The 144,179-nt window shown below is 43.1% G+C and overlaps 1 protein-coding gene and 4 long non-coding RNA genes across 5 annotated transcripts; 3 read left to right on the top strand and 2 right to left on the bottom strand.

Moving 5' to 3' along the window:
- Positions 1-13,448: 13,448 nt before the first annotated feature.
- Positions 13,449-14,304, top strand: LOC143703932 (uncharacterized). The gene is made up of 3 exons (XR_013191487.1): positions 13,449-13,583; positions 14,006-14,056; positions 14,128-14,304. It is a non-coding gene; the product is annotated as an uncharacterized LOC143703932 (long non-coding RNA).
- Positions 14,305-71,812: 57,508 nt separating this feature from the next.
- igsf10 (immunoglobulin superfamily, member 10) lies at positions 71,813-117,406 on the top strand. The gene is made up of 7 exons (XM_077197333.1): positions 71,813-72,020; positions 73,568-73,836; positions 73,924-74,053; positions 102,679-103,069; positions 106,305-110,054; positions 110,239-111,142; positions 115,392-117,406. Exons 2-7 carry the CDS (start codon positions 73,634-73,636, stop codon positions 117,304-117,306), a joined length of 7,293 nt encoding a protein of 2,430 aa, XP_077053448.1. The 5' UTR covers positions 71,813-72,020; positions 73,568-73,633; the 3' UTR covers positions 117,307-117,406.
- LOC143703931 (uncharacterized) lies at positions 78,764-83,846 on the bottom strand. Its single transcript, XR_013191486.1, has 5 exons — positions 83,293-83,846; positions 83,160-83,201; positions 82,777-82,827; positions 82,503-82,556; positions 78,764-82,283 (listed from the first exon to the last, which is right to left on the bottom strand). It is a non-coding gene; the product is annotated as an uncharacterized LOC143703931 (long non-coding RNA).
- Positions 117,407-136,393: 18,987 nt separating the features above from the next.
- LOC143703930 (uncharacterized) lies at positions 136,394-136,653 on the top strand. The gene is made up of 2 exons (XR_013191485.1): positions 136,394-136,488; positions 136,533-136,653. It is a non-coding gene; the product is annotated as an uncharacterized LOC143703930 (long non-coding RNA).
- Positions 136,654-140,209: 3,556 nt separating this feature from the next.
- LOC143703872 (uncharacterized) lies at positions 140,210-140,477 on the bottom strand. The gene is made up of 2 exons (XR_013191447.1): positions 140,401-140,477; positions 140,210-140,358 (listed from the first exon to the last, which is right to left on the bottom strand). It is a non-coding gene; the product is annotated as an uncharacterized LOC143703872 (long non-coding RNA).
- Positions 140,478-144,179: the final 3,702 nt, after the last annotated feature.

Here is a 144,179-nt window from a genome sequence, read left to right as displayed (position 1 = left end):
ATAGCGATGAGGCTGGATCCAAATGCAGTGTGGCTTTATTAACAAACTATAAACTTAGACAGGAACAGGATTCAAAGACTCAGAAACAGGACTCAAGGATACAGAAATCACCAACGTTAACATCTATCATACATTCAACAACTCACCAAGACAGGGCAGGAACATAGGGCTTAAATAATTAGGGACAAACGAGCTAACAGGATAACAAGGGGGTGTGGGAAAATCAGAAACACCTGGGAAAACTAATGAACAAGACAGGGAACTAGAGAACATGACAGGACACAAACCCACATCGTGACACCGGGAGGAAGAAATGAGGGCGGAAATATAGAACTTGTCTGAGTGCTAGATTGAGTATAAAAATACCATCCTATGATGGTTGTCCATACGAGAACTGATTTAATGTTGGTATAATGTTGTTTGAAGGTGAGGGGATAGAAATTTCCCCTTTGATAGTCGAATGACCGAGTAGTGCACGTATTCTCAAGAAACAGTGCTAATCACACGTGAGAGACTAGTGAGGTCGCGTTTGTGGAAAACTACCGTGTGTCGCTTCTCTTACCGAACCTACAGAAGACATCCCAGATAGCGCCCTGAGATACCAGGAATTCTCAGTGGTTCCTCTGGCAACGCTGGACGAGTTCGCCGATCTGCCGTCAGTTCCTCATGGACCGTAATCCCTTTGCTGAAGTGCTTCGTATGAAAAACGGCTCGAACTAACATTGGTAAGACAGACGTTTATTTTGTTGCTCATTGAGAGAAGCGGCAGTCTGTTTTGGGCCTCAACGAACCCCAGCATCGTATCATGCCTGCAACAGGGTATTTATTTCATTTGTTGAAATTGTGAACACTGACACCCGGGTGTGGTTGATAACTGTGGTGAGAGGTTTATGTGAACAGTACTCTTGTGTTGAGACAACAAAGACTTGTTGGACTTGAGTAACTGTTATTGAAAGGGTATTTTATGTATTTACTGTCCATCTTATGTTATATTGATAAAGCACAAGAGTGATAAATTATTCTCTGGGAATATTAACAGTGTTGTATCAGTGAATTGTTGATTTGAGTTTGAAAGGAGAAAATATTCTCTTACTGTGAAATTGTAAAGGGTTAACTTTTATTTTATTTTCTATTGCTATTTGAATTTTATTATTTTATTTGAGTAAACTTCTAAAAGTTTATATTTCACTTACAAGACTTTGTGGTTATTGTATTCTGTTAATAGGCACACCAATATTGAGATAAGGGTTTATTGAAATCAAGTTAATAATATTCAGAGGCTATTTAGAGAGATCTAACAATAAACTAACCCAGGGCCCCTCCCGCTTAAATCTCAGGGAGAGTGCGCTACATCTACTTTCCGTGATCGGTCACATATGGATAGATGACAAACTTTTATTTAATGTACATATTGCTAATCTAGTTAGGAAGCTCAAAGTGAAGATTGGCTTTTATTTTAGAAATAAATCTAGCTTTACTTCCAATGCCAAAAATAAGAAAGAAACTTGTGGAAGCTACTTTTCTATCTGTGATTTATTATGGTGACATATTTTATATGCACGCAGTCTCGTCCATCTTACGGAGCCTTGATTCACTGTATCATGCATCTCTATGATTTATTACAAATGCAAAGTCCCTCACTCACCATTGCATTCTTTATGATCTGGTGGGTTGGACATCACTGTCCACCCACAGAAAACAGCACTGGTATATTTTTATATATTAAGCCATGCTAGGTAAACTTCCAGCTTACCTCTGTACCCTTCTCTGTCTCAATTCTGCTAGTTACCATCTGCGCTCCTCCAAGTGGTTGCTTTTTAATGCACCCAGGGTTTTGACAGATCTGGGGAAAACTGCATTTTCATACTATGCACCCTGGGCATGGAATAATTTGCAAAAAGATCTTAAACTAGAAACGTGTGATAAATGTAAGAGCATCATAAAGAATGTGGTAAAGAAAACAGTTTTTTTGTTGTGTTGTTGTTGTTTTGTGTATTTTGTCATGATTGTATGTAGCATTTTTAATATGTTGTGTTTATGTATGGCTGCTACCTTGGCCAGTTCTCTCTTGTAAAAGAGATTTTTGATCTCAATGAGACTTCCGGGTAAAATAAAGGTAAAACAAATAAAATAAAATAAAATAAAATAAAAATCCGTTTACAGTGGAGACAGAAATGTCTGTGTGAGTGGAGAGTAGTGATTACCTACCTTTGTGCAAACAGTGCTTTACCTTGTCAGTACTGACACCTTGTGGTCACTTTTAATGATACCTCAGCCATTTTGGATTTTAGACCTCATTGTGCAGATGTGTATCCACATCCATCCTTCTCGTTTTGCTTTTAAAAAAGCACAATCTGTAAATGTAAAAGTGTAATTTATGCAGTTATATATTATTGTGTGAATTTTGCTTAAGTCATTTAAGGCTTAAGGTATGTTTTGAGAACTGTTTTCATGTGTCACGCTAAATGTAACTCGGGGCATATAATCATGATGAGAGATTTAGTGGCAGGAGAAATACAACTTTTCAAAGCTTTGAATTAATTTAACCAACAGCTTCACAGAATTATTCACTGTCTGAAGCGCTCGAAACGCTGGTGACGCCTGCTGGTCAAAATAGTGTAAATGCAACAAACACTCAGGCCGGACATGCATAACTTTTACAAACCCATTGCAAATGTTTTATGGAAAGTAATCTATCAAATGCAATTAACTAATCATATAATACAGACACTTATTTAATGGTATTAGATGTGTTATTTTATCAAGTTTCAGTTTTGTGTGCTCTATGGATGGCTGAGCCAAACAGGCAAATAAGAGTATTAAATCATTCATTTAATTTCTATACACAATCAAAAAGTATTACTTTCAAACTATTTCATTTGATCCAAAAGCTCTCCTAACCCTACAATTACAAGAAAACAGAACAATCAAGAAAACAGGAAATTCAGGAAAGATATGTTACATTATTATCATATATTGCATTGACCTAAATACTAAATTGATCAAGCCAAAACAGGCAGAAGAATGGTTCAGCCAGGGCAGCCAGCATATACACTGCTGTATACAACCCTGAAGAATTGAGTTGATAGCATCCTTCCTCTTCAGTTTATATAGTTGTTTAATGTGTGCGTATCTAGCACATACGATTTGCTTGTTGGAAGATGGCTTTCTCTTAGGCTCTCCCTTGTTGACACTAGGTTTCCATTTCAGGGGGATATATTACTGGATGTGGCTTTGCAATAATTTAGCTCCCTGTTGTCTGGAAATCGAGCCTTCCATCGTCTCTTGAGCTATACCTTTAAGCTCCTCAACTCAAATCCTTGGATCTTCGATAGCATCATCTTTAGTGATGGGAAGTCCGGTTCTTTTCCGCGAACCGGTTCTTTTGGACAGTGTTTCAATTAACTAGTTAAAAAAAAAAACGGTTCACCAGTTATTTTACGTCCTCTCGTAATGACGTCAATTCTATCATCCCGGCAGATAAAATATATTCGAATAAAGGCATGTGTAATCATAACTTCAGTAAAATAATAATAATCATCGTCATAATCATCTTGGATACGTTTCTTACATTAACGTTTTGCAAATGAACCCTGTATAGGCGATGTGCAAACGCGGATATTTTACATGTCTAAACGCTAGCTTATAACGTGAATAAACTGTTCTTCATCAACTTGATTGTATTTGTTATTATACTGAACAAAATTATTTTTTAATTATTATATTTACATTTTTCATGAGCTGAACTCAAAGATCTGAGACTTTTTCTATGTACACAAAAGGCCTATTTCTCTCAAATATTGTTCACAAATCTGTCTAAATCTGTGTTAGTGAGCACTTCTCCTTTGCCGAGATAATCCATCCACCTCACAGGTGTGGCATATCAAGATGCTGATTGTGGCGATCAGGACGAGGTCGAGGGACGTGAGAGAACGGCGCGAGGCCGTGGCGTGATTAATGATGACCATGGTAACTTACTCTGTGAACATAACCTGGTAAGGAGCAGGTTTTCTTATATAAACCCAGAGTTTTTCTTTTAGTAAATGCATTTGATTTAATAATCTTTAGATATTTTGACTGGAAACAACAAGACAAAAATGCTAAGTAAGAAAAGCATTTTTTGCATTTTTCTATATATCATCGGAGAGAGCACATTAGTAAAGCTGCTGTATCAGAGCGGGAAGGAAAGTGTGCCTCGCTTTCACACTCTTTCTGAGAGTTTGTGTGTTGTTTCCTGGACACAAACGCATGAGATCCATCAAAGAGGAGATTCACAGGATTCTAATTATGTGAAAAGAGCATTATACTCTGTGGAAACAGCTGCTGCACATTGAAATAGACACTGAATTATATTTACTAAATATGTCAAATGTTTGTAAAGTTATGTAGCCTATGTCATGAACCTTTTATGCTTAAAGATTTAACTGATTGAAATATGAATTTATTGTTCATTTTTAGTTGCCGAAAAATTTTTTTTTTTTTTTTTTTTGCCTGTGGGATACCATGAAAATGAGTATTAGTTCAATAACTTACCTTTCTGTCAGTTTTCACCTGATATTATAACAGTAAATAAGAATTATACTTGAGTATTGACTCGGAACAAGTGGACGTCTTTTTGGCGGGTGCTGTTGCCATGGTGAATCGTGATTTCGGAGCTCCATTGATCATGGCTTTTCATAGTCGTGGCGCACACGCTTAACTCAGAGTCAACCTACTCAGAGTTTCCTATCTCAGGGTATGTCAACTCAGAGTTCAAGTTTTAACTCAGAGTTGGTTGAATCACCTTATTGAAACAGGCCCCAGGCCTGAACTTGTGTTTTGTTTCTGTTTTGTGTGACCAGCAGTCGTCCGTGAGGGGCTGCTGGCTTATACTTTTGTTTTTGTATTTGTTTTTGTTTATTTATTTTATTAAAAGTGTTGAATGTTCGGCGGTTCCCGCCTCCATCTTCCCATAACATCTGAACCTCGTTAAACAAAAATACAAGGATCAATTGTTTACAACACTTCTTCTTAGCCTAATAGTAATATTGTCAATTCCATCACATCATCATTGGACTTTTATAAGAGTCAGGTGTGTATTCTGTATATAAACCAATTTGCATTACACATTTCGATCTACAATTACGAGGAAAACTATAGTAGCTATATCCTGTGCCCTATCATTACACCATATTCTTCACCAAATTGGACAACATGAACAGCGTCGCTCATGTATATGGAAAGCATGATTGCGTCATTGTGTACTGCTCCTGGCTGAGGTATTGTTAAAAATACAATGGGCATATATGTTGTGGGGTTAAATTTTGAATTCAGATTCACAGCCGCCTTTGTTGTGTATCATTTCTTAATTTAAACTGAACAGTGCTATGTGCTTATACATATAATAAACACGATATTTACATGATATTTTTAATTACAGGTTAATGCCGACTGAGCCGGGACTCTATGGAAGCTATGATAAGGATGCTCCAACCAGATGAAGCACATGTTTGGGGGACACCACATAACCATACTGATAACTGTACTGGCTAGCACATGGTCTGTCATACAGTGTGGCCTTGCAGGTGCCAGTATCCTCTGTTTCCAGGCTGGTTCACACAGGAACCATAAAGATTGCAGCCCTGTGCCAGCAGCTCATACAGTTGCCAGATGCACAAGACCTTGATGAGGTTGTCCTTGGTTTTGAAAATTTGGCCAGCAGCCCCATCTTCTCCAAGTGTGTGGGTGCTATAGATGGATGTCATGTCCACATCAAGACCCCCGCTGGACCCACTGGCCAGCACTACATCATAGAAAACTCTTCCCATTCATTCAGATGCAGGCAGTATGTGATGGAAAGAGCCGGTTCCTTAATGTTTTTGTGGGATATCCTAGGGGCTGTTCCATAAAAGCCGCTTAGAAAAGCGGGGATTAAAGTCCAAAACCTTACTTAAATGAGCCGAGCTAAACATCCGCGCTTAAATTGGTTCCATAACAGTAAGTTGAGGATCATGTGATCTTACTAATTTGAGTCAGGTTTAAATAGTCAAGATAATTGCGCGTGCACGCCATTGTTTAAAAGTCCTGAAAAGTCGAGCATGGGTCAATCGATTTACTGTGGGCTACCATGGCAACAAAAGGAAAAGATAGAGCAGCGATGTTCACGGCAACGGAACAGCGTTTGCTATTGGAAACATATGAAGAATTTAAAGATGTCATCACCAAAAAAGGCAATACAGCGGCAATAAATAAAGCAAGAGAGAAAGGTTGGCAGGAAATTGCTGATCGTCTCAATGCGTAAGTAGCGCATTTAAAATACTTTATCAACATTGAATGTGTGTCACAATACAATGCAAAGTTTGTGTGTGAATAACAGTAGCGTTAATTGCTTTCACGCAGCAGCAACTTAAAGGTATTGTAGGTAGAAATCCACAAAAATACTTTTTTTCCAAATTTGTTTAAACGGCCTTTATATATCAATGCAAAATTAAAATGTAGGTACTCTGGAAAAGAAATTATAAAAATCGAGTGTCTGTAGTCCTCTCAGGACTGTAATAAACACAGCTCATTATTCCATTAACTCCCACCCCCTCCCTTCTCGGCTCCTTCCAAAGCCACGCCCCCAAAACACATGAACGCGCGATCCCGGCCGTTCGCTCAGCTGGAAGAGTCGGACGCGTTTACCAGCTTTACCAGATGTAGTGACATCATGTCAGAATCACAAGTAATAAAATAACTAACTTTATCAGTATGAATATAAACAATTAACATGGCTGTTAGTACTCACTATCAAGCTCGCATATCAATACTTGTAAAGTTTAAAATATTTTACTAGCTCGTAACGGAATCAAACTCAATATAAGGCAAAGCTATAAATAGCTTCACTGATACACGTTTACCGTTCCTATCAGTTACACTGTGATGAAGGTGAATTTGTAAGATTCATAACATAACATTGTTTACAGATAAACTGAGTAACATACACTCAAACACCTTCTCACAACTGCATTGCAGACACAAGATAATATAACACACACACACAACATTTATTGTATAGCACATACAGATACAACATAAAGACATAGGTAAACATATGTAGAGCATATAACAAGAAACCAAACATGAAAAAACGGAGCAGGTAGAGTTCACGGTGAACATAGAAGTTGAACAAAGTTTGGCAGAGGGTAAAGCTAGGTATAAAAATAGATCCCCTAAACTTTTTAACCTAAAGTTAGATTTGGCGAAATTAAACAAAACAGCTTTCAACTGCAGATAGGCCTATTGCTTATTTATCGTCTCAACCCTGGCTCACTAACAGTAACGTTATACCAGTCGACACCAAAGTTACACTGTCATAGCTAAGCCAGTACCGTTAGTTAGTTGTGCTACGTAACGTTAGGTAGCTACGTGTGCTAATGATACATGCTTCATGAAAAAATAAATGCCATCAAAATGAAAACAGCAAGATTACCTGTCCAGCCGAAATAAAGCCATCATGGAGTCACTTTTCAACCCCTTGAGAATGAGATCCCTCAGTTGTCGCCACCGCTGGAAAGCCACGCCGATATTGACTCTCGTATGATTTCTTTATTTATCCAAAGACTTTTTGTTCATAGCCTTTTCAAATACTGTCTTCCTTTTTTTAACTTGTTTGACTTTGCTGCCTCTATATGCAGGTACTGAGAATATTGACTGTTCTTTCTCTGCCATAATTGTTATTACTAGCTTCCTTGCCTCCTCAAACGGGTGCGCGTGTGGGCTGCTCCTGTATCAGCAGAGGTGGTATCCATGGTAGCGAGGGAGAGAGACAATCGCCCCAGCCAATCATTTCTTTCGTCCCGAATGGAATAATGAGCTGTGTTTATTGCAGTCCTGAGAGGACTACAGAAACTCGATTTTTATAATTTCTTTTCCAGAGTACTTACATTTTAATTATGCATTGATATATAAAGACAGTTTGAAAAAAATTGGAAAAAAGTATTTCTGGGGATTTCTACCTTTAAGTGAAGGAAAAAGAACGTCTCAGGTTACGACTGTAACCATAGTTCCCTGAGAAAGGGAACGAGACGATGCGTCAACGACGCTTTGGGAACGCTCCCAGCGTGAATGCGTCTGAAGCATCTATGTCAACTAGTCCAATGGAAGGAATGAATGTCACGGGCGGGTGACGTCATGACCAGGAAGTGATAAAAGAGCATCCGGTGCAAACCGGCATTAGCTTCAAAAATTGCCGAAGCAAGCCGATCACAGGGATGCAGGAAGTATGGCAGGGTGACGCATCGTCTCGTTCCCTTTCTCAGGGAACTATGGTTACAGTCGTAACCTGAGACGTTCCCTTTCGAGGGAACTCGCGATGCGTCAACGACGCTTTGGGAACGAGAATACCCAAAACGCCAGACTTTCAAATGCCTGAGTGTCAGCCTGTTGTCACACTGCACCAAGCACCTGGGATCCTGGGGCAGCATCCAGGTCCAAGCTGTAAAACCTCATGAATGTGAGCAGTGAGGACCAGCCCGCCGCATCACAAACGTCTTGGAGAGAACTCCAGATAATACGCTTAGAAGCCATACTCCTAGTGGAATGAGCCCTGACCACCAAATGGTTGGCCAGAAGACTCACAAGCAAGAAGAATAGTCTCGACTATCTATATGCTCAATAGGTTGGATTTTCTCGACAGAGAAGTCCGATGAACATAAGTGTCCAGTGCTCGCACTGGCACAAGAGGTTCAGCTTTTCCTGGTCCGAAAAATGGGGGAGGACAGAAACCTGCAGCACAATAGGCCTCGGAATAATGGTAGGCACCTTTGGGACATATCCATGTTTCGGGTAAGATTGCCTTGGCCATCCCGGTGCACTCAAGGCAGGTGGGGACCGAAAGGGCCTGAAGGTCTGACTCTTATAGGGACGAAATAGCTAGCAGAAAATAGTCTTAAAAGAAAGGAACTTCTGTGAGACCAAATCTAAGGGCTCGAAGGGAGCCCCAGATAGGCCTTCTAGAACTATTGCAAGGTCCCAAGCCAGCACCTTAGTGCAAGTTGCATGCCTCAGCCTCAAAGTGCCACGAAGGAAACGAGTGATCAGGGGGTCTCGACCCAAAAATGTACTACCCACCAGGGCGTGGAAAGCCGCAATGGCCGCCACACATATTATACCTTAAGCGTGGAAGGACATAGACCTGATACAAAGCGTTCTTGCAGAAACTCGAATACTGTGTTTACTGAACAGTTAACCGGATCCCACTGACGCTGGTAACAGCAAGAAGTGAAAAACTCTCGAAATAGTGAATATAGTTTCCTCGTAGCGGGAGCTCTGGAGCTTAGAATGGTCTAAACAACCTCGGTTGAGAGACCACTCTCTATGAGTTGGGCCCCCTCAGAGGCCAAACCCACAGTTCCCAAATCCCCTGCCGGGGGTGCAATATTGCATCCCCTGCCTGAGACAGAAGGTCTCTCCTGATCGGGACCTCCAAGGGAGGTCCGTCGAGGAGAAAAATTAGGTCCGCAAACCAAATTCAGCTCGGCCAGGGTGGTGCTACTAAATAGGCTTATTCCATCATGGCGGATTCACTCCAGAACTCCTGGGAGCAGAGCAACGGAGGGAAATGCGTACAGACGTAGCCTCGGCCACGTCTGCACCATAGCATCCAGCCCTGAGGGGACTGGTTGAGTGAGGGATAACCAGAGTGGACAGTGCGTCGTATGCTGAGACGAGAACAAATCCACTTCTGCCTGGCCGTAAAACTCCCATATTTGCTCCACCGCCTCGGGGTGGAGTCCCCTGGCCTCAGCCCCTGCCTCGACAGGGTGTCTGCTCCAATATTCTGGCCCCCCCTGGAATATACACTGCCCTCAGACAGCGTAATTTCTTGAGGGACCAAAATAAGAGGCCACCAACGTGTTGTCTGTGGGTCAAGAACCAGAGTTTCCTCCATATAACCAAGGCGCGGGGATACTGCCGCGTGATCTTGATCGTAAGGAGTGGGTTTCCCCTCAGGGAGAACCCTCTGGTCCTGAGCCACCTCTGTAAAGGTCTCACGTACAGCAGGTCAAAGGGTATCACATTGGACGCTGCTGCCCTGAGGCCTAACAGTCACTGTTCCAGAACAACACATGATGGCCCCTCAGGTCTGGGAGGAGATGTCTCAACGCATTGAAGACGACCATCATCTCTAGGCAATTCATTTGCCAAGAGAGATGATGACTCCTCCACAAGCCCTGAGCTGAGCGGCCTTCCAATACCGCTCCCCAGCCGGTGAGGGAAGCATTTGTCGAGATCACAACTCGATGGCAAAGAGCTCCCAACACCGGACCCTGGGTTAAGAACCAGTGTTTCCTCCATATAACCAAGGTGCGGAGACACCGCCGCGTGATCTTGATCATACGAAATGGGTTTCCCCTCGGGGAGAACCCTCTGGTCCTGAGCCACCACTGTAAAGGTCTCATGTACAGCAGGCCAAAAGTTATCCCGTTGGACGCTGCTGTCACAAGACCCAACAGTCTCTCTAACTGTTTTACAGTGCGTGACTGGCCTAGCCTCAGCTCTTTTGTGGCTGTTAGGATAGCAGCTACACGAACGGGCGACAGAGTGGCCCGCATCGTCACTGAATCCCATACCACACCAAGGAAAGTGGTTCTCTGTACTGGAGAAAGCACACTCTTCTTGGCATTGAGCCTCAACCCCAACATCTCCATAGGAGCGAGAACGACACCTCGGTGCCGAACCGCTAACTGTTCTGATTCCGCTAGAATCAGCCAGTCATCTATGCAATTCAGAATGCATATGCACTGCAGCCTGGCGGGGCCAGAGCTGCGTCTACACGCTTCGTGAATGTGCGGGGTGATAGAGCTAGACCGAAAGGAAGTGCCTGATACTGGTGTTCTTTGCCCCAAAGAAACCCTCAGGAACCTCCTGTGCTGAGGGAGGATGGAGATATGGAAGTATGCGTCTTTTAGATCTATCGTGACAAACCAGTCCTCGGATCTGATTTGAGTCACGATCTGTTTGAGTGTCAGCATTTTGGACTTGAGTTCCAGCACCAAACACTCCAACAGACGAAGATCTAGTATGTGACGCAGCTCTCCATCCTTTTTTGGAACAATGAGATAACGACTGTAAAGACCCGACGCAATGTCGGGTGAGTACACCTGCTCTATAGCTTTCTTTGCTAACAGGGCCTTTACCTCTTGCTCCATTACCAGAGCCTGCTCGGAATGCACTAACGTGAGCAACACCCCGTTGTAGCCTGGAGGACGAGAACCAAATCTGCCTCTTACTACTAACTGCAGGACCCATAGAGATATATTTGGCAGTAGCTTCCGCGCTGCCAGAAAATCTACCAAGGGAACCAGCCCCTCGAGGCTGGCCTCTGGTGTAATAAAGACAGCCAGTTCGGGGACCTGAAGCATACTGGCAGGAACCACCCGAACTGACTGTTTTCGAACCCCCCTCAGAGGGCGCATTCCGACGCAATGTCGAGTTGACGCTGCGCCAGAAGCTCGCTGGAGACCGCTGCGCCCCGAAGCACCAAGGGTGACGGGGTTGGCAGAACGGTCCCCTGAGGGCACCGAGATGGAAAGGGCACCGTATAATGAGGTGTACACCATTCCACCCCGGTTGGGGCTGCCCTCACCGGTCTGACGCCGGTGGCGCCAGACCTTTTCTTTTGAGCCGCAGCCTTCTCAGCGTGAAGAACGGTCCTCGGATCCGGCTTCTGCTTTGAAGGCTTTGGCTGCTGTGTTGTGTATGAGAAACTAGACGGCTGGAGCTGCTCACGCCCAGCAGCCCCAGGGGGTTGGACATAGCGAGGGAGAGATTATCTTGTATCTTTCTCTATGATTCCCATCAAATTGAGCCAGAGGTGTCTCTCAGTGACCACAAGGGCTGCCATCCCTGAGAGATAAATCTGTGGCCCGACGGAGTTCTCAAAAACCATCGGGCCAAACTCCCTCACTTCTGTCCAAATACCGCAGCAGGTCAGCCTGATATGCTTGTAGCACTGCTATGGTGTGCAAGCAGGCCCATGCTAGACCCACTGCCATATATGCTTTTCCCACTAGATTAAAAAATAGTTTTCTTTAATGGTTTAGTGAGAGAAGCCGACGCCTTCAGGTACGATACTGAACCGGGAGACAGATAGCTCGCAAGCGTCTGTTCTACCCGGGGTATTGCCCCATAGCCATACCCTCTTAACCCCCAAATATCTGAATATACATGAATGTGGGGGCTAAAAGACAAGAGGAGTAAGGCTTTTTCCATGATCTAGACAGCTCGCTGTGCAGATCGGGAAAAATGGAAGGCCCCGTGATGGAGGTGGAAAAATAGAGGGAAGGAACTCGTTTAATTTATTTTATTTTTAGGACGAGTGCCCCCTTATTTCTGCTGGCCATAAATATTTAATTTATCTACAGCCTTAGTAAACACTTCCACCAGCTTATTATTTTTTATATATATTTTTTATATATATTCACTTTATTTTATATATAATATATAAACTATCATATATATATATATATAGGCTATATATATTTCTCATACGCTGGGGAAAGAGATGGCAAATTCACTTCCCCCATGATTGTGTCACTTTCAATGCCCAGCACATCTACCTCCTCGGAGGTAGAGCACTGAAGCATTGATTTCTCTCTCTCCCCGGGCGGAAGAGACCGCAGCGCGGGCTTCCGAGACCGGCGAGAGAGCACTGGATCCCTCGTGGAAAGGGAGGAGATAAGATCCGCGGACCCGTCTCCAACCCCGTAAAGAGATCCTATTCGCGATCCACAGGAATGCATTCTCCGCGCTGCCTCGGCAGACGCGGGACCTGTCACCCTGAGAATTGCGAGCCCGGCCACTTTCCTCGAAAAGTGACAGGCGGGAGCGGAGCATGCGAAGCGAAAGCTTCTCACAATGTTGGCAATCAGCCCCCTCGGAGGCTGATACCGCATGCTCTACTCCCAAACACATCACACAAAGCTCGTGTGTGTCCCTACTCGTTAAATAGCGCGAGCAGGGAGAACACAGAGTTTGTGCAATTGTTTAGTTTCCATAAATATATATATCAGACAGACAACAGTAAATATAACAGACAGTTTGACACAGATCGCTTGCTGAGGCAACAGAAGCTAATGCCGGTTTGCACCGGATGCTCTTTTATCACTTCCTGGTCATGACGTCACCCGCCCGTGACATTCATTCCTTCCATTGGACTAGTTGACATAGATGCTTCAGACGCATTCACGCTGGGAGCGTTCCCAAAGCGTCGTTGACGCATCGCGAGTTCCCTCGAAAAGGAACTTGGCAGCAGGTGAAAATAAAATATAAAAATATAGTTCAGAATGGTAAGTAAATCTAATGGTATGTACATATGTAATCAATGCCAGGTTGAAGTTACAACTATTCACGTTTTTTTTTTTATTACTTTTTTAATTGCAGCGACCAAAAAGAAGCTGGCAAAGTTGCTGGCACTGGGGGAGGGCCACCGCCAGCCAGCTTCACTCCTGCAGAGGAACTGGCTTTGGAAATTAATAAAGGGAGGCCCGTCCTTGAGGGAATAGAGGGGGGGACATCATCTAAAATCATATCACGTAGTATAAGGAGTGAGTATATAAAAGGTGTGTGTGTGTTTTATTATCAATACTCATTCATGACTAACTGATTACCTCCTTCCTTAGGCATGGTAAGCCTAAGTACATCATAGCAGTAATGTCACGTAGAGGTACTTGTGCTACTGTAATGGTGCATTTTGGTATAAAAAAAATATATATTTTTTTTTATCAACATTCTGTATGCTTTATGGATCCACCAGACATCATGTTGCCTGTGAGTATGAGACCTTTTAAATCAGTCATGTAAGCTAATGAGTTTAACTGAGTTTAATCAGTGGTCACAGGGAGAAGGTCCATCAGTTGAGGAGGATAAGGAGACTGTGTCTGTATGTTCAACGAGGCCTGAGGTACTCACAGGTTCCATGCTATACTGTATTGAATATTAAAAAGTGTACTTGTGTGATAAAATGATCAAAATGTGTTTTCAGGATGCTGACACTGTTCTAGAGCCCTCTCAGTCTGGGACCACATGTGACAAAGTGAGTATTAAGAAATGAAAACAATGTGACAAGAGTATTCAATGAAATAACTTAAATCTATGTTTCTACAGAACCCAGAAAACATAAAAGGAGTGTATAAACGCTACCTCCTTAAACAAATGGAAGCGATTGATATCGACATCCAGTATAAAAAACTGAAGATGAGGAAGTTGGAGCTGGAAATTCAACAGCTACAGAAAAATGCAAGTAGAACTACCATTTTTAAAAAAGGAAAATACAAATAAAAACATTACCTTTTTGATCACTTTCCACAACATTTATTTGTGTGTTTTCACCCCTTACAGGCAGATTCACTCTGAATAAAGACAGATCACATTAAATACTTTGACTTCTGTGTGTTTGTTCAACTAAGGAGAAAGTTGAGGGGCCAGTGGAAAATTTTAAAGGCTACACATGGTTTAGACCATATTAAGCAAAATAATTATTTGCATGTGTCTCGTATAAGTCTGGCTGTTTCGTTTTCTTCCAAAACTGCTTCATTGCCCCAGTCTTCCTCTTGAACCATCATTGGTTGCCTCTCTCTCCTCAGACAAGCAACGTTATGGAGCACTACACAAGCAACTACAATGTCACATGCCCTAGGTGGAGTCACTCTGAGGTGCTTCAGGCACTGAAACCTTGACTTTATCAGCCCAAATGCCATCTCTACACGAGCTCTTGTGTGTGCATGGGCAATGTTGTAGCGGTGCTGTGCCTCTGTCTGGGGCTCCTGATAGGGAGTCAAGAGGTAAGGCAGGCATGGGTATCCCTTGTCTCCCAGCAAAACTCCTGAGAATTCTCCTGCATAGACAGAATGAATATATATAGATATATAATGTAGTTTCTTCTTCTTCTTCTTCTTCTTTTTTTAAGACTTTTTGCGATTTAAGTGATTACTAGCATGCCTCTTGCTAGTTGCTGGTAGAGAGATGAGGCTCTAAGGATTCTGGAGTCATGAACAGAGCATGGCCATTTGGCCTCTACATTTGTGATGATGCAATCTGCATCACTAATCATCTAAAATAAATTAAACCTGTAGGTCACTACATTTTAATTGCAATGAACTAAACACTGGTGCCCAGCTTAGTACAGAACACTCAGTGCTAGAGCATAGCCTTCGATATCATCTCAGTGGGACCGTACCTGTACAGTGATGCTGTGTACTGATTTCCTATTCACAAAGTCCGCTTCATGTGGACCAGACGGACACTTAATAAGCACATGGGTGCAGTCCAATGCAACGATAACATTTGGGAAACCTAGGAAAACATGTTTAATGGTACGAATAGCTTTGTGGCCAGGGAATGTGATGAACACATTGAGTGGTCTTTTTAAAGAAAGGTACACAGTTCGTACAGAGCGGCAAACTGATGCTTTGCTGATATTCTCTGCATCTCCAACTGTGTACAAAAATGTTCCACTGGCAAAAAAGCGAAGTGCAATGCACAGTCTGTGGGACTGTGAGCGCTCTGTTGCGGCGTGTATTATTTGCAATGTATGGGCTTAGTAATCTACAAATATATGCAATCCCATCTCTTGAGAACCTGTATCGCTCATACAGGTAGCTGTCATTAAAAGCCAATGGGTCTGACCTGTCTCTGAAAGTTCTCTCTCTTTGAAATGCCCTCCGCAAGACTATAGCTCCCTCATCCACCACCTCATCTATGAAAGGACACGCCATGGTTAAGTTTGGAAACGAGTTCAGCTCCCTATTTATATACTTTTAATTAATTAATTACCAAACTCATTAACCAAACTCACCTATTAAACACACAAGTTTTTAACATTTCTTAGTGTATTTATACCTTATAATTTCTTACATTTATTAGTAAAGTACATTTCCTTCTTTATTTATTTATTTAAAAAAAAATTGTATTAATAGTGGTTAAGTAAAATAAAATGACATCGAAATACCAGCAGGTGAGTATAAATGGTATGCTCGTTAAGCCCGAACTCAGACTTAGCCTGACAGTAAGCCTGCCCCGGACCAGGTTAATTTGCCACCATAAGTTGCCGGGGTAACTGAGTTTGAACTTTTTTAAGTTTGATTTATGAAACCGAATCTACCAAAAATAAGCCTGACTAACCGAAATAAGCCTGACTTATACTCTAATCTTGGTTTATGGAACAGCCCCCTGGTTCTGTCCACGACACTAGAGTTCTGAGAAACTGCAAGATCTATAAACAGGCATTGTATCCTCCACAAGGATACTTCCTTTTGGGGGATGGAGGCTACCCCTGCATCATCCATCCTGTGGCCATCATTACTCCATACCGGGAGCCAGTGCAAGGGAGAGCGCAGGCCCGCTTCAATCACAACCACGCCAAAGCTCGCTTCATAATTGAGCGGGTCATTGGTATGATGAAAACACACTGTAGGTCCCTGCTTTTCAAGTCTCTTGAGGTGGACCACACCTTTGCCCCGACAGTTATCGTGGCGTGTGCAGTTCTGCATAACATTTGCCTGACAAAAGGAGACATCATTTTCCCTTAAAAAGCCCCTGAAGTTGTGGATGATGTCGGTTTACTTCCACCCTGTCCAGTGAGAGGAATGGCTGGCGTGATAACTGGCAGCAAAACTCTCAGCTCCTCAGGTGTATCCGGTGGAGTTAAATGAGCATGATTATTTGTAGATACATAAAGACGAATGTTGCTCCACACAATGTTGAGGTTCAGATTGTGTATGGATAAAAAAAATCCCCATGTCTTTAGCCTCATGCATTCAATTATTTGCAATACCCACATTATCAATAAATAAAATAGTTTAATGTAAATAAACATGTTTGCCAATTACGCAGATATTTTATTATTTTTTTTACTTTTTTTGTACTCATCAGGCAGCTGTGTTTACCATAAAACATCGATTAAGGCAAATAATGGCACACCAAAAAAAATCTCAAAGCAAAAACAGAGATTGTGTTAAACTTTAATCAACTGTTCAAAGAGGTCAAGAAACCTATTAAAAAAAGTAGATTGCATTAACTCGTGCGTTCCTTCTCTTTTTCAGGCTCCTTCTCTAGAAAATTTAGCTCTCTGTTCGATCTTTTCTTTTTAGGTGGCGGGGGCCCAGAAGAAGTACAGGGTCTTTCCTCCTGCAAGCTGCCTGTGCCAGGACGTTGAGTCCTCCTCCTCCCTTTCCTCCACAGATATGGATGGTGGCAAGCCAGGGTCTTTGGACACAGCAGAACAGCTAGTGATTTCTGCATCACATGACTAGTGACTTCTGCATCGCATGAGTCTATCAGGATGAGAGGCTCAATAGACGGCCTCCCTCCAATAGCCTCATGCATGACAGAAAACCAGTTCTAGTAGGAGGACAGTGGAGCTCCTAAAATAAAATAAATCTATTCTCTATTAAACTAGCAAGAAGAAAATTCACACTAAATGAAATAAATACATGCATTAATTTTGTACATACCTTATATTTTCTTTTTAGATTGTCCCGTTTTTTGGAAATTTGACTTGGTGTTTGACTTTATTTTTCCATGCATACTGGAACATAACCCACATCCAGGCTTTTTTGGCACTGCTCCTCTTCCCAGTGAAGTCGTAATCAAGCTTCATACGCAATTTAATTAAGTTTTTGTTACCAGTGCCAGACCTAGGGGTAATCTGGACCGGCAGCAAAGGTTACACAGGCTCGGACCCACTGTGTAGCCACTGTGGATTAATAGAGAGAGAACCAAAGTTAGCGTCTTGCTCAAGCCAGAGCTCGTTTATTTCTGACACATACAGTTCCAGCCACATATCTTCAAATCTCAACTTAAAGTGCATGTTAAACTAATACTAAACATTTCACAAATAAACAACAAATGGCATAACCAACTGACAATATACAATATATAAGCATTCTCCCTTACAGAAAATAAGTACACATGACATCAAAATAATTGAACAGATCTTCCACATAATCAAAATTGATTTAGTTCAAAATACTAATATGTAACAAAATAACATAACCCAACACACCTATTAACACATTACATTATATTTCTGCTAACATGAACCGTAACACTAGCATGCAATACACATACATCTTTCTACACATTTTTTGAACGTAACACTCTCTCCTCCACTTACACTTAACCGCAGCGCATAACAATATGGCGGTACCACGACACACTAGTGTGACCAGCGATGTGAACTAGTTTGAATATGGTATCTTTCCCCTGACCATACACTCACTACTGGCTGGCTAAAACTCTTAACAACGTTTAGAACACATTTCCTACTGTTACAGAATGTTACTATTAGTTACCCACACTTACAAAACTACCGTCTGAGACTGAATTTCATGAAAAAAACTACTTAACGTGACGACGTTTGCAGGAGCAGTTAGCTACAAAACTAAGCTTACTACACACTGTACACACATCTCGAAATCATCTTACAATACTACAGAACATTTTATAAGGCATTCACATTACATACTGGGGGGTCTGTTTACATAAAACTAAGCATGTAGCATTTCCAACCTAATACATTTTCAGTCTCCTCATCAGTCACTTTAAGAAAGAATTTTACACCACAGTGAAGCAGTTCGAAATGTTAATGTGTTGCAACCTGCATATTAACCCCTGCAGGCATAAACTACAAATATACTGTGGAATCAACACATCAAAACGAATCAACTACAGGCCTAAATTAGAATCATTCTCTATTCTCCATTTATATATAATGTATATATATATATATATATATATATATATATATATATATATATATATATATATATATATATATATATTATACATTTATAACATAATTAAAACTGCTGAAAAGTACACGTTATAAATCGAAATTAAAAGCACTGTCAAAAAATAACCCACATTTACAATAACTTCATGCTTAATACTCACATTAATGTGTGTTTGAATGTTCTGACATGGTAAGCACTTGGAGCAGATGTGAAGGGGGAGAAGAATTTATACGTGCGTCTCGTATGTCGATAGAACACTTCCGCATAGGATACACCTGTGCTACACGAGACATGAGACTAGATAATGATCTGAGATGTCATCGCTCTGCTGTAGAATTTCAACGGCATCAACATTGATTCCATGTGATAATATTAGATCTAGAGTATGATTATGACAATGAGTAGGTCCTGACACGTGTTGTCTAACTCCAATAGAGTTAAGAATGTCTTTAAATGCCAATACCAATGCATCTTTTTCATTATCTACATGTATATTAAAATCACCAACAATTAGGACTTTATCTGCAGGCAGTACTAACTCTGATAGAAAGTCAGCAAATTCTTTGATAAAGTCTGTATGGTGCCCTGGTGGCCTGTAGACAGTAGCCAGCACAAATCTAAAACGTGATTTATCATTTACACTAGATAGTGTTACATTAAGCACCAACACTTGAAAAAATATATATTTAAAACAAGACTTCTCAGTAATTCTGAAGATATTACTATAATGACAGCAACACCTCCCCCTTTGCCTTTCGGACGAGGTTCATGTTTATAACAGTAATCATGGGGGGTGGACTCATTTAAAGTAATGTAATCGTCTGGTTTTAGCCAGGTTTCTGTCAAACACAGCACATCTAGGTTAAAATCTGAAATCATATCATTGACAATAAGTGCTTTTGAAGTAAGGGATCGAATATTTAGCAACCCAAGCTTTATCATTTGTTCATCTGTATTATATCTGTTTTTTTTATTTGTTGAACATTAATTAAATTTTTACCCTTAGATGGGGTTGGGAGTTTTTTGTATTTCTTGATTCGGGGAACAGACACAGTCTCTATATGATGATATCTAGGTGAAATAGTCTCTATGTGATGGGATGTATCTGACCTCAGTGACATGGTTACCGACATTCTTCCTGTGTGTACAGGGTTGGATCAACTTGAGAGTGAGTAAATGATGACAGAATTTTCAATTTTGGATGAAAAAACCCTGATTTATATACATACACTTTGAAAAAAAAAAGTTGAATTATAAAATACAAGAGAAATGTTACCTCTTCTAAAAGGGATTCAAAACTTTCCATGTAAAGTGATTAGGGTCCAATGCTTCCATGCAGTCCTCCAGACTTCATAATTTGCAAGACTGCATGGGTAAAAATGTGTAAATGTTTTGCCCCTTCTTAAGTGTTTTTTAAAATATTGTTTTTGTATTTTATCAATTTTTTTCGCAGAATAACAATTTCTATAGAAAATACAAGCCTATACATTACTCTTATATCACAAACGGCTCTGATAAATATTATTATTGTAAGAGAATACACCATTTTTCCTATATTATGTACTCCGAATATGTATTGTATTTACAGGTAATTAAAAGCACGTGAAACATGACAAAAAAAGTTTTATGCTAAGCATTATTTTTTCTCCGAAATAAATATTCCTTGGAGACAGAGGGATAGGTGGAAGCTCCACCCACTGGCCCAAAAACGGAATCCAATGTCGTGGTCGAGGTTACTCTGCTTCATTCATTAAGGAACCCGGTATCGCTTTGAGACTGCACGTTGCGAATGTGAGCTCACGAACACAAACTAGCCAGTTCTGAAATAGTCAGAGGATGCAGTGCGAACTACTTTACCCTTAAGTGGCCGCTCTCTGCTGACTCATAACAAAAGTTTTTTTTTTTTTTATAGCCGTGGAGCTGCAACTTGCTAAGTCAGTGATAGACAGAAATCAGACGGTCTCCTTAATGATGTGATCCATGTTCCTTTCATTAGTGCCTTCAGTTTGATCTATCCTGGACAGAGATTTGAGGAAACACCAGACTCTACTAGAAATAATGACTTCAGAATAATACTGAATAATTCAAGATTAAGATTTATTTTTGCCAGGCAGGATTAAACATCAAATTAAAAGAATACATAGTACACAACTGATCAGCATATAGTAGAAACACAATTCAAAATGTAATATAAAAATAGTTTCAAAGAATCAGCATAGCGCGCAATAGAGACACAGCAACAGTGTGGGAAGTTATGTGGCAGCCGTTGTGTGCAGTAAACTTTCTTTTAAGAAGCCTGTTGTACTGATGTGGTGACCAGTTATAGTTTAAGTGCTAGTAAGCATATTTAGAGGTGCGGATTAATTCAGGTAGGACTGTGTAGACATATTTTATTATGTGTATTTTGAGGTGGTCTGTGAAAATTCCACACACACAAAAAGTTTGAAAACCCCTGAGGTATGGGAACCCATTTTAAAACGCTGTGACTTCGCTCCGACTATTGCCTGGAGCTGAGAAGCCCGAGTCTTATAGTAGAACTAAAGTCAGAATCCAACGGGAACCGGATGAGACGGGGACCTCGAAGGGATATGTAGAGGCTTGGGCCCAACAGGGGCCAAGACCTCTTATATAGAAAGGATTTGTGCCTGCAGGGCAGACACTTTCAAGTTGTAAAATCTTACAAATGTGGACGGCGAAGACCAGCCGGCTGCCGCACCGGACTATGGTTCACCACTGGACTATGAAGAGGCCATGGACCGTGCCCATGAAGAGCCCATGAACAAACCAAAGGCGAAGGCAATTCCAAAAAAAGTATTTTATACAGAGAGAAGCTTTAATGTGTGTGGAAAGAGGTACAAAAAGGAAAAAAAAATTCTCAAAAGTTGACTAAAAAAAAACGTCTACGGTTACGTATGTAACCCTCGTTCCCTGAGTAGGGAACGGAGACGTTACGTCGGATGACGACGAATGGGGTTTCGCTTAGAAAGCCTATCAACTTCGAGTATTACAAAACGAGCCAATGGCAAAGAAATGCCATGGGTCTGCGGAATTTGCATGGCGTAACTCCGCCCCACCTCGTGGGTATAAAAGGAGGAAGCCGGCAGCAAGCAGATATGTTTCTTCGCTGAGGAGCCAAGACTGAGCTCAGGCGATCCCCGCGGTACAGCGGAAAGTGGCAGGCAGACGTAACGTCTCCGTTCCCTACTCAGGGAACGAGGGTTACATACGTAACCGTAGACGTTCCCTTTCGTTGTCACTCCGAGTTACGTCGGATGACGACGAATGGGGTTACCAGTCTAATCACGCCACCTTCTCAGCTGTCTTCCAGTGCCCTGCGTAATCGAGATCCCTGTCAGCCTGGACAAAGGACTCCATATAACACAGGAATACCAAGGTACACTGGGAAGCATATCCCAAGCTAGGGGAAGTATGCAATTAATGCCAGCCCGGAGGGGGGGGACTTAGAGAATACACATATGACCCGAAGGAAGCATATGGGAAACACTGGGGTGTCCAGCCGCAGGTGGAATATTTCAACCCCAGGGGTGGCAAGGTGGCTTGCCAAGGGAAAGACACACGCTCAGAGAGGCTTACAGTGGAAATACACATGTGGGGGTCGCTCAGAGGAGGGACCATGCACACGGGAGGCACCTAGCCGACGCACAGGCAATAGACACTGGCGCCGACGTCAGGAGTGCTGGAGGAGCTCAGGGCTTTCGGAGAAGCTCACCTGAGAAAATATCGCACGTATCCAGTCCGTGGAGTGGAATGGCGAGCAAGCGAAGACACCTGAGCGGGTCCGGTACTAGCTGGTTGAAGCGAGTACACGAGAGGACACAGGCTCCACTCGGAGATTATAGAATCTGGCGAATGTGTTAGGTGTCGCCCAGCCTGCAGCTCTGCAAATGTCTGTTAGCGAGGCGCCATGCGCTAGAGCCCAAGAGGACGCCACACTCCGGGTGGAGTGGGCAGTCACACCAAGGGGGCACGGTCGACCTTGCCGCTGGTAAGCCAAGGCAATGGTGTCCACTATCCAGTGAGACAACCTTTGCTTGGAGAGAGCCTTTCCCTTCAGCTTCCCACCATAACAGACAAAGAGCTGGTCTGAGGTCCTGAAACACTGCGTTCTGTCTACATAGGCGCGGAGAGCGCGTACTGGACAGAGCAGTGCCAAGGCTGGGTCTGCCTCCTCCGAGGGCAGCGCTTGCAGGTTCACCACCTGGTCCCGGAAGGGAGTGGTAGGAACCTTGGGCACATATCCAGGCCGGGGTCTCAGGATCACGTGAGAGTAAGCCGGCCCAAATTCCAGGCACGCTTCGTCAACGGAGAATGCGTGCAGGTCCCCAACCCTCTTGATGGAGGCCAGTGCAACCAGGAGCGCTGTCTTCATAGACAGGAACTTAAGCTCAACTGATTGCAGGGGCTCAAAGGGAGCACTCTTCAGGGCAGTTAGAACCACTGAGAGGTCCCAAGAGGGAACGAGAGGAGGACGAGGAGGATTCAGTCTCCTCGCTCCTCTCAGGAACCTGATGATCAGGTCGTGCTTCCCCACCGACTTACCTTCGATGAGGTCATGATGTGCGGCAATGGCGGCAACATAGACCTTCAGGGTGGAGGGAGACAGCCTTCGCTCCAGCCCCTGTTGAAGGAAGGAAAGCAAAACACTGATCGAGCATCTCCGGGGGTCTTCTCGGAGAGAAGAGCACCAGTTGACGAAGAGGTTCCACTTCAACGCATAGACGTGTCTCGTGGACGACGCTCTAGCGGAAGTGATGGTAGCCACCACCGCTGGTGGTAGGGTACTCAAACCTGCCTCGTCCCATCCAGGAGCCACACGTGGAGGTTCCAAAGATCGGGACGAGGGTGCCATAGGGTGCCCCGTCCCTGAGAAAGAAGGTTCTTCCTCAGAGGGATCGGCCAGGGAGGTGCTGTCGCGAGGAGTACTAGTTCGGGGAACCAGGTCCGGTTGGGCCAGTAAGGGGCAACCAGAATGACCTGCTCCTCGTCCTCCCTGACCTTGCGCAAAGTGTGCGCAAGAAGGCTCACTGGGGGAAACGCATACTTGCGGCCCTGCGGCCAGCTGTGCGCCAGAGCATCTGTGCCGAGCGTGCCCTCGGTCAGGGAATAGAACTGGGCGCAGTGGGTCGAGTCGTGAGAGGCAAACAGATCTATCTGCGCGTCCCCGAACTGGTCCCAAATCAGCTGAACCGACTGGGGATGGAGTCGCCATTCTCCAGGGAGGGGCTGAAGCCGTGAGAGCTCGTCGGCTGCACAGTTCAGCGCTCCGGGAATGAAGATGGCTCGAAGCGACCTCAGATGCTTCTGACTCCATAGGAGGAGGTGGCGAGCGAGTTGTGACATACGGCGGGAGCGTAGACCACCTTGATGGTTGATGTACGCTACAGTGGCGGTATTGTCTGAGCGGACTAGTACGTGTTGACCCCTGAGCAACGCCCGGAAGCGGTGCAGGGCAAGGCGTACTGCCAACAACTCGAGGCAATTGACATGCCACAGCCGCTGGGGTCCTGTCCAGGAGCCCGCAGCAGCATGTCCATTGCACATGGCGCCCCAGCCCGTGGTGGAGGCATCTGTTGAGACAACAACATGCCGGGAAGCTCGAGCCAGGGGGACACCGGCCCTGAGAAAATCGAGGTTCGACCACGGGGTGAAGAACTGACGGCAGGTCGGAGTAACTGGTACTCGGAACGTGCCGTGTTGCCATGCCCACCTCGGGACTCGGTCGCGAAGCCAAAGCTGAAGCGGTCTCATATGAAGCAATCCGAGCGGCGTGACCGCGGCTGCAGATGCCATATGCCCCAGGAGCCTCTGAAAAAGTTTCAGTGGAACCGCACTCTTGCCCTCGAATTGTCTTAGGCAAGTCAGCAGTGACTGCGCGCGCTCGCTCGTAAGCTGCGCGGACATGGCGACCGAGTCGATGTCCATACCGAGAAAAGAGATCCTCTGCACGGGGCAAAGTTTGCTCTTCTCCCAGTTGACCCGAAGGCCCAGACGGGCTAGGTGCCGGAGCACTAGGTCCCTGTGTTCGCAAACCTGATCTCGAGAGTGAGCTAGGATCAGCCAGTCGTCGATATAACTCAGGATGCGAACCCCTTGCTCTCGAAGGGGAACAAGGGCCGCCTCGACGACCTTCGTGAAGATGCGAGGAGACAGGGCTAGCCCGAAAGGGAGAACCGCGTACTGGTATGCCTGCCCCTCGAAAGCAAACCGGAGGAACGGTCTGTGTCGAGGAAGAATGGAGACATGAAAGTAGGCGTCCTTCAGGTCGATCGCTGCAAACCAATCCTGGGCCGTATGCATTCGAAAACGCGTTTGGCGGTGAGCATCTTGAACGGCATCCGATGAAGGGAGCGGTTCAGCACGCGCAAGTCCAGGATTGGCCGTAACCCACCGGTTTTCTTGGGGACAATGAAGTAGGGGCTGTAGAAGCCGGACCTCATCTCGGCTGGAGGGACAGTCTCGATTGCACCCTTCGCCAGCAGGGTGGCAATCTCTGCTCTCATGATAGGGGCATTGCCACCGACCAAAGTGGAGCGGACTCCCCTGAAGCGGGGAGGAGACCGTGCGAACTGAATCGCATAGCCGAGCCTGACGGTACGCGCGATCCAGTGGGACAGACGGGGAAGCTCTAGCCAGGCTCCCAGGAACTGAACCAACGGGATCATGCGGGCCACAGGCGTCCCCCCGGAGGGGCAGCGAGGCGGAGTAACTGGCCCAGATGTGGACGGCATAGCGGCCCGGAGAGGGGGCACAGTTAGCAACCGCACCCTGGCAGAGGGGGCCAGGGGAGGACCAGGCTGGTCGTCCCGCGGGGGCCTGCTCTGCCAGGGGTCTGGCGACAGAGGGGGACAAGGGCGAAGCGGTCCGTGGACGGCACGCCGTGTCAACCGCCTCTGGGACAGAGGGGGGCGAGGAGAGCACGGCTTGTGGGCGGCGCTCTGTGTCGCCCGAGAACTCTGTGAGCTCAGGGAAGAGGGGATTGTTTCTGTCTTTAACCACATTAGGGTGCTGCCCACCCGTGGGTGAGCAGCGGGGAGTGGAGAACAAAAGATTCTCCCCCGGCCCTCCACCGGGGGAAGGAGTGGTCCTGCTACCACCTCCTGAGAAACAATCATCATCCCTGAGCAGCCCGTCTCAGGAGCGCCGCTTGGCCCGGCGTTTAGCGGGGGGCGGGGCAGGAGAGGGCTGTGGCGCCTTCTTACGGCTTCCTCCGCGACCGGCCCTGGGTGGAGGCTGCTGCGTGGTCCGGGCGGGAGGGGCGGGAGCCGCAGGAGGGCGCCCTCGGCGGGAAACAGGTCGAGGCGTCTGCCCGGCCGGCAAGGTGGAGGCAGCAGCGGGCCGGCGGGGCAGAATGTGTTTGATGGCCTCGGTCTGTTTCTGGGCAGTTGAAAACTGTTGGGCAAAGTCTTCAACTGCACCGCCGAAGAGGCCGGCCTGGGACAAGGGGGCGTTAAGCAGACGGGTCCGCTCAGCGTCCCGCATGTCAGCCAGGTTCAGCCACAGATGTCGCTCCTGGACCACAGCTGTGGACATCACCAAACCCAGGGAGCGCGCGGTAACCTTCGTCGCCCGGAGAGCAAGGTCGGTCGCGGCGCGCAGCTCATCAAAGAGCCCTGGGTTTGTCCTACCCTCGTGCATGTCTCTGAGCATCTGGGCCTGGTAGACCTGCAGAGTGGCCATAGCATGCAGTGAAGCAGCCGCCTGTCCCGCCGCTCTGTAAGACTTCGCCACCAGGGTCGACGAAAATCTACAGGCTTTGGATGGGTGCTTAGGCTCGCCCCGAGAAGAAGCACTCTGCGGACATAGTTGCATGGCAACAGAGCGTTCAACCGGGGGAAGCCCAGAGCACCCACGGGCAGCTGCCTCATCGAGGGGAGGAAAGGCGGATGAGACCAGCGAGCGGTCCCGAGAAGACAGGGGGGTCTTCCAGGACTTCGAGATCTCATCATGCACATCCGGGAAGAAAGGTATTGGGGTTTGCCGAGGACGAGGGTCGGCGGCCTTACCCAAAAACCAATCGTCCAGCCGCGAGCGCTCAGGACAGGGTGGAGGCCTCCACTCAAGTCCGATGCTCGCGGCTGCCCGGGAAAGCATGGCCGTCATCTCCGGATCAGACTCGAGCACAGCCGTATGCACACCGGAAGGTGGCAGCTGTGACGAGCCCTCACTTCCAGAAGAGTCAAACCCGCCTAGTGATGCTGCAACAGACATGGCATCTTCCTCTGTAGCTTCAACTGAAGCCCGCGGGCCACCAGAGGGTAGACCCGCGGGAATCAGCAGTTCACTAGCGGGCACCGTCATTGAAGAGGGGGGCTGGGGTCGCGGACACATAGTCGGCGCCTTGTTCCAGACCGTAACCCTCAGATCACCCTGGCCACCAGCCGCAGGACGGGGGGTGGATGAGGGGACTCTCACTCTTGCGAGTTCACGGAGTCTCGACCGTAATGACGCGATGGTCATGTTCCCACAGAGAGAACATGAGTCATCCACGAGCGCTGCTCTAGCATGATCAATGCCCAAACATACTATGCAACGCTCGTGCCCATCAGAGTCCGATACCAATCTGCCGCAACCAGAAGTACACGGGCGAGACATCTTTAAAAAGACGTGCCACGTGTAAGCTCTTTTAGTGAGAGAAAACTCAAGTGTTGAAGCACCCGGGGAGAAACGCACCGACTGGCAGACCACTGCAACAGATCAGCAGGAAGCACGCTCTCGCCGTAGATCGCCGTCACACCAACACTCGAGGTACTCGTTTGTAAAGCTGACAATTCAGAGATGGCTTGTGGAGAGAAGAATACACTTGGCTCCGAAGCGAAAACATATCTGCTTGCTGCCGGCTTCCTCCTTTTATACCCACGAGGTGGGGCGGAGTTACGCCATGCAAATTCCGCAGACCCATGGCATTTCTTTGCCATTGGCTCGTTTTGTAATACTCGAAGTTGATAGGCTTTCTAAGCGAAACCCCATTCGTCGTCATCCGACGTAACTCGGAGTGACAACGAAAGGGAACATTAGTTTACTGTACATCATGGTAAATCTAAAGTTAAGCCTTTTATGTTGCTCTTACGAAAGGTTCTACTTTACTCCAGTGACTACTTTTGCAGAATGAGAGGACAGGATAGTGGAAAGCATTACTCAGATTGTGCAGATGAGCCCCCAGGCATAAGCTGTGAAATGTTTTACTTAGTACTGCTGTCTTGCTGCCTTATAGAAAGTAAGGCACAGGTGTACACCTGGAGAGGTCTTAGTGTCATAAATTAGTATGAAACATCATCCTAGTGTTATCCTAGACAATCTTTCTCTGTTTTTTACTGGTCAATAGTCAACAGGAGATGATTTGGGAACAAAAGGAGAGGCCACCAGAGAGCTGTTTTCTTCCCCCAGTTCTGGGCCATTACAGTCATATTCAACAACCAAAACACATGGTTCATTGTTTTAAAAAATGCTCTCTTGCCCAACACCGGATAAATCTTCATATTTGAGAAGAGTCAGTTGGCCAGACATGGCACTATGACGCACTTTGATTAGAATAAAACATATTCAAAAAGACTGCATCAACCCTTTCCCTGATCCAGTCTGGCAGAGCACCCAGCTAACATTACACAGAATTATCTGGTTGAGGAGAATGCTTTGTCACCTAGTTTGTTCTCTTTGGCATAACTTAACAGATTGTTTCAAAGCAGCTTCACAGTAACAAACAAGAAAATAACATGCTGCAAAATTTTCCAACTTTAATTTCAGCCGTAAAGCAGTTCTAAAGAAGACAATAGTGCCATTGATCAGCTCAATTATGACTCAATCGTGATTCAGTTCAGTTTAATGAGGGTCCATTTTGCTCATTAGTTCATTAATTATGGAACAAACTTTTGTGATCCCATCCAACAATCTGACTGAATTATATTTTCCGAATATTAATTGTCTTTTAAGCCCCAACTGAGCAAGATACAGTGTCAGGAACCCAAACTCCATCAGTTGTCCTTAGTGGAGAATAAAACCTTGGGAAAGACCAGGCTCAGTTGGAGAGCCAGTTCTTCTCTGGCATAAATGAACAAACACTCCGGGATTTATGATTCCAGTCTGCTTCACAAATCAGTCGTTTTTTGACTTATATTATGCAGGTTTTTGAGTAAAGCTTGCTGCTTGGAGACCAGATTTAGGTGAGATGTTCTCCATATGTGGTGCAAAGAAAAAATAAAGGTTTATAAAGATAGCAAAAGAGAGTTACCATTGATGTAATTTTTTAATTCCGTCATTTAATTTTTAATAATAATAATTTTCATTGTTATATGGTAGAGGGTGCTATTAAACATCTTCTGAAAGATTACTGGATCTCCTCATCAAAACACATGTGAAGAAGCAAAAACAAGTGATATCATATGTAAGCAGATGCATATATAAAACAACATGATCATAAAAATTTAAACAGCTTATAAATTCAAACTAACGTTACTGAATGAAATGTCGACCCTGGACGAGCTACAGGACTGATAAGCTTTGGGGGTGTTTATGGACTCGATCTACTCAATCAGTTTTTTCATCATCGCTCTGAATCTGATCTGGATGTAGTCTTTTACAAAAATGTTGTTAACTGTTTTTTTTTTTTTTTATGAAACGTACCCACATTAGAATGCATGAAGCTAGAATAAAATGGGTTATTAGTTTTAAATCAGAGGGTCTTTTCTTTCTTTTGATATATTGCATGTTCAGATTGTACAACAAAATATTCTGGGGACCATGAACGTTTTGTGAAAATGATCAAAAATGCTGCCGGTGGTTGGCTACTTTTTCCAAAAACGCTGAGTTAAATTTGGTTAAAGAAAAAACACGAAGAAAGAAAGAAAGCTGCAAAAGCTTTGGGAAATCTAAAAAAGGGAAACAGCTGTTACTCTCAGCACATGCACATCAGTACATGCACATTTTGCAGCAACACACACATCCAGCATAAGAAAAACTTTTATCATAACAGCAAAAATGATGTAGAATCTATGTCAGATTAGGAGACTGGGCATGAAAAAGGGGGTTGTGTTGTGATGACACAGACAAATGATATCCTAAAATCCTTATCGCTTGGTTGTATGGATGGGTCTGTGTTCCCTTGTTCTCAGTGCTCCTTGGTTCTGTTATTAGCTGTCTCTCATTTTGAGCCCATCTCATTTCAGGCTACGTTTACACATAGCCGGGTATTTAGAGAAACGAATGTGATCAAATTTGGGTTTTCGTGTAAATGAGAGGCCAAACCGCAGGGAAATATCTGCGGTTTCCCTTCGTGTAAACGGGGCATCAGAAAGCAAGTGGGAGAGTCCGAATGCAGTCTTCAAATGCGTCCTTCTTTCACAGGGATTTTGGAAGATGCATAAAGTGTATTTTCTGTTGCTACAGATAATTGTCATGAACAAACGTTATTTACATTTATTTGAAAAAAAAAATGGCAGCAGCTGCATATTCAATTGAAGATTTGATGTTTTATTAACAAGGTTCGGGAGGAACAAGTTCTAATGATCAAACAATCAAGTCATTCCAGCCAGCTGTCAGCAATCAGTAATCAACAGGTCCACTCAATCAGCACGAGAAAAAGCCTATAAATATTTTCAGTCGACTCACCCATATTCCTCGACAGTTTTCAGCATTTGGTTTGCTACGATGTCCCAAATGCAGCTTTCACCATCCGATGACGAGCTTAACCATGCTCCGGTTCCTCCGGCGCCATCAGCTGGCCCCAGGACAACCTCTCCACCTGATACCGCCTCCGAGCCCCACGTTTCATCTCGCGGGCGCCGGTCTGCGCAAGAAACCCCTCGCACGCCAAGACGCCGAGGTTTACCCTCACCTCCACCGGCGAGGACTCCAGCTTCCTCCCCGGCGTCCTCCTATCGTTCGGCCGTACCAACGATGCCGCCTATTGGGAAGTGGACAGTCTTGAGTCTGAGACAAGCGCTGATAAACTCTGATATTCAGCCCTCGCGCAGGATGACTAAAGCGCAACTATACAACTTATACGTTACCTTACAATCATCAAATCTCTCTCCCAAATCCACCCCAGGTTCCAAGGCGGCCAGCAGGCCGGGAAATTCTCGTGAGGCCCCGAATTCGCCTCGCCCGACTCCGCAACCTTCCCGTGCAAGATTCGGTTTGCCGCGCGCTTCAGCCCGCGGCGCCAGGATTTCTGCGAGCCTGGGTCGCGCTCCAGATTCCACCGCCACGAGACCTCACTCGCCTCCCGCTTCAGCTGAGCTTTTCAGCACGGCGCTTCCCGCCGCAGCGCCATACACAGCTGGTCCCGCCGGCACACCCTCTGCCTCCCAGTTTTTTCCTCCTGCTGTTTCTAACTCTTTTCCTCTGCAGTGGCCTCCGGCTCCCGTAGCAGACGCTTGCGGGGTCAATGCAAGCTGATAACCACATTTAGCAATGAGTCACGTTCAATTTAGTTTTGAATACGGTGCAGGGAAAATAAGGAGAGGTTCATTAGACTGAGACAGGAACATTCAGATCTCTTCACGGAGGCTAAACATGCAGGTATAATAGCAGAATTTATCACCACTGTCAACGTTTTTTGTGCCTCTGATTCATGTCTTCATGTCACTCCGCAAGTAGTCCATTCGATGGAACTTCATTCAAAGCAGAACTCCACCAAAGAGCCTGCAATCGTTGCGAAAGGTTATCTAAAGTGTGCCAAGAATTTTTTCTTTTCTTAGCTGAAGCCGACAACGGGACAAAATAAATGTAAAGAGAGACATAGTGGAGTTCCTATTTTCGTTTTGACAAGTATAATAAATTCTGTAGTCTACCCCTTGCATGACCTGGCAAGTGACATTATTCTAAAACGCATAAGATATTTTCATGCAGTAATGTGATGTAGGCAAGACAGAAAAAGGAAGTAAACCGTGCCAAACAATCTACTGACGTGAACAGCATCAGTTGACTCACAAAGACGATGAACACGGATGATTCAGGTAGGCAAAGCAAATATTGTCTTTCATTTTTATATGTATTTTTATTATGCGGTCACAGGTGTATGTTTGTTGAGTAATTTACAACGGCTTTGATTTAAGCGGCTCATACCGATCAGAATCAAGGACTGGAACTAACCGTTTTATAATAGAAAGTTAATTATGTTGAGCCGTTTGAAGTTATGTTAGCTTAGGCCATTACCTAGCCACCTAAACAACATGGAACTCTCCAGTTTCCCACCCATCTTTAGCTAGTGGGTTCTTACCAACGAATCTAGAATTGTCAGGGTTCTGTCACTTCTGTCTAGTTCAATTCTTGGTTTTGTGAAAGAACTCTGACACTCCTGGTTTTATTTTTTTATTTTTTTCAAGGATAGCCACTTGAGATGAACCATCTCATTTTCGAGGGGGTCCCTTCTTTACAACAAACAAGATCATAGTCGAAAATCATAAATAAAGTAAATACAACACAGGACTATTACAAACATTTAGATACATTGACATTCTCATTCATAAACACACACACTCAAACAATGCTCCCATAAACTTACTCCCATCCCATTTGCCCCATACCATCATCAAAAACAGGTCAATAAACCATCTGCGAAAAATGAAAATACACAAACAAGATATGGATATGCTTACAAACATCCATAAACCCATACAGATATCTGAATACAAGAGAAAAAAAAAGGAATCAAAAACAAGAACATATTGTTTGAAGATAAGTAAAAAGAGATGATTTGAAAACATAAAAAGAGGTTATAGATCCGAGCGAACAAGGAAGATTGTTCCAATCTGATGGAGCTTTAAATTTAAATGCACAACGTCCTAATTCTTTATTAATTCTTGGTGTATGAAAAAATAACTGATCCGGTTGCCTTAAATTGTACTGAGTGTTAAAAGGAATTTGGTAATATTTCAGATATGAAGGGAAATTAAAATGAATGCATTTAAAAATAAGTAAGATTTTGTCTCGTCTTTGTCTTAGTGCGCCGTGCGTGCACTCACTTGTCTACGTGCCTTGTAACATCTGTGGGGCATGGTGTTTGGATTCCGGCACGTCGGTCTAGTTTGGTTTCGGTTCTGTGTCAGGATTCAGACATCCATGCTCCGCTTGTTTGTTTTCTGTTGTGAGCGCACAGGATGAGCTTACGCTCGTTCTCGTGCGCTGTCTTGTCGCGTGAGCGTACGGTTTCGAGTTCGCTCGGGCCCTTGAAGCAGTCTATTCTGTTCTCTTCCGGAATTCCTGTTCCCTTTACGCAATCATACTACAAGTCTGCATAGTTGCCAAGTTACCATAAGTACCATCAGAACTGAATACGAGCAAGAAGCACAACTGGATGTACGGGAAGCCAAAAGGTTAAAAAATATTGTATTTTTACCGAATCTTGAAAGTGAGTTTTTCCCATCTGTCAATTTAATCCAGCTTAAAACACTTCACAGGTGCTTTTAATATCACATTTTATAAAATAATGCTTGTTTTGAAAGACTGATTTTCGAGTAGGTTTAACCAAAGTAAAAATTAAGGGAAAATAAACAAACTCCAAAAAAAAAATAGCTTCATCATTTAGTTATTTATTGCAAGAAACACATTTATAATCATCTTCCGTAGATGGATTGCCCACACACTTTACGTGGAACAATCGCCCACAGTCATCACATCAATTAAAAATATATAAGAGTAACAATAATAAAAAAAGGGTTTTAAAGCAATGGTCCATTCATTATTACTTTGTGTATGCTACACCAACCAAAAATGCTCAGCCATAGTTACCCAAAGAACATCAGCAGAGTCATGAAATGTTTCTGCCTCTCCTTCAGAGTCATCAAAAGTGTCTGCCTCTCCACAAAAGAGGCACAGGTCACTTTTGTCATCTATGAGGTACAGTACAACACTAATGAAAGTGATGCACATCAAAAAGCACGTCAATAACATTCATGAGTTTATAAAACCATACCAGATTGGCGGAGCAGAGTTAAAGCAATCTCCATTCTGGATCGTGTTACGTCTTGTAGCTCATTGGAGAAGTCAAGAGAAATGAACTAAAGTATCATCCCATTTAATATTTGCTATAATGCTATAATCACACACCTTCAAAGCGAACACACCACATGATATAGCAGGCAAGCTTTCACACCTAGCTTGACTGAAACACCCTTTGCTATCATCAGGGCTCTACAAACAAGATAGTATAGGTTCTCCTTCAAGCATACAGTACATATTACACAATAACACTACATATGATTGTGGTGCATGAAAAATACCTTGTTGTCTCCAAACACCTTTCCTTCTTGATGTCTGACTCTCCAATTGAATCAAGCAGAATGTTTTTGTAGGGATGGGTATACAGCCTAAGTAACATGCAAAAATATCCAGACAATATGATTGTCACGGTGTTGTGCGGGTTGAAGGACTCAAAATCAAAAGCTCCAATACAAACCGTTTACTCAAATAACCCTCACAGGTACAGACAGGCAGGATGACGGGCAGGAACACTCACACTACACACATCTAAGTATGAGTATGACTAACAACTGACCAAGACTGGCTGAACTGAACAAAATAAATACAGACACTGATGAACATAACCAGGTTATACAGATGAAGTTGATTAACAGGACACAGGTGATGAAGATGAACTAAAGACGGTAGGCATGGTAACAAATCAGTGGCGGGAAAACAAAAGACATGTGACTAAGAATGAAAACAGAAGATCAAAACAGACACGAACGTGAAATTACACCCCCCTCTCCGGAAGTCGCGACCTCGTGCCGATGAGCAGGCGGCCAGGGCGGAGCAGGATGAGCAGGCGGCCAGGGCGGAGCAGGATAAGTGGATGGCCATGGCGGAGACGACGGAGGGAGGAGCCATGGAGTAGGCGGGGCTGATGACTCCAGGGAGCCGACTGACGGGGCAGAGCAGGTGGTAGAGGAGACCAGGGAGGAGCCGCAGAGCCGACGAACCAAGGCGACGCAGAGGATCCGGCGGGACATGGCAACGCCGCCGGCTTTGGTGACAGAAGTGCAGGCGGTGACACAGAAGGGTATGGTGAAGGCAGAGGGAGTGAGGACCAAAGGGGAACTGAAGGGACGAGGCGTAGCCAGAGGAGAGAAGCCCAGAGGTGAGGGAAGGTCGACAAATGACCAAAGTGGATCCGGGGGGACGAGGGAACCTGGCGGAACTAGGGGACTGAAGGGACACGGTGAAGCTGAGGGAGGTAAGGGCCAAGGTGGAGCAGTTGGGATGAAGGGCAGAGGTAGAGTCCTGGTTGTGGAGGTGGAGACCAGGGATCCACCAACCAAACTGGAGCTGCAGGCTCGCAGACCTACGGCAACTCCACCTCGCAGAAGGAGATAAGATGAGGGGCTGACAGGCTGAGGCGGAAGATCAGAGAGGTGGCAGATAAGAGGAGGTGGGAGAGGGAGGCTGGGTGGGTATTCAGGCTCTGGTGCAGTCTCAGGCTGGGCAGTCAAGGCATGAACAGTCTGCGGTACAGGCTCTGGGCTGGACGAGACCAGCGGCGAAGGCCCTGGGCTGGACGGGGCCACCGGCGAAGGCCCTTGGCTGGACTGGGCCACCGGCGAAGGCCCTTGGCTGGACGGGGCCACCGGCGAAGGCCCTTGGCTGGACGGGGCCAGCGGCGAAGGCCCTTGGCTGGACGGGGCCAGCGGCGAAGGCTCTGGGCTGGACGGCGCCAGTGGCGAAGGCTCTGGGCTGGACGGCGCCAGCGGTGCCAGCGGCGAAGGCTCTTTGCTGGACGGCTGTGAAGCAAGGAACCCCTGGGGCTGGCTGTGTCCCGGATCGAGGCTCGACACTTTACAGCAGGGGTGCCCACACTTTTTTGCTTGATGATCTACTTTTAAAATGATCAACACAATGAGATCTACCAACTAAAAAACACAAGTTTAATTGAAAAAACACACTTCAAATACTTGTTGCTACTACTGCATGTAATCTTGTAATTAAGGACAAAAATAATAATAAATGTTTATTGTTGATATTAAATTTTAACACTAAACTCAAAATACCTAGCAAAACAGATTACAATAGCCAGGGCATTCATCTTATTCTGATGATTTGCACGGAATGGAATCAGACAGTTTTGTGTAATCCGGGCAGTACCTGCTGATAGCTAGTCTCAAACAGGCCTCCAAATTGTCATTAGTCATGGTGTTTTGATTTGATAATCTTCATGTGAGAAAAGGCTGATTCACATAAATAAGTTGAGCCAAAAAGTGCAGTTAAAGAGTTGGCACATTTTCTGATATTTGGATACTTTTCTTCAGCAAGAAGATTCCAAAACTGTCCACTGGCCCTCGCCTTCACCTGAATGTCAGTCTGCAGTGCTGAAATCTCATCCTCCAATGCAGATGGGTTCATCTGAAACAGTATTCCCATGCCTGAGGCCAGAGAATCAACTTCATGCTCATCTCCAAATGGAAAGCACATGAATGTAGCGATTGGCTCAATTAAATCAAAGTCTTGAAAACGTTTGTCAAAGTCTGACCTGACCTTTTCAATTTGCTCAATGTAACGCTCACTGTCAAGCTCTGCAGGATCCTTTCCTTGCTTATGGAGTTCAGATGCAATGTTTTGGAAGTTGCCTATTTCGTGACGCTGCAGCTTAGATGTGAGTAACTGTAGTTCCCTTTCGTCCTGGGAACTCCGACGTGTCGTCGGGGGAGTTCCCTGACGAATTGGGATCACGCTAGGGAGACCAATTGCCTTCGAGTGAATTAAAACGAGCCAATGAAAATTGGCATGCAAGATTTGCATTCCGCGACCCGCCTACCAGCGCGGGTATAAAAGGCGGAAGTAAACATTGCGCAATGCTTTTAGCTTCGGAGCCGACCGATTGTGTCCTCTGAGTGAGTGAGCTTTAAGATTGTATTTTTCTTACTGCTACGAGTCTGCTGTTTCGGGAGGGGATCTCTCTGTGTTGGTGAGATGGCGTTTCAGCGACCGCGCGGTTCCTGTCTGCCGGCTGCGTCTATATGCTGTTAATTCAAAAGCTGTTTTCACAGCTGGTAAACGGTTGAGTGCGCACAGCGGGCTTGCAGTTTCCCCGCTGTGTTGCCGCGTTGGGTCCCTGTGTGCTTCAGCACGATAGAGAGAGTACTTTCTTCCTGAAAGAGCAACACGAGTGAAGATCGCGTCATTTTCAGGATGACGTTTCACTCGTGTGTTTCTGGATGCGATCGTTCCCTGTCCTTATTTGACGGCCACGTTCATTGTTTCACATGCCTAATCCGTGTGTGAGACTACGTTCGTGGGTGGTTCATGTTCTCTCAGGGGTGCATGACCACGTCGGCACGTTGTTCGTCTCCCCTTTCTCGTAAAGGCTTGAGCCGCTCAGCGTGCCGTGTGCCGTCGAGCGCCGGCTGACAGCGCGGGTTGTCATGGCAACCCAGCGCGCGTCATTCGGCGCTCAAGATGCGTGGTCAAGATCAAGACTCGCGTGCCTCTATGAGGTGAGTCCCTTTGCTTATTTCCCGATCTAGTTTCTCTTCTGGTGCACCAGAGGAGGGCTACTTTGGCGAATAACATTGGTGATCTGAGGGTTTCAGTGAGCACGAACCACTCACTCCTCTAGCGCATCGCAAACATGCTGAGACTGTGTTCGTGGGTGGTTTATGCTTTCTTATGAGAGCATGACCACGTCGGCACGTTGTTCGCCTTGCCTGAAGGCTTGAGCGCCCAGCGTGCCGTGTGTCATCGAAGCGATGGCCACGTTCACTATCTTGCATGCCTGGTTGACGGCCACAATCACTGTTTCACATGCCTAATCAGTGTGTTGAGACTGCGTTCGTGGGTGGTTCATGTTCTCTCAGGAGTGCATGACCACGTCGGCGTGCTGCTCGTCTCCCCTTTCTCGTAAAGGCTTGAGCCGCTCAGCGTGCCGTGTGCCGTCGAGGCTTTCGGATGGGATTCTGGTCCTTCTCATGAGGGACCAAGCATTTCATTCGGGGCCCCAGGGAGGACAGATGTCGATCGCTACATCGGAGAGAGGGCTGTTATACTCTGAAAATGATGCTGAGTTCCTACTATAATGTCGTGTTCTCATGCTGAAGATTCAGACTTAACAGCCACACTTTCCTGGGCTGTTCTAAAGCGCCTGGATGTGTGTGAAGAATTTTGGCAGTAAGGAAGCGTTTTGGTGCCAATATGGCAAGCCAAACATGCCTAAATCTGCAGAAGTTTTTCCTCTCTCACTACCACTGCACGTGCGTAGTTCTAACTCGGGGTTGAGCTGTGCTTAGTGACTGACCGTGATTAGTCACAGCGCTGGCCCTCGGTTAGACGATGTCCACACTGGTGGTCCAGAAGCACCTCAAAACCAGCCCGCTCGGAGTTTGTTTTTCCCAAGGGAAGGGAAGCAACCCTGAGAGGAGCGACCCAGAGTATGTGACGATCTGCTCTTTGGGAGTGCGTGTCATCACCACTCCTTCCCCCGGGGGAGGGCCGGGTGGAGAATTTAGTTTCTGTTCCGCCGCTGGTTATCCAGTAATCAGCGGTACCCAAAGTTTGAGCAGTCCACTTCCTCTGAGTCGTTCACGGGCCCCAGCGCTCAGATGGCAGTGAGGGCTACGGCCTTGTCACTCTCGTCTCTCGCTGGGTGAGGGGAAACCAGGACTCGATGCCCCCGGGCCTCGTCCCTCGTTTCCCCTCACGGTCGAGACTGGCAGTATAATAAGACCAGTTTCCTCCGTCCGAGAGGGTCAGAATGGCAGTGCGTGCCGCCCCCGAGCTGCACCACTCCCGTTCCCCTCTCCCCAGCTTGCAGATAGCAGTGACGCAGCCTCAGCTGCATCGCTCCGGTCTGCAGCTGGGCCCAGAGGCGCAGAGACCAGCATACGAGGAGTCAGAGCCTCGTTCCTCGTCTCTCCCCCTCCCCTCGCCACCGGGCAGTCCGCAGCAGAACGCCCACGAGCCTTCTCTGCCGTCTGCCCCTCGGTGGAAGCAGGTTGGTGTCAGGCGCACCCAGACCCCCGCTCTCGGTCGCTACAACGCCACCAGAGCCGGGTCCCTGTCTTCCACCTCGCTGCCCCTCCGCGGGTACGCCGGTGGTTCGGGTGGGTTCATTGGGACGGTATCTGGAAGCCTGGCTAGAAGCGCTTCCGGGTCCGTCCCGATGGCTCATCCGCACCATCCGGTTCGGCTATGCAATTCAGTTTGCACGCCGGCCTCCCAAGTTCAGGGGCGTCCACTTTACCCGTGTGCGGTCGATGGACGCCCCTGTCTTGCGGAAAGAGATCGATGTCCTGCTGGCGAAGGACGCGATCGAGCCGGTCCCTCCTGCCGAGATGAGGTCCGGGTTTTACAGCCCCTACTTCATTGTACCCAAGAAAGGCGGTGGGTTACGGCCAATCCTGGACCTGCGGGTCTTGAATCGGGCCCTGCACAAACTCCCGTTCAAGGTGCTCACGCAGAAGCGCATTTTCGAATGCATCCGTCCCCAGGATTGGTTTGCAGCGATCGACCTGAAGGACGCGTACTTTCACGTCTCGATTCTCCTTCGACACAGACCGTTTCTTCGGTTTGCTTTCGAGGGTCGGGCGTATCAGTACAAAGTCCTACCCTTCGGGCTGGCCCTGTCACCCCGCGTCTTCACGAAAGTCGCGGAGGCGGCCTTTGTTCCCATGAGAGAACAAGGCGTTCGCATCCTCAACTACCTCGACGACTGGCTCATTTTAGCTCACTCGCGAGATGTGTTGTGCAATCACAGGGACATGGTGCTTCGGCACCTCAGGCGGTTGGGGCTTCAGGTCAACTGGGACAAGAGCAAACTCTGCCCCGTGCAGAGGATCTCTTATCTCGGTATGGAGCTGGACTCGGTCGCCCGGACTGCGCGCCTCACGGAGGAACGCGTCCAGTCAGTGCTCACCTGCCTCAGGTCTTTTCGAGGCAGGACAGCGGTTCCACTGAAACAATTTCAGAGGCTCCTGGGGCATATGGCAGCCGCAGCCGCAGTAACGCAGCTCGGCCTGTTACATATGAGACCGCTTCAGCGCTGGCTTCACGATCGAGTCCCGAGGTGGGCGTGGCACAGCGGCACGTTCCGGGTCAAAGTGACCCCGCACTGTCGCCAAACCTTCTCCCCGTGGTCGGATCCTGCGTTTCTACGGGCCGGAGTGCCCTTAGTCCAGGTTTCCAGGCATGCTGTGGTTTTCACAGATGCCTCTGCCACCGGATGGGGGGCCACGTACAACGGGCATGCAGTTTCAGGTCTGTGGACGGGGCCTCAACTGCATTGGCATATCAACTGCCTAGAGTTGCAGGCAGTACGCTTAGCCTTGCGTCGCCTCAAAGGGGTTCTCAGACACAAGCACGTACTGGTCCGTTCGGACAGCACTGCGACCGTTGCGTACATCAACCATCAAGGTGGTCTACGCTCCTGTCGTATGTCGCGACTCGCCTCCCACCTCCTAATATGGAGTCAGAAGCATCTGAGGTCGCTTCGTGCCATTCACATTCCAGGGGAGCTCAACCGTGTGGCAGACGAGCTCTCACGGCTGCCTCCCCTGCCAGGAGAATGGCGACTCCATCCCCAGTCGGTCCAGCTGATTTGGAGTGTCTTCGGAGTCGCACAGGTAGACCTGTTTGCCTCTCCGGACACGACCCATTGCCAGTGGTTTTATTCCCTGTCCGAGGGGACCCTCGGCACGGACGCCCTGGCTCACAGCTGGCCCCGGGACCTGCGCAAGTATGCGTTTCCCCCAGTGAGCCTTCTTGCACAGACTCTGTGCAAGGTCAGGGAGGACGAGCAGCAGGTCCTTCTTGTGGCGCCGTATTGGCCCACCAGGACTTGGTTCACCGAATTCATGCTCCTCGCGACAGCCCCTCCTTGGCCGATTCCTCTGAGGAAGGACCTTCTTTCTCAGAGACCGGGCACTCTATGGCACCCGCGTCCAGACCTCTGGAAACTCCATGTCTGGTCCCTGGACGGGACGCGGAGGTTCTAGGTGGTCTGCCACAGGCAGTGGTAGACACCATCACTTCCGCTAGAGCCCCCTCTACGAGGCGCCTCTATGCGTTGAAGTGGAACCTGTTCGTCGATTGGTGTTTCTCCCGTCAGGAGGACCCCCGAACTTGCCCGATCGGAGTCGTGCTTTCCTTCCTGCAAGATGGGTTGGAGCGAAGGCTGTCTCCCTCCACCCTCAAAGTGTATGTCGCCGCAATAGCCGCGCATCACGATGCACTGGAAGGTAAGTCCTTGGGGAAGCACGACCTGGTCATCAGATTCCTTAAGGGTGCCAGGAGGTGAAATCCACCTCGTGTTTTGCACTCGGTACCCTCTTGGGACCTTGCTCTGGTACTTAGAGCTCTTCAAAGTCCTCCCTTGGAGCCTTTGCTGACGGTAGAGCTTAATATCCTGTCCATTAAGACAGCTCTCCTGTTGGCATTGGCCTCTTTCAAGAGGGTCGGGGATCTGCAGGCTTTTTTGGTCGACGAATCGTGCCTAGAGTTCGGGCCAGGCCTTTCTCACGTTGTGTTGAGACCCCGGCTCGGATATGTGCCCAAGGTTCCTACCACTCCCTTCGTGGACCAGGTAGTGAACCTGCAAGCGCTGCCCCAGGAGGAGGCAGACCCAGCCCTAGCTTTTCTCTGTCCTGTCCGCGCCCTGCGGGTTTATATTGACAGAACGCAAAGCTTCAGAATCTCAGATCAGCTCTTTGTCTGTTACGGAGGCCGGCAGAAGGGGAAGGCCGTCTCCAAGCAGAGGTTAGCCCACTGGTTAGTGGATGCTATCACCCGAGCATATGAGTCTCTGGGTGAGCCTTGTCCTCCCAGGTTGCGCGCTCACTCCTCTAGAGGTGCTGCTGCTTCCTGGGCTTTGGCTCAAGGCGCCTCGCTGACAGACATCTGTAGAGCTGCGGGCTGGGCGACACCGAACACGTTCGCTAGGTTCTATAGCCTTCGTGTGGAACCTGTTTCCTCCCGAGTTCTGGCTACGGCCAGTGGGTCGAGGGAATAAGTTGTGTCGGCTTGCTACGCCACTCCGCCTCGAACAGCGGATACGTGCTTTCTTGCTCCGTATGGCGCCCTACGTTGGTGAGCCTCGTGAGTTCCTCCTTCACCCCTCCGGTGCTGGGCGTGGCGGACCGCCCGGCGCCAGGTCTGCTACCTCTAGTGAGGAGTTGTTAGTAGACTGGGTGCTCCAGTGATCTCTACTGTGAACCATCATGCCACGTGCAGTTTAGCCGTGTCTTCCCCTTGACGGACTCGTTCGTCATCCCTGTTGAGTGCGCTCCCATTTCCCTTGGATTGGGACCACCTCAGGGACTGCCATATGTTTCACTACCCCATTGGGCTAGTACATATGTGTATTCCTGGTCAGTCAGGCTGGGCCTTCCGCAGCTTTCCCCCTCTCTTGGGGAACGCTTTCCCAGTGTTATCCAATGTCCACTGTGCGGGTCTTGCGGAACAGCAGTGTGGTTCCCGTGCTAGCTCCCGCAACTTATTTCAAGAAACTGCTGCAGGGTAGCTTAGCCGGGCGCTGGAAGGGGCCAGCACCATGGCGCTTTATTAGGGATCCCAATTCGTCAGGGAACTCCCCCGACGACACGTCGGAGTTCCCAGGACGAAAGGGAACGTCTCGGTTACGTATGTAACCCTCGTTCCCTGAGTACAGGGAACGGAGACGTGTCGTCCCTTCGCCATGTCGCTGTACCTTCGCGGAGGACTGGACACGGTTCGGCTCCTCAGCGAAAAGCATTGCGCAATTTACTTTACTTCCGCCTTTTATACCCGCGCTGGTAGGCGGGTCGCGGAATGCAAATCTTGCATGCCAATTTTCATTGGCTCGTTTTAATTCACTCGAAGGCAATTGGTCTCCCTAGCGTGATCCCAATTCGTCAGGGAACTCCCCCGACGACACGTCTCCGTTCCCTGTACTCAGGGAACGAGGGTTACATACGTAACCGAGACGTTTTCTTTTGAAAGCATTAACTGAGCTGATCATGTTGACCGCCATCTTCTCTTTACATTGTAGGTCTAAATTTAGCTCATTCAGCATGACAGTCCGGTCAGTCAAAAAAGCCAAATCTAAAAGCCACTGCACATCCTCAAGTTGTTTGTACTCTGTATTTTTAGTAGACAGGAGAAACTCCTTTATCTCTTTCCAAGAATTTGCCCCTGCTTAACCATCTGACATCTATATGCAGCAGGAGATCCATGTGGTTGCAGTCAGCTTCCTCCAAATACGCACAAAACAGCCGTCTCTGAAGTGAGCGCGCACGTATTGAGCAGACGAATTTCATGGACACATCAATGATCTCTTTCATGTTCAGCATTTTCGCACATAGTGGTTGTTGGAGAATTATGCAATGATAATTAAGGAAGTCGGGAAAAGCATCCTCCTCCTTGCATTTGACAATGAATCCGTTCCAACGGCCGACCATCGCAGTGCTCCTTCAGTTGTGATTGACACCAGTTTAGACATTGGTAGGTGTGTTTTGTCGACAAAGTCCTTAAATGACCGGAAAATGTTCTCGCCCCGAGTGTGTTCTTTCAAAGGCAAAAGTGTTAGTATTTCCTCTCTCGCTGTCATGTCTTTAAACACCATCCTTATCAAAACGCACAATTGTGCTGTATCGCTAATGTCCGTGCACTCATCTAACTGCAGAGAGAAACATTCACAGTCAGTTATGTCCTTTCTCAGTTGCTGCGTCAAGTCATCAGCCATCATTTCACAACGATGTGTAACTGTATTTCTTGAAAGTTGGACAGCTTTGATAGCGGACACAATCTCAGATTTGTTTTTAATATCACGAAACAATGAGTCTGCTGCCTCGACAAACGCGTCTTTATCATTTGTCCATCTAGGAAAGATTTTTGCGGCAAAAGTCCCGGGCAAAAGAAAAAAGGCTTTGGCTCTCCTGAGCCAAGACGATTATCTTGACCCCATCGTCCATCTTGGGGCAGTCGGTTGTTCTGTCACGGTGTTGTGCGGGTTGAAGAAGGACTCAAAGTCAAAAGCTCCAATACAAACAGTTTACTCAAATAACCCTCACAGGTACAGACAGGCAGGATGACAGGCAGGAACACTCACACTAAACACATCTAAGTATGACTAACAAACGACCAAGAATGACTGAACTGAACAAAATAAATACAGACACTGATGAACATAACCAGGTGATACAGATGAAGGTGATTAACAGGACACAGGTGATGAAGATGTACTAAAGACGGTATGCATAGTAACAAAAATTAGTGGCGGGAAAACAAAAGACATGTGACTAAGAATGAAAACAGAAGATCAAAACAGACACAAACATGACAATGATAGGGGTATATTATTGCAAATCAGTATTAAGGGAAAACTCAAGGGAAACTGTTCTATACCACAAATATAGGGCCTCGTTTACAATGTCCACTATGACCTCATAGTTTGCTGGGTACAACTGAAAAAAAAAAAAAAACACACCAATATGATCTATACCTTGCTAACCAAAGCCTTGAGTCTGTACCGACAGCACAAACAAATCTACACAAAGCCCTGAACAAAATGGGCATTAGCACAAGAAATAAATTGCAAAATAAATTAAACATTGCAAAATGAAACATTAATTAAAAATATTAACATAGCAGATGAAAGGCTTATCTGTCAAAATCCATTCAATTTGTACCTCACTCTCAAACTCCCTTCCAGGGCCGATTTGTAGGTCTTTTTAAAATAGTTTATAGGGTCCCACTCTGGACAGCAGGACATAACTGCCGTTTCCCGCCCAGGCACTTTTGATACCTACAGATGATAACCAAAAACAGCATTGCAACTACCACCTCACCTCACCTCACCTCAAACATACTGTATTAGAAATCAGACTAAAATTGATCTATTATAACATCTGACTTTACATCAACACTTACAGCCATGCACAGCGTCTGTGGTGTCAGCTGGTACCTCTATCATCATTGTAGGGGTGTGGGACACAGGAGAGGAAAGTGGCATTTTCATTGAAAAGTTCTATGGAGACAGGGGAGAGGATTTAGTAGATTTTGTTGAATGTTTTGTTCCAATTGATAAGTCAATTGGTGAGGATGGTGATGGTGGTGGCTGGTTTTCATGGGACTTGGTGATGGTGAGGTCTACATGTGTGTATAAAGGGCATGACGTTTCTTTATGTGCTCTTTTATGTTCTGGTTCTTGGGTAATTCTATGGGGTATCCGGGGTGTCTTCTTTAAATGGTTTGAGATGGTCAGTGTTGATTTTGGGGAATATCTTGCCATTTGCATCCCTTGAATCTGCGCTTTTGTCTTGCAAATGGGTAATTTCATACGGTCGCAACCAGATGCGTTCAAGCTTGCCATCTTTCCTCTGCTGGGTCCTTATGTTTTTTCGTAGGACCTTCTGCCCTACAAAAAAACGGTGCCTGATTTGCCACCCTTTGTCTCCTGTCCTATTTTTTTCACAATGTTGTCCATTTTCTCCTTCAGAGAAATGGCCTTTGATATGGTGTCCTCTGCTATCACAGATTCCACTGGTCTGTTTACCTTTTCAGAAACATTGAAGATTGAAATTATTTCACTAACTTGTACTACATGATATTTATATGGAACAATGTAAATTATCACATACCTCATACGTCTCAGGCACCTCACAAGGACATCGTGCCTCCATGCCATGACATTAAGAAGAATGGTGAGAACCTAGTTGTCAGGTGTGTCTTGGTTCTAAGACCAAACATTACCGCATCTAGGTACTCGTCCCATTTTTCTGGTCTTGTATCCACTAGTTTGCACAAGGCTCTAGAGTCATAACCAAAAGGAGTTGAAAGTTATGAGTAACCAATTTTCAAAGACACCAATATCTCCCTGAATATTGCATTCCCACAAAGCAACCCGTTAATGAAGGTTCACCTCTAAATGGTTCCATTTAGTTTTTCCACAAGCCCGTTTGTCTGTGGATGGTATGGGGCACAGAGGCTTCTCTCAACATTTAGGAAGGCACAGAGCTCTTCATTGATCTGTTTGCAAAACATACATTAACATTAATCTACAAAAAAACAAATGTGTGAAACCATTAAATTCTCGTGCATATTTAATTTAGTTCATTCAACAAACGTCTCGGGTTATGACTATAACCCTTGTTCCCTGAGAAGGGAACGAGACACTGCATCATTGAAAACGACTCTTTGGGGACGCTCCCTTAGCGTGCGCCTCTGAACTATGAATTAAACTAATCCAATCCTGATTGGTGTTGCGTCGTGACGTAACATGTGACGGCATTACCGGAAGCATAAAAGAGACGCTGACACACACACACACACACACACACACACACTAGCCTCACGATGAAGCAAGACGCTCTAAGGCCTCTAGGGGCTTGGCAGGATGACGCAGTGTCTCGTTCCCTTCTCAGGGAACAAGGGTTATAGTCATAACCCGAGACGTTCCCTTTCGAGGGAATTCGCACTGCGTCGTTGAAAACGACTCTTTGGGGAACGAATGCCCACTTGGCCACGCACCGAAATAGGCCTGCCCTGGAGTGAAACTGATTCAGGCACTCAGCTAGGACGAGAGCACATGTGCGCCAGGCTTACTAGGGAGGAGTAGACTATAGAACCTAAAGAAAGAGTGCGGGGTAGCCCAACCGGCTGCCTCACAGATCTCCTGGAGGGGAACTCCTGAGAGGAGATCCCGCTGCGAACCCCAAGATCTGAGTCGCTGCGCCGCCTCAACAGACGCGGGACCAGAACCGAGGGGAACGCGAGTCTGACCGTGCTCATCAAAGCACGCCAGCCGGGAGCGCAGCACTCTCATGGGTAGTCTCCACAGTCTCCACAGTCTCCACAGGCAGCGCAGCGCTGCGCGTGCTGCGCTCCCAAACAGTTCACACACAAAACATGCATGTCCCCATCCGTAATGAAACAAGGACAGGGGTGCACACACTTCTTGAACTGTTCGCTGGCCATAATATATATATATATATTTAGTAATCAGACAAACAACACCAAATAAGACAGACAGTCGTAACATAGAGCGCTTGCTGAAGACCGAAAGCTAGTGTGTGTGTGTGTCAGCGTCTCTTTTATGCTTCTGGTAATGCCGTCACATGTTACGTCACGACGCAACACCAACACCAAGCACGCTAAGGGAGCGTCCCGAAAGAGTCGTTTTCAACGAGTGAGTAAGGGAGTGATGCACTGGTGACGCACGCACGCAGCATGTCAGTGAGACGCTGTTCAAACTATTTGAATTCAACCCGAAAATATTCCCAAATAAACTAACCAAAGTTATACAAACTAAAGGAAAAGAAAATGCCGCCTAAAATGAAAGCCGAAGAAATGGAGGAAATTAAGAAATCATTGAGCTTTATGTCGGAGGAGTTGAGCAAAGTCTCAAAACAACAAACAAAACGTATGGAGCTAATGGATAAAGTGAAACTCCTCAAAACAATAATTAAAGAAAAGGACAAACGGATCGTGAACCTGGAAAGGAAAGTTGATGACTTGGAGCAATAATTTTGGATTTAATAATAACTGGACTGGAGACACGACATCAAACGTATGCCAGAGCGGCAACGAGCATTGACAAAGGTGAGGACGCACCGGCTCATGAACTACAAACACTTGAACAACAAATAACAGTTCCCTTTCGTTGTCACTCCGAGTTACGTCGGATGACGACGAATGGGGTTTCGCTTAGAAAGCCTATCAACTTCGAGTATTACAAAACGAGCCAATGGCAAAGAAATGCCATGGGTCTGCGGAATTTGCATGACGTAACTCCGCCCCACCTCGTGGGTATAAAAGGAGGACGCCAGCAACAGGCAGATATGTTTTCGCTTCGGAGCCAAGTGTAATTCTTCACTCCTTAAGCTATCTCTGATTGTCAGCTTCTTACGAGACGAGCAACTCTCCAGTGTTGGTGTGACGGCGATCTCCCGGCGAGTGCACACTTCCTGCTTATCTGAGCGTGGTTTGCCAGCGAGTGTGTTCTCCGCGGGCGCTTCAGCACTGAGTTTCTCTCACAAAAAGAGCTTGCACGCGGCACGTCTTTTTAAAGATGCCTCGCCCGTGCACTTCTGGTTGCGGTCGACTGGTGTCTGACTCTGATGGGCACGAGCGCTGCTTGGTGTGTTTGGGCTTTGATCACGCTAAAGCAGCGCTCGTGGATGAGTCATGTTCTTTCTGTGGGAACATGACCATCGCAACACTTAGATCGAGACTCAAGGATCTCGCAAGAGTGAGAGTCCCCTCATCCACACCCCGATCTAGCGCCTCCTCGAGAGGCTCTACTTCGGCTGGTGGCCAGGGTGATCTGAGGGTGACTGTGTGGAACAAAGCGCCGACTATGTGTCCGTGCCCCGCAGCACCTTCTCCAGTGTTGCAACCCGCGAGCGTTCAGGGGATCATCGCGGGACCATCCTTTGAGGTCCCGCGGGTGTCCTTTGGCGCTCCAGAGGAAGATGCGATGTCGATCGCAGCATCACTAGGCGGGTCTGATTCGTCTGGAAGTGACGACTCGTCACAGCTGCCACCCTCGGGTGTGAATACGGCTGTGGCTCAGTCTGATCCAGAGATGGCGGCCATGCTTTCCCGGGCGGCCGCGAGCATTGGTTTGGAATGGAACCCTCCACCCTGTCCTGAGCGCTCGCGGCTGGACGATTGGTCTTTGGGTGCAGCTGCGGCTTCCCGTCCTCAGCCTGCCCCAATACCTTTCTTCCCGGACGTGCATGATGAAATCTCGAAGTCCTGGAAGACTCCCATGTCTTCCCGCGACCGCTCGTTGATTTCATCCGCCTTTCCTCCCCTCGATGGGGCAGCTGCCCGTGGGTACACTGGGCTCCCCCCGGTTGAGCGCTCTGTTGCGATGCAGTTGTGTCCTCAGAGTGCCTCTTCTCGCGGCGAGCCTAAGCACCCATCCAAGGCCTGTAGGTTCTCGTCTACCCTAGTGGCGAAGTCCTACAGAGCGGCGGGACAGGCGGCTGCCTCTTTGCATGCCATGGCCACTCTGCAGGTCTATCAGGCGCAGATGCTAAGGGACATGCACGAGGGTAGGACGGACCCAGGGCTCTTCGATGAGCTGCGCGCCGCCACCGACCTCGCCCTCCGGGCGACGAAGGTGACCGCACGCTCCCTGGGTCTGGTGATGTCCACAGCTGTGGTCCAGGAGAGACACTTGTGGCTGAACCTGGCTGACATGCGGGACGCTGAGCGCTCTCGCCTGCTCGACTCCCCCATGTCCCAGGCCGGCCTATTCGGCGGTGCGGTGGAGGATTTCGCCCAACAGTTCTCCACCGCCCAGAAACAGACTGAGGCCATTAGCACATTCTGCCCCGACGGCCCGCTGCTGCCTCCACCCAGCCGACCGGGCAGATCCCTCAGTCTGTTCGCCGCCGAGGGCGCCCTCCTGCGGCTCCCGCCCCTCCCGCCCGGCCCAAGCAGCAGCCTCCACCCAGGCCCGGTCGCGGAGGAAGCCGTAAGAAGGCGCCCCAGCCCTCTCCAGCCCCGCCCCCCGCTAAACGCCGGGCCAAGCGGCGCTCCTGAGACGGGCTGCTCAGGGATGCTGAAAATTACTTCTCAGGAGATGGTAGCAGGACCACTCCTTCCCCCGGTGGAGGGCCGGGGGAGAATCTTTTGTTCTCCACTCCCCGCTGCTCACCCACGGGTGGGCAGCACACTAATGTGGTTAAAGAAAGAAGTAACATTCCCATCCCTGAGCACAAAGAGTTCTCGGACGACACGGTGCGCCGCCTCCGAGCCGTGCACCCCTCGTCCCCCTCTGTCCCAGAGCCGGCTGGCAGTGCGCGCCGTCCCCGGACCGTGCCGCTCCCTTCCGCCTCTGTCGCCAGCCCCCTGGCAGAGCAGACCCCCGTGGAACGTTCTTCCTTCCCTGGTCTCCTCTGTCAGGGCGCGGTTAATGACTGTGCCCCCACACCGGGCCGCTATGCCGTCCACGTCCGGGCCAGTCATTCCGCCCTGCTGCACCATCGGTGGGAAGTCTGTGGTCCGTATGACCCCGCTGGTACAGTTTTTGGGAGCCTGGCTAGAGCTCCCCCTCCTGTCCCGCTGGGTCGCACGGACGATCAGGCTCGGCTACGCGATTCAGTTCGCGCGGTCTCCTCCCCGCTTCAGGGGAGTCCGCTCCACTTTGGTCGGTGGCAACGCCCCTATCATGAGAGCAGAGATCGCCACCCTGCTGGCGAAGGGTGCGATCGAGACCGTCCCTCCGGCCGAGATGAGGACCGGCTTCTACAGCCCGTACTTCATTGTCCCCAAAGAAAACCGGTGGGTTACGACCAATCCTGGACCTGCGTGTGCTGAACCGTTCCCTTCACAGGCTGCCGTTCAAGATGCTCACTGCCAATCACATTCTCGGATGTGTGCGGCCCCAGGATTGGTTTGCAGCAATCGACCTGAAGGACGCCTACTTTCATGTCTCCATTCTCCCTCGACACAGACCGTTCCTTCGGTTTGCCTTCGAGGGGCAGGCATACCAGTACGCGGTTCTCCCTTTCGGGCTAGCCCTGTCTCCTCGCGTCTTCACGAAGGTCGTCGAGGCAGCCCTTGTTCCCCTTCGGGAACACGGGGTTCGTATCCTGAACTACATCGACGACTGGCTGATCCTAGCTCACTCTCGAGACCAGGTATGCGAACACAGGGACCTAGTGCTCCGGCACCTAGCTCGTCTGGGCCTTCGGGTCAACTGGGAAAAGAGCAAACTTTGCCCCGTGCAGAGGATCTCTTTTCTCGGTATGGACATCGACTCGGTCGCCATGTCCGCGCAGCTTACGAGCGAGCGCGCGCAGTCACTGCTGACTTGCCTGAGACAGTTCAAGGGCAAGAGTGCGGTTCCACTGAAACTCTTTCAGAGGCTCCTGGGGCATATGGCATCTGCAGCCGTGGCAACACCGCTCGGATTGCTTCATATGAGACCGCTTCAGCTTTGGCTTCGCGACCGAGTCCCGAGGTGGGCATGGCAACACGGCACCTTCCGAGTAACTGTTACTCCGTCCTGCCGTCAGACCTTCACCCCGTGGTCGGACCTCAGTTTTCTACGGGCCGGAGTGCCCCTGGAACAAGCTTCGCGGCATGTTGTTGTAACGACAGATGCCTCCTCCACGGGCTGGGGTGCCATGTGCAATGGACGTGCTGCCGCGGGCTCCTGGACAGGACCCCGCCGCCTCTGGCACATCAATTGCCTCGAGTTGCTGGCCGTACGTCTTGCTCTGCGCCGCTTCCGGGCCGTGCTCAAGAACCAACACGTACTAGTCCGTTCAGACAATACCGCCACTGTAGCGTACATCAACCATCAAGGTGGTCTACGCTCCCGCCGTATGTCGCAACTCGCCCGCCACCTCCTCATATGGAGTCAGAAGCATCTGAGGTCGCTTCATGCCATTTACATCCCCGGAGCCCTGAACTGTGCAGCCGACGAGCTCTCACGGCTTCAGCCCCTCCCGGGAGATTGGCGACTCCATCCCCAGTCGGTTCAGCTGATTTGGGACCAGTTCGGGGACGCACAGATAGATCTGTTTGCCTCTCACGACTCGACCCATTGCGCCCTGTACTATTCCCTGACCGAGGGCACGCTCGGCACGGATGCACTGGCGCACAGCTGGCCGCGGGGCCGCAAATATGCGTTTCCCCCAGTGAGCCTTCTTGCGCAGACCCTGCGCAAGGTCAGGGAGGACGAGGAGCAGGTCATTCTGGTCGCGCCATACTGGCCCGCCAGGACCTGGTTCTCCGAACTAGTACTCCTCGCGACAGCACCTCCCTGGCCGATTCCCCTGAGGAAGGACCTCCTTTCTCAGGGACGGGGCACCCTATGGCACCCTCGTCCCGATCTTTGGAACCTCCACGTGTGGCTCCTGGACGGGACGAAGCAGGTTTGAGTACCCTTCCACCTACGGTGGCGGCTACCATCACTTCCGCTAGAGCGTCGTCCACGAGACACGTCTACGCGTTGAAGTGGAACCTCTTCGTCAACTGGTGCTCTTCTCTTCAAGAAGACCCCCGGAGATGTTCGATTAGTGTCGTGCTTTCCTTCCTTCAAGATAGGCTGGAGCGAAGGCTGTCTCCCTCCACCCTGAAAGTCTATGTTGCCGCTATTGCCGCACACCATGACCCAGTCGAAGGTAAGTCTGTTGGAAGGCACGACCTGATCATCAGGTTCCTGAGAGGAGCGAGGAGACTGAATCCTCCTCGTCCTCCTCTCGTTCCCTCTTGGGACCTATCAGTGGTTCTAACTGCCCTGCGGAGTGCTCCCTTTGAGCCTTTGCAATCAGTGGAGCTTAAGTTCCTGTCTATGAACACAGCGCTCCTGGTTGCATTGGCCTCCATCAAGAGGGTGGGGGACTTGCATGCATTCTCCGTTGACGAAGCGTGCCTGGAATTTGGGCCGGCTTACTCTCACGTGATCCTGAGACCCCGGCCTGGATATGTGCCCAAGGTTCCTACCACTCCCTTCCGGGACCAGGTGGTGAACCTGCAAGCGCTGCCCCCGGAGGAGGCAGACCCAGCCTTGGCACTGCTCTGTCCAGTACGCGCCCTCCGCGCCTATGTAGACAGGACGCAGTGTTTCAGGACCTCAGACCAGCTCTTTGTCTGTTATGGGGGAAGCTGAAGGGAAAGGCTCTCTCCAAGCAAAGGTTGTCTCACTGGATAGTGGACGCCATTGCCTTGGCATACCAGCAGCAAGGTCGACCGTGCCCCCTTGGTGTGACCGCCCACTCCACCCGGAGTGTGGCATCCTCTTGGGCTCTAGCGCATGGCGCCTCGCTAACAGACATCTGCAGAGCTGCAGGCTGGGCGACACCTAACACATTCGCCAGATTCTACAATCTCCGAGTGGAGCCAGTGTCCTCTCATGTACTCGCTTCAACCAGCTAGTACTGGACCCGCTCAGGTGTCTTCGCTTGCTCGCCATTCCACTCCACGGACTGGATACGTGCGATATTCTCCTCAGGTGAGCTTCCCCGAAAAGCCCTGAGTTCCTCCAGCACTCCTGACGTTGGCGCCAGTGTCTATTGCCTGTGCGTCGGCTAGGTGCCTCCCGTGTGCATGGTCCCTCCTCTGAGCGACCCCCACATGTGTATTTCCACTGTAAGCCTCTCTGAGCGTGTGTCTTTCCCTTGGCAAGCCACCTTGCCACCCCTGGGGTTGAAATATTCCACCTGCGGCTGGACACCCCAGTGTTCTCCATATGTCTCCTTCGGGTCATATGTGTATTCTCTAAGTCCCCCCCCTCTGGGTTGGCAGTAATTGCATATTTCCCCTAAACTTTGGGATATGCTCCCCAGTGTACCTTGGTATTCCTGTGCTAAATAGGAGTCCTTCGTCCGTGCCAGTCTCACGACAGGGATCTCAGATTTACGCAGGGCACTGGAAGACAGCTGAGAAGGTGGCGTGATTAGACTGGTAACCCCATTCGTCGTCATCCGACGTAACTCGGAGTGACAACGAAAGGGAACGTCTCGGTTACGTATGTAACCCTCGTTCCCTGAGTAGGGAACGGAGACGTTACGTCTGCCTGCCACTTTCCGCTGTACCGCGGGGATCGCCTGAGCTCAGTCTTGGCTCCTCAGCGAAGAAACATATCTGCCTGTTGCTGGCGTCCTCCTTTTATACCCACGAGGTGGGGCGGAGTTACGTCATGCAAATTCCGCAGACCCATGGCATTTCTTTGCCATTGGCTCGTTTTGTAATACTCGAAGTTGATAGGCTTTCTAAGCGAAACCCCATTCGTCGTCATCCGACGTAACGTCTCCGTTCCCTACTCAGGGAACGAGGGTTACATACGTAACCGAGACGTTTTTCAACAATCTCAACATGCCGATTAAAAGCAATGACATCGCTGCTTGTCATACTTTTCCTAAAAGGGAAAATGGGAAGGCGAGTATTATAGTGCGCTTCATTAATCGCAAAAGCGAAGTGGAATTGCTCAAGGAAGCTAAAAAACTGTCTGGAACCGGAGTGTACATAAATGAACATTTGACTAAAAAGAATGCTAAAATAGCACGACAAGCGCGTATTCTCCGACGACAAAACAAAATACATGCAACCTGGACTAGAAACTGTAAAGTTATGATTCGCCAAATTGGTCCTCCAGAATCCGCAAAAGTCATATGGATAAAAGAACTTCAGGACTTGGATCCATACCGGAATTAAAATTCAAAATGGTGCAACATGTGAAACCGTTTGGTAATCATTGGATTAACGTGACAATAAAGATTACCTAACATGACCGAACTATTAAAAAACTTCACTCTTACTTCAGAGGAAAGAGCTGACGCGAAACACGACCATTTCAAATCAGCCAACAGCGCTACGATGAATGACATACGCAGCATGAACATGAAATGCTTTGAGTTTACTGATCACAAAAATTATGATACGGAGAATGAAATAGATCCAGAGAACCACTTCTATACAAACAATTGTCACTGTGAGTATTATACGAATGAACAATTTAAATCCAGTATAAGATTGAACAGCGCTTTATCAATAATACACTTCAACATTCGAAGCCTGTAAACCAACTTTGAAGAAATTAAGGACTACTTAAGACAATTTCCTTACTTTCATATTATTGCCATATCAGAGACTTAGCTAAATGAGAACAGAGAATATGACACCAAACTCGATGGGTATGACTTATTAAATGTGAACAGAACTAACAAAAAAGGAGGTGGTGTAGCTTTATATGTGTGTAGTGGTTCTAATTGTAAACTAGTTAATAATATGACAACTAAAATAGATAATATTATGGAATGTGTTACTGTGGAAATAATGGTTAAAAAAATCACAAAAGATCCTGGTAAGTTGTATATATTGGGCACCAGGATCATGTATTGATACATTTAACAGCAGATTTATGGAAATGTTTGACATGACAAAGGTAACTTTTGTTTGTGGAGACTTTAATATTGACCTATTGAATGTGCATAAATTACGAAAACAGAGACTTTATTGACACTATGTTTAGTTTAGGTATTTTTCCCACTATCATAAAACCATCAAGAATCACAGCCAATAGTTCTACATTAATTGACAATATCTTTACAAATGCAGTTGACGGCAGAATAGAAAGTGGCCTCCTTATAAACGATATAAGTGATCGTCTCCCTGTTTTTACTACACTGCAACACTTCTTTCAGAATAAAAATACAAAGAAACAAGAAGTATATAGTCTAAAACGACTCAAAATATCAACATCCATAAATGCTTTTAAAGAAGAATGAAATATACAAACGTGGAATGAAGTCTATCTAACTAATGATCCAAATGAATCTTATGATAAATTCTTGTGTATTTTTATCCACCTGTCCAACAAACATTGTCCTGTGCGCATGCAAAAGCAGTCTAAGTATGAAGCCAAACCCTGGATCACCAAAGGACTACAGAATGCCTGTAATAAGAAAAATCTCCTATATAAAATTTTTTAGAAAAGAGTACAAAGGAAGCCGATCTTAAATATAAATTATATAAAAACAAGCTAGTAAACATATTAAGGAAAACGTCTCGGTTACGTATGTAACCCTAGTTCCCTGATAGGGAACGAGACGCTGCGTCAAACGCTGCGGGAACGCCCCTGCGTTGTGCGTCATGAAGCACGTATGGAATCAGCCCAATGGAGAGATGAAACGTCATAGGCGGGTGACGTCATCGACCAGGAAACTATAAAGCACCCCAAAAACACAAGCGCATTAGCTTCTGATAGGCTTGAAGGAAGCGCTAACGGGAGTGCCGGGAGTATGGCGGAGCGACGCAGCGTCTCGTTCCCTATCAGGGAACTAGGGTTACATACGTAACCGAGACGTTCCCTTTCAAGGGAACTTCGAGCTGCGTCAAACGCTGCGGGAACGCGAATACCCACGTCGCCATAGGACCAAATGACCGTCATGTGAGACTAGCGCACAGAGGACGAGAGCACCTGTGCCCCAGGGGTAGAGCTTAAGTCTAGGTCATAGAACTTAATAAAAGTATGCGGTGAAGACCATCCAGCCGCATCACAAACATCACTCAGGGAAACCCCCGACAAAAGAGCTTTAGAAGCAGCCATACTCCTGGTAGAGTGAGCTCGGACAACCAAAGGTGAAGGCTGGCCAGCCGACTCATAAGCAAGTGAGATAGCCTCAACCACCCACTTGCTCATTCTCTGTTTAGACGCCGGACACCCTTTCCTGGGTGGCCCGAAACATACAAAAAGTTGTTCTGATTTCCTCCACAGGGCAGCTCTGTGGACATAAGCGTCTAATGCCCTAACAGGGCAGAGTGAATTAAGTTTCTCCTGGTCCGATGACATAAATGGAGGAGGACAGAAAGCCTGCAGAACCGTAGGTCTAACAATATTAGTAGGAACCTTAGGAACGTAACCTGGTCTAGGATGCAGAAAAGCTTTAACCATGCCAGGTGCAAATTCCAGGCACGAGGGTGAAACCGACAGAGCCTGCAAATCTCCGATTCTTTTTAGTGAAGAGATAGCAAGCAAAAAGATAGTCTTAAAAGTGAGAAACTTCTCGGGAACTTCTTCGATAGGTTCAAAAGGAGCTAGGGAAAGACCTTCTAATACAATGGCCAGATCCCAAGTCGGCACCCTCGTACGAACTGCTGGCCTCAGCCTCAAAGTGCCACGGAGGAAACGAGTTATAAGCGGGTGTCTCCCAAGAGAAACTCCACTGAAAGGGACGTGGTAAGCAGCTAGTGCCGCCACATACACCTTTAGTGTGGAGGGGGATAACCCTGTGGAGAAGCGCTCCTGCAGGAATTCCAGCACTGCACCCACTGGGCAGTTAACTGGGTCCTGCAGGTGTTCTCCACACCAAGAAGTGAAAAGTTTCCACTTCAAGGCATAAAGCTTCCTCGTGGATGGAGCTCTGGAGTTAAGAATGGTCTCAACAACCTCGGTTGAGAGACCGGAGTCTATGAGCTGGGCCCCCTCAGAGGCCAAGCCCACAGTTTCCACAATTCTGGGCGGGGGTGAAGTATCGTACCCCCCGCCTGGGAGAGTAGATCCCTCCTGACCGGGAGCTCCAAAGGAGAACCGTCCAGGAGAGAAATCAGGTCCGCAAACCATACTCGGGCCGGCCAGAACGGGGCTACTAGTAGTAGACTGACCCCGTCCCGGCGGACCCTCTCCAGAACTCCTGGTAACAGAGCAATCGGGGGAAAGGCGTACAGACGTGACCTCGGCCACGGCTGCACCATAGCATCCAACCCCAGGGGGGCTGGAAGAGTGATGGAGAACCACCGATGACAATGAGTGGTCTCCTTGGAAGCGAATAGGTCCACCTCGGCGCGACCGAAACTCAACCAAAGGAGCTCCACCACCTCGGGGTGGAGTCTCCATTCCCCTGGCCTCGGCCCCTGCCTCGACAGGGAGTCTGCTACCACATTCAAATACCCAGGGAGATACATTGCTCTCAGAGATAGTAGCTTCCCTTGGGACCACAGGAGGATCTGACGGGCAAACTTGTAAAGCCGGCGAGACCGCAGGCCCCCCTGATGATTTATATAAGAGACCACCGACGTGTTGTCTGATTGAACTAACACATGATGGCCTCTCAGGTCTGTTAGGAAGTGTTTCAGAGCCTGAAACACAGCCAACATCTCTAGACAATTTATGTGCCACGAAAGATGATGATCCTGCCACAGACCTTGGGCTGGGCGACCACTCATGACCGCCCCCCACCCTGTGAGGGAAGCATCCGTCGTTAGCGTTATGCGACGACAAAGAGCCCCCAGCACAGGACCTTTGGATAGGAACCAAGTTTCTCTCCACATGACCAGAGCACGAAGGCAGCGCCGCGTGACTTTGAACGTGCGGAGCGGATTTCCCCTCGGGGAGAATCCCTTGGTCCTGAGCCACCACTGTAGCGGTCTCATGTACAACAGGCCGCAAGGTATAACGTTGGACGCTGCTGCCATCAGACCCAACAGTCTCTGAAACTGCTTGACAGTGAGTAGCTGGCCTAGCTTCACTTATTTCACAGCTGAGAGAATCGAAGCGATGCGGGTCGGAGAGAGTCGCGCCCGCATCGATACCGAATCCCAAACGACACCCAGAAAAGTGGTCTTCTGGGAAGGAGATAATACACTTTTCTTTGCGTTCAGCCTCAACCCCAACTTTCTGATATGAGCGAGGACGACATCTCGATGCCGAACCGCCATCTGCTCGGTCTGAGCTAAAATCAACCAATCGTCGATGTAATTGAGAATACGAATGCCCTGAAGCCTCAGAGGCACTAGTGCTGCATCCATTGCATTTCGTGAAAGTGCGGGGAGATAAAGCTAGGCCAAACGGAAGAACCCTGTACTGGTACGCCTCGCCCCCGAAGGCGAACCTCAGGAACTTCCTGTGTTGTGGAAGGATGGACACATGGAAGTATGCGTCCTTCAGATCTATCGTGACAAACCAGTCCTCGGACCTGATTTGAGACACGATCTGCTTGATAGTGAGCATCTTGAATTTTAGCTTCCCTACCGAGCGATTCAATATGCGCAGGTCTAAAATTGGACGCAACCCCCCATCCTTCTTTGGAACGATGAAATATCGGCTGTAATAACCTGACTCCAAACTGGGAGGAGGAACCCGTTCTATAGCCTCTTTTTGAAGGAGCGTTTTCACCTCTTGTTCCAATACCAGAGCCTGCTCGGGGCCCACCACTGTGTGCAGAACCCCTCTGAATTTTGGTGGACGACACCTGAACTGGATAGCATAACCCTTTTCTACTGTCTGCAGGACCCAATGAGATATTTTTGGAAGGCTTTTCCACTCTGCCAGAAATTCTACTAAGGGTACCAGCCTCTCGAGACTGGCCTCTGGTGTAACTTGAGCAGCAGACGCAGCGCCCTGTAACGGCGCACCGGCAGGGAACAACTGGTCTGACCGCTCTGAGACCCTCCTCAGAGGGAGCGAGCGTCCCTCGGGAAAGCGCTCGCTGGGATCGTCTGTGCCCCGGCATAAAGGCGGGGTTGGCAGAACGAGCCCCTGAGGGCACCGAGGAGGAATGGGCACCGTAAAAAGAGGTGAACACCTTTCCGCCTCGGTGGGGACCACCCTCAGCATCCTGAACGGCTTGGCGTCAGGACTTCTTCTTAGCCGAAGCCTTCTTAGCCAATATAACTGTCCTCAGATCAGTTCTACTGGGAGAAGGCTTCGGCTGAGAGTGTCGCGGCTGAGCCCACTGTCCAGCAGGGGGAGCACGAGACGCGACACTCTGCCTCTGCTGCGCTCTATGTGATGAGCTCGAAGACGGCCGGGGCTGCTCCCGCCCAGCAGCCCCAGGGACATGAACTTTAAGGGGAAGAAACTTTTTAAAAGCTGCAGTTTGTTTCTTTTCTTCTTGGAATTTATCGATAACTGAATTCACAGCATCACCAAACAACCCCATGGGAGAAAGAGGAGCATCTAAAAGAAAAGATTTTTCTCTCTCTTTAATATTAGTCTGATTTAACCACAAATGTCTTTCTGCGGCCACCAGAGCTGCCATAGAACGACCCATTAATTTGGCCGATTCTCTGGTGGCACGCAGGGATAAATCAGCAGCCTGACGCAGTTCGCGAACTACGTCAGTACTGACCTCCTCACTCTCACTCATGTCCCTTAGCAGATCAGCCTGGTATGCCTGCAAGATTGACATAGTATGCAGACATGACACAGCCTGACCTGTTGCCGAATATGCTTTACCCACCAAAGCCGAAGTGTTTCTTAAAGGCTTGGTGGGTAATGCCGGTGCCTTAAAAGATGATGCTGCTTCGGGGGAGAGATGGCTCGCAAGCGTCTCTTCCACACGAGGCAAAGCACCATAACCATGAGCCTTGGCTCCCATAATATTAGCGTATGTTGAAGTCTGGGGACTAAACACTCTATATGACACCGGTTTTCTCCATGATTTCGACACCTCGGTGTGGAGATCATGGAAAAACGGCAGGCACCGGCGTGGAGGCTGCACACGTGACGGCAAAAATCTCTCATCCAACTTTGATTTAGAAACAGACTCCTGTCTAGTCACTGGCCATTCAATATTAAGTTTTTCAACAGCTCTTGTTAACACCTCCATAAGCTCATCACTCTCAGGAGTGTGGGGTGGCGAATCCTCCACATCTCCCTCAACACTAACAACATCAAGTTCCTCAGAACTGGATAGCTGCAGCATTGGTGCCTCAGCCCGAGCGGAAGAAACCGCAGCGCGTGCTTCCGAACCCGGGACTGAGGCACTGGATCTCACAGGTGAAGGGAGAGATAAGGCAGAGCCCGTCTCAAACCCCGCTGTGAGATCCATCTGCGATCCCCACGATAAGCGCCGCCGCTCTGCCTCGGCAGAAGCGGGACCCGAACCGCGGGGAGCGCGCACCGAACCGCTCTCCTCAAAGAGTGATCGGCGGGAGCGGAGCGTCCTTAACGGCAAACGCTCGCAATGCTCACAGTCTGCTCCCTCGAGAGCAAACTGGGCATGCTGAACTCCCAAACAAACAACACAAAGATCATGTGTATCCCCGCTCGTTAAATAACGCGAGCAGGGAGGAACACACTTTCTAAACTGCTGTTCGTCCGCCATAATCTCTCAATATATATATATATATATAGGGATAAATTGTTTGTGTGGTGCAGGGTATGTAAGACAGACAATATCACACAGGGACAGATTCACATGTAGCGCGACTGAAAGCACAGAAGCTAATGCGCTTGTGTTTTTGGGGTGCTTTATAGTTTCCTGGTCGATGACGTCACCCGCCTATGACGTTTCATCTCTCCATTGGGCTGATTCCATACGTGCTTCATGACGCACAACGCAGGGGCGTTCCCGCAGCGTTTGACGCAGCTCGAAGTTCCCTTGAAAGGGAACTAAAAAGGACTATTATACTAATCTACTAGAGCAACACAGAAGCAACATTAAAGAGACTTGGAAGGTGTTAAATAGTGCAGTCAAAAGGAAACACTAAGCAAAGTGAATATCCAAAGTACTTCACAAATGAATTGAAAACTATAACAAAGCCAATTGATATTGCTAATGAATTTAATAATTATTTTGTAAATGTAGGAGCCAATCTAGCAAACAATATTGTGCAACCCGAATTAAAAGTAGGTGTGGATGTTGACCTAATTATATTAAATACAAGCTCAATATTTAAAAAATCTACAGATTTTAATGATATAGACATGGCACTAGTTAAGGATGTTATGACATTTGTTGTTAAACCATTAACCTATAGTTTCAACTTATCTCTTCAAACAGGTGTTTTTCCGGACAATATGAAAATAGCTAAAGTCATCCCTATCTATAAAAATGGTGACAGCCATTCACTCTCAAACTATAGACCAATCTTCCTCCTTCCACAATTTTCAAAGATCCTAGAAAAACTATTTGAAATAAGACTAGATAGTTTTATTAAAAAACAAACTATTAAATGATCATCAATATGGCTTCCAAGCAAATCGATCCACAGAAATGGCTGTAATAGAGCTGGTTGAAAAAATTACATCTGAAATAGAAAATAAAAAGAATTCGGTCGGAATTTTCATAGACTTGAAGAAAGCATTTGACACTATTGATCACAACATATTGTTAAAAAAAACTAGAAAGATATGGCATCAGGGGCATTGCACAAAGATGGATTAGTGACTATCTTAGGAATAGATTTCAGTTTGTGCAATTCACCAATGACAGGTCACAGATACAGAGGGTCACCTGTGGGGTTCCACAGGGATCAGTCCTTGGACCAAAGCTATTTTTATTATACATCAATGACATTTGTAAGGTGTCTACGCAATTAAATTGTGTCTTATGTGTCAACTATTATTTGTTCCAATCAAAATTTGGGACAGCTTCCGAACACAGTGGAAGCAGAAATGAAAACATTAAAAAAATGGTTTGATGTTAATAAATTGTCATTAAATAAAGATAAAACTAAAATAATTTTATTTGGTAATAAAAAGATAAGTACAAATGTTCAGATTAGAATTGATATGATTGAACTAGAAATAGTAAGTGAAATTAAATTCTTAGGTGTCATTATTGACCACAAACTACCCCATATCCCATATAACCTATATAAAGTCTAAAATTTCAAAAACTCTGGCTATCCTGTCTAAAACACAACATATTCTCGATTCAAAGGCCTTAAATATACTGTACCAGTCTCTAATAGTGCCATACATGACTTATTGCGTAGAGACCTGCGGAAATACAAACAAAACAACAATAAAACCAATTCTTATTCTACAAAAACGTGCAATACGAATTATAAATAAAACAGATTATTATCACCCAACAAACAAGCTATTTATAAACTCCAACCTACTGAAATTTAATTACTTAGTGGAATTTAAAATAACCAAAATATTGTTTAAAATAATAAATAATACATTTCCAGACTGTGTCCAGAACCTGTTTCAGATGAAATCTACTCCTTATGAGCTCAGAGGAACACTCATGTTCAGTAAACCACAGACTAGAACCAATGTCAAACAGAGATGTCTGTCTGTTTAAGGGGTTAAACTGTGGAATAGTCTTGATGATGAACTAAAAACATGTAAATCCATAGGTAGCTTTAAGAGATTATAAAAAAAATAAAAAAAATGATTACATTATATAAAGCTGAATGAATTTAGCTTCTTTTTCTTTTTAGTCATTATTTATGCAAGATGACTTTGGTGGTGTGTGTTAAATAAAATATAAAAAGGATCGGCGCAATAGGCATAAGTTTCAACAGACACCTTTTCGGTCAAGAAACTTTTTATTTATATATTTTTTTTATTATTATTATTTTGATTATTGTTTATATTGTAATTGTTTATGTTGTAGATCCATGTTTGTTTATAAATTGTTTTCCTTTTCTTTTTTCTTCCCCTTTTCTGTTGAAATTGACTGAAATAAAAACTAACTAACTAACTAACTACGCAGTGCGAGTTCCCTCGAAAGGGAACTACAAACCTGGCTTACAAACTCAGTGCCTTGGTCATTGAGTATTCTCTTTGTTGCCCCAAACCTGTATAAAAAATTAATAATGCAGTGCGAGACAACTGTTGCAGATTTATTTGGAATTGCACTCACCCTGGTTTACTCCTGAACTTCGAACGATGAAAACTGAAGGTTGCCGCCTAGAAAGACTATACAGGAAAACTGGACTCATTGTGCACTCTCTGGCTTTTAAAGAACATTTGCTCTACTACCATATAGCCCATAACTATGCAAGATCCTCTTATTTCTCCTCTACCTTTAGGAATTCCACGTGCAGGCCCAAATCACTCTTTGCTATGGTTAACAAACTCACTAATCCACCACAACATGTTATTTTGGGCTCTGGGGTGCTTGTAAATAGCTTTTCACAATTCTTTTCAGACAAACTGAAGTTAATCACTGAATCCATTACCAAAGACAACCCTCATACAAGTGAATCAAATAATCATTTGATGTTATCTGATTCAGTAGCCTGACTTCGTCATACTCATGACGTCAGAATGTGAGTCTGATACTGCTCCATAGGGCTTTGATTATGAGGTGTGTCTTAACCGAACCAGGGAAAAAAAAAAACTCTGCACTCAATTGGATAGACCTACAACCAATCAGAGCAACGCAGTAAGTGACGTATGTTGAGCGACGCATAGTTGTCAACAGAACTCAACTGCACGCACTCTGGAAAAAGTATTTTAAAAATTTAGTGTTAACGATCTTTGCCGGTGTTGCAAAAAGAATTTAAGGATTCGCGCAGTACTTGTCAGAGACTTGACAAATTAGCACGTTTGAACTTTTTGTTTTCACTACACAGACTAACATTATGATATTCAAAACTAAGTTAACAGACGTACATCTGGACCTGTAGGTACAAGATATTTTTACAACATTGGCGTCATGTCACTACATAATGAGTTACTTACTAAGTGAGACAGTCAAATTAAATCTTACCATTTGTAAGTGAGATGAACTTCATCCACGACGATACCAATTACATTGGCTTGAAAAACATCGGAGCCTAGCATGTCCCTCCACTTCTTGTTCAGCAGCCAGGATTCGGGGCTTCCGAAAAGGAGCATCGCCATGATGCCCATTTCGGTTGCTTCTTTTACTTGGTCTTCCATGAGTGCAACCAAAGGAGAAACCACAATGACCACAGGGTTTTTCATTGCGTCCCATCTTCTTAACGACCATCTGAGCCAGCTGATAAATTAAACTTTTGCCGAATCCTGTAGGAAGGACGGCAAACACATCTTGACGATCGACAAATGCCTTGATTGCAGTTCTCTGTTCGTCTTTTAAAATTAATGCGCTATCGATTTCTTTAACAACACGCGCGATAGCGGAATCGATACATCTCAATTCTCCAGCTGCAGTCATCTTTGTTGTAAACCAGTTCAAACCAAGCGCTCTTTGATGACTAGATGATTACGTAACTGCAGATCATCTGTCCATCATCGTATAAAGCCCGCCCTGGAAATTTGATTGGCCCGACAATTTCTGAACCGATCACAATTACTCCTCAATGGATCGAGTCCAGACCGAACTTCCCGACCAAAAAATGTTGTGGGCGGGGTTCGGGCTGGCATCCAGGCTACTGATTCAGCTCATTCCACAAACTCTTTACCCTGACTATTCCTTTTGCCATGAGTGATCTAATTGTGAAGTTTAATTCCACATCCTGCCGACTTGATCCTACACCTACTGTTCTACTTAAGATGTGTGTCCTTGAGGTTGCACTCTTCATAACACGTATAATAAACTGTAGTTTGGCTTCCGCCATTGTTCCAGCAGAATTAAAAACGGCTGCGGTGACCCCCATTCTTAAAAAAAACAGGCCTTGACCATCTAAACATGTACAATTACAGGCCAATATCTTATTTAACATTCTCAAGCAAAATCCTTGAAAAGGTTGTTGCTTCGCAATTGCGATCATATTTAGATGTTAATGGTCTTTTTGAACCTTTTCAGTCAGGATTTCGCCCATCTCGTAGCACTGAAACTGCTCTTCTTCGGGTGGTTAACGATATTCTTTTGTCCATGGATTCAGGTTTAATAAACATCTTGATTCTTCTCGATCTAAGCGCTGCATTTGACAAAGTCTGCCATGAAATACTCATCTCTTGCCTTTCTGATATCGGCATCACTGGTTCCGCTCTTTCCTGTCTAGCTCTTTCCTTTTCGTGTCTAGTATCTGTAAAACTGCATTTTTTCATATTAAAAAATATATCTAAATTACGTCATATGCTCTCAATGAAAAATGCAGAACAATTGGTTCATGCGTTCATGACATCAAGGCAAGATTATTGTAATGCTCTACTGGACGATTACTTACAAAGCACTAAATGGTTTAGCTCCCCAGTACTTGAGCGAGCTCTTAACGCATTATAGTCCTTCACGTCTATTGCGAACTCAAAATTCTGGCCAGTTGACCGGTAAGTACAGGTAAGTAACAGGTAGGTGACCGGGGAGTCTGTGAGCCATGAAATGACGAGACCAGACAATTGACTGCAGTGAGAGTGAATGTTTTATAGACAATGCGGGTGATGGGACACAGGTGATGGTGATTAGTAATCAGGGGATAATGAACGGGGAAGTGTCTGATTGGGTGAAAGGGAATGAGTGGGCGGTGATGATGATGTTGGCGGAGATGGAATCCTGACAGTATTAGGTCGAGATTCGTTCAAGAACTTTATGGAACGCCACCATCTCTCCTGTTGTATGCCTGAAGAAACATCTTTGGGAAGAGCTACAGCCTTCAACAAAACTACAGTCAGGGAGTTCTTTGACAATCTGACCAAAGTGATGGACAGGTGACATAATTAATTTATTCCATAATATTAATACACTTTAATGGCAACTATAGCAAGATACAAGAGTAAAGTATATTTACTGTACAAGAAATTGGCACTTATCAGCCACAGTTACCAGGATATGTATTCAGGGGTGTTTAGTATGATTTTAGCATTGCTTGAAAAGCTTAACAATTCTGTTTTTTTTTTTTTTTGCATCATGGCTCTTGTCTTTGTTTTATAGGTTTATATTCCCTCCAAATATGATTTATAATGTTGATGAAACAGGTGTCACAACATTGCAGACACCAAAGCAAGTTGTGGCGGAAAAGGGAAAGAAAAAGGAGCCGAAAGAGGAGAGCGTGTGACTGTGGTCTGCGCAGTCAATACTAATGGGAAGGCAGTGCCTCCCAGGTTCATCTTCCCAAGGGCAAGATACAAAGACCATTTCATTACAGGAGCACCTCCAGGATCAACTGGTTCCTCCACCAGGTCTGGCTGGATCAATGAAGACACCTTTGCTGAATTCCTTGAACATCTGGCTCAGCGTACCAAGTGTTTCTCTGACCATCCCATGCTGCTACTCCTTGATAAACACGAGGCCCCTATTTCACTGAGGGCAATGGATTTAGCAAAGAGTAAGGGGATTGTTATGCTCAAAATATCACTCCACACATCTCATCGCCTGCAGCCTCTGGACAAGAGTGTCTATGGTCCATTCAAGACCTATTACAACATAGCTCTTGATGGTTGGATGAGATCTAACACAGGCAAAACAGCCAGCATACCACATCCCTGTATGTGTGAACGAGGCTTTCATGTCGGAAATGACACCATGGAATATCTCTTCTGGATTCAGGTCCACAGGGATTTATCCTTACAACAGAGATATGTTCTCTGATGCAGAGTTTGAACCATCCACAGTGTCAGACAGGCCAAACCCTGATGTGCTGTCTACTTCTGAAGAAGATCCACCTATGGCTTCAACCTCCACCTCTGCTGAGTTGCCTTCACAGGCATGTTCTTCAACATGTGGGACAGATTCACTTCTCACCTCCCCTGGATATGTGTCTCCCACTGAAACTCTATCCTCACCCAAAAGTCAGCAGCCTAGGGCACAGACAAAGAAAAAGCGGGTGAAGACAAGGATCCTGACTGATACACCTGAAAAGCAGGCAATAGAAATGGAACATGAAAAGAGAAAAAAACAACTGAAGGGAAACAAGTAACCAACATCAAAGAACAAGGAAAGTCTAAGAAGAAACAAACCAAGAAGAAAACTCCAGTGTACAGCAGCTCTGAGGAGAGTGATGTTCCCATCCCACTTGATGACATTTCTGAGTGTGAGAGCTCCCAGGATGAGAGCAGTGAACCAGACATGTCAGATCTGTCAGTTTGGTGACTTTATCATTGTGAAATTTGCGACCAAATGCAACAGCTACCATTGTATAGGTTGTTTGCAGTCACGTGATTGTGATGACACGTAAAATTCAGATGGAGGGCAGGAAGTGAAGAGCGGAATGGACGGAGGAATGTCCGTACTGTACTACTTTGGACGCTATTACAAGAGAAAGGTATAAACAAAATCGAAACATATGTTGGACGTGATCCTTACGTCATGAAGAGGACCGATTTTTCAACTGATTTGAAAGATTTGCCTGCCATCGAGGCGGTAGATATCAGCAACTACCTTGTCTTATAGACATACTTTGACTTTACAAAATTCGGAAACAGGTACTTTACACAAACATAGCCACACAAGTTGTATTAACTCACCTTTGACGAAGTGATCACTGGACACAAGGGCATTTTCTGATTCGGCTCCTCCCGACCGCAGACGTACTGTAACGTTTGGTTTGCAAGCCATTTTTTCTGGAGTTTTTCTGTCAATTTCTTGCATTTTTCCCCCTTATGAACAACAACTTTTGTTACACGATAAAAACTCCTTGTGGTTTCTCGGTTTGATCGATTTGAGCAACCATAAACAACGCAAAACATAGGCATTTTGAGTTTGTTATAGTGCTTCCTAAATATAGCAAATCACTTCTTGCCCTCCATCTGCATTTCGTGCCATGGCAACGCAGTGACGTCACGTCATATGCAAACAAGCTATTGGCTTGGTTGAGAGCCTTGAGGGCAATGAAGTTAATGCAAGATTCCTCAGAAGAATTCGAGGGAGCACTGGCAAAGACAAAGCCACCTTTGCATTCAATGAAAATGATCTGGGATCTGTCCCATAGAATAATATGCTGAAGAAGCTTCCTAAACCTCAAAAGGTTGGAGGAACTGCAAGGAGGGAGCAACAACTCATTTCCCTGCAACCTTGATGGATGGAATGTCCAATAGTCATTTTCATTGTGCTGAGGTCTGGAACTATTTTTTTATTCTCACAAGTTCAAACTGTGAAACTGTTTAACAAAATTGGAAATTAGAACTGAACACACAGGAGGGACGTTCTTTCTGCCAAACCACGTTTATATATACAGAGGGTACGGAAAGTATTCAGACCCCCTTACATTTTTCACTCTTTGTTATGTTGCAGCCATTTGCTAAAATCATTTAAGTTCATTTTTTTCCTCATTATTGTACACACAGCCCCCCATATTGACAGAAAAACACAGAATTGTTGACATTTTTGCACATTTATTAAAAAAGAAAAACTGAAATATCACATGGTCCTAAGGATTCAGATCCTTTGCTCAGTATTTAGTAGAAGCACCCTTTGGATCTAATACAGCCATGAGTCTTTTTGGGAAAGATGCAACAAGTTTTTCACATCTGGATTTGGGTATCCTCTGCCATTCCTCCTTGCAGATCCTCTCCAGTTCTGTCAGGTTGGATGGTAAACGTTGGTGGACAGCCATTTTCAGGTCTCTCCAGAGATGCTCAATTGGGTTTAAGTCAGGGCTCTGGCTGGGCCATTCAAGGACAGTCAAGGAGTTGTTGTGAAGCCACTCCTTCATTATATTACCGGTGTGCTTAGGGTCATTGTCTTGTTGGAAGGTGAACCTTCGGCCCAGTCTGAGGTCCAGAGCACTCTGGAGAAGGTTTTCGTCCAGGATATCCCTGTACTTGGCCGCATTCATCTTCCCCTCGATTGCAACCAGTCTTCCTGACCCTGCAGCTGATAAACGCCCCCACAGCATGATGCTGCCACCACCATGCTTCATTTTGGAGACTGTATTGGACAGGTGATGAGCAGTGCCTGGTTTTCTCCACACATATCGCTTAGAATTAAGGCCAAAAAGTTTTATCTTGGTCTCATCAGACCAGAGAATCTTATTTATCACCATCTTGGAGTCCTTCAGGTGTTTTTTAGCAAACTCCATGCAGGCTTTCATGTGTCTTGCACTGAGGAGAGGCTTCCGTCGGGCCACTCTGCCGTAAAGCCCCGACTGGTGGATGGCTGCAGTGATGGTTGACTTACTACAACTTTCTCCCATCTCCCGACTGCATCTCTGGAGCTCAGCCACAGTGATCTTTGGGTTCTTCTTTACCTCTCTCACCAAGGCTCTTCTCCCCCGATAGCTCAGTTTCGCCGGACGGCCAGCTCTAAGAAGGGTTCTGGTCGTCCCAAACGTCTTCCATTTAAGGGTTATGGAGGCCACTGTGCTCTTAGGAACCTTAAGTGCAGCAGAATTTTTTTTTGTAACCTTGGCCAGATCTGTGCCTTGTCACAATTCTGTCTCTGAGCTCTTCAGGAAGTTCCTTTGACCTCATGATTCTCATTTGCTCTGACATGCACTGTGAGCTGTAAGGTCTTATATAGACAGGTGTGTGGCTTTCCTAATCAAGTCCAATCAGTATAATCAAACACAGCTGGACTCAAATGAAGGTGTAGAACCATCTCAAGGATGATCAGAAGAAATGGACAGCACCTGAGTTAAATATATGAGTGTCACAGCAAAGGGTCTGAGTACTTAGGACCATGTGATATTTCAGTTTTTCTTTTTTAATAAATGTGCAAAAATGTCAACAATTCTGTGTTTTCTGTCAATATGGGGTGCTGTGTGTACAATAATGAGGGGAAAAAATGAACTTAAATGATTTTAGCAAATGGCTGCAATATAAAAAAGAGTGAAAAATGTAAGGGGGTCTGAATACTTTCGTAACCCACTGTGTGTGTGTGTGTGTGTGTGTGTGTGTGTGTGTGTGTGTGTGTGTGTGTGTGTGTGTGTGTGTGTGTGTGTGTGTTTGGACATTACTCGATTAACAGCATAAGAAATACAGCATATAACCATATTTCTTGCTCCAGAAAACTATTCTGGAAAAAAATAGTTTAAACCTAAAACTATTTTTAAAACTATTTAAACCTTTTTTTGTTTTATTTTCGTAATAACAGTACCTTTCTCTGTAATTACTGTGCAAATGGTGTTGTTTCGTATCGTTACATAGTAAGTAGTGTTTGTTACCCGTTTCAACTGTGTATTTACAGGGTAAGTGTAACTCCTGCGGGCTGTAAATTAAAGTGGCGCTTGTTACCCCCTTGTTCTGTGTAGTTACAGGGTAAATACTTTGAAATTTTGTTTTGAAATGTAAAAAAAAAAAAGTCAGAAATTAAATGGGATCCTTTATTGTATATTTACTGCACTTACCCTGTAACTACACAGAACAAGGGGGTAACAAGCGCCACTTTAATTTACAGCCCGCAGGAGCTACACTTACCCTGTAAATACACAGTTGAAACGGGTAACAAACACTACTTACTATGTAACGATTAGAAACAACACTATTTGCACAGTAATTACAGAGAAAGATACTCTACTAAAACAAAACAAAAAAAACGTTTTAATTACACAGTATATTTGCCCTGACATTTAAGTGTCATTGCAATACAATGTGATAAGGTAAGTACTAAGTACTACATGGTACGTTCTAAACTAAAATCATAGCAGAAACTATTTTTTTTTTGGCTTAACATTAAGTAGTTTAGTAAGAAAAGCCAATAAATTCAATTTTTATCATACTGTGCATACATACAGCTATATATATATATATATATATATATATATATATATATATATATATATATATATATATATATATATATATACACGTTTAATTTACAACCCACAGATGTCAAAATTACCCTCTAACTACATTGCACAAGAATATTTTGCCAGAAATGTGATAAAAACTTTTATATACAACAGACATACAATTTTGCCTGGAATATATTAACAGAATAGGTACCTGTTAGTTTTAAAATAATTACATTATAAATAATTTGCTTGTATATCTGGTTGTACTTGTACCCCTTTATTACCCAAAACTTAACATATTGTTTCCTTATACCTACACGGAAGCACACTATAATTACAGAAACGTACACCGTAATTCCGGTGTACTTACGCAGTTGTTTGCGGGTAGTAATATAAAGTGTTACCCAGAAATGTTTAAAACTATTGTTCACCAATACAAAAAATAAAAGGTTAAAGGGAAAATTAAACTTTAATTGGTTTGTTTTGGATTGTTTGAGGTAGCTTTAAAAAAATTAACATTGTTTGGAGAGATAAGTGTATTATTAAATGATTTTATTTAAAGAGGCAAGTTATTTTTATTTTTTTATTATGCTTGCATTAAAATGTGAAAAATAGGATGTTCAATTTACCCCCAGATGGCTCAGTTTACCCACTGACTGGGATCAACTTACCCCTAGCCTGGGGTAAGTTGAGTCACATGAACACTTTTTTCTCTGAGGTCATACTTGCAAGGCTCTTTGTCGTAGGTGCATTCTTATATTTTCAGTTGATAGGCAACATCCCACATTAACAGTAGATGTCTTCAATGTACTTCTGTCTCAATTTTCCTTGCCTGGAGATCCATATAAGTAAAAACTGGCTCATCTTACCCCACTCTCCCCTACCAATTGGCAGAAATTAATTCTTACCATATGTGTGCGAACTTGGGAAATGTCCATCTGATGGGCCTACAAAAAGGGAAAAAGATTAGGGAAAAAAAGCCATTAGGTTTTGAACCAAACATTGTAATTTTAGTAATACAACAGTAATACAAATTAATAATATATTTATTGAACAAAAATGAATTATTTTATTTATCAAAATAAACAGAAATTAGACACTTCCCCGTTCAACTTCGCTGAAGTGATTGTTTTGAACAAGAATTAATTAAGACATTATCAAAAAAAATCTTAAGGTGTGCCTTATTTAGCCCCGTTGTAGCTAAAACACCTGTAAAAAAAAAATAATACAATAAGTTCAGTCAAATTAACACGGTACCTTGGGCCGTATTTTACGGACTTTTCGTAGAGTGAAGACATGAAGTGATGCATCTGTTCACCAATCATTGCTGTGATACGGCAGTTCATATCTGTTCTCCTTATGATGATGTTTTCCTTTTACTCCGTGTGAACCTCTCGCACTACAGACGAGAGGAGGAGGTTTCAGTCTCTCAGTTTCTCTCAGTTTCTCTCAGTTCACACGCGCTTCTCAACGAAAGCTGACGTGATCTCACACTCGATGCTGTAAACCTGAGGGGCCGAAGTGAAGGATACGACTGCTGGATTATTAACTTCTGCATGCCATGTGGACAGTGTTTCATGTGAATCCGTATCTAAATAGATTGCGTATTAGGTAAGTGTGCTTTAAATACTCATTATGTGGTATTAATGAATGTTTTGCTAATCCCTCGGCATCTCCGCAGTTAAATCGAGACGCGATTTTCAGGACGCGTCAAATACAATGTCTGTTCTACTAGAAGTTTGGATGTGGTCATGACATATAGATCAATTAATATAATAAGGCTTATAATAATATTCGTTAGAACATATTCCATAATATTTAGCTACAATATCAAGATTCAAAACTGTCAAATTTTTCATGTATTGTAACCATTATTATCACATATCATTGCTTTAACGTGCTCATTGTTTCGGCATAACTGTATGGTCTTATGTAGGGGAGCGCGGGACACAACACGGGGCTGTAACACACTTGTTTTAAATACTTCCACACATGCCAGCATGATGAAACTTAGTGTATTTACTAGTTGCCATATCAACACTATATAGAGAAAAGATTGCGCCAAAATTCAGAAATCTTTGTAAGATATCACTGAACATTTATTTAACCATAGCAAAAGTAGGCTAAATTTCTTACTTAAGATAATTTTTCATCTCTATTTTTTGTGTTTATTTAAAATTAGACAAATGTGATGATATTTGAATCTCCAATCTGTTGTTTAACAGTTGATATAGTTCTTTAATGCTTCGCTGACACTAGCAGGGTTTAAACCGCAGTTGTGCAGTTGGGGCATGTTGTAAACCTGTGCCCATATTAGAAATATGCTATTATATTCTATACTTTTATGAATTCTATTCAGAAAACATGAGAAACATGTAAATAAAGACTGAGAGTCAATGTTCAGAAATTATTAATTATTATTTTGTTTTGAAATATGCTGTATATTTGTGTTTTCCGGTGTGTTTTTTGTCAAACTCAAAAAATAGTTTATTTTTAATTATTAAAAAAATCCCATTATTTTATATGAAAGAGTTAATAATTGTATTTTATTAAGACAGTATTTTGGTTTGACTTGTATATTTTTTTTTATTAGATCAGATAGCATTTTAAGCTGTCATATGGTGATGTTACAATGTACCCCACCTATGGGGCATGTTGTCACATTTCACTTACATTATTTCGGGGTAAATCAAGAAAAAAGTATTCACTGCATTAATATAACAAAACCACATAATTGTACTAGACATGTGGGAAATTAATGTGGGAAAAAATAAATCCTCTAAACCCTAAGTAGATTTACACAAACTGAGAAAGTAAAAAAGCATTACGTTGTGCCCCGCTCTCCCCTACATTTCTGCCATGGACATTACTGTGACAGTCACCTCTGATGACAGATTACGTAGAAACATGCACTGCTTTGAAATGCATTGTGAATAAATGTGAATTGAATTGACAAACATGAAATTTATAATATTTTAATATATTAAAATTACCTTTTTAATGTTGAATAAACATACTTTTTTAATGTTTCTTACTCACTATACTATCATACTTTTAAAAAGGTATGCTTGAAATATCTAAAAGGTATTGTGCATGTCGAGCTTTGTTAACGGCGGTGAATAGTAATGTAGAAATGACTGATTATTTTCTTCTTACAGAAAGCTGATGATTAATGGCAGCTTGAGCTGGTCATAAATAGGGAAGAAACAGAGCTCTTCTCCAGAATGCGTGGCCCAACAGCACCAGAGTCATGTTTGCTGTGGAGATTCCTGGTGCTGATGTGTGTTTTGGCCGATATAACACACAGAAGCAGCGGCTGTCCCGAGTCCTGTGCCTGTTACGCTCCATCAGAAGTGCACTGCACATTCAGATACCTGAGTCAAATACCCAGGGACATTCAGCCAGCTGTGGAACGGATTAACCTGGGGTAAAACATACCACAGTCAAACCAGCATATAAAAATGTCATTGAAAACAGCTTATTTAAGGCTAATATTTGTACTTTTGTGTTTCAGGTACAACAGTTTATCAAGTCTTAAAGTGAACGACCTCTCTGGACTAAAAAACCTGGAACTATTAATGCTGCATAGTAACATTATCAAGATTGTTGAGGACAACGCGTTCCATGACCTCACATCTCTGAAGGTAAAATACTGAACTCACTACTTTGGGAGCAACATTATTAAAAGTTTCTGTATTTAAAGGGGTCATATTGCACTTTTACAAGTTGATTGTACTGAAATGTGTGTTGGCAGTGCCTGTACACAACCATCATATAATGATAAAAATTCCATCCAGTGTTTTTGTTTTAATCTCCTTATATGTTTTCCCCTGCCTCAAATTGAGCCGTTCGATCTTGTGACGTCACTAAATCGGACGCCCCTCCCACGATTCTTGATTGACAGCAGCGTTTCAACAGATCCCCGCCGTGAGCGAGCTGTCAATCATCATAGTCCGTCATTGTTGATACGCTGGAGCAGAATGGCGTCTAAGCGATTGTGGTGTTCTGTTCTTTGGTGTAATAAGGAACACAGAAATCATTTTAATGTTCCTAAATCCGAACCGCTGAAGACACAGTGGCTGAGTTTTGTTTTCGAAGGGAATATTACCCACAAGCAACGTCAATGCTTTCATGTTTGCGCGATTCGCAAATCTTTTCTCACCAGACTGCTTTATTAACGAAGGAAGTAACTTATAAAGCTGATTTTGATAAGAAGCTGCTCCTGAAAAAAGAATCGTTACCAACTATTCATGTCTCCCTGCTGAACCTCCAGACAAAGTAAGTGTAAAATTGTATTAACCTTTATATTAATCTTTGCAAATCGCTTCACGATGAATGCGGCTAAGGTTTACACTCAGTGCACATACGGCATGTTTTCTATGTACGACCTTCTCAATATAATTCATAATCCCACGTTTATAATGAACAATGTGTTATGGTTATTGTGTTATCACTAACTGAGTACGTATAACTTACATCAGTAAACACATAGCGTTCGTACATCTCACTAAGTTACTCTACGCTGCCAGTACACAAAGATAGATCAAAGTGACAATATAATAACCAACCATTCAGAGACGTCATGTTCGAGCCTTACTTGTCGAACTTCTTCGGGCCGTCATCTTGTTCCGACTCCGGTTCAAACTGATACGGTTGCACAGATGTGTCCTCCTCAGAGACTCCCGCTGCCATTCTTTTCCTATACTCTCAACTGTTGTCAAGGAAACACTCCACGTGCGGTGTGGTCATATTAATGACGCCCGCAGAACAGAGGGGCGGAGTCAGCGAAGCTCATTATCATTTAAAGGCATATGCACTGAAATGGCGTGCTGAAAACAGAGCTGTTTTTGACCAGGTAAAATTAGTGTTTTCTTACAATACTAACGAATATTTCTAATTAAAGTATATTACAAACTTTTCATTTAGACCCTAAAGAATCAAATTAACTTGTATGAAAATGGCATTATATGACCCCTTTAAGGTATGCTACCCAAGTTTTTTTTCTTTTTTCTCCATATTAAAAAAATGATTATGAGATGGCGACGTCAGTCATATAACTGTTCTAAAAAAAGCTGTTTTATTAAACACAAGGGATATTCATCCATATCATGTATGTCATGTTGAGATCACATGACCAGGCGAATTCTAATCACTTTATCTCTGTAACACCCCAAATTTCCATTGTGGAATGAATGATCACACACTGTGAACAGGGCATGTGTACGGAGGCATCTGGAAACTGGAAACATTTGCTTCGTGTGATGCTGCATTCACAACAATAGATGGCAGTATGTCAAGGCTACTATACCAGTATCATGAGTAAAATATTACTTTGTGCACTTTTATGAAAATACTTAACCCTTAAAGACCTATTTTTGGGGAACCTGACTCGCCTGTTATTTTCTTTGTTTTTCTAAACCATTATAGCAGTCAGCATCAAGTGCCATATATCATTTTAAACAGGAGAACTTGAAGTTTCAGCTCATTTAAATTCCCAATTTTACATTTATTTTGTATTAGAATGGATGAATTTACCAGATTTAAGAAAGACAGCAGCAAATGTTTTTTTTTGTTTTTTTTTACTCAACTCAAACAAAACCTCCTGAAGTTTGGATTTTGTTCCTTTAGAAAGTTATACTTGGATATTCTAGATTTTCAGATGAAATGTTGTCTACATGTAACAATCCCTAAGCAAGTTATAGCCATTTATTACAACAGTATTACAGGCGATTTTCAGTGAAAAGCTGGTGTTTTTAATTTACTGACAATGCAGATGTGTCCAAAAAAGTTCAGGAAGTAAAGTAAATTGAAAACATTGTTATATTATAATAGAACACTGAAGCAAAAGTGACTTTTTTTGTCTTGTGAATTTTCTTGTGCAACAAAAATACAAACAGTGTAAATGATTTTCACAAACTATAAGAAGTATTCAAAACTCTTGGCTGCGCCAGCCAGTTCTCCGTCGGACGCAGTTCACTGGGACATTGTGTAGCGACTCGTTTGAAAACACACATTTCAGTGCCATATCCGATGTGTAGCACTGTTTTATAGATTTTTTTGAATTGTGTTATGTTTTGTCAGAGAGTGCTCTCATGCAAATCTGTTATTTTGTGTTTGTTTTCACACATGCACTCACACAACTACTTTTACTTTGCCTCAGTTCAAATTTCCAAAGAAATATGCTAATCGGTGGTGCAAAAAAACAAAACCTATGTTTATTGGTTGAGTAGATGATAGTTTCACCCAATCGGGGGACGGGGGTGGGATTAAGCATCAACAATCGGTCCAGTTTGGCTCATAGGAACAAACCGCATGGGTTTCTCTGAATCAATGCTGATCAAAACTTGATGACGCAATCACATTCACTACGAGCTTTTGAATGTCCAAACGCTAAAAACTCGATGCCAGATTCAGCCGTGAATCTCCTCTTTATGAGACTTTTTAAAGTATATAAATTGGATTACCGGTTCAAAAGTTATTAATCATTTAAGAACAATAGTTATTTTTTAGCCGTGGGCGGCTGTATCAGTCTTTAAGGGTTTACAGATAAAGCTAATCAGTATATTACTGTAAATACTGGGCAGTTCCTGGCCAGAATAAGTTAGAATGAGGACCAACCTTTATGGTATATTCTCTAGAAACATCCCAACATTGTGTAAACTGCAAAACAGTAATCAGCTGGTGTGTTGTCTATCTGGGTTTGCTGATACCATACAGTATGGCTTGATAATTGTGAAGATATGATTACGTGCCGCCGCTGCCCTCATGGCCCTGTTTATACAGCCGCCTCAGGTGTTCTGATCACCAGCCGTCGAACTATACACCATGTACAAAATCAAATGCCAAGGGAAAAGCCTCTGATGACTTAATGACATGCATCACTATATCAGTAATACTGACAGTGAGTTTATGTAATGACAGAATGATGATGATGCTCTTGCTGTTACATGTTCTCCGTTTGTTTGGACGTTTATGTTGTATTTCCAGTTTCCTGATTCCTGTGATAGTTTGTAGTCCTTTTGTGTCATTGGTTCCTTTGTTTGTATCTCCAAGAGGTGTTTCTTGTTTCCCTTGTTATCTTGTGAGCTTCATTGTCTTAAATAGCCTGGTGTTTAAAGTTTAGTCAGTTGTTGTCTTTGTTTGTGATTGTAAAGCTGTTAGGTTTTGTTTTTTTGTGGGTGAAACAAAGCTTTTCAAGGCATCAAATTAATTGAACCAATTGCTTCGCCAAATGATTGACTGTTTTGAAGTGTTTGAAACTCCACATGCTGGTGACCCCTGCTGGACAATCAATGAGATCTAGGCCCAAACATATTGACACCTTTCACAAAACAATAGCAATTATTTTCATAACATTTTAAGGTTTTCAATATAATTTACAAGTTATTTAATGCCATTAAATATAAGTGCTTGTATTCTGTTTTAGTTAGGGTCTTTACTAAATCAGACCATTTTTTAATTATAGATGTGTTTATCAATAAAGCTTTCTATAAAACACTCGCAAAGTGATAATGTTAATGTTTTAAGATCAGGTGTGGTTTGTAAGAATGCACTTTTTATATTGCACATATTTAGCAAAATACTCCTCTCTATGGCTATTTTTTTCTAGTCAACTAACATTCTGGTCATTAAATGGCTTTTTTGAGGTAAATGTAACGTTCTGCGACAATATTGTTCTCCTGCAGTTTTATTGACATCTTTCCATGGTCGAAAAACACTGATTGATCGATAGTATGTATCAGGCATATCGTCACTTCCCCATGAAACTCACGTATGTCCAAAACGGTTACTTTTCAGGAAGTGAAAAAAACACCGTAATTTCAAAAGCAGTTGAACGTAGCGTTGCATACTTGGTACGGCATCTTTAAATGTAACCATATTCTTGCCAGTGTAATGATATAATCCACATTTGACCAAAATCGAGTTTAAATGGACATACGTGCATATTTTACAGTAACGGTGGTAGATACGCGTTCTTCAGGTCATTAATTAGAATGACCAAGTCGCGTTTCATATTGACAGATGAATAGGCTACGCTCAGTTTATTAAATAGCCAACGTCTCATTTCATTAAATACGCTCAGTTTATTAAATGTCTCTTGCAAACTATGAAGGGACGATGAATCAATACACTGACATGGCAATGCTAGACTGATACTTTGTTTGCACAGTCCTACCGTAATTTTGTCACCCCTCTCCACTCCTAGACGTACATCTGGCGTCAGGGGGAAACGTTTACCTCGATAAAGTTAGGCCTACTGTAAAGGAAAGTCATTGTCTCACCAGGCTATGTTTATTTGGCACTGTATTGCAGAAAAGAAAAGTGAAAATTAAGTTGCAGTTCCAGTAAACTCCAGTTAACCAGTTCATGTTTATTCTTCATGTGATTCAAGCAGTAACGACTGATTAGACTCAATACTGCTACTACAGGTGGAATTATAAAATAGCAACAGGCCTTAATGCAAGATTTTAATCATGTCTTTCATAAGAATCATAAGAATTGGCTGATAGGAATTCCAAGAGTTCAACAGACCAAGTCATTTTAAAACATGCACATAAACAATTACATGCCTATACATACACAATAAATAGAACATTTAATTAACAAATTAATCAGTAAGTCAGGACAGCCCATTCATCCAGGTGGTGAAATAGTGCATCACTCATGGTCAAGTGCATTGTAAAATGGATGAAAGTCCTTGGGTAAAACATGTTTCAGTTCTTGAAGGTGCTTGAACTTCAGGGCTTTAATTTTTGGGTGGGATGTATAGAGTGGGGCCACGATGACACACGTCTTCCTCAGGGAAGGGGATGTGAAGGGTTGCCAGTTGTCAGAGTGTAGTAGTTTAAACTCCATACTCCCATCCACATTGTATCTAATAGATAGATCAAAGAAAAGAAGGGGGAGGGGTGTCGGGGAACATAGGACACAGAGATAAGAGGGAACCAAAAGCATGTTTAGATTTATGAAACAAAATATTTTAATATGATATGGCTAATGTTTCATGTATTTGTGAAAAAAGTGTGTTAAAAAAACCCACCTGACTGCTCAAAGGTCATGCACTGTAGGATCTCCAACTTTTCTACCAGGTCGGACTGACTTGCAGATGTTGACTTTGCTGAAGTCTTGGAAAAAGCTGTAACCAACATACTTCACCTCGTATGGTTTTGGACTGGAACGAGCTCCTCGAATAACTGCAGCATACTCAGCTGGAACATGTATATCACGGTTTATCAATTTCCTCTCAATCACACTGTGCACAGAGTAGGGGTGGGCGATATAGCTTCAAAATTCTATCACGATATTTCAAGAATATTTGCGATAATGATATTTATGACGATATAAACATTTTCTTTTGTTGTTGTTGAAAATTTTCTTATGTTTATCTCGCCTAAATGTTTGCTCACTCATTGCGTTTTTACAATGTGGTAATTTTGTTGTTAAGAGTTTACACAACACAAGGAAGCTTGATTTCAATCTTTGAATTAAATGTTAAATGTGCGTTGGTCTAACACCAGTATTCAGAAATACTACAGAAACATAATAAAGTAATCAAATGTAAAATAACACAGTCTTTTAGTTCTGTTTCCTGATTAAATTAAATACATAGGCTAATAATTCTCATTCATTACAATTAAAGCTATCTTTTGTTGTTTTGACGACAACATTAATGACAGACGCATAGCCTATGGCTGCTGTCACTTTTACAGCTAGTGCACGGATCCATTGCTGTTTTCATTATACTGTCTGTCACACTGTCACATGCGTTTTATACATAACCGACTGTGTTTATGAGTATACTTACCAAGACCGGAAGTTTTACACAATTTTGTGTTTTCCCCCCCATTAAAGCATTATAATCCGCGAAAAATAACTTTAGTTTCTCGCGAGCTGTAGGCCTAACGTTACTCTATGTATGCACGCAGTGCAACTCTCTCAGAGAGTGCGCGAGTAGCTTACTGGATAGTTTAAAACCGCTTGAATGTTTAAACTGATAAGAATTAAGAAGACTGTGCAAGAGACCATTCAGTCATGTCCCGACTCCTAAACGCGCGCGAGAGAAGACGCGCGTCGGCAGCCCCGCTGAACACTCAAGCTGATTGTGAAATTGCTAAATCGTCATCGGAGGCTGACAGGCTGCTCTCGCGCTCAGACAGGTGTTGTTGTTGTGCGTGCTCGGGAACGTAAATGTGCCATACGTCATCGCGTCGCGCTATATCATTGATATCGCGATATGACACTTTTTTTATCATGTAAAAATGTATACCGGTATTATCGTGGACGGTATGATATGGCACACCCCTAGCACAGAGTCACATTTGTGTGAGACCTCTTTCAAGGAACTTGTGTGGCACACGTTTCTTTTTTCAGTTGCAAACTTTAAGAGGGCATTGCTCAGGGCCAGATTTCTGTTTTGATAACCACACCCATAACTCCAAAGGATGAATTCATTGTAAGTGGGGTGTGCTTCAAGGTAATCCACAATGCAGGAGGCAAACTCGTTGGCAGAGAACCCAGCTTCACCCTCATGCCAAAGGTAATTTTTTGCTTCATGTGATGCCATATTGTAGATGGTAAAATTATGGACACCACTACCATTCATTTTGTAGTAGAGGGCAGACGCTTGAAGCTTTGGGCACAGGAGAAGGCCCTGCAGATCCATGCATGCAACCAAGGTGGTGTTGTTTGCAAGTTGTTTGTCCTTTACCTTTTCTGCTCGTGCTTCGTCCTTTTTAACACAGTGTTCCTCCCACACGGCAGCCTCGATGTTCCCAGCTTTGAAGGCACAGCAAGTTTCACACTGATCTTTCTTCGGATGGAACAGAGATAGATTTAAGTCGTTGAAGGTGTTAGTGAATACTTGCCGTGACAGAGGCTGGATGCTGTGGTCTGCACATGTTTGCTTATACTGTGTGTGGAGATGACTGATGGACTTGAGGAAAGGCTCCAGGTACATCTTTGATGAGGAGGACCTGCAGTAGTGCGATGGAACTTTTGGCAGATCCAGAAGGAAGGTCTTTAGGAAGTCCTGCTCCTCTGTCCTTACCCTCACTCTCACCATCTTCTCAGGACTTTCCCCTCTTCGCCCAACCCACTTTAAAAAAGTCCACTGCTTGATGCCAAGTGTAGACAGGAACATCCTTCGACAAACTCTGAGCCTTTTACCATCTACACATAAAAAACAAAAGAGAGATGATGACCTCCGAGATTGAACGGAGGTCATGGTTTGTAAGGAATTATAAACCTGCGCACATATTCAAACGCACATAACTATAGAATCAATTCTTAATGCGCATGTGAACGCCATCAGCGTCTATCACAGGTTCACGTTTAAAGTCTGTTTAGAGAGAACGGTGTCGTCTTAGCGGCCCCTAATTTAATAACAAACTATCATTTAGATGGAAGTGAATCAATCAAAACTAACTTTAGCTGGAAAAAATTTTTTTCAAGAGCCACTATAAAACCAAACCAATCTCTGTTACCTTAAATTATATCTTTATCTCTGTAAAGCTGCTTTGAAACAATCTACATTGTTAAAAGCGCTATATAAATGAGGATGACTTGACTTGACTTGAACCGCTTCTGTCCGACGCCGCTTACATTCTCCTCTCTTTCCATTCCAATTTCCCTCAAAAATACTTGAAAATTTCCTCCCTCTTTCCTTCATCAATTTCGGAGCAGTGTAGTTTGCTCGATTTCTGCCAGGACACAGCCTGGCACCGCTTGTCCATTTTTCTTTCTTCTTTGATGACAAATTATTATTTTTTCGTCCAAGATAAGATTGGCCCCTCATTCTTTTCCTTTTCTGGATGTTACCCTTCCAAGCGTCTGGGTTGGCCCTCTTCCTTGACCTTCCCCGATTATCAATGGCACCTTCATATGATTAAAATAAAAATAAAATAAAAATTATGTTCTACAAATGCACATTTCTCTTACATGTTTTCTTAGCATGTGGATATATGTGTGTGTGTGTGTGTGTGTGTGTGTGTGTGTGTGTGTGTGTGTGTGTGTGTGTGTGTGTGTGTGTGTGCGCGCGGCTGAGCCCACTAGTAGCAGACAGAAATGTAAAAATAATGACAATAAGTTACTCACCTTCATTGACAGGTGTGTAATCCGGGTCATTTTCTTGATCGTGTTCAAGTGAGTCTTAGAATAATAAAGAGGAACATATTTAGTACAACAAATGCACTGTTTACATCATTCTGATATAAGATTGCAACCATTTTGACTGGTAATCGATTAAATACGCTAGATTTGTTATTAGTAATGGGCTTGAGTCTTTAAGTCCTACTCAAAACTAATGTGAGGTGGAGGCTGTAGTATAGTCTAATCTGAGGAGAAGAAGAAGAAGAAGAAGAATACTTACCCTCACTGGCAGCTATTTCGGAATGATTTTCATTATCACTTTCCAGAGAATCTAACAACAATAAAGAAAAAAATGCATTTAGCACACTGAATAGCCTACAATGTTTGAATAATTCAGAACTGAGCTTGCATCAGTAGCTTTGACCAGCAAATGTACAGTAACTGTACATTTTGAATTCTCTATGATTAAAATGTTTTAATTTAGCCACATACAATTTGATGGATTAGCACTTAGAAATGCAACAGCAGATTCCTTGATCAAGGGAACCAGAATAACATGTTTGACAGGCTTTCATCTTAATGTGCAACACATCAATAGGCTTTAGGTTGCTGTATAGGTATAGCTGATACTGGGAGAAAATAATTTAAGCCTAAATTACCTACCCTCATTGGCAGCTGTCTGAGAACTGTCACTTTCAAGTGAATCTAAGAATGACAGAGAAGAAAATCAGTTAACATTTGAGTAATGAATACAATGTAAACTGTTTGGCTGACTCAATTCTATTTTCCTACAAACCTTCCTCCTCGTTGCTGACCCTCACAATCGCCTCAACAACAGCCCTATCTTAGCTAACATTCATCAAGTCACACAGCTCCTTTACAGAGACAGACATCCTGAAGGAAGGGAGAAAAACAGATCAGAATAAATATAGCGCTATGCCCAGTCAACATTGCTTCACTTCGGAAATCCGTGCGTTAACATCTCCACAATAAAAATGTAGCAAGATTACTCTAGTGCTGGAAATTCTCATCCTCTGGCAAGCTGTGATAGCACAGTATGAGTGAGGCATGTTCTAGTGACAGTCATGACAGTATCATTACAGGCTATAATTTGATCAGTTTGACTCAAAAAAAAAAAAGTATAAATCTTATCAATGAGACGAGTTTATTTACATACTAGCAAGCAAGCTAATCTGTGAAGAACTAGGCTAGCTAGCCTGTGGACAATTACTTCGTCAAGACCATTTACCGGTAAATAACAGTTGTGAATATATAATAAACTTCAGAACAGTTGTCAAAAACAAACGTTTGCTGATACTTTACCTCACAGTGTTATTCGGCTATTCAGTGCTTAGCTTCCAGAAACTTCACGAGACCGCCGAGATGCCTCCATAGGGTGGGAGATACGCAGCGTGATTGACAGCTTTGACACCAAATGGATATACGTGAAAATCAGATGACATGATTTCACAACTTTTCATTGGTCATTTAGATAATGTGAATCTTATTGTATACGGAAATGAACCTGGACATTCTATCCGTCGAAAAATCTCAAAATCGGCAAAATGGACATACACGGTTTTCATCGGACAGCGACGATATATACCTTTCAGTAAGTTGTACTGTATCTCTAAATAAAAAGTAACAGATGATCGGTTTACTTGAAATGATGGCGCTACAGCGATCTGTCACGTCACATTTACAAGCGCCAAAACGGTATTTATTGTCTGAATTTCCTAATAAAATGGACAGAATCTGAGAGCTGAGAATTTTATTCATATCAAAAGTAACCTGCTCTGTCTAGTCTGTCGGTGTCAGTGTCCTCTTTGCTCCGCAATTTTTCTCTGCGTGAGAAAATGGATGTGTGGTGTGACAGCGTGTGAAAAAGTGTTGATTGCGTGAGTTTTGGCAGCCCTGCTTTTAGAAGGGGGAAAAATTACCGGCAGCGTTCCTCCTTCCGCCATGCTGCTTCTCCATGTGAGGACTGTTTACAGTAGACTAGAGTACACACTGCGCAGCATACAGTGCTTATACATGTGAGGATTGTTTACATTAGACTAGAGTACACTGCGCAGCATACAGTGCTTATACATGTGAGGATTGTTTACATTATTAGACTAGAGTGCACACTGCGCAGCATACAGTGCTTATACATGTGAGGATTGTTTACATTAGACTAGAGTGCACACTGTGCAGCATACAGTGCTTATACATGTGAGGATTGTTTACATTAGACCAGAGTGCACACTGCGCAGCATACAGTGCTTATACATGTGAGGATTGTTTACATTTGACTAGAGTGCACACTGCGCAGCATACAGTGCTTATACATGTGAGGATTGTTTACATTAGACTAGAGTGCACACTGCGCAGCATACAGTGCTTATACGTGTGTGGATTGTTTACTTTAGACTAGAGTGCACACTGCGCAGCATACAGTGCTTATACGTGTGAGGATTGTTTACATTAGACTAGAGTGCACACTGCGCAGCATACAGTGCTTATACATGTGAGGATTGTTTACATTAGACTAGAGTGCGCACCGCGCAGCATACAGTGCTTATACATGTGAGGATTGTTTACATTAGACTAGAGTGCACTGCGCAGCATACAGTGCTTATACATGTGAGGATTGTTTACATTAGACTAGAGTGCACACTGCGCAGCATACAGTGCTTATACATGTGAGGATTGTTTACATTAGACTAGAGTGCACACTGCGCAGCATACAGTGCTTATACATGTGAGGATTGTTTACATTAGACTAGAGTGCACACTGCGCAGCATACAGTGCTTATACGTGTGTGGATTGTTTACTTTAGACTAGAGTGCACACTGCGCAGCATACAGTGCTTATACGTGTGAGGATTGTTTACATTAGACTAGAGTGCACACTGCGCAGCATACAGTGATTATACATGTGAGGATTGTTTACATTAGACTAGAGTGCGCACCGCGCAGCATACAGTGCTTATACATGTGAGGATTGTTTACATTAGACTAGAGTGCACTGCGCAGCATACAGTGCTTATACATGTGAGGATTGTTTACATTAGACTAGAGTGCACACTGCGCAGCATACAGTGCTTATACGTGTGAGGATTGTTTACATTAGACTAGAGTGCACACTGCGCAGCATACAGTGCTTATACATGTGAGGATTGTTTACATTAGACTAGAGTGCACTGCGCAGCATACAGTGATTATACATGTGAGGATTGTTTACATTAGACTAGAGTGCACTGCGCAGCATACAGTGCTTATACGTGTGAGGATTGTTTACATTAGACTAGAGTACACACTGCGCAGCATACAGTGCTTATACATGTGAGGATTGTTTACATTAGACTAGAGTGCACACTGCGCAGCATACAGTGCTTATATGTGTGAGGATTGTTTACATTAGACTAGAGTGCACACTGCGCAGCATACAGTGCTTATACATGTGAGGATTGTTTACATTAGACTAGAGTGCACTGCGCAGCATACAGTGCTTATACATGTGAGGATTGTTTACATTAGACTAGAGTGCACTGCGCAGCATACAGTGCTTATACATGTGAGGATTGTTTACATTAGACTAGAGTGCGCACCGCGCAGCATACAGTACTTATACATGTGAGGATTGTTTACATTAGACTAGAGTGCGCACCGCGCAGCATACAGTACTTATACATGTGAGGATTGTTTACATTAGACTAGAGTGCACTGCGCAGCATACAGTGCTTATACATGTGAGGATTGTTTACATTAGACTAGAGTGCGCACCGCGCAGCATACAGTGCTTATACATGTGAGGATTGTTTACATTAGACTAGAGTGCGCACCGCGCAGCATACAGTACTTATACATGTGAGGATTGTTTACATTAGACTAGAGTGCGCACCGCGCAGCATACAGTACTTATACATGTGAGGATTGTTTACATTAGACTAGAGTGCACTGCGCAGCATACAGTGCTTATACATGTGAGGATTGTTTACATTAGACTAGAGTGCACACTGCGCAGCATACAGTGCTTATACATGTGAGGATTGTTTACATTTGACTAGAGTGCACACTGCGCAGCATACAGTGCTTATACATGTGAGGATTGTTTACATTATTAGACTAGAGTGCACTGCGCAGCATACAGTGCTTATACGTGTGAGGATTGTTTACATTAGACTAGAGTGCACACTGCGCAGCATACAGTGCTTATACATGTGAGGATTGTTTACATTTGACTAGAGTGCACACTGCGCAGCATACAGTGCTTATACATGTGAGGATTGTTTACATTAGACTAGAGTGCACACTGCACAGCATACAGTGCTTATACGTGTGAGGATTGTTTACATTAGACCAGAGTGCCCACTGCGCAGCATACAGTGCTTATACATGTGAGGATTGTTTACATTATTAGACTAGAGTGCACTGCGCAGCATACAGTGCTTATACGTGTGAGGATTGTTTACATTAGACTAGAGTGCGCACCGCGCAGCATACAGTACTTATACATGTGAGGATTGTTTACATTAGACTAGAGTGCGCACCGCGCAGCATACAGTACTTATACATGTGAGGATTGTTTACATTAGACTAGAGTGCACTGCGCAGCATACAGTGCTTATACATGTGAGGATTGTTTACATTAGACTAGAGTGCACACTGCGCAGCATACAGTGCTTATACATGTGAGGATTGTTTACATTTGACTAGAGTGCACACTGCGCAGCATACAGTGCTTATACATGTGAGGATTGTTTACATTATTAGACTAGAGTGCACTGCGCAGCATACAGTGCTTATACGTGTGAGGATTGTTTACATTAGACTAGAGTGCACACTGCGCAGCATACAGTGCTTATACATGTGAGGATTGTTTACATTTGACTAGAGTGCACACTGCGCAGCATACAGTGCTTATACATGTGAGGATTGTTTACATTAGACTAGAGTGCACACTGCGCAGCATACAGTGCTTATACATGTGAGGATTGTTTACATTTGACTAGAGTGCACACTGCGCAGCATACAGTGCTTATACATGTGAGGATTGTTTACATTTGACTAGAGTGCACACTGCGCAGCATACAGTGATTATACATGTGAGGATTGTTTACATTAGACTAGAGTACACACTGCGCAGCATACAGTGCTTATACATGTGAGGATTGTTTACATTAGACTAGAGTGCACACTGCGCAGCATACAGTGCTTATACCTTTGAGGATTGTTTACATTAGACTAGAGTGCACTGCGCAGCATACAGTGCTTATACATGTGAGGATTGTTTACATTTGACTAGAGTGCACACTGCGCAGCATACAGTGATTATAGATGTGAGGATTGTTTACATTAGACTAGAGTGCACACTGCACAGCATACAGTGCTTATACATGTGAGGATTGTTTACATTAGACTAGAGTGCACTGCGCAGCATACAGTGCTTATACATGTGAGGATTGTTTACATTAGACTAGAGTGCACACTGCGCAGCATACAGTGCTTATACATGTGAGGATTGTTTACATTAGACTAGAGTGCGCACTGCGCAGCATACAGTACTTATACATGTGAGGATTGTTTACATTAGACTAGAGTGCGCACTGTGCAGCATACAGTGCTTATACGTGTGAGGATTGTTTACATTAGACTAGAGTGCACACTACGCATCATACAGTGCTTATACGTGTGAGGATTGTTTACATTAGACTAGAGTGCACTGCGCAGCATACAGGGCTTATACATGTGAGGATTGTTTACATTAGACTAGAGTGCACTGAGCATTATACAGTGCTTATACGTGTGAGGATTGTTTACATTTGACTAGAGTGCACACTGCGCAGCATACAGTGCTTATACATGTGAGGATTGTTTACATTAGACTAGAGTGCACTGCGCAGCATACAGTGCTTATACATGTGAGGATTGTTTACATTAGACTAGAGTGCACTGAGCATTATACAGTGCTTATACGTGTGAGGATTGTTTACATTAGACTAGAGTGCACACTGCGCAGCATACAGTGCTTATACATGTGAGGATTGTTTACATTTGACTAGAGTGTACACTGCGCAGCATACAGTGCTTATACATGTGAGGATTGTTTACATTAGACTAGAGTGCACTGCGCAGCATACAGTGCTTATACGTGTGAGGATTGTTTACATTAGACTAGAATGCACACTGCGCAGCATACAGTGCTTATACGTGTGAGGATTGTTTACATTAGACTAGAGTGCACACTGCGCAGCATACAGTGCTTATACATGTGAGGATTGTTTGCATTAGACTAGAGTGCACTGCGCAGCATACAGTGCGTATACATGTGAGGATTGTTTACATTAGACTAGAGTACACTGAGCAGCATACAGTGCTTATACTTGTGAGGATTGTTTACATTAGACTAGAGTGCAAACTGCGCAGCATTAAGTGCTTATACGTTTGAGGATTGTTTACATTAGACTAGAGTGCACACTGCGCAGCATACAGTGCTTATACGTGTGAGGATTGTTTACATTAGACTAGAGTGCACACTGCGCAGCATACAGTGCTTATACGTGTGAGGATTGTTTACATTAGACTAGAGTGCGCACTGCGCAGCATACAGTGCTTATACATGTGATGATTGTTTGCATTAGACTAGAGTGCACACTGCGCAGCATACAGTGATTATACGTGTGAGGATTGTTTACATTAGACTAGAGTGCACACTGCGCAGCATACAGTGCTTATACGTGTGAGGATTGTTTACATTAGACTAGAGTGCACACTGCGCAGCATACAGTGCTTATACGTGTGAGGATGGTTTACATTAGACTAGAGTACACACTGTGCAGCATACAGTGCTTATACGTGTGAGGATTGTTTACATTAGACCAGAGTGCCCACTGCGCAGCATACAGTGCTTATACGTGTGAGGATTGTTTACATTAGACTAGAGTGCCCACTGCGCAGCATACAGTGCTTATACGTGTGAGGATTGTTTACATTAGACTAGAGTGCACACTGCGCAGCATACAGTGCTTATACGTGTGAGGATTGTTTACATTAGACTAGAGTGCCCACTTTGCAGCATACAGTGCTTATACGTGTGAGGATTGTTTACATTAGACTAGAGTGCCCACTGCGCAGCATACAGTGCTTATACGTGTGAGGATTGTTTACATTAGACTAGAGTGCACACTGCGCAGCATACAGTGCTTATACGTGTGAGGATTGTTTACATTAGACTAGAGTGCACACTGCGCAGCATACAGTGCTTATACATGTGACAATTGTTTGCATCAGAGTGTGCACGTGTTTTTTTAAGCGGTTGATGGAAAATAAGTTAATGCGTGTTCTAAAAATCTAAATTCGGATCTATTATTTTTCACGGTATTTTGAAGTGCCCACGATAACAATATCGTGCATATTCTTTACCGCGATTTATCGCATTACCGAATACCGGCACATGTGTATGATGATGTAAAAATCGAATCGGTAATCGAAATCGAATCGAAAATCGAAATCAGATTGAATTGAGATCTTGCAAATCGAAATCGAATTGAATTTGAACATCTGTATCGATACCCAGCCCTAGTTAACATTAGTTAATGCACTTTGAACTAACATGAACAAACAATGAACTGCTGTATTTTATTAACTAACATTGACAAAGATTAATAAATACTGTTACAAATGTATTGCTCACTGTTAATTCATCATAGTAAATACATTAACTAATGTTAACTAATGAACCTTATTGTTAAGTGTTATCGTTTTTTCTTAGTCTTATTAAGTGCAAGGAAGATTGCATTTTCCTTTCACTTTCAAATTCATGATCGCACATAGTCTGTGTATAGGAAGCAGCTGTGCTGAGCACGCATTCTACAAGATAAGACATTTATCAGATGTTTACGCTCTCTTGCGCAACGAATCCTCCGTCATCGTCACGCATTTAGGGAATTGTGCCAACTCGTGCTGGATGAGCAGAGCAGCCGTTTACAATAGTACAATAGTATAATGATTTTTATTTCTATAAAAACAGCAAAACGACAGTGGAGGCGGTACAGCGGTGGACACCATAATGGAATGTGAATGTCAATGTCACATTTATTTATATAGCACATTTCCAAGGCCAAGGCCTACCAAAGTACTTCACAGTAAAAACACAAAGATATTAGTCACAGACTGATACAATAAAAACACAATAAAATAACAAATTCTAAAAATAAAGGTACACATAGAATATAACATTCATCAAGGCAGCTCCCCTGTGCCAAAAGCTACTTCAAACAAATGAGTCTTCAGCAATGATTTAAAAGTGGAGAAGCTACTAGCAGTCCGCACAGCTACAGGCAGTGAGTTCCAGAGAGTGGGAGCTGCCACTGAAAAAGCTTGATCACCACTGGATCTCCGTTTCGATCTAGGAACCTCTAGGACCATAAGACCGGCTGAACGAAGGTCTCTGGAGGGCCTATGCAACGTGACAAGGTCTGTAAGGTACTCTGGGGCTAACCCATTGATACATTTAAAAACAAATAGAATAACCTTAAAATCAATCCGATACTTTACTGGAAGCCAGTGAAGCAATGAGAGCACTGGAGTAATGTGCTCCCGCTTCTTCCTGACACTTAAAAGACGAGCTGCTGCATTCTGTAGAAGCTGCAGACGATAGAGCTCAGACTTCACAATGCCCGTATACAAGGACTTACAGTAATCCAGGCGAGAGGTAATAAAAACATGAATGACTTTTTCTAGGTCAGCCTGTCTCAGATACGGTTTGACTTTAGCTACCAGTCTAAGCTGAAAAAAGCTAGCCTTAACCACAGCATTGACCTGCTTATCCAGTTTAAAAGCACTATCAACAATCACTCCAAGATTCCTGGCATGGGATCTTAAGTGAGGTGCTAGTTGGCCAAGGACACTGGTAAGAACCTGAACCAACTCTGGGCGACCAAACAAGACAACCTCCGTTTTATTCTCATTAAGTTTTAAAAAGTTTAGGTCCATCCATATCTTAATATTGCTCATGCAGTTTATCACGGCCTGCAAAGATTCTTTAGCTGGAACCTTTAGTGGTAGATACACCTGCACATCATCAGCGAAGCAGTGGAAGGAGATGTCATGCTTCCTGAAAATTAATCCCAATGGTAGCATTTGGTAGACCCAAAACTGACCCCTGCGGTACCCCACAGGTCAGAGGGGCCACTGAGGATGAAAACTGTCCCATTTGTACTGAAATTTATCTGTCTGTTAAATACGACTCAAACCACTTTAGGACAGTGCCTTTTAAGCCAACACAGTGCTCTAAGCGCCACAGAAGAATTTTATGATCAACTGTGTTGAAGGCTGCAGTCAAATCAAGCAGAATTAAAATGGAACAGTTGCCAGTATCAAGGTGTAAGAACAGATCATTAAAAAGTTTTAATAGAGCAGTCTCCATACTGTGACGGGACCTAAAACCTGACTGAAACATCAGCTGTTTTTAAAAAATCTTGGACCTGAATCAACACAACTCTTTCAAAAACCTTTGAAATAAAAGGGAGCTAAGAAATGGGTCTAAAATTAGAAAAAACCATAGGGTCTAAGTTCTTCTTCTTCAGAAGAGGCTGAACTATGGCATGTTTAAAAGAAGATGGAACGCAGCCAGAACTAAGACACAAATTAATACATTTCAAAATAAAAGACTCCACTGAACAGAAGACCTCCTTAAACAGACATGATGGAATACTATCCGTTTGACAGTTAGCAGGGCGTAAATGTGCAACTATCTCATTCAGTTCAGTGGGGGTGAACGTCAAAGACAGCTGTGCTTGCTATAGGAGCTGAGGGGACCTGAGCAGACCGAGATAGTGGGATTCTAATAGCAGAGATCTTATCTGTAAAAAACTGCAGAAAAGCCTCACACAAACTAGAAGAAGGCTCTATACAGACAGCATCACCAGAGTTCACCAGTGAATCAAATACATTAAAAAGAACCTGAGGCTTATGAGCATTTTTTGACACCAGTGAGGAGAAATAATCAGTTTTTGCAGTTTTTACAGCCTGCTGATAATTAATAAGACTGTCCTGAAGGAGTTTCCTAGAAATTTGAAGATTGCCCTTTTTTCATTTTCTCTCCGCCTGTCTACATGTGCGCCTGAGCGTACGAGTGGACTCATTCAGCCAGGGCTCCTTCTGTGGCTTTATGCGCTTTAAAGTCATGGGTGCAATCGAATCGAAATCTTAGTACAGAAAGAATCAAACATTGCTATGCATTCATCCACACTGCGGTCATTAAGATCATCCAAATAATATAAAAAAGAATATTTAAAAATAGCACAAAAAAACTGTGGAGTTCCAGAATTAAAAACACGAAGACGGTGCAGAGGAGCTGCGCTTAGAGAGGGAGCAGGCACAGAGATGGAAAATAAAACAGGTTAATGGTCAGATAAAAGTGTGTGGCCGATCTCAGTTATCCGTATGTCCAGCCCATATGACAGCACAAGATCCAAAATATGACCCTTTTCATGCGTGGGCTCCCTAAGGTTACTCCCTAAGGTTCCCTAACAGACTGCATAAGGTTAAAAGAGTCAATTACATTCATAAAGTCTTTGACCAGAGGTCTGTTCTCACACCACACATGTATATTGAAATCGCCATCAATAAAAAAATTGGTCATATTTAAGAGTGACACCCGATACAAAGTCTGCAAAGTCCCGAACAAAGTCTTTGTTGAATTTTGGTGGCCGATAGACCACCGCACAGAGAAAAGTTTCCGAAAGCTTTACCTCAAAGAGTTGCAGCTCAAACCTGGAGTAGCCTGCAGTTGAAGATTGTTGACAGCAAAAAGTAGATTTAAAAATGGATGCCAGTCCTCCACCTTTACCAGTAATACGAGGGGAGTTAAAATAATTGCATCCAGGGGGAAGAAGCTCCGATAAAGGAGTAAGATCACCTTCACGGAGCCAGGTTTCCGTCAGGAACATAAAAGCTCCAGCCGATCGGGGTCCACCGAGCGGCCGACAACGCCTAAGCCACCAGCGTCAGGGAACACCGGCTGAATCCATCGGTTCCTGAACACCCCCGAGTGCAGAACAGCGTCGCCCAACAGATACAGCTCAGTCCAGCGACCAAACACACGAATAGTCGTCCGAATAGCCTTTAACCTTACCCGGACACCTCAGCGTTTACCACGTCTTCTGCACCATCTCTTGGAAGCATGATAGAGAGGAGGGCGCCTCAGTAAGGCCGGAATTTCCTCGAGGCATGGAGGTGGAGGTGAGCTTTTCAGCAGGTCAGGTTTAAACTGATTGCAGAAGACTCCAATCTCAAGCAGAGTTTGGCGATCATAAGTGAGAAACGATAGTACGCCTTGGCAACATAGGTAAAATAACAATAGATATAAAACAAAGACAAAGTGGAGCGACAGACGGCCAGCCAAACATCTCAGTGCCATCTTTGGACTGTATGCATTGTATGCATTCATTGGTCCTGTGAATGTAACGCGATATCGCGGGACAGCTTTTCACTCGACAAGAAATCTTGTCACATTTTAGTCTTCGCGAGATCTTGTGCCACGTCACGCCCCTAGTATGATAAAGTTACCCCTAGTAGCCAGACATTTGCAGCATACATTCTGGTTCACATTGCAGATTTTTCTGGTCTAATTCAGAGGTGTCCAATCCTGCGCCTGGAGGGCTATTTTCCTTAATAATTTGGTTTCAAACACCTGGAAGATTCTAGTGATGCTGAATACCGTTGATTAGCTAGTTCTAGTGTGTATAATTAGGTATGGAGCTAAACTCTTCCGGAAGGTGGACCTCCAGGAGCAGGATTAGACACCCCTGGCTTACTTGGACAGGAGGAGTCATTAAAAAATAAAACTATTATCTAAAAAAAAGGTTTAGACAAAAAGTAACCTAAATTTAAAAAGTATTAATAATTGATGTAAACAGTCTTGGAAATTCATGTAAATGTACGGTATACGGAAGTTGAGTCCATAACTTCTGTCTATCCAGGTATGTTTAAGTATGATTCATTTTAGACATGATTTTGAAAACAAAGTGAAGTATTCAGTTCTGCTTGTGGATATCTAGTTTCCTAATAAGTGCCTCAAATAAAATGTCTTTGGGTTACGTTGAAGTATGCATCAGTTGCTGGCGCTATGGGAATGCCCCCAGTGTGTGGCACTGCCTAAGCATGTGTGAAAACCACAGCAATGCAATTGCTCATATCAGTCATATCAGGTCACTGGTGCACCAGCATAAAACATCTTCAACTTTGATTTGTCTGAAAGAAGATGGGAAGGCATGCCTCAAATACTGTAGTGTGACACAGCGTCTCGTTCCCTTCTTAGGGAACTGGGTTACATACATAACCCATTGACCATTGATTCCCTGGGGCTACTTTGGTTGACAGACAACAAAACGCTATTTTTGTTTGCCATTCATTTAATTCTAATTAAAATAACATTAAAACCAAGCATGTATTTTTATCAGGCAAAATGTCAACATGACATCCAATCAAATGACCTCATCTTTTGTGGTCAAAACTGCCTGCATCCACAGCGTGCATGTGGTCAGTTGTGTGCAGAGTCTGCTGCTTTGGCAATACACAATACATTACTGCCATTCTCAACACATTACTGCCATTCTAATCAATGTACCTTTGTAAAAGTGAGGGTTTAGCACATACAGACACAAACTGTGCATAGAGATTGATTTAAGACTCAAACTCACTTCAATATAGAAACATAGCCTGTTTGAGTTCTTGTTTTTCAATGTTGAAAATATATAGAAACTGCATTTTTTCTTGAATATCCACACGATTGGAAATATAACATTTATTTTATGCTACATTTAAACAAACAAAAAGATAATATTGAGTGACATACATTTTAAACACAGTATTGACAATATTGTTTGCTGTATTTTGCAACAGAATAATAGTTGCAACACAAGCCACAACATAACTGTTGTGCGTCTACAACACACAGTGGTGATTCGTTAGTGAACAAATATGCGGCTTTGAACGAATCGGCAGAGTCAATGATTTAATGAACCATTCATAATACAGCCACTTTCTTAGTTACCGAATGAATAAATGACTCGATGACTCCTTCATTAAGCCAGTCACTTTCCACCAGTTTAATATTTAAACATTTTATATATTAAAATTACTGTGTGTCGCTGCGTGTCACCAATGACAAAAAAAACGAATGTAACAAATGATTTAGCCTTTGTTGCTTAACTCTCTGGGGTCGAGAAACGCGCCGGCGCGTTTTGCTGTTTTTTTTCCACATAGCAGCAACATAGACTTAAAATACTCCGTCATTTTTGGTCATATAAATAAAATCAACACATGATTATAAACTATAGAGGGTCTTCTTTTTTTTGTGTACACTCACATTAACATCAAAACCGTGTGCTTTTGTAAAATGAAGAAAATAAACAGGGTGTGCTTTCTGCCTCTCTGTCTCCGTTAAAATTTTTTCTGGTGCACGTCTCTAAACTTAAACAAAGCTCAGCGAATACTATTCACACAAGCACGAGCAATATATCTTTATTATCATTTAAGTTTTTACTTTTAAAATATCTAATTCAAAACTAAAATAAATATTCTCTGTTTATGTAATCTATTAAAAAAGAGAGAGGTGTCAGCCGATCTCATTATCGTTTTCTCAGCTCATTATTCTGCTAATGTGACACGCCCACGGAGAGCGCGCGCTATTCAAACGCAAATGATCTGAAGCAACACATGCAAAGTGTCAACGTCCCTCATAAACGCGATAACACAACAAATGTAATCATCAGATTAATGTAGCCTATTTCTTCTTGCGAGGCTGTGTGAGGAATAATCCTGGGACATTTACCTCAGAACATGTACTGTTTTTTTTTCATTTCGAGGAGCAACGGATCCATCTGATAAGTAAGTTTTTTTTTATTATTGTTCTAATCGCGATATCATAGTGTATGTAAACCGCAAAAAGACTGTTTAAATATGAATCGCGTCTGTGTGTGAATGAATGAACTGAACAGTTTTTACCAAACCCTATTGCTATACTGAGATGAGTGAAAATCGAAATATGTTGTATGTTGAAATAACGTTAAAATGTCTTTGTATTAGCAACGTATTAAACTGCGTATTAAACTGCCAATTAATATGTATGCCCTAATATAGGCTCATAAAAACAAAAAACGACATGCCTATGTTACAGACGAAATATGAAAGACAACATTTCGACGACTAGTTTTGGATAGATTATTAACTGTTTACTGTAAACTAGACTACTGCCACATTGAATAAGCTTTTGTTCACCAATTTCTGCTCAAATGTTATATATTAGGCTATGTTTGTTTTGTCAAAAATAAAGTCATCAACTAGGATGCTATTATAGTCTTTGTTCCAATGTAGGCTTTATTCAAACTAATGAATCCTTAACTTTGAAATATGTATGATAAAATGTATACTTTAGTTTTTACAAAGAAATATGAAATATCCATCTGAGAAGTAAGTTTTTTTATTAGTGTTCTAATTGCGATATCAAAGTGTATGTAAACCGCAAAAAGACTGTTTAAATATGAATCGCGTCTGTGTGTGAATGAATGAACTGAACAGTTTTTACCAAACCCTATTGCTATACTGAGATGAGTGAAAATCGACTGAAATATGTTGAAATAACGTTAAAATGTCTTTGTATTTGCAACGTATTAAACTGCAAATTAATATTTATATGCCCTAATATAGGCTATCATAAAAACAACAAACGATATGCCTATGTTACAGAAGAAATATGAAAGACAACATTTCGTTGACTAGTTTTTGGATAGATTATTAACTGTTTACTGTAAACTATAGACTACTGCCACATTGAATAAGCTTTTGTTCACCAATTTCTGCTCAAATGTTAAATATATTAGGCTATGTTTGTTTTGTCAAAAATAAAGTCATCAACTAGGATGCTATTATAGTGTTTGTTCCAATGTAGGCTTTATTCAAACTAATGAATCCTTAACTTTGAAATATGTATGATAAAATGTATACTTTAGTTTTTACAAAGAAATATTACACTTGAAATATTGTTATTTTAATTGTTGCTGTAATTGAACCTTTTTAATAAAATAGCAAATAATATATTTACAAGGTAGATGTAAACAAAATCTTAAAAGGTCAATATAAGCCTTCTCTTCAAATTATTTGTATTGTGTTTTATTAGTGACAAATTTGGGGAGAGGATACATATCCAAAACTTTCTGAAAATACAGTATGAGAATTAACTACACAATTACTAGAAATGTTCACCTTGGATATTATACAATTTGCAAGCAAAAATACAAGTGGAAAAATACTATTTTTTTATAGATGTTTCCAACTGTGAACCAATTTTGTAGTATATATACACATTTCTTTTCTTGTGTCCTTGTATTCTGTCTTGTGGCTCAGTGACACACCTGTGAAAAGCTCATTATGCAGGCTCATTAAGCAGGTCTTTTGTCTTCACAGGTGTGAATCAGACCATTATACATGAGTCACGCCCATTTCGCATATTGCCTTTCCAAACAAAAAGTGTTTTACTAAATTTAAATCAATGTATTGTTTTATGTGAATGATTTGGAAGGATGATTTTCAGATCATTTTGAAGCAAAAAGCCTTGGCGAGAACATCCATTAGTCAAAAGTCTTGTGGACACATATTTAGTATGTGTTTTGTGGCCTTATTTCAGAGACTTTAAGTTTTAGTTTTTTCAATAACCATGCATAAACAATATTCTCTCAAAAATACAAACATGTACATACATCTTGCTAACATGTTATGGTAGCCCTGTTTGTGCTATATAGAGTGAATTTACACCTTTGCCATTAACATGTTTATAAATAACTGAAAAAAGCACAAATGTTAGAGCATGTCAGAACACCTCCAGGACCCCAAAAACACATAGGACCCCAGAGGGTTAAAGTGTAAATTGCAGGTTAACCACCACAACCAATTAATGTGTTAATTAAAGTGCTCAATATGTATATATGTAAAAAAAAAATCTGACTTAAAATGCGTTAAAATAACATCTATTGGGGTTTCTTCAAAAGTAGCATGTTTTTACCATAACTGGGTGATGACGTCATAAGAGGGAGTAGCAACCCATACTCTGCTAGATTCCTTCTGTTTGTGGCTTGACTATGGACAATTTTGAACCAGTCAGGCGTGAGAGAGGGGAGGAAATCGTGTCGTCATGTAGAATAGCAAGCAGAGACAACGACTAAAGACATTATTAACTTACATGGTGTTAGTAGTCCTAATCAGAGCTGTAGAGATGCACACACTGCACAGGCACAATGGCGCTTTCGCTGGCATCTGCAGACAGAACACGATATTGTGTGTGCTAAATCGCAACTAATTAACATTAGCAATGCTCATTGTCAGAAAGAAAAAAAGAGATTGATGTCCCTATCGCTGTGTTTGACAGGTGTTTGTGTGGGCTATGCCACCCAATGGAATCAGCAGTGGAGAGTAACAGCTATGTGCTGCCGTGATGTGAACACGTTTTGGAGTTTAGTGGAGCAGCTCGACCCACGACCGGCAAAACTGACGTGCCTCACGCAGCATCCTGGTTTTGACGCATGCTGCCTGAACTCGTTTGTTTTGCGAATAGCTTACTCTCATTTCAGGCAGGATCACGGTCCTCTTGAAGCCAGCACACACGAGTATGTTTACAATTGAGTTATTTCATTCATCAACACCATTTTTGCTAGCTGAGTTAGGTCTCCAATATAACTGCTAGCCTACTTGCCGTTAGAATAACGGTAACTGTAGGGTTGGAGTCCCTTTTATGACGTCACGCCCAGCCTAGTGGATGGGAGAGGGAGTGCTGAAAACCACTGTAAAAAGTACCAACTTTTCATATTATATTCAGCATTTTGGTATAAAAAAAGCACACAAAACAATGGTGGGCGGTTCTTATCTTTATGTTTAATAAGTAGCTTTGGATAAAAGTGTCTGCTAAATGACTAAATGTAAATAAGCACATTGCATTATCTTCGTGAAAAATATAACCTGCAATTTACACTTTAAAGGAAACAGAAAGCCTTGTTGAATTCACCTTACAATAAAACGAGGTTGATCGCGAATAGAAGAGCTCTGTATCTGCTGATCACTCGTATTCGTCTAGTTGGCATGAATGCGTTTCGTCAACAGTTCATGTTTTGATAATGCCAGATTGTTGACAGCCAGCTTTTTCCAAGCAAAATGAAATACAAACAAACTCATGTTTACGCAGTATTAAATTCCACAGATTTTTTGGGATCCTTACAACCAGGGTGCGACACACATACACACACACACTCCCACCCTTCTCTCTGCTCTCGGAGGCAGACGTTTCCAAACTCATTCTTTCCAGTCACCTGCTATACCCACTCTTCTATTTCAAGCCATTGCTTCTTCAGTTTTACCAGTTGTACCTGCACTCACTCACATAGTCAACACCTCTCTTATCACTGGTACCTTTCTCACAGCATTTAAGCTGGTTTCAGATAGTTTCATTTTGGGGGAACCCCCCCAAAAAACTAAATGCAGCACTTTTAGAAAACTACAGACCAGTATCCCTTCTTCCATTTATTGCTAAGACACTTCAACGAGTTGTGATCAAGTAAATTCTCTACCTTTCTCAAACAGAACAACCTCTTGGGTACCAAGTCTTATTTCAAAAGCGGCCACTCAACTGAGACTGCCCTGCTCTCAGTCGTTGAAGCTCTGAGACTGGCAAGAGCAGCTTCCAAATCATCAGTACTCGTCTCGCTGGATCTGTCTTCTGCTTTTGACACAGTTAACAACCAGATCCTCCTTTCAATCCACATGGCAAAGGGCATCTCAGGAACCGTACTCCAATGGTTCAAGTGTTACATCTCAGGTAGGTCCTTCAGGGTGTCTTGGAGGAATGTCTAAGTGTCTAAACATCTAGGTACTGGAGTGCCTCAGGGCTCAGTACTTGGACCACTTGATCCGACTGATCCGACTGAAGCTGCTCACATCCCAGCCTGCTTGACAGACATTTCTTGCTAAATGAAGTTCCACCACCTTCAACTCAACCTTGTAAAGACAGAACTGCTTGTGTTTTCAGCCAACCTAACACTTTGTCACAACTTCTCCATTCAGTTCGTCAACCACAACTCCATCCAGGACAGCCAAAAACCTTGAAGTTGTGATTGATTGGTTATACTTCAGAAACCACATTGGTAGAAATGCCCAGTCCTGCAGATTTGTCTTAAACAACATACTGAAGATCAGGCCCTTCCTATCTGAGCATGGTACACAACTTTTTGTCCAAGCTCTTGTTCCAGACTAGACTATTGTAATGCTCTCTTAGCAGGTCTTCCAGCATGTACTGTTAAATCTCTGCAACTGATCCAGAATGCAGCAGGGAGAGTGGTCTTTCATGTGCCAAATAGAGCACTCATCACACCTCTCTTCAGCTATTTGCACTGGTTGCCTATTGCAGCTCGCATCAAATTCAAGACACTGATATTTGCCTACTGAACAACCACTGGCTCTGCACCCCTATACTTAAACTCACTATTTCAGACTTAAGTGCCCTCCAGAAACTGGTGTTCTGAAAGTGAACGGCACCTTGTGGTGCCATCCCAAACAGGCACAAAATCACTTTCAAAGACCATTACCTTGACTGTTCTCTGCTTGTGGAATGACTTGCTTAACTCACTTCACTTCTATTCTGTTTATTCTTACATATTATTGCCAGAGGTGGGAGCAAGTCACACATGTCACAAGTTAGTCTCAAGTCCCTACCATCAAGTCTCAAGCAAGTCTCAAGTCGCAGTACACACAAACCAAGCACAACACTTTGTTTTTATTGTTAGTATACACAAAAGAAATAGACACTTAACAGGATCGAATGATGTATAACACTTACATGTAAGATCAAAATCAACAGAGTATTTTGAGTCTCTTTTGCACTGATAAGAAAAAAAGTGAGCTGGTATCGAGGGTTAAGCTACATTTGAAAACATAATTTTGTATAAAGAGGCATGCTGTTATGACCTCTATACTCTCTAGATTTAACATTAGTCAAATTAACTATAACAAACAGGTTAAACAAGCCAAAGCTTACTTTTAGAGGTGGTGAATGAAGTTAAAGGTTGTGATTGTCGTTTTCGATATTCCTTGCCAGTTATTATACATACAGCAAATCTCCTTTTATGAATATGGTCAATTTCGAACTGTTTATATCCAAAAAGAAACGATGCTGTGAGATGTTTTTGCATTTAGCATGGTCACTGCTCTGTATGTTTTTTTCTGTGCTTGTGCAGCATCAAGCAATCGCGCAGAATCTGATGACTGGTGACAGTGGTTCCGTTGCTTTCATTTGGTTCATCAATTGATGTTGCGATGATTTAAATAAAAATAATATAATTACTTTAGTTATTAGTTTATTACTTTAGCTAGAATAAAGTCATTCTCGAGTCATACAGTTCAAGTCAAGTCTCGAGTCATTGGATCTCAAGTCAAGTCATTTTCTCAATTTAGTCAAGCAAGTCCCAAGTCCTTAAATTTGCGACTCAAGTTAAGTCATGTGACTTGAGTCCCCCATCTCTGATTATTGCCCTATTGTTGGTTTGATTGCTTCTATTGTTGTCCTCAATTTGTAAGTAGCTTTGGATAAAAGTGTACTAAATGATTAAATGTTAAGTGTTAATTTAACTTAATAGCCACTTAATATCTACACTGCCTTTGTGACAAGGTTGAAGTTCGGGGGAAGAAGGACAGGGTCGGTGAATCAATGTAATAGACTTTTATTCAAAACTCAAAAATGTGTTCTGCACAATTAAATAACTCCAATAATTCAGAAGATCAGGGTTGAGAATGGTCCCGCTTTGTCTTTCCATGTCTGGCCACAGCTTTTTATTCATTCTCTCCACACCAGTAACTATACTTGTGGTCCAGGGTCACATATATTGTTTTATGATTTTCAAGAGCACTTTTCCAAATTTAATACCATAGCTGTAACATTAGATTTGTTATAACTGTGTGCTGGACTTGATACTTATTAAAAAAAATGATATTTTATAGGAATTGTGATATAACTTAAGTTGTTTCTATAATTTGTGTTTTTAGCTGTTGCCATTGAAAAGGTCTGAAGCTTGTCTGAAATGGAGTCAATTTAAAAAAATAATGTACAGTCACTTTATTTTCATGTCTTAACGATTTGTTTTTATTGCATGTCTAGGTTCTGAAAATGAGTTATAACAGAGTTGAGAAGCTTGAAAAGAACACATTTAGAGGCCTGGACAATCTTTTACGTCTTCATATGGACCATAATCACATTACCTTCATCCACCCAGAAAGTTTTTATGGATTGAAAATGCTGCAGTTGATCAACCTTGAGGGAAACCTACTCCAACAGCTTCATCCAGATACATTTATATCACTGCAGTTCAGCCAGATTTTGAAATGGTCATCTCTCAAGACCATTTACTTGTCAGACAATGCTTTAACCACATTGCCTGCAACTATATTTGCTGGCTGCTGCAATATTGAGAATGTCTTCCTTAGCGGAAACCCCTGGTCATGTGATTGTCGGATGGGTTGGCTTGTCCAGTGGATAGAGAAACACCCAGGTGAGATTGGCCTATATTGAACTTTTTCGCCTATATATAAGTGCCCCTATTATGTTTTTTTTCTCCAATATTCCCTTTCATGCAGTGTGTAATATAGCTGTATGTGAATGTAAACTGTGGTGGCAAACAATTCTGCAATTCTGGTTCCCCTTATGAGTCGTTTGTATTTCGAATCCTACTGCGTGACGGTTCTACGTCACTAGCAAATACACGGGACGGACAACAACAATAAGTCCTCAGAACGAAGACAATATCGTCCTGTGCCTTTCTTTTTAATATAAGATTGAAGGTATGGGGGAAGCAGACCAAGAATACCTTTATAAATAAGAATATGCCAGTGATTATGCCTACGGGTGGACGATGCCGACCAACCAACACGATCATACAGAGAGCAATGATGGGTAAGTGCTCTAAAGTTTGTGATGAACCTAAGGGCTCCATGGTAAACAGTATCCAACAATTTCAAGCATTGAATGGATGCATGCATGTATATAACATCACCGTAGTCCAGCACTGACATGAAAGTGGCAGCAACAAGCCTTCTTTTTGCCTCAAAAGAGAAACATGACTTGTTTCTAAAATAAAAACCCAGTCTTAACTTCAGTTTTTTCACCAACTGCTGGATGTGAGGTTTAAAAGAGAGAGAATCATCAATTAGAATACCAAGGTATTTGTATTGGGATACAGTCTCAATCTCGAAGCCCTGAGAAGTCGTAATGGATGGAAGGTTTTGTAGCTTAGATTTCGCATTGGAAAACAACATAAGTTTAGTTTTGTCATCATTCAAAACAAGTTTTAAGTCAAACAAGGTAAATTGTACAGTATCAAAAGCAAGTTGTAGCTGACAAAGAGCTTGGTATGGAGTGGCAGCAAAGCAGTATATCACAGTATCATCGGCATAGACCATCATGAAAGTTTGTGTTGGAGAAATTTCGATCAAGAATGTTGATGTATAAAATAAATAGGAGTGGTCCCAGCACTGACAGATAGGTCAGTACCCAGTTTATTTGGACCAGCTTGCGCCTCAGAATCACAACCTGTAAGTATGAATAATTATTGATGTATATATATTTTCTACCGGGTGTTCAAAATACATAGATTTGTGTTTTATATTGTGTTAGTTTTCAGCTAACAGGCTGTGGCGAGCAGGATGAGGCCGAGGGCCGTGAGAGAGCGGCACGAGGCCGGTGGCGTGATTACTGATGATGCGCGACGCACCGGTCTCCTATCTCTCATGGACGACTGCTGTCACATAATAAAACACAAACAAAACAAAAAACAGGTTCAGGCCTGTTCCTCTCTCGCTCTCCACTGTCGTCGCTCCACCTTTTATGCTTTTATGCGTCGCGCAGGTGACGCTCATCTGTAATCACGCCACTCTCTCACGGCCCTCGTCCTCGTCCTGCTTGCCACACCGGCTAACTCAAGTTATTACTGTCTAACTGAAATGCTTATGCTAATCAGTTGTGGGCCACTATTACCTAAAACTGTGTTTATTAATGCAGATTGTCTGTTGTTCTAAACTTTGAGTAAAGATAAAGGATGGAGCAAGATTTGTTTTTACAAACGTTTATGTTTCATTAGTCATTCACATTAGTGCTAGGCTAACGTATGCACCATTATTGATACAGTTCCTGCATGTGCACCGCAATAAATTAGAAATATAAACATTGGTTTGTTAATGGACATACTCTTTTTAATGCTGATGGTGAGGAATTGACCCTTCGCTAAGCCCCGCCCTCCCTCACGCCTTCCGTCACACCTGGCACGTCTATTACAGTGTGTATGCACCGGTGTCAGACATTCCCAATGAGATAATTAGTAATTTTTGGCGAACATGTGAAATATCTGAGAGAGCAAGACAAAAGGGACTGCAGTATGCATTCGAGGGATATATTCACAACATAATATGCAACCGATTAGCGAATAATTTCATAAAAATTGAAGCTAAAGCCTATAACTGTTAGTCCCAGCGCAAGCAGCAGCGCCTCATACGCTGACCATTCAAATGGGAAACACACAAATTATGCTCGTGCACAGCAGGGTAAGTGAAATGTGAAAATAATCGAATACTTATAAATCAAACAGTTTATCCATAAATCTTGTGGATTAACACTAACACCGGGAGAGCCACGATTGGATTGGGTTAAAGTTACTCAGTCAGGGGTAGTAACGTTAGGCCGTCGATTAACAAAATGCTGAAATACATTTTAAAGTATGTCAGTGAGCCTCCGTCTTGTCTTTAATTGTCTTATTTTACGTTAAAAGATATGCATTATGAACAAAGAACCGTCATTATTTCCAAGCAGTAGGTGTTTTTGTTAATCATGTGGACATGTAGGCCTAGTTGTGAATGGGGTCTCACACACTGCTGATCCACGCACATCATTTCTCCCCTTGGCTTTTAGATTTTCGGGAAGGAAAAAAAATCCACTCCAAACTTTTAGGATACCGGGTATCAGATTTGCACAATCCATACCCACAACGCTTCGGCATGTTTCCCTCGCTCGAAGCTTGTCAGACCTCCCGCGCCTAGTTACAGTTACAGTTACAGCTAAGACACGATTGGCCAGTAGCGGTTTTCGCGCGTGGCTTAGCGAAGGGTCAATTACAGTTAAAAACATCTCATAATGTACCTCAATATGAATAGCGTATCACTGAAAAACACTGAGTCCTGCTTGAGCAATCCTTGCGATGGAGGATCTGGTTGAATAACTAGTTCCTCCAATGTTTCATCGGCGGACTCGTGCTCGGAGTGATATGGTAAAATTGACATCATCGTTACTGTCTTTACACTGTGTACAGTCGCTGAGCTTTAGGACGCCTCCAGACGGAGCATAAGTACAGTTATGGTAATGGACGTTTAGCTTCCGAAACATGAGCTGTACGCAGTAGTCTGATCACAACAGACTGGGCCATTTGACCAATCAGCAGCTGATTCATCTGTCAAGTCGTTTGAGAATCATTGAAAAATGTGGTGATGTGCAATGTATATTATGATAAAATAAAAAACTGTTTTTTGACCTTTGATGCATGTAAACCTGTTGTAGGAGACCCCCCAAAACAAAATTAGGAGCCTTTAAAATTGCATAATAGGGGCACTTTAAAAAAACAGGACAAACACAAGTGTAAAAAATCAGGAACTGGACTTTTTCCAATGAATAAAATTGCATTTATTTATTTATAGATATACATATGCATATACATATAATGAGAATTCATTTTGCTTTTACAGGTGTTCTAAAATGCAAAAGAGACAGGAAGTTTATAAAAGAACAGTGCCCCATCTGTGAATTCCCAATTTCCTCCAGAGGAAGCAGCATTGTGCATTTGCAAAGTGATAGCTACACATGCACCAGACCATGGATTAATCCTCACTTAAAACCGAGGAATTTTACCTTGGGTGATGGTGACTATACCTTAGTCTCTCCTAAGGATTTTGTTGCACCCATTGGGATGTTGGAAATGAACATCACAGATCAATTCCACAATGATGCTAGGATAGCATGTGTTGTGCAGAGACCTACAGGAATGGAAAACTTAACTGCAACCTTTCGACAGAATGGCAAAGATTTAACTGCCCTGAGTGCAATTGTTTCTACATCGCTGATCTGCAACATTGATTATGACAATATACGCCAGATTTGGAACATTTTGGCTACCTATAGCGATTCCCCGATGAGACTTGAGCGAGAATTATTACTTTCTTTTAAGCCAGATACAGTTTACACATACAAACAAGTACTACCCACTGCAGATGATATTTTTACAGAAATTGAAGCAAAAATCAAAGCCAATCCTGAATGGTTAATGCAAGGTACAGTCCTGCTACAGCTGGACCGTGTTAAAACAACATTCCCGACCCTTACTGTGAAGTATTTATCCAATGTTCAAATAGATGTTGACAGCAACAAGGATAGTAGAGTCCAGTATAGCTGGGCAATGATAAGAAGGGACAACCAGACCAGAACTGAACACATTGTCCTTGCTGGTGGTGTGACTGAATTGAATTGCCAGACTGTTGGGGATCCTAAACCCATTGTTGAATGGATTCTACCAGATGGAAGTAAATTACGTGCACCATACAACAGTGAGGATCAAAGGATTGTAGTAACTTATGAAGGAAGGCTTACATTAAAATCGGTTGAAATCTTAGATGCAGGTGTCTATCAGTGCATTACAACTAACTACCATGAAGCAGATGTTCTTGCCTTCAGGGTAACTGTCCTGCCCCTGGATCCTGAAGAAGAAGAGATTAATGGTATCAGAGTTTCACATACCCTTGGTCAGAACCTACTTATTGATTGTACATCAGCCAGTAATCCACAGGCTTCCATTCAGTGGATACTTCCCGACCACACAGTTTTAGACAAATCCTATAGCAACAGAGAGCTCCACAAAAATGGGACTTTGGTAATACATGGACTGACATCCAGAGACACAGGGTTTTACAGATGTTTAGCTGGAAATTTTCTAGGAGCAGATATGACAGTTTCTCATGTAACTATTCTTGATGATTTGTCAAATAGCACAAGGTCAACTTATGTAAAGGAATCTAGTGATCATGTTGCACAAATTATTGATGATAGCCAGAAACTTGGAAGCAGGTATCTCTCACAAAGTGTTAGTGAGGAGTCAAGGAGCATTACCTCAGGGAGACCATACACTTGGCTACAGTCCAGATTTCATAAGGTTAGAACAAAGAATGGAGGGAACTCTAGAAGAGTCTTTAATAAAAAGTACAAGAAAGAAGGTACCACTTTCATAGATAATTCTGAAATTAAAAGAGGAATTAAAAAGACAGCCAGTTTAGATGTGTCTAAAACACACAGAAAAGAATCATCTGATGACAATGACACAACCTCAGGGGATGGTATATATGAAGATGAATTTATTGTAATGACAACTACTCAAACACTTGAGCATAAACCAGTTAGCACCATTACAACCACAGATATTACAATGCCAGAGACTTACAAAACTGTCAACAGTGCTGTCATTGAATTAATATCTAATAAAACTAAAAACATCTTAAGAGAAAAAGAAAAAAATAATTTGGTTGCTGCAACATCACACACTCAGACACCTGCCACCCCGATTACAGCCAGTTACACTTTGAGTAATTACGGGACTCAAAAAGAGGAGACAACCCTGAATACAACCAAGTCAGATTATATGTTAAGTCATATTGATGGTAAAACCCTCATATATGAGAGAGCAACAAATAGACCCTTAGGGAAACTCATTACTCTCAAACCTTTTCTGACAGAAGTTACAGAGCTTCTGTTCTCTGGGGACTCAGAAGATGTTACCAGTAGAGCTACACCACTTTACAACTTTCAGGGCCCAAATGTCACCTATTTTGAACCAAAGAGTCAGGCCATATTAACAGCAGTCACCACAACCGAGGAAGACAGAGAAAAGATCACATTTCAGACCACTCAAAGAATCAAGTCAGAGCTCCTTCCTGGGTCCACCATCATTTCCAAACACCAGATCCAAATTGTTCCATCCAAAAAGACGCAATCAGGAAAGAGACGTAAATTTCATGGCAGACGTAGGATCATTCGGCCTAGCAAAATTACAGACATACAATCTTTACTTGATAAATTTAAACATCTTTCTATAAACAAGGAATACAATCTCACATTTTCACACACTGTGGACAAAATCACAGATTGTGGCTATGGGAAAAGAGTTACATCTGGAGTGTCTACAAATAAATGCAAAACATATGTGGATCAAAGCCTGGTCAACCCTACATCTAGGCATCACATGCCAACTTCCTCTTTGAGAGTGACAGAAAAACCTGCCATGGCAACTGATTTATCAGTCTCTGGAAAGCCTTATACTGTCACTGATTCACAAACGCACACCATTTCTGAAGAGCCCAGTGATTATAAAAGTTATTTCAATTCAATAGAGAAAGAACTAACTTTCACAACTACAACCACATCCCTATCCATTATGTCTTCTAAAATTACACATGGGAAGATTCGATGGCATAGACCATTTGGACACAAGGGGGAACTGAAAGAAACCCTTAGCAAGCATCAAAACCCATTTACGTTGTCCACTAATGAGGAACAGATGACCTCAAGATCCAAAGCAGAAACTTACCAGGCAATAACTGCAGTACCTACTACAGAACTGCATGCTACACATATTATAGCCTCTCCTCCAGCGACAAGACACAATATCAATACTCCGGAGACATCATTTGATGACTCATCAGGTTCTTCCTCTTTTACAGAAACACATTTCTCTGACAATATCGTAGCACCATCTACAACACCTGAGTTTTTCAGTTTTCCAGCCTTCCATGTGCTTTCCACAACCACAGAGTCAATACGGGTTTCTCACACTCTAGCAGTCCCACCAACAATGAGGACTTCACTAAAGCATAACACTGGTCGAAATAACTTCTCAGGTTCTCAAACTGGATTGTGGGGAAACCAAAAGCCTGATTATTACAGACGAGGCTCCAGAGGGAGAAAGACCCCAAAAAAAGCAACCACAAAACCTCCAATCATCAAAGTGACTAAAACCGTTGACAAATTGGCCACAACCAGAGTGAACACAATTATGAGGAATTCCCCAGAAAGAGGTTGGAGATATACCACACAGAGCCCCACAATCAGAGTTCAGCCAACCATACATGAACAGAAATACAAGGATTGTTTAGAATGTCCCCAACCAAATGCCTCTGGTATTCCTCTGAGCAGAACAGTTACTTCAGACAAAATGACTGATTCAACTGCCAACATGTTCACTCCATTTCCATACAGCAGTAGTACTGAAAATGCACATGATAACAGAAGGTATGACACCTCATCTATTAGGGATATTACCTCCAAGCCAAGGATTAATGGTGGAAAAGCTGCCAGTTTTACTGTTCTGTCAAACTCTGATGCATTCCTCCCCTGCAAGTCCACTGGCAACCCTGAGCCCATCATCAGCTGGAACCGATTCTCATCTACTACAGGTACAAAATTAAAACCACAAAGACTACCCTGACAGAGAATTGTTTTTAAAGGATACTATTGTTATACCATGTACATTTTCATATTTATTTTATTTGAAATTTAGGTATGTCATAAGTCACAACATAAAATAAAAAAAAGCTTTTTATGTTTGGTGATCATTTTTTGTCATCTTTATATCATCAGGTAATATGTTGACCATCAAGGGGAAAATGGGTAAATTTGAAGTTTTGAAGAATGGAACATTGCTCATCCAAAGAACAAACATTAAAGATCATGGACAGTACATATGTTTTGCACAGAACGAGTATGGTTCTGACAAGCTTGTAGTTACATTGTCAGTTGTGGCCTATCCCACCCGGATTTTGGAGAAAAATATGAGAGAAATCAAGGTTATTGCTGGTAAAACTGTACACATGGATTGCAGATCAGAAGGCAGACCAGTGCCCACTGTGTCATGGATTCTACCTAATCACACTGAAGTTAAAGGTCTGAACACTGAGCATGACAGAATAACAGTAACCACAATGGGGACACTAACCATTCAAAAGGTGTCGGTTTTAGATCGGGGACATTATAAGTGTATTGCAAGTAATCCAGCTGGTACTGCCACTGCCACTGTCCATCTACAGGTGGTAGCAGCACCGCCGCCAGTAATACTGGAAGAGAAGCGACAGCTGGTGAAAGCTGTTACTGGGCAGAATCTCTTTTTTCCATGTACCACTTATGGTGACCCGCAACCCACAACACACTGGGTCTTACATGATGGAAGGATAATATGGCCTCTGACTTACTCACACAGCAAAGTTTCAGTTTTTGTAAATGGTACACTTTACCTCAGGAACGTAGAAATAACTGAAAGTGGAAAATATGAGTGTATTGCAACAAGCTCTACTGGATCTGAACGGCGTGTTGTCACACTTTCTGTGAAGACAACAGAAACTGCCCCTCAGATCATTGAGACATCCCAAAAGCGAAATGATGTGATATATGGTGATCAACTTCATCTGAACTGCTCTGCAGTTGGGAATCCAAAACCTCAAATTATTTGGAGGCTTCCTTCCAAGGCTCTTGTTGATCAATCGCACAGGTAGACTATAACAGACTTTATCATTAAAAACAATTGTTTGATTGCAAAAACAAAGCTGAAGTTTGTAATGTTTTAATTGCAAAATCTTGCTAGAGAGACCAATCTACTTCAAGTTAAACTAAACGAGCCAATGCACATTGACGTGCAATCATTTGCATCAGCTGTTCAGCCACGCAGCGCGGGTATATAATGAGCAGCAGGTGCGATTGCACTTCAGTTTTTTGCTGAGGAGCCGAGCCGATGGGCTGGCTGTCCCGGCGGGATGCAGCAGATGTGGCAACAGGACGCACGTCTCTGTTCCCTCCTAGATGTATGTCGTGACCGACAAATAGAAATCCCTACCAAAGCGCCACAGGTGCTGACCCCATCTAGCGCCCTGTGCGAGCCTCTTGTTCCTTCTTGCCTGGAAGGACGATAGGACAGGGCTTACACAGAGTGTATTTGTCACTGTTGTTCCGTGATAACCCAAACAGTGAAATTATTGGATAACAATGGGAAAGGGTGCCCTTTCTGTAAGGAAGGAGAACGCTGCAGAACCCACATTCTTCCCTGAAGGAGTTATGTGGAGATAAACACATGGACTAACCCGATGGTTGTACTGCATATGAAATACTGGGTGACTTAGCCCAAGGGAAAGAAACAAGCTTCCGTTTAGGGGCAACCGTGGAAGCAATACACATATGGGATCCCTGCAGGGCCAAACATATGGGACCCAGCCTAGACCCGGTTCTCAAGGATTCAACGAATAAAGGCCTGGCGTCGGACATCGCAAAGCATCAGTGCCGAGGGTGTTGGAGGAGTAAACAGGTTTTTCACTCTGTAGCAATAAGGGTGCACAGTAGGGTGCAGTAAGCCAACAGAGCCAGGCTTCTATGTGCTTCTACCCGTTTAGGGTGAGAACACGAGAGGAGACCGGCTCTACACGTAGGCTATAAAATCTAGCGAATGTGTTAGGTGTCGCCCAGCCCGCAGCTCTACAGATATCTGTTAGCGAGGAGCCACGTGCCAGCGCCCAGGAGGATGCAACGCCTCTCGTGGAGTGAGTAAGCAACATGAGCGGGCAGGGCACGCCTTGTGCTTGGTAAGCCAAGGCGATGGCATCCAGTATCCAGTGGGCCATCCTCTGCTTGGAGACAGCCTTTCCTTTCTGCTGGCCTCTGTAACAAACAAAGAGCTAGTCTGAGGTCCTGAGACTTTGAGTTCTGTCCACGTACAGACGCAGAGCGTGAATGGGAAAGAGCAAAGCCAGAGCTGTGTCAGCCTCCTCCAGGACCAGCGTTTGCAGAATCACCACCTGGTCCCTGAAGGGACCTTGGGCACATAGCCAGGCCGGGGTCTCAGTACAACATGGTTGTCACCCAGCCCAAACTCTTGGCATGATTCGTCCCCTACCCTTTTAACAGAGACCAGTACAACCAGCAGTGAAGTCTTCATGGAGAGAAGCTTTAAGTCTGCTGATTGCAAAGGCTCAAAGGGAGCATCCTGGAGTGCTCGAAGCACCAGGGAAAGGTCCCAAGTGGATATGGAGGGGGGTCGCGGAGGATTTAATGGTCTTGCCCCCCTAAGGAACTTGACGACCAGGTCATGCTTTCCTACTGTTTTGCCATCTATGTGGTCGTGATATGCTGAAATAGCGGCAGCATGTACTTTGAGGGTGGAGGGAGACAGCCTTCGCTCCAACCCTTGCTGCAAGAAGGAAAGCGTGGACCCTATCCCTAGAAGTGATGGTGTTCCTCTGGGAGTAAGTCACCTAGAACCTCCGCGTCCCGTCCAGGGACCACACATGGAGTTTCCAGAGGTCCGTACGTGGGTGCCATAGGGTGCCCCGTCTCTGAGTCAGAAGATCCTTCCTCAGAGGAATGAAGGGACTGTCACCAGGAGCATGAGTTCTGGGAACCAGGTCCGGGTGGGCCAATAGGGAGCCACCAGAAGGACCTGCTCCTCATCCTCCCTGACTCCCAGGGTCTGTGCAAGTAGGCACACTGGGGGAAACGCATATTTGGGGAGGCCCTGGGGCCAGCTGTGTGCCAGTGCGTTCATGCCGAGTATTCCCTCGGCCAGTGAGTAAAACAGCTGGCAATGGGAGGTCTCTGAGGAGGCAAACATGATAGCTTGTCGGCTACACGGTTGAGCACACCGGGGATATACAAGGCGCAAAGTGACCGAGAACTGTTGGGCAAAGTTTTCGACCGCGTCTTGGCCGGTCGAGGAGGCCAGTCTGGGACATGGGGGAGTTAAGGAACCTGACTTTGTCGGTCTCCCTCATGTCACCTAGAGATAGCGTCACCATCGTCGCACGAATCACGAGGTCTATCGCGGCACGAAGTTCTTGAAGAACTTGGGGATCATGACCACCCTTGTACAGGTGTTTCAGTGACTTGATCTGATGGACCTGCAAGAATGCCATGGCGTGTATGGCAGAGGCGGCTTCCCCACAGGCCTTGTAAGCCTTGCCAGTTAAGTCCGACAAGTACTTACAGGCCCGGAAAGGGAGACAAGGTTCTCCACGCCAAGTGGAGTTAGGGCACAGTTGCATAGCAACGGCCCACTCCCCTGGTGGGATACGCGTGTAACCCTTAGCCGCCCTGCCATCAAGAGTGGTGAGGGAGGAGCAGCCACCGGGATGGTTCCTGGCAGTAAAAGGTGCCGTCCACGCCCCAATGAGCTCCTCATGCACCTCCGGGAAGAAAGGCACCGGGGTTGGTTGCTGAGAACCAGTGTGCGCTACCGCGAGATACCAATCATCCAGCCTCGAGGGCTCGGGACGTGGTGGAGGGTTCTACACGAGCCAAACCTGTTGGTCGGCCCGGGAAAGCATGGCCATTTTCTCCTGGTCCGACTCGGGCACCGCTGTCAAACCCGAAGGGGGCAGAGGCGCTAATTCGTCATCCGCAGAGAAGTCTTACCCACCCTCCGATGCAGCGATTGACATCTGTTCATCATGGGGAGCGCTGAAGGAAACGACTGGTACACACCTCGTGGATGGTCCAGCATGTCCCGTTGGCGACTCTAATGGGTGCAGAGCGTGGGAGGGATGAAGGTTCCTAGGGGGTTGGTTCCCCGAAGGAACGGCGCTCACCGTGATCCTCAGGTCACCCGCACCACAGCCTGAAGAAACCCTCGGAGGGTTAGGTCGCAGGGACTCCACCCCTTTGCAGGAATGATTGTCACGACCGTAGCTCCGAGATGGTCATCTTCCCATAATGGATACATGACTCATCCATGAACGCTGCCTCAGCGTGTTTAATGCCCAGACACGTGATACAGCTCTTGTGACCATCCAGTGATCACAGGTAACGACCGCATCCAGAAACACACAGGTAGAGTAGCATCTTTAAAAAGACGAGCTCTACCCGTGTAAGCTCTTTTAGGGACTGCTCTCCTTGGTGCTGAAGCAGGCAGGGGAACGGTCGCAGCAAACACGGACAGGAATGTGCACCTGCCATGCGCCGTCTGTCTCGCTGGCGATCTTACCAGCCATTAAAACAGCCTTTCCGTGCTCTCACGGCGCACCTTACCAGCTGTAAACAGCTTTTTCATTTTTGCTCAAAAAACAAAAATGATAGAGAGAAAGAGAGAGAAGAAGAATTGGACCACACTGCCACACTGTATCGCCGGCACCAGACTGGAGAGGTCCCGTTGAGAGCTCGCTCGTCGTAACCGAAGCAAAAAGATGAAGTGCAATCGCACCTTCTGCTCATTATATACCCGTGCCACGTGCCCTGAACAGCTGATGCAAATGATTGCACGCCAATGTGCATTGGCTCGTTTGGTTTCACTCGAAGTAGATTGGCCTCTCTAGCGAGATTACTATTTGATCCACACTACGAGATTACACACACGACGTACGTAGAGAGTGACCAACTGATAGGGAACTCTGTATATTTGTGCAGTGTGCGCATGTGTAAAAAAAAATGAATCAATCAGAATGAATTAATTCTGATTGAAACAAAAGTTGTGCATGTAAACATAGCCACTGAAAGAGATTCCCCACAACTTTTGAGTATTCTTCTTATTTGTTAGTACTGGACAATGATTTTTTTTTTTTTTGCAATGACAATTTTATTTTCTGTTTTGCATAACTGATTAACCCTGGAATTAATGATTAGACTGTATCTCAATTAGGATAAAATAATGAAATATTAGCATATAAATGCATATCCTATATCAACAATTCTGTAAATGTTCTCAAACCAAATTCACGATGTAAACATGCATTTAAAACTTCACTATCACATTCTCATTTCAGAATGGGCAGTCGTATCAAAGTCCTGGAAAATGGTACCCTCTTCATTGAATCAGTCAATGAAAAAGATGCTGGGGACTTCCAATGTGTTGCACGCAACAAAATTGGGGATGATGCAAAGCAAATGGGGGTGTCAGTTTCTATGAAGCCAGCTCGGATTGATCCAAACATCTTTAGTAGGAAGCAAGTGCCTTATGGCAATGACCTAAAAGTGGACTGCATGGCTGCTGGCGTCCCCATGCCAGAGATATCTTGGGGACTTCCTGATGGTACCTTGGTGAATAGTGCCCTGCAAGCAGATGGAACAGAAGGGGATCAGTTCAAACGGTACATCTTGTTTAATAATGGAACACTGTACCTGAATAAAGTGGGTACTGATGAGGAAGGTGACTATACCTGTTATGCTGAAAACAAACTGGGAAAGGACAAAATGCATGTTCACATAAGTGTGGTAACTGCAGTGCCTCGCATTGAACGCCCTAAGCTCTCCTATGCCAAAGTGAAGCCAGGTGGAAACGTTCTATTTGACTGTAAGGCTATAGGTGAGCCCAAGCCAAAGGTCCTTTGGATGCTGCCTTCTAAAGACATGATTGCTGCATCTTATGAGCGTTACTTAGTGCATGCTAATGGGTCCCTTGATATACGAAATGTTAAATTAGTTGATTCTGGGGAGTATATCTGCATGGCTCGGAATGCTGCAGGTGAGGAGAATAAAGTATACAAGCTGGATATTGATGGTAACCCACCCATCATCAATGGCTTCAAACAAAATAAAACTGTGATGAAAGATACAGCAATCAAACATACTAGAAAGCTAATAAACTGCAAGGCTGAAGGGAATCCAGCACCAAAGATCACATGGATCATGCCTGACAATATATTTCTTAATGCTCCATATTATGGAAGCAGGATTAATGTCCATCACAATGGTACACTAGAGATCCGTAATGTCCGGCCGTCTGATACAGCAGAATTTATTTGTATGGCTCAGAACAATGGAGGTGAAGCAGTCATGGTGGTTCAACTGGAAGTGACCGACAAGCTCAGGAGGCCCATTTTTAAGAACCCATTTAATGAGAGAGTGGTAACTCGGGTAGGGAGAACTGCAATGCTAAACTGTTCTGCTGATGGGCAACCCACACCTGAGATCATATGGACACTTCCCAATAGAACTCGGTTCAGTGGAGGACCTGGGTTTGAGGGCTCACGGTATCATCTGGGTAAGGATGGCACGTTTGTTATTTATAACTCCAGCATAGAGGACACTGGTAAATACCGTTGTGCTGCAAAAAACAAAATGGGCTATATTGAGAAGCTGGTTGTTTTTGAGGTGATTCAACAGCCTTATATTCTAACACGGCCAAAGGGGGTTATTCAAGGTATTTCTGGAGAAACCCTCTTCCTACATTGCCTGACAGATGAAATCCAGCCTAGTGTTTCTTGGACCACACCAGGAGGTTTTGTTCTTGCACGTCCACAGGTGAGTGGACGCTACCATTTAATGGACAATGGAACACTTGTTGTACATGATGCAACAATTAATGATCGCGGAAATTATGTGTGCCGAGCAAAGAATGATGCTGGTGAGGCAGTTCTTGCTGTGCCTGTCATAATTATTGCATATCCACCCCGGATCACTAATGGGCCACCACTAACTATGAGAGGAGTGGCTGGAGTTCCTGTTCATCTTAAATGCATTGCTAATGGAATACCTACACCAGATATAACCTGGGAGCTGCCAGATGGGTCTGTTCTTTCTACGACTGGAAAGGAACGACCTGTAAGCAGTGAGCTTCTCCATGCACAAGGGACACTTATAATTCGAAATCCCACAAGAGCACATTCTGGTAATTACAAGTGTATAGCCTTTAATTACCTGGGCAGACATACCAGAACAACATCCATAACAATAATATAAGTAGGGTCATGACTTCATGACTTTACCACTGTGACTATTCAAAAGGAATAAACAAAGTAGACAAAACATGGGTAATTATGCTGTATGGGAGGAAAACAAAGAACTGTGAGGATTCCATTCTATAATATATATATATATATATATATATATATATATATATATATATATATATATATATATATAAATATATATATATATACACAGTCATGGTCAGAATTAATGGCACCCCTGGTAAATATGATCAAAATCTGCATCATTTATCCTTTTGATCTTTCATTCAAAAAATTTGCAAAATTCTAAACTTTCATGGAAGTAAATGAATTGAAAGTGGGGGGGAAATCACATTATGAAATAAATGTTTTTCTTCAAAACACGTTGGCCACAAATATTGGCACCCTTTTATTAAATACTTTTTGCAATCTCCTTTAGACAAGATAACAGCTCTGAGTCTTCTCCTCTAATGCCTGATGAGTTTGGAGAACACCTGACAAGAAATGCCATGTATCTGAACAAGAAGTCCAGGACCTCCAGCAGAAAAATATGCCCACAACATTAAAGATCCAGCGGTATTTTAAATTGTAAAATGTGGTACTCTTTATCCTTGTGTGCACCAAACCCATCTAGCGTGTTCGCTGCCAAAAAAGCTCTTTTTTTTTGTTTCATCTGACCACAGAAGCCGCCTGTGCCGTTTGAAGTTCCAGTCGTATCTGACAACTGAATTTTTTTTTTTTTTTTGGATGAGCAAGGAAGATTTTTCTTGAAACCCTCCCAAACAACATGAGGTGATATAGTTTTTTGGGGGGGGGGGGCTTTCTGACCCCCAAGACTCAAGTAATCTCTGCAATTCTCCATCTGTGATCCTTGAAGAGTCTCTGGCCACTCAAACTCTCCTCCTCACTGTGCATTAAGGCAATATAGACACACGTCCTCTTCCTGGCAGATTCATAACGTCTTTAGTTGATTGGAACTTCTTAATTATTGCCCTTATGGTCAAAATGGGGATTTTCAATTCTTTAGCTATTTTCTTACAGCCACTTTCTATTTGGTGATGGTCAACAATCTTTTAATGCACATCAGAACTATATTCTTTGGTTTTACTCATTGTGATGGATGATTAAGGGGATTTGGAGGTGGTGATGGCGCAGTGGATAAGACACATGCCTTTGGTGTGAGAGACCCGGGTTCGAATCCGCTGTGAGACACCAATGTGTCCCTGAGCAAGACACTTAACCCCTAGTTGCTCCAGAGGTGTGCGACCTCTGACATATATAGCAATTGTAAGTCGCTTTGGATAAAAGCGTCAGCTAAATGAATAAATGTAAATTTGGCATTTGTGTTTCCTCATATTTAAACTCCTGTGAAACAAGAAGTCATGGCTGGACAATGTCATGTTCCTAGTCACCCTGGTGTGCTAAAAAATGTAAATATTAATGGGAATATACTTCAAACATATTTTACACGTAAAAAAATTATAGGGGTGCCAATAATTGTAGCCAACGTGTTTTGGAGAGAAACATTTATTTAATAACGTGATTTCCCCCCCACTTTCAATTCTTTTACTTCAATGAAAGGTTAGAATTTTGCAATTTATTTGAATGAAAGATCAAAAGGATAAACAATGCAGATTTATTTTTTACAGCCAGTTTTGATCATATTTACCAGGGGTGCCATTAATTCTGACCATGTAATATATATATATATATATATATATATATATATAATGCATGTATGAAGACTTCAGATGCAAAAGCCTAGTACCGTCATTTCTGAATGTGCTGAGGCTGGGATTTAGTGAGTTTGAAGTGAAAGTATTTGATGAACTGTGCGGAGAGCATTCACTCAATATTATTATTTCATTTTTGACAGAGGTGGCTTTTAGAGGCTTTTGCATCGGAGGTCACACACACACACACACACACACACACACACACACACTACATTCATATTGAATTATTAAAATGTATTTTTATGTCATGAACAAGTAGAAGTGTATATCAGAGTGAATGTTATCAAATTATTATGTTTTGCCTAATTGATACGTTTTGTTTTTTTCTGAGACAAACTCAAATAAAAGTGTATAAGAGTAATAAGTAAATGATTACGCTTTTTATTGAAAGTTTGTAGTATTGTAACTCTGATGCCATTTGGTACAATTTTATTGGGACGTTTATTCATATGCCATTAAGTGTTACAATATGTTTTTTCTTTCTATATAGTTTTAGTGTTATTGTTGGCAAGATTATTAAGCCTGCCTTACTGTGGTTGTGGAACATATTTGTGAAAATGACAAACTTCTGTTCACAGCTTTGAGGTTTATTTACAATGGGACCTCAACATGCAATGATCCTATTACCCTTTTGAGAAGAGTCCTGGGGTCAAACAGCCAGGCTTGTCACAGAAAAATGTGTATGATGGCCCTCTTGGGTTAGCTTGAACTGCTTTCCTTTTGACTAATATTATTTCTTCATTTCTGTAGATTAATTTGTTCAGCCAAGTAGTGTTGAGTTTAAACTAAATGAATGAGTTTTCCTCTCTTGCTTTTAAGTTTAGAAACATTTATAAAGTTTGTGTTCTCACAAAAAGGTTATGAAAAGCAGATGGATGCGTGCACACATACGCATATTCACACACACACACACACACACACACACACACACACACACACACACACACACACACACACACACACACACACACACACACACACACACACACACACACACACAGGAGGAGAATGATTCCAAGAGCAGGAATGAAGCCCAAACTAAAGTAAAGGCACTCCAGGTTTTCCTCTCCCCAAGTCACATTCCATGGCTTCCCACTTTTCAACCTTTGCTTAGATCAACACATTTCACCACCATCCCTGGAATTTCACGATAGGATTTTAAAATCCACACCTCTGTTCTTCAGACACAAGGGATGGATTCATCTTTAACTCAGTACCTAATTCTTCCTACTTCATGAAGTCTAAGATCTAATATACATTTTAGAGTGGACTTACGAGTCAGGTCACTTTTTTGACTAACATAATCTCCCTGTGTGAGAAGGCATCCGTTTTGAATTAATTGTTTTCAGGGGTGTAGATAGATTTTCATGTCAAACCAGCAACACAATTACTGTTCCTTCATTAATGAATAACTACACAGGAACAAATTAGTCACACACTGTTAACCTGCTAGTAACTGCTATTAACTAACATAAACTCTGATTAATGAATTAGTAAGTAATAGTGTTCCGTTGAATGAGATTTTTTTTTTCATATCTCCAAGAGGAGTTCTAAGAATTACTATATAGAGGTTCACAATTAAAGTGAATAATGCATAAAGAATTAAAATAATTAATTCTAAAGTGAAGATCATGGTAACCCACTATTAATGACTCAAGTGTTCTCAAATTCTTCTAAAGGAATTACTAATTGTTTGGATCAATATTCTGAAGTGAAAAGCATGATAACTCTCTATTATCACATGGCTCTGTGGAATACTTGATTCTGATTGGTCAATCGGACACTCCAGCGGGATAACAACCTGTAAAAACTTATAACACAGGCACATCCGAATTACTGAAGTCCGCAGCCCTGGATGCTTGCTTGGAATGTTTTTTCTTCATAGAAGTTTTGTGTTTGGTGAGCTAATAAAATATTTAACCTCAAATCAATATTTTGTGTACAATTATTTAATGATGTCATCCGGGTATCGCTGACTCGCTCTCTTGTTTCATAAAAATGCAGCTGCTGCCATTTTGCAACGATTGTTTTGTGCACTGTATTTGATTATAAGATAACAAACAGGTACAATTTTAAAACGGTTCTCTTATCTCTTATTACCATATTTATTTATGTGGCAAAATGCAATTATAAATGGTATGACTATACCGTATCCCTTAAATGTTCGTTTAGTTTGAATTTGTCACTTGTTAGCAACTGCTCTCTCCATGGAAGCTTTGCGTTTAAAGACCTAATAAAATACTTCGACTTGAGTCAATATTTCATGTCTTATTATTTACACATGTGGGAAGTAGATGTGTAATAAGCAGAATAATGTACATCCAGCCGTTTGTTATCTCAGAATAAACCCCCTTCAGGCTGATGCAAGTCCTGATCCTGATCACCCTGTCGGGTTTATTCTGCGATAACAACTGACTGGATGTACATTATCCCTTACTTAATTACTGAAGTCAATTTTGGATAGTAATTCCTTCCGATGGATTTGGTAAGTAATTACTAGTGGGTTACCATCATCTTCATTTTTTAATTCTGATCCAAATAATTAGTAGTTCCTTCAGAAATACTCTATGTAGTAAAACTTGAGTTATTACTATCCAAAACCTTACAAAAACCTCAAAAGCTTACAATGACTTCTGTCAATATTAGAAAGTTATCATTCTTTTCATGTTAGAATACTGATCCAAAGTATTAGTAATTCCTTCTGAAGGATTCAGTAATAATTGAGTCATTACTAGTGGGTTACCATGATCTTCACTTTAGAATTAATTATACATTATTCATTATTCACTTTAATTACGAACCTGTACATAGACCCTAGTAATTCTTAGTAGTTGTTGATTAGCTAATAGTGAACCACCTCATTCAACTGAGTACTATTACTTACTGATTAGTATCATCAAGTATCTTGTTAGTTAATAGTAGTTACTAGAATGTTAACATTGCGTTACTCATTTGCTCTTGTGTAGTTATTTATTAAGGATGGAACAGTATTCTAAAGTATAACCCATACTGAAAACCTTTTTGTAGAGTACAAACTACTCCAGCAGTCTAATACAGTCGTTCACACTAGGAACATGTAATAAAATAGAGGAAAATAAGCTAATTATGCTGATTCTGTGTGTAGTCTATGTGATGTACCTATTTGGGATTAAACCTGCCAGTCCAGTTGTTATGATTTGGATGAGATGCTCTAAATAAAAATTTATAAATGTATCCTTAAAATGTATTTCCCATCAAGAGCTTAATCTTAAACTTCAAAAAAGTTCTCAAAAACCACAAGCAAGTATTATATAACAGACAGTCAACAAACATGTGTCCATGACAGACTTTATTGTTGGAGTGACCTGGTCCCCTTTAGAGCCGCAGTGGGTCGCTCAGGCTTTATGGTTGGACTAAAAGTGGTGTAGATTTATTGCCTGCCAAGGGAACCGGAGTCTTGACTTTCTAAATGTCTGGAAATTGGACAGTTGCATGGGTAAGCAGTAAGCACCACTCACATGTTCTGCGGCAAATGTAAAAATCGAGTTTGACTACAGCGATTTATCCGTCTACTTTTAAATACACTGCATGAATTTCATTATATCCTCTATGTTACTAGATCTGATAATGCTACTGGAAATATAGTGCTTTTAGAGCTTGAAAATGTTGTAGTTCAGGGTTTATTTGAGTGAAGAAGTATGCCTATCTTTGTTCATAGTTATGGCTCTGAGTATGTGTAACTTGCCATCTCCACTGAGGTTTGTCTTTGGTCACAGTTTGTGTTTACAGTAGTTGGAGGTCATGTTTTCACTCCATCTATCAGGCAGATGTTAACCACCCCACTTACGCATGTTAGGTTACTTGCATGTTACTGGACATTTGACAATTGAAGCTTCTCAAAGAAGTAAAAGTCAAAAGGTTCACAGAATGTATTTTGTGGTGGCGTGTGCAGTCTCTGTGTGTCAGTTTTTTGTAGGAAACATCCACTGGATAAGCTTCAATACTAATTACTTACTCAAGCTAGTATTGCCAGAGGAAGATGAATGATAATACGACTTGAAACTGCTATAGTGAGCAGAGCCTTCTCTCTGTAGAGCTGAATAGAACTTTTGATATCTGATATCTTAAACTTTCAATTACTTATAAATTCAGTGATTTGTCCACATGACAGAGTGACGATATGAATTTTCTGTAAACTCTGTAAAAAAAAGACAGCTGCAGAGCTACAGATGTGACCAACAGAAGTTTTTGCTTGATATAAGCAGTTTCAAGTCGTGTTATCATTCATCTTCCTCTGGCAATACTAGCATGAGCAAGTAATTAGTATTGAAAACAAGGCCAACGTGAAAAACCACAAGAGTATCATCATTTTGTCATAATTTCTTAAAGCTTCAATAATAACACATGGGTTTCTATGGATGAACATGGAGGGAATTAAAATTTTCAGGGGTTCAACCAAGATGGTGGTGTGAATGGACTGAATTTTCAAGCTCTCAGCACCAACTTTAGTTAGGGAGGATAGACTCAAATTTTGGAAAGATCTTTCGAGTTGGGAAAAATTGCACATCATTTTGACAGTTTTTTCTTTCTTTTTTGCTTTATATTGTTAATGCAAAATGCCCAAATCTATACAGAAACGCCCAAATGCAGTTAGCAAAGCAGCAAACATTGATGGCATGGAGGTTAATTATTAATTAATTAATAATAATAACACATAAAATCACAAATGCATTCAACCTTCTAACCCCTAACACTTTAATCTTACATGCAAGTGTTTCACATTGCGATTGAAAAAGGAAACATACAGAGAGTTCACACATGTCCAGTGTTGGAGCTTGAGGGAAATTTTGGGAAATGCTGATATGTAAATCAACATTGACCAAATTATTTACCAGTATTACTGATTATTAAAGTATTATTTATTAATTAATATTAAATTATTTCACGTTAACACAGAAACCTGCATTTGGACCGGTGTTTCCCAACCTAATTTTTTTGCCACAGCACAGTTTTGATAAGTAGAAAATCACACAGGACACCACTAAGCACTAAAATATAACAAAATTGCACGAACATGTATTGCTTTAAATGGCATATTAAAACTGGATATAATATTAAAAGTAGCACTCACATTTAATGTGAAACTTGAGTCAGGGAAATAATAAGGTATAGGTAGCTATGATGCTGGTGATTATAAAACAACATATCGCCGCTTTCAGGTGAAAACCTCATATTTTTTTCATTGGTTCAAAGTTGTTATTGTGGATTTATATATGGTCAGACACTTGCATGTGTCATTATAATAATACAAAGAAGTAAAGGATGACCAATAGCATTCATAAAAAAAGATAAAACAAAAATGACGAAATGTTGAGAGCTGTCCACCCGAAAGCTATGATATATTCTTATTTGTAGCATTTATTTTTATTTAACCCATCATGCAAATGTGCCTGTTAGATACAGTTGTAGCTCATGTGGAAAAACCTCTCACTTAGGGCGGTCCATTGCCTGTCACATCCCTAAATGCAGAAGGCCAAGGACTGAAAAACACACCGCGTAAAATACCGATAAGGTGTGAGGGATGTACGGCAACCTTTACAACGGTGAAAACAGGAGTATACATTAACTGCACATCCACCCGGATATTCGCAATAGGAAAATGATCAAAGAGTGCAAGATGAGGGATGGTTCTGCTTCACAGCAGACGGTAGAGGAGACAGGAGCTCAAACTGCCCTGATGGTCTCAGAGGAAGGGGCCTTGGACGGGGCAGCTCCTCCAGTATATGGAAGACCTGCAAGGATCAGTGGAGTACCGTCTGAGCCTGTTGCAAGTTCGTTGGTCCCTCCGAATAAACCCAACTCTTCTGCACCTTTTCCAGGAGATGGCCCGCAAAATGGTGAGCGAAGTGGAGGGCGATGGCCCGGATAACATCCACGTCCTGGCAGCCTGGTTGGAAGGCAACAACCAGTTACCTGAGCTGGTTGAGGCGGCAACGCATAGGATCCTCCAGGGATGCGTCCCTGGAGGGAGAGTAAATCCCACACGAAGGCGTCGAAGGGCAATAACAGCGCCATGTAATGGTAGGCTGCGCCGACAAAAACTGCTCATCAAACGTCGCGCATTCCACACCTGCCAATTCCTATTCAAAAAGGACTGGGCCCACTTTGTAAAAACAATATCGGATGGAGGAACAGTAGTGCGATGTCCGATATCTCGGGGAACAATTTACAGCACGTTTTAGGCTAAGTAGGAGACCCTGCTCCCTTGGGCGGGCTATGTCGATTTGGTGTAAAGGTGCGTGCTGACAACACACACCTAGTAGGGTGTATCTATCAAGGTGAGATCGGACAATGTCTCCAACTAGTTTTGAACGCATCCGCACCAGGCCCAAATGGGATTGGGAAGCAGGATATTCTCAATTGGGACCCTAGGTGTGAGCATGTGGTGGTTCACAGGTGTCATACCGACAAGCCTGAAGAAAAGTCGTACAGTGCTAATTCCCAAGACATCTGACCCAGGAGCGGTGATGGAGGTTGGCAACTGGAGGCCTATCACCATCGGGTCAATGATCTTAAGGCTCTTCACTAGACAAAGGGGGTTACGTCCTAGCCCCGAGTGTGCGGAGAACATCGAGGCACTGCAGGGCCTCATCCAACACTGCAAAGAAGAGCGCAGCCAACTTGCAGTGGTATTTGTCGACTTTGCACAGGCTTTTGATACCGTCTCCCATGAGCACATCCTGTCAGCTCTTGGGCAGATGATGATGCCCATATGATAGGTCTAGTCCAGCAGATCTACACGGACAGTATGACCCATGACAGGTCTGGGGTGAGATCAACCCTGATATTAAAGTGAGGGTTGGTGTCAATCAAGGAGACCCGTTGCCTCCCCTGCTTTTCAACCTGGCCATGGACCCTCTTATCCATGGTCTCGAACACTATGAAAAGGTACAGGTAGGCAGGTCGCTCAGTAACGACTCTTGCTTTCGCTGATGACCTGGTGCTGATTGGAGGATCTTTCAACCTACGTGTCAATCCGGGTAAGTGTCACAGCTTCCTGGTCAGCCCCTGCAGCGGTGCTTTCACTGTCAACGACTGCGCCCCATGGGTTCTGGGGGGCAAGGCCCTGCAGTAGACAAGTATCACAGACACGGTGAAATAATTAGGGGTCAAGTTCAACCCCTGGGGAGGGGGGGTTGACAAGCCTGACCTGGAGGTGGTTCTCGACAGGTGGTGCCAAAAGATCGGGAAATCGCTCCTTAAACCCTACCAAAGGGTGGTTCTCCTAAATCAGTACCATACCACGGCTATTCTACCAGGCTGACCTCTGTGAAGAGGCTTCACCTTCCACCGTCCACCTGTGATAGGCTACTATATGCAAGGAACTGGGATGGCGGCCTGGGGATCTGTAAGCTCACTCGACAAATCCCATCAATTCAAGTGAGGAAACTATTCAGTCTTTCCCACTCCTCGAACACTTTGGTACAGGCCTTGATGAATAACTCTCGCACACGAACCAAGTTTGAGGGGGCGTGGCGGAGAGGAAAAGCGGACAGCCTTCCATCTCTCGATGGGGAGGTTTCGAACGAAAGAGGAGACGCCACCGACTCGTTGACAAGCCACCACCAGGTGTGTCCGGTCCCAAGTGACTGGAGGAGGGACACATTCCTAACATGGGCAGGCCTACAGACTCAAGGGGTGGGGATACTTGGTTTCCACCGCTCACCAGAGAGCAACTCATGGCTGGGAAACCCTTTTTGTTTTACCGAGCGACATTACATTGCAGCTCTTCAGTTGCATGCATGCGTATACCCCACCCTAGAGTTTCAATACAGGGGCAGGTGCAAGACAGGTGCAGCCTGCAGGCGCTGCCCATACAGGTTGGAGTCCTGTTCACACATCCTTGGGCAATGCCCGGCTATGCAGGAAGATTGCACAAGAGCTTGGAGTGGGTGAGTTGGAGGTCTTTGGGTTCCCTTTGGGAGCCCGAGGGCCTGTGGCCTACCGGGAACTTCAGGATATTGACGGCAATTGGTCTCAATGGGGCAAGGGTTAACGCTCTGGGGTCGACAAACGCGCTGGCGCGTTTTGCCAATTTTTTTTCACATAGCAGGAAAATAGACTTCAAATACTCTGTCATTTTTGGTCATACACATTTAAGAAATATAAAAAAATAAACTGTTGAATGTCTATTTTTTTATGTGTCCACTTACAATCGAAATAAAACATTGTGCTTTTGTAAAATAAAGAAAATAAACAGGGTTGCTTTCTGTCTCTCCATCTCCGTTAACCATTATTCTGGAGCACGTCTCTAAACTTAAACAAAACTTAGCGAATACTATTCACCCAAGCATGAGCAATATATCTTTATAGTCAGTTAAGTTTGTACTTTTTAAATATCTAATTCAAAACTAAAATAAATATTCTCTGTTTATGTAATCTATAAAAAAGGAGGGGGGTGTCAGCCGATCTCATTATCGTTCTCTCAGCTCATTATTCTGCTAATGTGACACGCCCACGGAGAGCGTGCGGTATTCAAACGCAAATGATCTGAAGCGACACATTCAAAACGTGTCAACGCCCCTCATAAACGCGATAACACAAAAAATTTAATCATCAGATTAATGTACCTTTTCGTCTTGCGAGGATGTGACTGTGAGGAGTAATCCTGGGACATTTACCTCAGAACATGTGCTGGTTTATTTTCATTTCGAGGAGCGACGGATCTAGACGAGAATTGTGAGTAGCCTAAGTTTTTTATTCTTGTGCTTTATTCTAATGTCTGTAAATGCAAAAAGACTGTTTAAATTTGAATCATGTTTCTGTGTCTGAATGAATTAACAGCACAGATGGGCGCTGTTGTTTATGTTTAGCCCACTATGTTACAGATGAAATATGAAAGACAACATTTCGTAGTTTTGGATAGATTATAAAGTTTTTATTTTAAAATATCAAATAAGCTTTTGTCATCCAGTTTCTGCTCATATTTTAAATATATAGTAGGCTATTTTCTGTCAAAAATAAACTCATCAACTAGGATGTTATTATAGTGTTTGTTCCAATGTAAGCTATATCAAACTAAGGAATCCTTACCTTTAAAATGTGTATGATAATACTGTAGGATAATACTGAGGAATAATGTAGTAAGTTTTTTTCATTCTCAAGTGAATCGCGTTTCTGTGTGTGAATGAATGAACGGCAGAGATGCGCTGTTTACCACAACTCGCAAAAAGGCCGTTTAAATTTGAATCGTGTTTCTGTGTGAATGAATGATCCGCTTTTAGCAAACTATATTGCTTTACTGAGATGAGTAAAAATCGACTGAAATATGTTGAAATAAAATGTATTTGTATATGCAACGTATTAAACTGCAAATTAACATTTATATTTCTTATATAAACGAAAGATATTTTCGGATTATTCGAGGGTGCTGTGTTAATTGCTGGTCCAAGACAGCCACTGTAAACAGATATAAACTCGTGGAGATTCAGGACAAGGCCAGGACAGCGGTCAAGTCTGTGGAGTCGACAAGAGTGCGCAAGTAAGTTTTTTCTTAATATCCAGTTCTCCTGTTGTTTCAGTTTAGTATTTATCTCAAGCTAGGGCTATTTTCGATTCTGTGGTTATTACATTTTTTTACCTTCTTGCTACTTTTTATAAGAGCCGCGTCTGGATATTATTGCAGTTTAAATTGCATAGCACTTAAGTGAGTCACTGGCCAACAGCTAGTTTCGATCTCTGACATTTTCGGATTATTCGAGGGTGCTGTGTTAATTGCTGGTCCGAGACAGCTGTCCTCACTCAGTAATTTGAGCACATTATATCTATGTAGTGTGCACGCTGTCGCGGAAGAGGCGAGATATCCAAAGCACATCGACTGACCACAGGGGTTCCCCAGGGGTCAGTCCTTGGACCCCTCCTCTTCTCCATTTACACCACATCACTGGGACCCATCATACAGACACATGGTTTCTCTTACCACTGCTATGCTGATGACACCCAGCTCTACCTCTCATTTCAACCAGACGATCCCACAGTAGCTGCACGTATCTCTAACTGTCTGGCGGACATCTCAGCATGGATGAAGGAACATCACCTGCAGCTCAATCTGGCAAAGACTGAGCTTCTCGTCCTCCCTGCCAATCCGTCTCTACAGCATGACTTCACTATCCAGCTAGACTCATCCTCAATCACCCCATCAAGGTCAGTCAGAAATCTTGGAGTAATCTTTGATGACCAGCTAACCTTCACAGACCACATTTCAAAGACAGCTCGATCATGCAGGTTTGCAATGCACAACATCAGGAAGATCAGGCCTTTCCTAACTGAGCATGCAACACAACTTCTTGTCCAGGCCCTGGTTATTTCTAGGCTTGATTACTGCAATGCTCTTCTAGCTGGACTTCCATCATGTGCAACTAAACCCTTATAAATGATACAGAATGCTGCTGCTCGTCTTGTCTTCAACGAGCCCAAAAGAGCCCACGTCACTCCGCTGTTCATCTCCCTGCATTGGCTACCACTCGCTGCTCGAATCAAGTTCAAGGCACTGACACTTGCTTACAGATTGTCCACCGGCTCAGTTCCCTCCTACTTTCACTCGCTCCTACGGGTCTACATCCCTACCAGAAGCCTACAATCGGCCAAGGAGCGACGGCTCGTGGTGCCTTCACAGCGAGGCACAAACTCACTGTCCAGAACATTCTCATTCACGGTTCATGCTGGTGGAATGACCTACCCACCCTCGTCCGTAATGCAGAATCCCTGACAGCATTCAAAAGACAACTGAAAACTCATCTCTTCTGTCAGCACTTAACATAGAAAAAAAAAAAAACAATTTCTTGAAATCTTCGCTTGTCTGGTTTATGCTACTCTGAGCAATGTTTGAACTTTGTATTCTGAGCACTTCTTGCGTTGTTTTTGCCTTTCCATGATGACTCGCTTGGTTTAATCCTCAAATGTAAGTCGCTTTGGATAAAAGCGTCTGCTAAATGACTAAATGTAAATGTAAATGTAAATGTAAATGTAAATGTAAATGAAAGACCTATGTTACAGACATATGAAAGACAACATTTTGTTGACTAGTTTTGGATAGATTATACATTTTTACTGTAAAATATTTGCCACCTCAAATAAGCTTTTGTTTGCAAATTTTTGCTAATATGTTAAATAGCCTATAGTATGTTTTGTCAAAAATAAAGTGATCAAATAATATGTTATTATGTGTTTGTTCCAATGTAGCCTTATTTCAGAAACTTTTTTTTTTTCAATAACCATGCATAAACAATATTCCCTCAAAAATACAAACATGTACATACATCTTGCTCACATATTATGGTAGCCCTGTTTGTGCTAAATAGAGTGTAATTACACCTTTGCCATTAATATAGTTATAAGCAACTGAAAAAAAGCACAAATGTCAGGGCATGTCAGAACATCTCAAGGACCCAAAAAACCCCTTAGACCCCAGAGGGTTAAGTCCTTCAGTAGACTGATGAGTCGGAGGACCCTCCTCTACTCGTTGGACCTGCTGTGCACCTTTCAATTGTCTCTGAGAGCCTGAACAAGCAAGAGTGACAATAAGATAGTTAATTGAAGGTGCGGGCAAGGTTGGAAGGATCAATTGAGTAGGAGGATGGTACTAGGCCAGAAAGATCAACTTGGGAGGCAGTTTAGGATTGGTGCAGACTAGACCAGAAGGATCAATTGAGCGGGAAGGTGTGGATTAAACTAAAAGGATAAACTATCGTTCATACTCATGGGTAATGAGGTGGGTTTGGCGTCCAATTGTCATTACCATTCGAATGATGGTGCGGACAAGGCCGGGTTATTACGAAAGCCACCACTCTGTATACCATCAGTCTAAGAAGCCAGCCGGCCAGGCGCAATCAAAGAGCCGTGTGGGGGTTACTCCAAACCCCCCCAGTTCAACTTCGGTTCCGTATCTCGTTGTTCCGGCCTACCTTGATGTAACTGCAGCGGAATGGCGCTCCATTCCTCCACATGGTAGGTACCGTGCAATGGGTCTGGTTGGGCCCGAGGGGCGAGGGGAGGCCCATGGGAAGCTGATTAGTAGGAAGGTTGCCCTTCCAAACATCAGACATACTATGGAGCATTTCCTCGTCCACGGGGACTGTGAGGGCGGACAAGACGGCTGTTTGTGTTTATTGACCTGGAGCGGACAAGGGGTGCCATAATAGTTATGCTGATTGGATTAGGATTGGTAACACTCTAGAGTCTAGGGCGGTTTCCAATACCTGGATACTTGCTTTGTTTAAGGTCGTCACCCTGGTGCTTTGTCTCCATATCTAAGCAGTGCCCACTAAAATCTGACTAAAATCTATATAAACTACAATGTACACTGCCTTAGTTAGACTTGATGACTGCAGCCACCGACAGCTCATGTTCTCAATAAAGAATTCTGCTAAAGATACAACCGAGTCTCCTGGTCTTCGCTTCTGAGTTTCCCACACTCTTTGGAAACAGCACATCTTTTTTTTCAGAAATGTAATATATGTCAATATAAGTAAATTACATATATAATGTCAGTGCCCATGTATGTCTGCTGCCTATATGAGAATATATGCAAAATTCATATATATATATATATATATATATATATATAAAACACAGACATATATGAAACATATATTTCAAAATATAGCAAAAATGGCCGTTTTCATGTAAGTGCCATATATTTTCCCGTATATGCACATAAATGTTAAATATATGTAAGACGCATATATGTATATATGCATATATGTACTTATTTCAATGCATCAGTATCACATGCATGTATGTTTACATACATTTATATATAATATGTGGGAAAAAATATGTATGTCACATATTTATACTTAATGTTGTCCATATATGCGAGAAACCAATACTATACTGTAATATATGCAGATATATGGTATCATATATGGATGAACTCAAATATTTTCTTCACATGTTTGGACACATAAATGTTCATATATGTTGCAGGCATATATTGTGTTCTCAGATAAGTCAAATATATGTATAGATGTATGTCATGCTATTTAAAATATAAGTATATATATGGACATATGTTACATTTTTGTATGGGACGTGGAATAATTACACTGGAGAAATGGTGAGTCTCTTTAATTGCTCTTCACTTGTCCTCATATGATATTATAATGCCAGTATGCACTGTCCTGCCCTGTGTTAGCAGAGTACTGGCATATGTGAACCAGAATCACCAGGCTTCAGGAATCACACCAGTATTCAAACTGATTGCATTGACAAATTGCTCTCTGTGTTTCAGGATGTGTTCAGTCTTTTCAAGAGGAAAAAGAAATTGAGGTTTAGAAGCGAAAAGGAGTCACCAAAACAACATCAGAATCTGAATGCACCTATCAAATAGAAATATTTATGTCAAATGCCAACAATAGACTGAAAAAAATACAAAATAAAATAAGTAAACTACCTTTTGAAATACTTTGTTAATGGAAATAAAATATGAATTTCAACATGTTTGTGATATAACTGACCGATAGTTGAGAAATGTTAGATCACAGTGAACTAACACTAAACTAACAGAATGAGAGTTTAACAATGATATCACAGTGGTCTCACATGGTGAACTCACAGTATGAGCACACAGTAGTGAACTGTGAACTCACATTGACTTTAGCATGAGCACACAGCGAGTGCGCTGTGAGGTTACACTTTTAGCTCACTGTGACCTCCAGTCCGTTTTTTACCAGGAGTCGCCCGTATTTCACATCCATCTCCCCTTGATATCTGCACAGGTAGTAGACGCGGGATCAGGCAGTTGAATCAAGCATCACTGGTAGAAATCAGAGGAGAAGATTCAGGAGGTGCTCTGGCGAAAATACTAAATTTAAATTTAACAACAGCTGAACAGAAGAATTTCATTTAATTTCTTGAAGCCATAACAACAAAGCCTTTTGCAAATTGTGTCGCACAGATTTTAATATCGGACACGGTGGGAAAATCACGCTACTCATCAGCACATTAAATCACAACGGCACGATTGCACAGAAGGGCCATCCGAGCCGGGTTTCTGTTTATGTAATAAAATTTGTAATAATAATAAAAAGAAACATGAATAAGTCACGTTATAATAACGTGACTTATTCATGTTTATTTTTATTTTTATCAACTATTATATATTATGTATTTATTTATGTGTATTTAGCCTGCCTCTGCCATCCATGCCGGAAGTATTCATATAAGGTGTTGAAATGGTATGTCCAAAGATTTGGGCTTCTTCCTGTGTGATTGAGGAGTTCTGCACCACAACTCGACAGGACGCTTATTTGAAGAGCAAGATGATGCACCTCCATTATTCCTGCATTGTTTTGAAAGCCTCTTCACGTACGTGGGTATGCCTACCAGGGTTGTACATTTTTAAAAATCAAATTTAAGACTTTTTTTTTTTTTTTTTAGACCTGAAGAAAGGAAAATTAGTACTGTATGCACATAAAGAATAAACGTACCGATTCTCAAAATGCATTGTATTATATGCATTTGTATTATATGTAACATGTAAACAGTATTCAACTCAGTACTTCATACTAAAAATATAAAAATAGCAAACACATGACAACATGTAACATCTTAAAACATGTAACAGTGCTTAGTAAAACTTCAAATCTAACATGCATAACTGTATGTGACTGATCAAATGACTGAATAGCTGTTTGAAACATTTACATAGCCTACTGTTCATAAACAGAAAGTAGCACAGTTGCTTTGTTTATGGGTTACTGGCTGAATTTCTGCTGTTCCTTCAGTGTCATCTACTTTCAGAGAGTGAATGTGCGTTTTCATTCAGCGCATCTCCTTCACTCGTTCATGCTTCTCCTCCATGTTGGCTTGTTTATCTCTCTTGCCTCTTTGAGGAAGAGCACACGCTATGTTGTAAATTTTAACCGGCTGATGGAAAAGTATTCTAAAAATGCATTTTAAAGTCCTAAATAATTTGTAATTCACCTTCATTCCCATATAACCCAATTTAAATGTCTTGTGGCATAAATTGCACTTGGCTTCCTTGCTGTCATTATATGTTGCCAACCATCTCCGAAACCCATCATCTTTGAGCTCAAATTTGCCCGCTCTCTTCTCTCAAGCGACTGGCCCTTCCGAACTCATCTCTGGTGAAGCGTGCACTGTAACTTCACTACGGAAAAAAAGATGCAACACAGTCAAGTTGCGAACTGGGTACGCTACTACACAAGATTTACATTTACATTTAAACATTGTTATAGAGAACATGTTGAAAGTCGCTACGTCATTGGCATTGAAACCAATGCAGATATTCTGGAAAACTTAAGATTGGCATGGACACACAAATCGGATCTGAACAGTTGCAATACACAGTGCATGCGTCAATAATTTTAGATCTGATTCCAATCGGATACACAAATAATCGGATTTGGATTGACAGTCTGAACGTAGCCTTAATTGTAAGTGATCAAATAAGATTTGTGTGTCCAGACATAACCAACGTATCTGCATGGGTTGCTTTGGCAATGACGTAGGCCAGGATTCCGGTGGGGCATAACAATTCTTAAAAGTGTAAAATCAGAATATCCTGTTTTTTATTAGTATTTTTTCTGCTAGGGATTACATTTTAAAATGAAAAATATATGCTTTTAGTTTTACGCTGTGTAGCGTCAAGTCTCTCATTCCAGCCTGATGATCCGACGGTAGCTGCTCGCATCTCAGCCTGCGTGACAGATTAGCTTTATACAACATTAGGAGGATCAGGCCCTTCCTATCAGAGCTAAACAACTCCCTGTCCAAGCGCTTGTTCTATCCAGACTGGACTATTGTAATGCTCTCTTGGCTGGTCTTCCAGCTTGCTCTGTCAAACCTCTGTAACTTATCCAGAATGCTGCAGCGAGAGTGGTCTTTAACGAGCCGAAGAGACACACGTCACTCCTCTCCTCACAAAACTGCTAGTTGCCGCTCGCATCAAATTCAAGTCAAGTTGCCTACAGAACAACCGCTGGCTCTGCTCCCTTTTACCGAAACTCATTACTTCAGACGTACGTGCCATCCAGAAACTTGCGCTCTGCAAGTAACCGTCGTCTTGTAGTGCATTATCTCACAGAGGCACAAAATCTCTTTCTCTGTTCCTGCTGGAGGAATGATCTGCCTAACTCAACCAGAGCTGCCGAGTCCGTGACCATTTTCAAGAAGCGGCTGAAGGCACATCTTTTTGCCAACACTTGATCCATTAATTCTAACACTTTCTCTTATATTCTATATCTATTTATAAAAAAAATTAATTAAACAAAAAGTACATGTACTGCGTTAGAGTAAACTGATATGGGTCATAGAACTTGGACTTTGTTGTCCTATTGTTAGTTTAACTAACAAGCTGATTAGTTGAATCAGGTGTGTTTGATTAGAAAGAGTTCAAAAATGTGTGCTGTTTGGTGTGCCTTCAGGAACAGGACTGGGAAACACTGGTGTTTGTCAGTGAACTTATACTGTTAAATAAGCTAGATAACATGTAAATATAATAGCCATAGAAGTGAGATATGCATTGTGACTGACAGAAGTCAGTGTACATGCTCTGAGCTGCATGTGTTGTCACTATGCTCAGCTCAACTCTACATAACTCTACAAGTAGTCTGAGCAGCCATATGTATGGATTTCAGCCAAAAGGAGGTTTGGTGGGTTTCATATGTGCAAAGCTGGAAAGATTTAGTTTGAGCTCTACCTTCAGTTTTTAGTTGGACTGAGACTCTTCTTCAATAATATATGTAGCACAACACCCCAGCCTGTGTTGAGGAAAAGAAAAGCATCAATGGAAAAATAAATCTGTTCATAGATTGAGCTGCCAACATTTTTGCAGAAGCAGTAACCCTACACTGAACAAACACAGACCTGCGTACTCATTCAGCTGTCCATGTGCCTTTACTAGTCTGAGTGTCTGCCAGAGAAAATGTGCTCTTAAAACTGCACAGTTATTTCTCAAAGTCGTTTCTGAACATTGTTGATGTTTGAAATCAACCCAAACAAACACACCCCTCCCTTCATTGCTCCGCCTCCAAAACACACCCTCCAATCCTAACCACCTAAATGTTTCCTTTCTGTTCAAACTTTAAAACAATTAATCTGGCAGATTATGTTTGTTTAAAGGAACACGCCACCGTTTTTTGAAATAGGTTATTCACCGTCTCCCCTACATTTAGATAGGTGGGCAAACGCATTTTTGTCTCAGTGCATGCATTGTCTTAGTCTGGTAGCGCCGCAGCTAGCTTAGCTTAGCATAATGAATGGAATCCTTTGTTGCCGGATAGCATGTTGTGAGCAGTTTTGGGAGTAACGCGTTACAAAAGTAATGCATTACAGTAGCGTATTACTTTTTGTTGTAACGCCCGTTTCACACATACTCCGTTTGCATTGCGTATGCGGTGCGTATTTTTTTACGTACCCATGTTAACAGGTTAGAGCTTTCACACTGCACGCGGGTGCGGTCCGGCGATCCGTTTCAGGTGCGGTGCGTATACAGCAGTGCAGAGATCGTTTCCGCACCGAGTCTATTTTTGCTGTGCTGCACCGCACTGAATTAAAGTGGCAGCGCATTGTTCACATTAAAATAGACATAGATTGACAAGAAACTGTAATAATTTAATCATATATGCATAATTACAGTTAATGTGTTCTATAGTTACTAGATTACAGGGTCAAGAAAAACTTAAAAGTATGATTATAGTCCCAAAAGTTGCAAAATGCCATCATATATGATTTCTTCCCCCTCAAAAAAAAAACATGATATATATTTTGGGGAGGGGGTGGGGGGAATTACTTAGCCATTTTTGATTTTGTGGCACACAGAAACTGCAGATCAGTAGCGCACTGCAAACGCAGCATATGTGAAAGGACTATAGCGCGTGCTGCTCCTGTACCGTTTACGCACCGCAACACGCACCGCATACACACTGCACACGGAGTATGTGTGAAACGGGCGTAAGGCATTACTAATCAATTATCAGTAATATTTTACTCGGTAACGCTTGCGTTACAACACACTTTTAGACATTTTATTTTGTGATTTAACCGGAATGAACAGAGAGTCTCCACAACGGCGATAGATTGAAGCGCGCGTCCGAGTGAAGACTGCGCGAGCCACAGAGAACACTGTATCCATGACACCGATCGCTGCGGACACGAGCGCTCAGCTTGATTTCAAAAACAACACATTTACATTTTATTAATGTATTTATTTTTTTTACCAAAAAATACCCCCCTGGCCGGTGGTCTACGAAATTTTATACTTCCCGAGAAAGCATAAGCTATATGTTCATCGTGCGCAGTTTTGTGTTGTGAACCTCTTGAGAATAAAATAATGGCAACAATAAGAAAAGATACAGAATGAAATGTTTATATATTCAAAGTGAAGGAATAATATAGAGCGTCCTGCCTTTTTAGCTTGTTTATTGTGTCCAAGAGCATAAGCTGTCAGTCCATGTTATATTTTGCACAGGCCACTCACATTTTCTTCAGAAAATCTAAAAATCTATGTAACTATTATTATTATTTTCTTTTTTTGACATTTGTTTTGTAGGGTAAATCAAAAAGCCTTTAATGGATACCAGCTGACTGTCATGCCAAAATTGAAGGGAAGCTACAATACAATAGACATCCATCTAATACATCCCCATTTTGATGCACATGTTGATTAATAGAAGATGATGTAAGAAACACTTGCACTGGTGAGTACACGCAATAAAAAAAAAATGCAGCTCAATTTTCATAAACAAAATGACAAAGATTTTGGAAAGATTGATAAATCAAATTTGTGAGAGATATTATTTTATTATAATTTTATAATACAGATTTGTGACAATGACATCGGTTTAAATAGAAACTGCACATGTTTGGGATGGTAATACTGTCTTAGGAAGTCTGAGAACCATTAGGAAACTGGTTTCCTAGCAAAATCGGACTGTTTACTGCTTTGTCAGCAGTTTAATGATTTGGCTTCATTTTTTTTTTTAAGTAACATTGTGATTTAAGAGAGAGTGGAAAAGCATGTGTGAACAGTTAGTTAATTAAACTGTAGTTGCCGTTAGTATACAGTAATGCATACCATGTAGTCACTAGATATCAAACAATGGCTCGGTTGTGCCCATAACAAAAATTATAAACCAAACAAATAATTTTGATGAGACTTCCAGTGTAAGAATGTACACAAACTCAGATGGACTTGTGATGAACAATGACAATGGTCCCAGACAGCCACGGTTAAACTGTGTGTGTGTGTGTGTGTGTGTGTGTGTGTGTGTGTGTGTGTGTGTGTGTGTGTGTGTGTGTGTGTGTGTGTGTGTGTGTGTGTGTGTGTACCTACTTAACCATATTTTGGGGACAAATTTGTACCCAGAAGTGAGCTGAACCTGTCAACCCCCTATATAACAGGTAAAAACACATCAAATCTCAAATTTCACATACTCTATATATTCTATATTCTTAAATACCAATAAATAAATACATATGGAAATAGACATATCTAATCAAAACACTTCACAATGCACATGAATCTCTTTTCACTTCTATGTCGTCTTCCAAGGGCAAAGAAACTCTTGCACGGGACCAGAGGGAGGACATTCATATATAATATATATTAATAATTTTATATATACTTTTATATAAAATAGAAACATTTTATGTAAGATTGACTTCAAAGAAGGATTACATTTCTCAATTTCATTCACACTTCACAGTGATAACAAGAAAAACATGCCATGGTTTAGTGGACGATTGCTGCCATCTACTGGAAAACTAACAGATTACAATAACATATTTCAGCCACTCTATATGGCTGCAGAGCATCACTCAACGGATCATTGCCTTTTCCATATAGGTACACATCTTTCCACACACTGTTCCATTTATGTATAGACCTAATAAAACCATTATTATAACAATAAAAATGACTATCTGTCAGTGTTTAGAATTTTTTGTACTGAAGTATATTTTTTTGTAAGTATGTGTCAGTCAAACCTGAACATGGCGTGTTGAGTGTGTGTGTGTGTGTGTGTGTGTGTGTGTGTGTGTGTGTGTGTGTGTGTGTGTGTGTGTGTGTGTGTAGTATGTTGACAAATTATGTGTGATAAGGTGATCTTCACCACTAAGGACATCAGGGACGCGCAGATAGTTCCTCAGGGGCAGGGGCTCAAATGTAAAAAAGGGGTATATATATATATAAGTATATACTACTATTTTTAATGTTTTTTAAAGAAGCCTTTTATGCTCACCAAGGCTGCATTTATTTGATCTAAAATACAGAAAAAAACAGTAATATTGTGAAACATTACTACAATTTGAAATAATAGTTTTCTATTATAATATACTGTATAATACTATTATAATAAACTAATCTTTGATACTTTTTTCAGGATTCTTACTTAAAAAAAGAACAGCATCTTAAAATAGAAATATTTTGTACCAATATACACTACCGTTCAAAAGTTTGGGGTCAGTCATTTTCTTTCTTTTTTTTTATAAAAGAAATTAATACTTTTATTCAGCAAGGATGTGCTAAATTGATATAAAAAAATGACAATTAAGACTTATAAAATAATTTATATTTTAATTTAATGTTGTTCTATTTACCTTTTTATTCATCAATGAATCCTGATCCTGAAAGTACAGGTTCAATAAAAAAATGGTTTCCAACCTTGATAATAAATCAGCATATTAGAATAATTTCTGAAGAATCATGTGACACTAAATACTGGAGTTATGGCTGTTGAAAATCCAGCTTTGCATCACAGAAATAAATTATATATATTTTTAAAGTATATTAAAATAGAAAACTATTATTTTAAATTGCAATATTTTTTTTTAATTGAAGTAATTTTTACTACTTACCATTAAGGCTACTTTTGGTGCTGTTTTGTGCAGTGCTTTGTAGTCGATTAGCATCCACTGTTTCAACGACGCAGATTCAGATCGCTTCATAAATGTAATTTTCAAACGATTTATGAATGACCAGAAAATTACCGCTCCACTTCACATTGTCCAATGAAATTTGAACTTCTCGTGCCCTGCATGTGCCCGATGACGATTGGTCAGTGTATTATACATGACACACAGGCTTCAATGAATTATGTAATATTTTAAAATATGTGATGTGTTGATTTTTAATTGAATTGACACACTACCTTTTATTATTGAAAAAAAAAAAAGTTTAAAAATGGCCGTCGTGCCATATAGGCCTACTCTCTGAAATAACCATATTTGGCTCGAGAGCATCGGTTCCCGAGCAGTCTGTGGAATACGTTTTACACAGTGCATTTTCATTTTAAAACGCATAACCTTCGCTACGGTTGCGCCTGCTGTCCACACACACACACACACACACACACACACACACACACACACACACACACACACACACACACACTACTCCGGAGTTTTCGACCCCCGAAGGGAGACTGACCTCTTCAGTCAAGTCGCAAGCGATGCAACCCATAGCAACGCGTTATGGCAACGACACCTCAGACTGGCAGAAACGTAAAAATATACGAGTGCGCCGCTGCGCAGAGACGCAGAGGAGAGAGAGAGAGAGAGAGAGAGAGAGAGAGAGAGAGAGAGAGAGAGAGAGAGAGAGAGAGAGAGAGAGCTTCAGAACTCCTGACCTGATATTTAGATACACTATTCAATAAATGTATTTGTTTGACAGGGAAGCTCTGCGCAAACAGGAATTTTTTTCAAAAATAAAAAAAGCACCCCAGAAAAAAGGGCACTTTCTCTCCAGGAATAAAAAGGGCAGGTGCTCAAGCCCCTTTTGATGTCTATGTGTGCACGTGCCTGAAGCACATACACTGGGAACAACTCCAAATACCTTTTCAGCTCTTGCATTTGGTATTTCTGGTAGGTTAGGCAGTAATTATTCAGTTTGGCTCAAATAGATTCAATTAGATTGATAACCTTAAAGAGACATTTCTTACGAACACACAAGACTTCATCATGCACTTAAATAACAAACACAGCATAACACAAGTCATATGCTCTCCTCCATATTATATATTATTATAATCAAATAACATAGATTTACGTGACAATCAGTCCTTCATATAACAAAAAAAAAAAAAGATCTTACCATCAGTGTCTCTGAGATAACCAATTGCTGATGCGTTCCCCGTCTTGTGCGTTACTCACTGCAGTCTTTTAACTTTTCTGTATAAATCATCTTCATACAGAAAGTCCTTGTGCATTAAATCCGCATCGGTTACTCACGGAAACGATCGCATTTCCAACTTTCTCTGCACGCATGCATCTTCCATATTTCTTCCAGGGGCGTGTCTAGGGGAGGCTGGGGAAAGCAGTGCCTCCCCTAGGATAAGCCCTGCCTCCCGTGAGAATTTGAGAAATGATCTGTCCATCTGATGATAAATAAAAATGTAAGGCCCCGTTTACATGAAGGGAAGACGCAGATATTTCCCTGCGGTTTGGCCTCTCGTTTACACGAAAACCCAGTTTTTATCACAGAAAACGATTATTTCTAAAAACTTCGGCCAAAGTGGAGATTTCTGAAAACGGCGGTTATGTGTTGTCGTGTCAACTGGGAGAAACGGGGTTTTAGGTTCTCAAACGTCACAATATGCGCCAGAAAATGATTAACGTCATGTGAGCGCCCATAGGTTTGGCATAGTTATGATGGCGCTCGACGGCGTATTTATGTGGGTTGATGTAAACGACAACTTTTTTGAAAACGATGTTGTGTGCACACGATGTTATTATTGAAAACGGAGGGGGGGGAATATTCTTTCTCTAAATACCCGGCTATGTGTAAACGTGGCCTAAAAGTGGATTGTTTTGTGCATATTTTTCCATCGCTAGCAGATGGGTCTGACCCAAGAAAAATCCAGTTTGGCGCTGTTTGATAGTGCACGCGAGCTTCGGGCATACGCGCTCAGAAAAAGTGCATCATGTCAGAACAGAACGCCAATGAAATGTTTACCTGGCAGAGCTTTAAAGCACGAGCAAACAATGAACTTTTGTGATTGCGAATAAGTGCAGTGTCCTGTGAGTGTAACTCTACCGCTGCATTAACATGTGATGTGAATGTACGTTGAGTTTTACAGTATTGGGACTGAGGCGCCAGAACTGCAGCTGATAGAATGCGCGCTGTAGCATGATACTAACATATTTTAGTTTCCATGTTTAATGTGTTTCCACAACAATGTTAGTGAGTAAATCTACTGAAATGGCCACCATAACAGTGGAGTGTGAATGATGTGTAAGATGAGAAAGCCGTGTGCAGTGCGTATGCGGTACAGGAGCAGCACATGCTATAGTGCTTTCACATATGCTGAGTTTGCAGTTTGTAGGCTAACTGATCCACGGCTGTACCAGAAACACATACTCACTATTTTTTTATTTCAAATCCAGAAGTTATCAGCAACTTTTATTTAAAAAAAAGTTGTCAGCATTGTGATTCTCTTTGTACACATATACACTCTTTAATAGACGTATTCACGTTTAAACCCAATTTAATCAACGTATTATTCAATGCATATGTCACGGGGTGACGAAGAGGCAAGGTGGAACCTTCAAGGAGGGGCGTTTCCCCGTCGGAGCACGGGGCCGGTTTCCGGTTTTACCTGTAATGGCCGATCGCGGGATAATGGAGGAAATGAGCGACAGCTGCGACGAGTGAGGGAGACAATCAGCGATTGGGACACGCGGCTCAATAAGGGATATAAAAAGGCATCTTGGTGTGAGGGAAGGGGGGAACACAAAAGGACAGAGGGAGAGAGGCACAGAAAGGCAGCGGAGGGAATCCGTGAAAGAAGAGAAGTTGAGGTATGTTTATTCCTCACAAAGTCTGGAGAACCCCAAGCCAGGGGCATGAAGGATCCCGGCGGAGATATGAGTGGAGGCTTAATTCACTGGGAGGTATTCTGGATTGCAGTGTCTAGTGTGGAAACAAGCACGTTTGAAGTTTCGAGTGTGTTGCCGATTGCACGAGTGTGGGAAATTCTAAATTCTACTTCCACTCGTAGTCCCAGCTGTTAATGATCCTCTGCTGTTCAGTCACTGTTGCCAGGAATGAAGAATCACTGAGCCGGTGAGCGAATGTGAAGCTAAGAGCTGGTATTGACCCTCTGCTTTTCAGTCTCTGTCGCCAGGAATGAAGAATCACTGAGCCGGTGAGCGAATGAGAAGCTATGAGCTGTTACTTACCCTCTAATGTTCAGAGCTGAAGGAACCATTGAGCCGGTGAGCGAATGAGAAGCTAAAAGCTGTTGCTGATCCCCTGTTGTTCAGTCTCTGTCGCCAGGAATGAAGAATCACTGAGCCGGTGAGCGAATGAGAAGCTATGAGCTGTTACTGACCCTCTAATGTTCAGAGCTGGAGGAACCATTGAGCCGGTGAGCGAATGAGAAGCTAAAAGCTGTTGCTGATCCCCTGTTGTTCAGTCTCTGTCGCCAGGAATGAAGAATCACTGAGCCGGTGAGTGAATGAGAAGCTGGAAGCTGCTATTGATCCTCTGCTGTTCAGCTACTGTCACCAGAAAAGGAGAACCACGAGGCCAACTTTTAAGACTTCTAATAATTCCAATAAAGAAACATTGTTATTTATTTTTAACCCTGTCTGCCTCATGTGTTCCACGGTATGCTCCTCGGGGCGGTGTTGCAGTTTAGGGGTGGGCGGCCCGCTGGAGCTCACCCCGACCTGTGACAATTACTTCTATATAGATTTATATATTAAGTTGCTCAAGCAAGTGGTAAAATATTTAACCATGTATCTATATTAAAGGGGTGGTAAAACACGATTTCACTTTTCTAACTTTAGCTAGTGTGTAATGTTGCTGTTTGAGCATAAACAACATCTGCAAAGTTACAGCGCTCAAAGTTCAAAGCAAAGGAAGATATTTGCTTTTAAAAAATTCAATTTCTAAGGACTACAGCAAACGACCGGTTTACGAATTCTTGTTTACGAATTATTACACAGGGCATGCTGTTATCAATGAGGAGACGTACAGCGAGTACCGAACAAACTTTTTATTAGCTAACGTGAAGCCGTCTTTTACATGTCAACTCCAACCAACCATCCTGGCGCCCATCTGCTATCACCCAGCAACCATGCTGAGGCGCCGTAAACCAGTGTCGCAAATATTCAGTGTTTACTTGAATATTACACCGGGTTT

Source organism: Siphateles boraxobius, unplaced genomic scaffold (assembly GCF_051911475.1).
Source record: "Siphateles boraxobius isolate OS27281-9 unplaced genomic scaffold, OSU_SipBor_1 39, whole genome shotgun sequence".
Classification (NCBI taxonomy): domain Eukaryota; kingdom Metazoa; phylum Chordata; class Actinopteri; order Cypriniformes; family Leuciscidae; genus Siphateles; species Siphateles boraxobius.
This window is presented reverse-complemented; position numbering and strand designations above follow the sequence as displayed.

Bases quoted from the DNA above. Each gene is read 5' to 3' on its own strand.
- igsf10 (XM_077197333.1), top strand. From the start codon at position 73,634: ATGCGTGGCCCAACAGCACCAGAGTCATGTTTGCTGTGGAGATTCCTG. The intron at 103,070-106,304 runs GTGAGATTGGCC...TTGCTTTTACAG, and splicing joins GTGGATAGAGAAACACCCAG to GTGTTCTAAAATGCAAAAGA. The intron at 110,055-110,238 runs GTACAAAATTAA...TTATATCATCAG, and splicing joins CCGATTCTCATCTACTACAG to GTAATATGTTGACCATCAAG.